The sequence below is a fragment of the Carex rostrata genome, chromosome 2 (assembly GCF_964058835.1).
Source record: "Carex rostrata chromosome 2, lpCarRost1.2, whole genome shotgun sequence".
Lineage (NCBI taxonomy): Eukaryota > Viridiplantae > Streptophyta > Magnoliopsida > Poales > Cyperaceae > Carex > Carex rostrata.
In genome coordinates, this window is record NC_135919.1 from 2,712,918 (window position 1) to 2,857,096 (window position 144,179).

Genomic DNA, 144,179 nt, shown 5'->3' on the forward strand with positions numbered 1-144,179 from the left:
GTAAATTACTTTTACTAGGTGTACTAAATAGAGAAGTTAAATGAAAAGATAAAAACTCAGCATGACATCCAACTTGGGCTCTTGGGCCTTCATTAAAAGCTGAAAAGATAAAATAAATTGTTGGCCTTATTTAAATTATCAAATAACTAACTAACTTAGACTTTTTACATAGATAAATGGTGGAGACCGCTTAGGCACAATTTTCCTTTAACTGGAGACCGACTCATTTTTATTTTACTGTTCTCGTCCAGTCCGCCTATTCACCTACCTCACTTGCGTTTCTCTCTTGATACTATCTATTTCCCTCTTGATACATTAATTGAAATTTTGGAGTTGTCAAGAAATTGAAAAGGGTTCTAGCTTGGGTAAAGCAAGAGAAAGAAGTGTACTGGTGTGCGCTACTACTTGACACTTGATCTTGACTCACGTTACTCTTTATCTCTCTTGCTCTTTGTCTTTGCTAGAATTATGCTTGGCTGCCATTAATGGTGCATTATTTTCTACTGTGTGTCACACACTTTAATTGGTGAATGTTTGTGAGTTAAAATGAGGCTTATTGAGAAGAACTTCAAAAGAGTCTTTGAGTTTGAAATAAATCTAGTTTTGAGCAAATTTGTGAAATATGAAAAAGTTTACAAAGTACTGTTTGCTAATTCCTCTGATGGTTCAAGTATATTATTTTATTTTCATGCAACCTGATTGGAGAAAGAAAAAAGATGAATAATTACTTTGCCCAAAAGCTGATTTTATTCATATTAAGACTTTTGTATGATGTGTCTCCTAAATTAGTAAAATTCCAGTTAAAGGTAATCAAGAGGGGCTATGTGATGTATCATTATATCGTAGTTGATCTCTTGTTTGTTAAGAACGATTGTAGTTACTAAAGCCTTACTAATTCGACACAGACGTAAATCTTGCGTGGCTGGATTAAGAACGTTTGTCAAACATGTACACATTTGAAGCGAGGCACTGATCATATCGTCACGATGTTACTAAGGTGCGGATTTCGAGTTATTCCTAGATCCTTCTAACTTATTTTATTTTATTGATTATCTATGGGTATTATTGTTTGTTTGGTCTTGCATGTTGTTTGTGTGATGACTATGATTTGATTGTGGTTAAGATTTGCATGGCATAATTATCCTTATTATGAATCTGGTGCATGTCATAGTACAAAGAAATTTGCATGATATGAATGCATCACGTTGCATATGAGACATCACCTTATTTTATGAAATAAATATATAATTTGATTATAATCATTTTAATTAGAACATGAGTTTTAGTTGAAGCATTGTATTTTCTAATGGAATAAAAAGGGTGCAGGAACATACTTTATGTAGCAAGTATTTTTCAAACTACAACTTGACATGATTTGGAAACAATTAATTGTAGTATGATATTGTTTGTAAATGAACTATGTTAAAGAACCAAATATCTGAAACCTGACGATCATGTAGGCGCCCTATTCGGGGTAAGTGTGTAATTTCTGTTATGTAGGTGCTGAACTTGTAGCGTATAACGGAAATTGCATAGGCACCATATTCGGGATAAGTGTGTAATTTCTATTATGTAGGTGCTGAACTTGTAGCTCATAATAGAAATTGCATATGCGTCATATTCGTGGTAGATCATGACTCGATTATGTAGGCACTGAACTTGTAGCGCATAATAGAAATTGCATAGGCACCATATTCGTGGTAGCGTATGACTCGGTTATGTAGGCGCTGAACTTGTAGCGCATAACTTTAGTCATGTAGGAGCCCTATTCGGGGTAAACGCATAATTTCAGGTTATGGCCATAACAGAAATTGTGTAGGCGCCATATTCGTGGTAGCACATGATCGGAGTCCTGTATGAGTCTTGACGGTCATGTAGGCGTTGAACTTGTAGTGCATGACCAGAGTCATGTAGGCGCTGTACTTGTAGCGCATGATCAAGTATTGTTAATTCCAAAATGGTTACCTAATATGATGTGAATTTTATTCTATACTAAATATTTACATATTTGACATGATACATAACCATTGCATTTCTTTAACTAATGTTATGTTAAAGGTTTGAGATAAATGCATAAGTTTAGGTGAGAACACTTGAGATAAGTAATTATGAATAAAGCATGATTAAACAATAAGGTTGCACAAATAAATTAGATTGAACTTTTAAGTCTATTGCACATGAGTATTGCATATTGTGAACTTTTTATGTTTGATTGTTATAATATTATAAATTGTTTCTCTAGCTTGCTGATTTCTTTTGCGGTATTTGAGCATTTCTTAAAGTGAGCTTATATCTTTGTTTCTTAACTGATTATAGTTGATAACTTAGATTCTTTAATTCTTATATTATTCTTGTAGTCTTTATTGTTTGTGCTCAGTGTTGTTTTAGTTTCAGTTGGTCGGATCTAAGGATAACTCGACTGGAACTGAATACCGCACTGGGAGATTTCAATCTCTCACCGTTCCACTTTGTGGGTTCCAGGTACAAAGTCCAAGAGACGAAAGTGAAATGTCAGAACGAATGATTGCGGGGTTGCCACAAACATAAGTAATTTTTCTTATAATTCTGATCAAATGAATCTGTTATGGTTCTTCAATTGTACTTATTTAAACTATAGCAGATTCATTTTGTCTTGCTTTGATACATGTAAAACAAATTGGACTTCAGAAATTTACTTCATGTATTGTGGGTTCAATTATGTGTCATTGGTTATGTATTTATATATATGTTGTAATTCAGAATATGATCGCCTTGCGCTGAAAAGCATGGCGGGTTGTCTGTCTTGTTGTCGGGATGTGACAGTCAAGTTTTAATTTTGACTTGCAATTATTTTTCCCTGACAATGTCTTTAGATCATAATTCCTCACATCTCTTTCTGAAACAATATATTAATTTATATTAATTTCTATAAATAAAAAAATCTTGAATTCCTTAATTCCTTTGCCTCTACGGTAGGAGAGGATGCCAATTGGCTTAGGCAATTAGTTATCAGTCAAGTTAATAAATTCAATGTTGCCTTGATTATACTCTTTAGCAATCTCTCTTCTCTGTTCCTGCTTGGCACTTGGGGGACCAAATTCTCAAAAAATGGCTCTCTACCTCCTTAAATTCTTCCCATCCATACTACTATTACTTGTTTATAATTATAGTCGAACCACTCATGCTCTACTTCAAAATCAACGTCCTTACTGCTCTGTTAATACCTCAGATACTACCTTTAAGAATAATCTCCACAGCCTTCTCATGTACATAACCACCAGTACCCAATCAAATGGCGGCTACTTCAACGACACTGTTGGCACAAGTGCTGATCAAATCTATGGCCTCGGCATGTGCTATGCCAGTGCAAACCTCACAACATGCAACAATTGCCTTAGTACAGCTGCCTCTAAAATCACCAGCGATTGCCCTGACAGCAAAAACGCTGGTACCTGGTAATGAATAAGCTACTTCATTCATTTAGTATGCTCATATAAATGTTTTAAATAGTCAATATTATACCATAATATATATCCAATATCCTAATAAAAAACTTGACATTTTTTTTTCTATATCCTTTTAGTTATTTATCCTTTTATTTAATTATTTTAAAAAATTGAATTGATCAATATGTCTTTACTTCCAAACATTGTCCCGAAATTAATTACTTTTTATTATTGATACTTCGTTAATTTCGTGACAGTCCGATATACAGAACATATTGACGCAGCATTAGTTTTTGACAACAAAACTTTGATACATTAGTACATCTACATTAATTGATACTAGTTTATCATAAAAATATCGATGTATCAATGTTAAAATCTAATGAAGCATGAATGTTATGAACACTGGGTTTGTAAACCGAACTAAATAAATAGAAGATAATTTTTTTCAGTTTATTTCATTCGACCATATTAAATTTATAATACGAGATTTTCCTTCAAAAAAAGGAAAAAAAAGAAAGAAAGGAAACGATGCTCTTCTCTCTCTCTCTCTCTCTCTCCATCAGCATCACTTGGCTTTCAAAGGAGAAAGTTACAATAAAAATGAGTGGTTACAATACAAAAAATCAGTATAAATTGGGAGAAAAAGTTGGCTAAATTGGAGGTATACTAAGGAGAAAACGCCATGTAATTATCTTGTTGCTCTCCAATCCCAATCTATAAAAAAAAAGTAGCATTTAATCAGCAGAGACCACTAGTAATTTATGCACAATATTTTTTTTAAAGGACAGAAAAACCCGATCGTTTTCATTAATAAAGAACTAAAAAGAGTATTTACATCATTATGCGCAATATTATTATAGTTTTTAATTCTCTAATTATACATAATATATATAATTACAAGATGATGATTAAATGGTTGTACAAAAATAACACAAGACTCGATCCATACCTTCTTTAAAATACAAAATACAAAATTAAACATAATTAAGATGCTAATTAAGGGTGAGATAAGAGTCACCACATATAACTTTAGTTTTGGTTTACTGTCAATGCAGGCTGGAATCAGGACCATGCGTTATTCGCTACTCGAATGAGAATTTTTTCGGTGTGGCAAACACTACTTCGTACTATATTTACTCTTCTGAGAACTATACAGACCAGAAACTCTTTGACAATGCGCGGAATGCATTATTTAATACTCTAATTGCTGAAATAAATGTATCAGCAAATATGGTGGGCACAGGGCAACAAAGTGTGAATGGAATTGATAAATTGTATGGGCTGTTGCAGTGTACAAGGGATTTAAATCATCAGCAGTGCTACAAATGCTTGAGCTCACTCATCAGTGACCTACAACCGCCATCTCTGCTCGCATATACTGTTGGTTTGCGCTACTTTGGGTTTTCTTGCTATGTGAATTACGAGATGTTTCCTATCTCGATAACTCTGCAAGGTAATGATCCACTTAGTTTACAAGATTTCTATTAATTCATAAATCATAAGACTATTCATAAAAATATATGCATTATTTTTCAATGACCTTCTTCTGTCCCTGTAGGCAATACTTCTGGCCCAGTAACTGAACCAGGTACAAATCCTCTCTCTCTATCTGCGGGTGTACGTGTGTTCAGCAAATAGTAATTATTCCTAAAAAGTGGAAACAATATCAATATCAAACTACTCTTGTACATAGTTCCATGTCAGACTATCTTGTTACAGGATCCAATATATATCAAACTATTTTGTTACAGGAGTAGAATATGAGGTCTAGGATGGATACAAACATTAAAACTCCCGAGGTTTAACCAAGAAGTGCTTTGTATTTATTAGAATACACGCACTATACTAACCTCTAAGCTCTGTTTACATTGTTTCGGTATACATATTTTTGCCTTTTTCTCCGAATTTTCTGCTAATTTTTTTTTATAAGAAGACAGAAGAGACAGGAGGGAATTTCAATTTTTTAGAACAAAATCTTCAAATTGGAATTATATTTCTATTTTGTAGTAAAATTTTAAATCAACTGAATGCTCCATATTTGTGATATTTCTGGGAAATTTGATATAGAGCTCTTCATACATGATTCCAGGTACTGGTACGAAAAAATCGAAAACAATTGTAATTGTCGCAGTAGTTGGTGGTGTTGCTGCTCTTCTAGTCGTTATATCAATTTGCATTTGGTTTCAAAGAAAGTGGTCTCTCACAGGTGGAATCAAATGTATGTAAAATATTTAAATTGAGTTCAATTTCCAAGTGCACATAATTGAAACTTAACTATAATTAACCATATATATTGTTGACAAAATATCCAATTTGTGGTTAATGCTTAATATTTTATCTTAATAAATCAACCTAGTAAGATTTTTTTTTATACTTATATCCTTTTTGTCTTGTTCTGGTATAAACTACGGCAGTGTTTTTCAAGGAATTACAGGATGTTGCGGCTTCAGAATTTCTGATTTACAACTTCACTACCATCAGAAATGCTACCAACAACTTCTCTGATAAAAATAAGCTTGGCATGGGCGGTTTTGGACCAGTTTTTAAAGTAAACCAATCAGAACTTCATATATCTCTATTTTTCAAGCAGTACAAGCATGCACAAGTAGTCAAATAACATGATAAGATAATTTTTTGGCAGGGAAGACTTCCCAATGGTCAAGAAATAGCAGTCAAAAGGCTCTCAACAAGTTCGACCCAGGGAGGAACTGAATTCAAGACTGAGGTTGAATTACTTGTGTGACTTAGGCACAACAATTTAGTACAATTGTTGGGATGCTGCATATACAAGGACGAGAGAATGCTTTGCTACGAATATCTACCTAATAGAAGTCTTGATAAGATCCTTTTTGGTAAAGTTTCCATCAGCAGCAGTCCTTGGCTTTCCTATCATTCCGTTATTTTTTTTTTTTTTTTTTTTTTTTTGTGTTGAGACTTGAGACTTTGATGTTTTCTAAAGAAATTTGGAAACTTTTGTCAAAATTGGCTTGGTTACACAAAGATTGTGATTCCGGGCTTGTCATTAAAAAGCAATCAGAGAATCAAGCATATATTATGAATATCAGAAAAATATCAGAAATGCCTTTTTTCTTACTGCAGGATCTGACGATATCAAATGCAAGGAGCTCGAATGGAGTAGACGTTACAGGATCATAAAAGGCACTTGCCGCGGTCTACATTACCTCCATGAGGAATCACCATTGAAAATTGTACATCGTGATTTCAAAGCCAGTAATATATTGCTTGATAGAGATATGAATCCAAAGATTGCAGATTTTGGGCTTGCAAGGCTTTTTGATAGAGACCAAACCCATACCGTCACTGCTCACCTCGCTGGAACATTGTTAGTTTGTTGCCTCATTGAAAATTTAGTAAAACAAATTATATATGTAGCACTGGAATTCAAACTAGCTTTGTGGATTAATTTAGACTATCTTTTCTTGTTTAATTTAATGCAGTGGATATATTGCACCAGAATGTAGCATGCGAGGTTCATTCTCAGCTAAGTCAGATACATATAGCTTTGGCATCCTTGTTCTAGAGATTGTAACTGGGAGAAAAAATAGCTCGTTTCCAGGCAGCATGCACATGTCAGGCCTGATAAATCATGTAAGTTCAAAAAAGAAAAAGGTGGTGGTCAAAATCTTTTCTTGATTTGTTTTATTACAGGAGCTAATTACTAACAAAAACAATTTTTGACCAAAAATGATAACTGAAGGTATGGAAGAATTGGAATGAAGGAAAAATGTTGGAACTAAAAGACCCAACATTGAATAAAGAATGCATAGAAGAGCTAACAAAGTGCATCCACATAGCACTCCTATGCTTACAAACGAATCCATCAAATAGGCCGAACATGGAAACTGTAGCTAACATGCTCAATAGTTCATCGATTGCGAGTCTGCCACCTTTGCCACCTCCAAGATTTATATGGGGAGCAGATGTTTCTATGTTTGAGGATGATGAAAATTCCATTACCAATTTTAGCGGCTGGGAGACCGTCTCCACTGTTGTTGGAGACAAAACGGAAGAGAACAGTTTTCTCAATAGTTTTAGTGGGAGATAGGGGTGTAAACGGATCAGATATTATCCGATTTTGTCCGGATCCGAATCCAAAAAATTAATTACATTATCCAATCCGTATTTGTATCTGATCTATATCCATATTTGAGACTATTTGTATCTATATCTATATCTGAAAAATTATAACAGATAAGAATACAATAAAAATTTTAACTATCCATATCCGACCGTTTACACCCCTAGTGGAAGAGCTTGATTTTTTTAAGCTGCCAATTTTTTTTTTTTCTACTAAAACTTCATTTATATTTTTAAAGTACCCAATTTGCTGTAAATTAAAATGTAAAAAATATATATGTAGCTTGTAAGGGAAAGGTAAAGTTTTATAATAGGTTCTTTTGTGAGGAGGGGAGGTTTGATGGGAATTGGATCAGGTCTGAGGACACATCTGTGGTCTATTACGTCAAATCATGCGACGATTTTGATTAATATATAGAGCACTTCTTAAACAAATTTAATTTATCAAATTAAAATCCGATTGATTGAATAAATCCAACTCAATCTCCTCACCTCCTAATTTAAACATTTAAGAAATCAGGTATCAATCAAATAAATTAAATTTGTTTAAGAACTGCTCTGTTAATCAAAATCATGGTATGATTTGATGTAATAGACGGTAGATGTGCCCATCAAACTCAGACCTGGTCTGACGCCCATCGGACCTCCCCTCCTTCCTCTTTTGTGACGCAACTAGTTCATTTTCTACTTGTGATATACACAGTCGGTAGCTAAAAATTATGCACACATTTTCATTATATATTTTTTTTGAAATAAACTTGAATTTTGCTGCAGTGACTTCCTACTCCGTTCTACAAGTTTCCCATATTTAGAAGGTAAATGGGAAAACTTGATAAATTAAAGATAGTTTTAGTAAAAAAAGCAATGAATTGGGTAAACAATTATAAATTTTAGAAGGAGAAATACGTAATTTTGAGATTTTTGATGAAGAATATTATTTTTAAGATTGGCTAAAAGTTGTTAATTCAAACGTTTAAATTTTTGTTTATAATTTTCTAATTAAAAATAATATATAATTTATTCTCAATTATGTAAGGAAATCATTTTTTTTAATTATGAAATAGTTATGTATATTTAATAGAATCTCTAAATTATATGTAAAAAAATCAATCAATCATTCACATAATAATTAGTCGCTTTACATTTTTCTCAGTACATCTCAATATATAAATGTTATTTTTGACTTTCTAGTGTGATGTAGTTATATTTAGGATCTTCAAATGTTATGTTAAAAAGTAGGCTAGATGAGAATCGGACTTACTTTTGACTTCAACTAACTCCAAAACTATTTGATCAGCATTAAAATCGTTGTGCACGGAAAATGAAGCAGATGAGCACGGATTCTAATACAAAGTGCACGTATCATATTGCAGATCAGACGATGGTTAAATCCATCAAACCAAAGTAGTACTCTGAATTGCTTCTCCTCTTGTACACGGCATAATTATGTCAGAGTCAAGCACAATTCAAGGTACGTAAGTGCAACCGCTCATGCTCTTCTTCATTTACTGCTCCGTTAATACTTTTCTCTCGTGTTTAGTTGAGATCTAAACCATGAGATTAATACATGATTTAGACTTCAGTTATTTCATCAAACGAGCATTAAATAAATTAGTCTAACTAAATGTATGTTTAAAATTAAGCTAACTTAAACTCAAGGGCAAATCTACATTCATTCGTACGGGTACTAAGCTACTCTATGATTTTAAAATTTTAGTTATGTATATTGAAATTTAATTGAATTTTATTTTCTTAGAACTTTATATATAGCTAAGTCCCTCTTCATAAAATATCATATTTCTATTTGTAGCCTAGTGGTTAGAGTTTACTTTGTGGTTGTGCAGAATTTAAATTTAATTTTCACCAACAACATATTATTCATTTTAATTTTAGCATGAATTTCTAGTTCCACCCTGCTTAGACTATTACACCTCTCCAAGTGAAATATCTTTTGTTATCTGAAATTACGATTTAATTTTAGGTTTCAACCAAGTAACTGACCCATTCTAGAAATTAAAGTGAAAATATTTGACCGAGTCTTTCAACTCTGGCCACCTCAAATAATTAATGGTATATATACAGCCGCATAACTTTGCAATTAACTCTAGCAATGACAGGTCCTGCCACACCCGCCACAAGTCACAAATGTTTCATAGTATCAGAAAAAATAATACCAATACAGGACAGGTGTCCATGTTTTTGGTAACCGTTTACAAGTCTCTGTGTCAACAATTCTAAGTACGGACTACCTTAAATTTGAAATTACATATTCTCTCTATATAAAATTAATTGTTTTTGAAGTCTCATACAACTAAATTATTTTTCAATCTTCAAAATTCAAAAAATCGATTCAAACCGTTAGATGTGATCTCTATGTTAGAATTTACTTGGAAACCAAATTTTATATTTTTTGAATTTTTTTTTTACTATTTATTTAGTCACTTCAAAAATTATTGATTCAATAATGACTTATTCAAACAGTAAAATCTGACTAGACCATTGAATCAGCGATTTTATGATACTAGCCAGCTAACACATCTCAATCTTGCATGCCAATGTTTTATTTCTAATAAAATGAAAAATGGCAGCGTCTTCCGGGTTATAAAAAAAAAATGTCATTTTGGCAATTGCTCTGTTCAGAGCTCCAAATGGATCTTTGACATTCCAAAAGATTTCTATCATGTCAGTGGCGTACTACTATCATATCATGTTGCATTTACATTCTTAAATTGTTTTCCACATCCCTTTTACTCGGATTAGCTAACCAACCTAAGCTTGACCCTGCCTGGTGCCATTTCGTGTTCCCATCAATAGAGGCAGTCAAACATATCAGTTTGAGCTCAAATGCTACATTGCTTCATGCTCTAATTGTACCGAAACATTTTTATCTTCAATTTCAAAGTTCAAACAGACAATCCGAACAACTCGATATGATATGCACGTTAAAATATGATTGGAGACCAAATTTTATATTTTTTGAATTTTTTTTACTATTTTTTAAGATAAATACAAAATCATTATTTTTAAATGGTCCATAATTTCCCGAAAGTCAGTGATTTTGTACTTACCTTAAAAAATAGTAAAAAAATTTCAAAGAATATAAAATTTAATATCTAAATACATTTTAACGTGGATATCATGTTGAACGGTTTAAGATCTTTTGATTGAACTTTGAAATTAAATATAAAGATGTTGGGGTACGATTGGAGCATCAAGCAATTGGGCATTTGAGCCCTCCTCAAAATGTTGTTGGGTTTTCAATATTATTAGGCAAAAAATATAGATCTAGATTGGAACACTGCCTAATAAAATGGAAAGACAAAAATATTGTGCACACATGAAACAAATGGAGGATTCGCGAATGTAAAAATGTACAAAATGTTTACGAACCAGATGGATATGGTTGCAAGAGTCAAGAGTTGATAGGCCTAGCAATCAAACTGTTAACCTTCAAAAAAACAATCATACTCTTACACTTAAAAAACAATCAGCCGATCGAATTGGCTCTAGGAGTAAAAATCAATTGAGGTTTACTTTTACTGAAATTACAAGATTTTGAGATAATCTTTCAATTTCAGTCAAATTGAACCTCAATTACAAGATTGTTTCAGGGTAAATCATACTGTAAATATTTTAAATTGATGAGTCTTACTATAGTCTGAATAGAACAATCATTGAACTGTGAAATTTTATGAACTTGACCCTAATTTCTTTTTCAAAAGAAGCTAAAATTAGACTAGATAGAACTATGGATCGAACACCTTAAGTCAGATTTGATATGAATTATTGTTTCATTAATCTAAATTGAACTGTCCATGTTTACATGGAATATGTAGTAATATAGGACGAACTGTTAGATTATGTACAGTAGTATATAACATAAATTTGTTGTTGATGTCTATTTAATGTCTTAATGTGCAATAAATAATTAAACAGGCAAAGAATAGATAGTTATTAAATACAATGAATATATATATAATAACATGTATGTTAGACTAACTAGTGCTATGCACTTGTACTGAGCTAGTAGAAACTAGACCTCATAGCATGCAGAGCGGGCATAGATTTGGGTACTGTCAAGCATAACACGTACAACATTCAGATTCGAGCTAAAAAAGTGACTCGTGATTAATCTTGCTTAGAAAAAATTTACCCGTAAAGTTATAAAAACAAGCAGCAAATGAACAATTTGAGATTAACCAAATTATTCTCTATCCGAATTACTAATCATTAACTACAATCCAAACATCCTCCTTGGTTTCGAGTATTTGTCGTACAAGTTGTTTGGTTTTCTCTCTTCATGGAAAATATGTCTGTATTTTTCCAGAATTTTAATCCAACAAATTCTCTTGTATTTTTCTAGACGTTAGCTGCTTCCTGTACAAAACCCAAAACATAAATTTAAAACAAATTAATACATATATATATAGAGGTTGTTTACCAAGGATGATAAAGAAAACGTACTTCCAGAGCTTTAATCTCTTCAGTACGTTTGAATGAAACAAAGAATAGCTCAAAATAGTTCGCTAACCCCAAATTCGGAATAGCATCTAACCCGAGCTATTCCTTGTGTTGAGAATAGTATTTTTTTTCACCCAAACGTGAAATAGTGAGAATAGCTCATTAGGAATAGCAACTATTCCTGTGTCATCCAAACATACCCGATCGAATCGAGATTAAAGTTCTGGAAGTACGTTTTCTTTATCATCCTTGGTAAACAACCTCTATATATATCTGTATTAATTTGTTTTTAAATTTGTGTTTTGGGTTTTGTACAGGAAGCAGCTAAAGAACATCTAGAAAAATACAAGAGAATTTGTTGGATTAAAATTCTGAAAAAATACAGACAAATTTTCCATGAAGAGAGAAAACCAAACAACCTGTATGACAAATACTCAAAACTAAGGAGAAAAAAATGAGATGTTTGGATTGCACTTAACGATTAGTAATTCGGATAGAGAATAATTTGGTTAATCTCAAATTGTTCATTTGCTGCTTGTTCTTGTAACTTTACGGGTAGAATTTTTCTAAGCAAGATTTACCACTAGCCACTTTTTTAGCTCGAATATGAATGTTGAACGTGTTATGCTTGACAGTACCCACATCTATGCCTGCTCTGCCATCACCACCGCATACTTTAAGCATGCTATGAGGTCTAATTTCTGCTAGCTCAGTACAAGTGGAAACCACTAACTAGTCTAACATACATGTTATTATATTTTATTGGTTCAAATGTTTTATCAATGCCAAATTTTTTCTCCAGATCCTTGCTCCTTCTCTTTGGATGGAATACATCTTTGTATTTCATCAAAATGTCGAACCATGAAATTGACTTTGTCGCCCGATAATTTTGAGAGGCAAGTTGCTCTAGAATTCCTTCCTGTACAATACCCAAAATAAAAAATTTAATTACGTTGGAACATAAATGGAGGTCAGAACTGAAGGCAAGTGGGGATGATAAAAAACTTACTTTTAAGGCTTCAATCTCTTTTTTCGTCCAACCAAGTTTTGGTCGTATTTCTCTAACTTGTTTCATTGAATTGCGAACACCACCTTGCTCTTCAAAAAATTCTGCACATTTTTGCTGAAGTGACATACAGATAGTAAGTGAATGGTCAATAACCAACAAAATGTTCTCAATTTATTTTGATGAGCAATGAAAAATGCCAAATGTACAATTATATGTGACTGTACACATGACAACATGCAAAAAAGATCCTCGTAAAAAAAGAATGAATAGCAAGGAATTAGTATACTGTGCACTGGTCTATTGCTATATGGACTCTAAAAGCAAGTTAAACAGTCTAAAACAATTTAAAAAATGTATGCAATATCGCTGATTTCTATTTAGGTATGATTTGAATCTACAGAGACATACCTTCATCTTTCCAATATCATCACTCGGCTTTCTCGAGCAAAAGGGTTGATTGTGGGTTGATTGTGACACCATATTGAAATTCTCCTTATCCCCACCAGCTTTGTCAGAAAAGGAACAGCTCTCCTCCTTTTTGCTCTTACTAAACCCACGATTAGCACATTTCAAAGCTGAGCAACCGCACAAGGAACCACATTCAGCACCGGCTAAGCGGCACTCACACTTCTTTGTCTTACAAAAAGACAACTTGGTGCAAGTGCAACACTGGCCAGGTGTAGTTTTGTCAGCCCCTTCAAGTGGAATCTCTGACTTCACGCCTCGGCTTGTAGTGCCCGAGAAGAGATATTGAGACGGTACAACAGTTACTTCTCTATTCTTTTTGCATGTTTTCTTTATGGTGGTGACCATGTCTGACTTTTCATCTACTAGATCACAAGCAACAAAGTCTAAGTCCTCGGAATCCACATCAGGAATTTCCATGTCATTTTCAGACTCTGCGCCATGATTTGCTTCAAGTGGAATTTCCTATGGAGAAAACAATAAACAACAAAACTAAGTAAAAATGCAACATCTAAAAAAGATTGCAATTACCACATTGATGAGTATTATGCAAAGGGCTATGTACAGGCTATGGTTTTTGGAAAAAATGTTCTTGGGTTCTACTTCTAAACAAGACACCATAGACTTAAAATAACTTGTTTCATTGTTCCTAGAATTGGGGTTTCTTACCTCATTGAGATGCATGTTCTCAACTTTGTCCTTTAGTTCACTGATGAGCAAGTCCTTTTCTCTGCACTTTCGATCAGCCTCATTTATTTGATGGTGGAGAACTTCATTTTTCAGCTCTAATAGAGAAACCTTTTCTTGTAGGATCTGCATGTTTTTTAAACCAATTAAAATTTTGTCTTCCTAATCATAAAAGGTTCAACGTGTTTCAAAACTTTTTTTAAGTCAACAGGTTCTCTAAAAGCACAATGCACTTGCACTTGCACTACCAAGATAAATTAACATTTTAATTATTAATAACATTTGCCTAATCCTTTGCCAAATACAACAACGAGCTTAGAACAAGTACTTGTACCTGAATCTCTTTGAGCAAAGCACTGCCACTGTGGGCAAAATGAAGTTCACCTTGCATTTGCTCCAACTGGCTGCGCAGCCTTTTCTTTTCAGCTGCCACTGGGTCGCGATTAATCTAAACATGCATATAAACAATGAAAATTAATAAACACAACAGAAGAAAAATTAAAGTTTATAAATGATGATGGCTTATCTTACAATTGCTTTGTTCTTGATATTTCGGGCCCGTTTTGCATACTTGAGAGTGTTTATAGTCTCGTCAGCATTTGAGTCAGCAGGACTAATGCAAGCTGCAGATAACATGTAAATATGGAATAAGCAAGCACTGTACAGAATTTTCTAGTTATACTACATTACCACTACAAGAAAAAAAAGAGAGAGAACAAAACACACCGATCATAATAGTCTTGCTGTTTCCTCCAAGAGAATCCTACAAAAGGAAAAAAAATTCATATATAAATCAATCAAACATACAGAGCACAAAATTTGTAAATGCAATACTTCCAACATCAATTAGAAATCAATTGCTCCAGAAGTAACATTTTTTAACAAATTATGAGCTAAGACAACCAGTTAACAAGACAATTCAGCAACAACAGTTGTACTGCAAGATGTAACAAGTGCAGTAATGTTACTATTTGAAAATCAGCAGCTAAATATCACAAAATAACAGAAAAATGAACCAGCAGGCAATATCTTTGTCCCCTTGATATTATCTTTACTCAAAGTACAACTGCAAGCGCAGAAAAATTAAACAGTGCTCAACTTGTCCCCTTTGATGCTATCTATGTTGTTGTTTGCAATAGTCGACATGTTACTGTTTGCAAATCTGAGATGTAATGAAGAAATAACTACATCAAAGTATCAAACATTATACCTGCAACACTCTAGTCAGCTTGCTGTCCCGATATGGAACAAATGCTCCCTCTTTGCGCTTCTTCTCATCACCCAATGCATTGATGACATTTCCAAGAGATAGAAGGCCTTTATTGATATGTATCCCTGAATAAATATGAAACATATTATAGTTTCTCCCTTAAAGTGTGAAGAAGGTAAAATATTGCCAATTATATATGTAATTCTTTTTTGGACAATTTTCTTATTCTTGTTTTTATGTTTCCTACTGCAATCAATTTTGAACACATAATGATATTATTTTTTAATGACAAAGAAATGACCAACACTTGACTTTCTTTTGTTACTGTTAGTTCATCTCATAATTACTTTAAACCTAGGCCCTAGCTACAAACAGAAAAGTAAAGAAGGAATATTATATGGTTCCAACCTTCTTTAAGCCTCAAGCCATCAGCCCCAGTACGCTTGGCACGCTCTGAGCCAGCCAAATCAACCAAATGAAGTTTGGAGATTAGGATATCATGTCCAGCATCACTTTGGAATGAACTAGCTGTCCTCTTTTGCTCAATGCAAATGGTGAAGATAGCATGAGACCGGCTATAAAGGGAAACAATGTATCGTTTAGAATCTAACATAAAGACAGAAAAGATGTTATGGCACTTTAATAAAAAGTAACTTTGCCTATAAGAATCAAGAAATATCATTTTTTGTCTTGCTTTTAGATACTATCAGACAACGTGAATAACTTGTAATGTGTACACATTATATCATGCAACATTTGATAATACAATAAGCACGGTAACAGTAATATAACTAAGGAAGCTATCCACAATTCTGGAGAGATTATAATAATAAGTAAATATTCACATCTTTTACTAAAATGAAATAAGAAGTTCAACATTTGAAACCTATTTCTTTGTCTTGTCATGAATTATGTACAGAAAAACCAAACACAAAATAATCAAATAAAAGAGAGGTACCTCGACTGGCTATTCATATGTGTACTTGCAGTGGCACGGTTCAAAGACCCTCGAGCCAGGAAAGAAGCCATTTCTTCTTTTGATTTCACTGCTGGTTCACTGACACCTGCAAGGAAGATGCCACCAAGTGCTGTTTCTCTGATCTGAATAGGCACTCGGTAAGGACCAGATTTTGCTGTATGGGTTTGTGGGTCTAGGAGATCAAACACCTCCTCTTTGAAAATCTGTCGTGAAGATTTAATTAACAGAAAAGAAAATATATATTGATTTAGATAATAAAAAATCATATGGGATTGAATTTAGTTTGGAAGAGGAACATATATAGTTTACTATCAACAGACTGAATTTTTGTTAAAACATGAGATTTTAATACATGTTAGGTTAGATAATTAGAATGTGTACTTGCAAGATACAGTGTTGAACTGTTGATAGTGAGATACCAAGGATAACAAAATTAGGTGTACCGTGTATCAGTACCTGGGATACTTCCTAACAGTAATGATTGATGGGAACATACCACACAAGTACAAATATTCTTTGAATTTTAATTAATTAGCATACCTCAATGAATGTAACTCTGATGAGAAATTCTGTCTTGTCCCTCAGTTTTTTTACTTTTTCAAAAATTTCTTCCATAACTTTGGGTATGATCCCGCTAGCACTAGTTTCTCCTAAATAATTCGTGCCCATGGTATGTGTCTTCCCAGAACCGGTCTATAATAATTAAAAAAAACAGCATCAATATTTGCGAGGAAATAATCCATTTATTTATCCACAAACCATCAATAGGCATTTTAAAGGGATTAAGATTCCAGGTCTCACCACATTCTGTCAGCAAGGTTGATTCAGGTATTATGGAACAAGTACTAGATTCTTATTTCAAAAATTGAGGGTAAATGGGGCACTATGAAACAAGTTTTAAATAAAACTGAATCAAGTGAAGGTTGATCACTCAACTAATTAAGGGGTAACCGAGGTTAGGTAGGGCTTAATTAGTTGATTAGTTCACCATTTGGGTAAATGCTGGAACAAGATGCTCATAGTACAATACAAACCTGTCCATATGCCAGCACAGTGGCATTGTAGCCACGGAATAACGCATCAACAAGGGGCATTACACATTCCTCAAAAATTTTACAAGATTGTGGCGCACCTGGCAATCCATACACATGGTCATACGTAAACACATGCGAACCAATTTGGACCTGCATAAGAAAAGAATGCCAGTTTCGCAAAAAGTGAATTGTGCTGCTATGCACTTGATTAAATACTAACAAAAACTGATTCTGACAACTGAACTTGATTATTTCAAAAGGGAGTTTTGTTCAAACAACATGTACAGTATTTCTCATTTAGTAGAAAATGTTGTGACAAGATCATTTGTTTCCTTCCAACAAGATTGAGAAGGAACTGAGTATTTTTATTTCTAAACTTAATTTTAAAGGTGAAAACTCTATTTTTGTTTGACTATGGTTGGCAACAGCGCATGCAATAAATACAAAATTTGGGTAGTCTCACAAAATTGAAGAAAATTAGGGATCTGACCTGAGGTTCACCAGGTGTGACAGTCACACAATAGGTACAGCCATTGAGAAGCTCCGATGTGATCAGCGGTCGAATATTCACAGCAACCTTTACAGAGTCATCTGAGCCCTCCATTGCTCCGATGTCTACTTTATCTCCTTAAATCTACCAAAACCAAAACAGATCAGATTAAAAGAAACAAAGTAGTGTTGTGTGTGTGTGTGTGTGTGTGTGTGTGTGTGTGTGTTTAAAAAAAGCCTCAAGGCCCAAATTGCATTTAACTAAAAGAATTTACAGAGACTCAAACAAAGTAGTGTGATATTGATTGAGATATACACCTAATAATCTTAAGAATACTCAAATTTCAGCTAAATGGGAGCAAATCGTGATAACAAAGAGAGGACGCACAACACAAGATCGGGGAAGGGAAGGGAAACCAAGCGATTGGGTTTTGATACCTCTATCGTTTTTAAATTTGGAACGGTTGAGATTTTGACCGTTGGAACAGTTATCCTCTGAACTCTGAAGTGACATAACATAATTCGGACTGTTGGCGCTTGAGAGAGGTTAAGAGTCCCAGACCGCGCGATTTCGAATTTCAAATTAGGGTTCACGTGAACCGGACCAGACCGGTTAGTTTAACCAGAAAAAAATCAGAACCGATCACATGTTGAACCGGTTAAATCCGATTGGTTTTTCATATAAAAAGCCAGTTTCTTTTTAAAAGAGAGAAAGGCTATTGATGGGATCTGTGCCTTCTAGTTCTATCATGTATCCTTTATTAGATAGGTTCAAATTTCGATACAAATTTTCTCCAGACTAAGCCAGGTCAGATTTATATAAGACCTCAATTTTTTAAATATCCCAAACAAATTAATTATGTGTAGTATAAAAATTTGTGTATATTAATTCTTATCAAAATAACAATTGTTACTGTTTTATTATTTAATCTACTTTTGATCATTTTAATCATTGAAGTGCTCTATTTTTTTTTATTATTTAGATGTTAGTTTTTAAATAAAGCTATAAATTTGATCTTACATTGTATTATTTGAATATATATTTAGTATATAAATAAATCTGTAATTGAATCGGTTAGTCCAATTAGTAAACTATTGAACTAAAGCTTTATCAGATCGATGTCTAGTCCGATTCTGATAACATTGGTCACTAAAGTAGAGCTGATCAATTCGCACCTCTAAGATATTTCAAAGTTTGAGTGTTTTTTGGATTATGAATTTTGAAAGGTAAATCATATATATATATAGGGGTTGGCTAATATTAAATCGATTGTTTCTAAGATCCTGTGCAACTAAGTCGTTTTTCAATTTTTAAAGTCCAAAAAGTCAATCCAAACCGTTAGATGTGATCTCTATATTAAAATATGCTTGGAGACCAAATTTTACATTTCTCTAATTTTTTTTTTTTTTACTATTTATTAAGTCACTTTGAAAATTGTTGATCCAACGGTGGCTTCTGATTTTACTGTTTTGTTAAGCCACCGTTGAATTAGCGATTTTCAAAGTAACTTAATAAATAGTAAAAAAAAATCAGAAAAATGTAAAATTTGGTCTCCAAGCATATTTTAATATAGATATCACATCTAACGGTTTGGATTGACTTTTTGGACTTTAAAAATTGAAAAACGACTTAGTTGCACAGGACTTTAGGAACAATCGATTTGATATTAGCCAACGCACAACCGACCAGATGATGAGGTTTTTATTGTTTCAATGAGGAAATAATGAGAAAATATAAGCCCTTTGATTATAATAAATAAGAGAAAGAGAATAAAATTGGATGAATGCTAATTGAAAGGTGGAGTTTTAAGTCTATCAACAAAAACAAAAGTATTTGAATCTTGAGTCTACAAACTTTCCATAAAGAGAATGTTACCATTTGCCATTAAATCAAAAATTGATACTTCCAGTTAGTAAATTTTGAAAAGAAAATTGTCTTATTTATTAGTTGCATTTTGATCTAGTAAAATCCGACTCCAAAATTTAATTATATTAATTTGTGTTTCTCAAAATTAGTTTAAACATTTTAACTGTAGTATCCTGATGGTCCAACAGATGTGTCAATAGTACAAAATTCAGGATTTTTGTCAGAGGGGGTATGAATTGAATTCAAACCCATTAATTAATTGAGTTCAAATTTATTAACTAATTTGATACTATATAACAAAAATAGCCTCTTACATAATAAAAAACAAAAAAATAGTATATTTTTTTTTAACATATTAAAAACAACAAAAACGACAACAGGGGAGGGAATTAATATGGACCTATATATTAAATCAAAATTAAATTAAAAATTTTAGCCGATCACAAAATATTATTTTGGTCCGAGGAGATATATTTGGGTGAATCTGGTATGAATCAATGACAGCTCTATTGCAATTTTGGTCGTTGCATACTCATATTGAAATACACAAGTTTGGGTGAATTTAAGGAAATATATTACCTCTAATTCGAATTTTACAAAGAAAAACAATGAATATCAAATAAACTATTAATGATGACTTTAAAGTTTAAACTATTAATTTTGATCTAATTTATAAGCTGCCGTGTATGTACATTTCAAATTTATTTTATAAAATTATTTTGTATAAGATATATTTTTTTGGCAATTTCTAATCTCTCGATCTTATATAAAATCACCTTCAAAAATTAAATCTTTTAAACGTCAATCATGAAATATATCAAACTCAACAATTTGAATTCAAAGGTTTAAAACTTATACAGTAGCTTCAAAATTGAGAATTATATATGCTCGCTAACTCAGTACCTTTACAGCTTTACTATGGAATATGGATATTGGTTAATATATATTTTCTAATAGCAATAAAAGTACATAATTAAAGTGAACTAAATTTTCAGTATCGGACCTGTGGTTTAATCGCGTGATCCTCTCTCCTGCCATGGAGCAGCGCGCCTCTGTACGGAGCTGATTCCAAGTTCCAACACAGGGAGCGACGGATCTGTTGTTACGCGGCTGGTCATCTTCCCGCCTTGATTTGAATTGTGAGATACCCCTTGTATAGGATTTATCGGCACAGAAGATCGAGGCGGTTTTGACTGTGGATCCAGTGTGGTGAGTATCCTCTGAGATATCTTAACTTTTGCGTGACCTACGTGTCCGGTGCCTATTCGGGGGTGATGTAGGGGGTCAGTATTTGTGTGCTTTGAGATTCGTGCAGAACGTATTTGAACGGTTGGGATTTTCCATAATGTCACGTAAAGTTTCAGATATCTCAGAGGATACGAATTCGATCCAGTGTGGTAATGAAATTTTTTTCATAAACCATAATTAATAAAATGACATTTACAGAACTAATATCGGACATTTTTCTTAATACTCCAAAATAAAAAGTTAATTTTAAAAATAACCCCGCATCCTATTTTTTTTTCAAAAATAACCTAACCGCCTGGCCCACGGACGATCTCCTCGGAGACCAAACCGCCCCTCCCACGGGCGGTCTCCTAGGGACCAAACCGCCCCCCTCACGGGTGGTCTCCTTTTTTTTTATTTATTTTTTTTATGGAGATTTGAATATTTTGATTTAAATAATTTTGTGAAGAAAAAGTTTTCTTGTTTAGAGTGTATGCCAAAAAATAAGACATGATATCCATACTAAATTGTCGATCCGAACCGTTCAACATGATATACACATATACATATACACATATACATATATACATATACATATATACAATTTTTTTTGTTATAAACTCATTATTTTTATAATATATGTATATATGTATATATAAATGAGTTAGGCTGGGATGCTATGGATAGCATAGAGGCCTCTATGCTACGGCTCAATATTCGAGTTTTCAAAAGCCAAACGGTCGATCCGAACCATTCATCTTATTCTCCATATTAATATCTGCTTGGAGACCAAATTTTATAATTTTCTGAATTTTTTTACTATTTATTAAGCCAATTTGAAAATCGCTAATCCAACGGTTTTACTGTTTTGTGCAGTCACCGTTGGATCAACAATTTTGTAAAATACTTAATAAATAGTAAACAAATTCAGAAAAATGTAAAATTTGGTCTCCAAGCAGATATTAATATGGAGAATAAGATGAACGGTTCGGATCGACCGTTTGGATTTTGAAAACTCGAATATTGAGTCGTAGCATAGAGGCCTCTATGCTATCCATAACACCCCAGCCTAACTCTATATAAATATATACATATACATATATTATATTGAGATAGGCTAATGTGCCTGGCCCACGGGCGGTCTCCTAGGGGACCAAACCGCCCCTCCCACGGACGGTCCTCTTTTTTTTTTTTATTTAGAGATCTAAGTATTTTGATTTAAATATAAACATATACATATGTATATGTATATGTATATGTATATGTATATGTATATGTATATGTATATGTATATGTATATGTATATGTATATGTATATGTATATGTAGATGTAGATGTAGATGTAGATGTATATGTATATGTATATGCGTATATGTATATGTGTATATGTGTATATGTATATGTGTATATGTAATTATGTATATATGTATATATATAGAGAAGGGTTCCAATGCCTCATATTTTATATTTTCATTTTCAAAATCCAAATTGTCGATCCGAACCGTTCAACAAAATATTTATACTAAAATATGCATGGAGATGAAATTTTATATTTTTTGGAATTTCTTTGCTATTTTTTAAGATAGGTTCAAAATCACTATTTTTGAACCGTTCAAAAAACAATGATTTTCTATCCATCTTAAAAAATAGTAAAAAAATTTCAAAAATTATAAAATTTCATCCCTAACCATATTTTAGTATGGATATCATGTTGAACGGTTCGGATCGACAATTTAGTATGGATATCATGTCTTATTTTTTGGCATACACTATAAACAAGAAAATTTTTTCTTCACAAAATTATTTAAATCAAAATACTCAAATCTCTAAAAAAAAAAAAAAAAAAAGGAGACCGCCCGTGAGGGGGGCGGTTTGGTCCCTAGGAGACCGCCCGTGGGTCAGGCAGTTAGATTATTTTTGAAAAAAATAGGATGCGGGGTTATTTTTAAAATTAACTTTTTATTTTTGGGTATTAATAAAAATGGCCGAACTAATATGATTAATTTTTTTTTTCAAAAACCATAAGGACCGTATGGTTTCTACGGTCTCTAAAATTGCATTTTTTCAGACCGTAGAGACCATACGGTCTTACCCTTTTTTTTTTCTTTTTTTTAAACAGAAATTTTTTAAATTTTTTTATTTTTTGTATTAAAATATTAGAAATATTGAATATATTTCTTTAAAAATAGATGAAATGTAATATAATTTGATTTATTAGAAAGACTGCAAGAAATAATCCGGATTAATATTTTTCAGGTCGGATTTTTTGCGGCTGTAAGAAAAATTAATATATTTCTTTATGTGTTATTGGAAAAAAATAAAAATGCTTAGATTCTGAGTTATTGATCCCAGTTCAAAAGTCACTTCTAGGTAATTCAGAAAATATTGTGATTCTTTTAGTACATTTAATTTATGAAAAGTTGTATATATTTTTGAAAAAAAACAAAGACTTTAAATTATTTAATGATTGTTATTCAAAAAGAATTCTGAAAACAGATACAACTTTTTATAAATTAAATGTCCTAGAAGGATCACAATATTTTCTGAATTATCTAAAAGTGACTTTTGAACTGGGATCAATAACTCAGAATCTAAGCATTTTTATTTTTTTCCAATAACACATAAAGAAATATATTAATTTTTCTTACAGTCGCGAAAAATCCGATCTGAAAAATATTGATCCAGGTTATTTGTTGCAGTCTTTCTAATAAATCAAATTATATTATATTTCTAATATTTTAATACAAAAAATAAAAAAAAAATAAAAATTTTAAAAAAATTCTGTTTTTAAAAAAAAATGGTAAGACCGTATGGTCCCTACGGTCTGAAAAAATGCAATTTTGGAGACCGTAGGAACCATACGGTCCTTATGATTTTTGAAAAAAAAAAGCCAATTATATTGGTTTCGTAAAATTCGTTTTATTAATTATGGTTTATTAAAAAAAATTCGTGGTAATGCGCTCTAGAGTCTAGAAGCCGATTTTTTTATTTATATCCAAAAATTAAATTAAATTTCAAAAACTAACCGAACCGGCTGTCAAATTTTAAATCTACCCAAACCGGTTAACGGTTAACCGGACCCTTTGAAATGGTTCGGTTAACCGTTAACCGGACCCAAACCATGGGTCCGGTTAACGGTTAATCGGATTCGTTGGTTCGCTGAACCGTTAACCGAACCCAATTTTTTTTTTTTTTTACTTTTTTTTAAAACAGAAAATTTTTAATTTTTTTTTTCTATTGAAAATATACATGAAAATTCGTATTTAGATTTATCAAATTTATACCAAAAATTTTTGTAAATCAAATATGAAATTTAAAATTATAGAAAAATAGACATACACATACACATACACATACACATACACATACACATACACATATACATATACATATATTTTAACGTGGATATCATATTGAGCTATTCAGATCGTCTGTTTGAACTTTGGAATTTAAAATAAAGATGTTTAGGTACAATTAGAGCATGAAGCAATGTGGCATTGGAGCTAGGGGTGTAAACGGATTGGATAATATCTGATTTTGTCCAAATTCGGAAAAATACTTAAATTATCCGATCTGTATCCGTATCTGAGACAATTCGTATCTGTATCTGTATCTGAAAAATTATAACATATACGGATATGATAAGACCTTTTACTATCCGTATCCGACTGTTTACACTTTAAACCACAACAAATGTGATATATGTTCTTAAATTGATTTATTAAATTGCATATTTGTACGAATAATTTATTAAATTACATGTAGATATATATTTTGATGAACAATATAACACTATGACATAATTAGTAACTAATATTTTAATAATATAATAGATGTTTTGTAACTAACAAGCTAATTATGAAAAATATCTGTATTCGTCCGATATCCAATTCGTATCCATAACATTTAATATCTAATCCGTATCTGTATCTGTATTCGAAAAATAATAACGGATATGAATACGATAAGACCACTATCTGATCCGTATCCGACCGTTTACATACACCCCTAATTGGAGCCCTCCTCCAACATTTTATATCTCTCAAGCATTCATAACCCAACCAAAATATGCAGTAATAAATTGATATTTGGACAGGAGTAGAAGTAGGGTGTTCTTAAGATCACAAAGTTCTTTGGTGAACTCAAGTCTAAAACCCAAACTGTTAAAACCCGCCTACTTTTATAGCTTGGAGCCTTTGATGTATCATTTAGCTTTTTGGAATTTTCTGAAATTTAGTACCTAAATTTGTGCGTTCAGAAAAAAAGATGGATATTTGTCATGGCTTAATGATTTCTTTTTATAAAAGAAGGATATTTTTGCTACTTTTTTTGCAAAATACAGATCAGATAAAAAAAAAATATATTCCTGAGCATAATCTTAAAATAATTAGAGCGTCATGAAATGATGACTTTAAAGTTTAAACTATTAATTTTAGTCTATTTTATAAGCTGCCGTGTATGTACATTTCAAATTTATTTTATAAAATTATTTTGTACAAGATATATTTTTCGGCAATTTCTAATCTCTCGATCTTATATAAAATCACCTTCAAAAATTAAATTATTTAATTAAACGTCAATTCATGAAATATATCAAACTCAACAATTTGAATTATACAACAATTTAAATTCAAAGGTTTATAATTAAAACTTATACAGTAGCTTCAGAATTGAGATTATATATGCTCGCCAACTCAGTACCTTTACTATGGATATTGGTTAATATATATATTTTCTAATAGCAATAAAAGTACATTATTAAAATGAACTACAAAAAATTTAATGAACTTAATTTTAATTAACTATTCATACTGCACAAATCAAGCAAAAGAGATAAATTTATCATGATCATTAACTTTTATTGATTTGAAGAAGAATGACCAATCATATATGAACCAAAACCCCAAACAGTTACTACCAATGACAAAATCTTGAACCCACTCATGGGGTCATGAAACCAAATCACTGCTGCAATACTTGTTATCGGAACCCTAACCGCATTGAAAACCCCGGCCAAAACAGTTGATGCCAGAAAAAGCACACCAGTTCCACCCAAAACGCCCAATTGAAATGTCACAGCACTCCATGCAATCACCATCCCATATGCCACTTTACCGTGCTTAAATCTCCTCGCCTCAACCTTCATCCCGGTAAAATCATCATTTACCAACAACCCAATTGAGGTGAAAACAAATGCTGCAAAGGAGACCATGACTTGTTGCTCCAAAATGACATGGAAGGATCTTCGACTGAGAATTTTGATAAAAACAAGTTCTGACAGTGCAAAAATAAGTCCGTGAAGTGCCGAGCCAAGAATGTCCCAGATAAACCCTAATATGTATTGTTTATCTGTTACTCCTGCGTATCTATCAGAGTTCGAATCGAGTGCTATTATGACCACACCAACAGTTATAACCACTATAGCATTTATAGTAGAGAGGTATATTTTGTTTTTCACAATAAGGTATCCGAACAAGGTCGAAAATATGAGAGAGGATGCAGCAAGGAGAGAGGCGGTAGAAGCGGGAAGGTACGCATAGGCCCATGCATACATTAAATTATCGGCAGCACTCAGAAACCCTAGAAGAATGTACCTATATAAAGGCAGTAAGTACAATTCTAAATGGGGATGCATATATTAAACAAATATACCAAATGCTGTACTGTGCTTGAGTAGCGTGTTATATCATTGTTCTAAAATGCAGCCCCATATACTATACTGTGCTTAACTAGGCGCTCGACCACTAAGCAAACTCACACTAGCAATATATCCAAACTTTAGATTATATTAATTTCTGTAAATATATAGTACAAATCAGCATAGAAATTCACATATTTAAAACTGCATTTTAAATAATTGTGTTATATATGTTGCCACACCAGCATAGGATCCCAAAAATTACATTTTCAGTTACTGGTAGCGGCTTTTGAGTTTACTGTATTGACAAGGTCAAGTGCATCATTAATTACAAAGCAAATAGTTAAAAAAAGTACCAGAATGCAAGTTTCAAGGAAAGAGGGGTCGGTCGTGATTTGGTGAAAATATAAGTCGGAATCAGTAAAATTGCAGTAAGCGGCCATCCTGCAACAGCAGCCCACGAAAGTATCCACTTGCTTTGACCTCCATTGTTATAGTAGAGGCGTGACAGTAGGCTTGAGGCCGGAAATGCCGTCAGCATGAGACTGCAAAATATTGTTAAGAGGATCCAGTGTGACGCAGGCTTCGACCGATATGTCTGTAGGGTTGATGTGGTAATCCGTAAAACCTTAGATAATACCGGGTGTTTTGGTTTTGTTACCTGTCTTACCTCAGATGTATCTAAAATGATGAAAATAGAAAAAAAAAAATGTTAGAAGGTGATTTAACTAGGTCATGAATCATGATATCAGTCAGCTTATATATGTAATAGTCACTTCAGATGGTTAGTTTAAGTCTCAACTAGGCCAATTTAACAGATCAAAACTCAATTATGTTTGGTTGAGGATTAAAATTAAGGAGGCCTACGTTGGTTATTCCGACTTAGGCCGACCTAAATTTTTCATGTTTGGTTGAAGTCTAAAGAAGAGAGAGAGGCAAAATTTGCAAATAGTCACTGACAATGGGTCCACCATGCAACAAAAAATTAAGGCACCTGAGGAGGTTAGTTAGGCCAGCCTATTTAATGCTCGTTTGGAGGAATAACTGAGGCCTAAACCCCTTATTCCATGGTTTAGGTCTCAACCAAGCATGGTATAGCTAGTGCTTTTATAATGCAACTTAACTCGAATTTGACTCTATTGACCTTCTGATATTGAATTTGACTCTAATGACTCTAATGACCTTCTGATATTGAATTTAACATGGTAAGGAGGAACCAATATGAGATAAATCTCAACTGGTAAGGGTCTCTAGGGCTGAAATGGTGACTTCTGATTCTGTTTCAATTATACAGTTTGATTTTGTTGCACATGTTCGATTTGATCAAAGAAATTTTAAAAAAGAGAGAAGAATTTTCTTCTATTTAAACAAAGAAATTTTGATCACATAAATCAAGTTTGCAAATTTGGGGCAATGAGGCCCCAAACAAGCACAATTGAAGTCCGAATATGCCCTTCAAATGTGCAACATAAATCGCATTAAGCAGAATTAAAGTCTGGATTCATCCTCAATTGTGCAACTAAAGACCAATTAAATCAAATTATGACCAAATCACATTCACAAATGTTAAATTGAGGCACAGTCTTAGCCCACAATAAAATAAACGAACCCGGTTAAACTCAATTAAGGCTGCATTACATTTTGTTTTACTTTGCACATAATTGAGTTTTAAGGGCACCTGCAAAATTCTGGTATGAAACTCAGCTTTTTGAGATTTTAGAAATATAGAACAAACTGAATTCATATAACATATAGCTACTTTCAAACAAAGGAAAGATCTTCTCTCATTAAGTCATTACTTTTTGATAATTCTTTCTGTTTGTGTGTTTCTGAGCCGACATTTTTATTTTTACCCCATTAAAAAATTATTTGAATAATAATAACCAAAGTTTAGCAAAAGTTTTAAAAATACCCCACCCGTGGAAATTTTCCACGGGCTGGAATTAAAATTCCAATTTTTTTTTTTTTTTTATAAAACAGAAATTTTTTTTTGTATTGAAATATTAGAAATGTTGGATATATTTTTTGAAAATAGAGGGAATATAATATAATTTGATTTATTAGAAAGACTGTAACAAATAATCCGGGTTAATATTTTTCAGGTCGGATTTTTCGCGGCCGTAAGAAAAATTAATATATTTCTGTATGTGTTATTGGAAAAAAATAAAAATGCTTAGATTCTGAGTTATTGATCCCAGTTCAAAAGTCACTTCTATGTAATCTAGAAAATATTGTGATATTTCTAAGACATTTAATTTATAAAAAGTTGTATCTATTTTGAAAATTATTTTTGAATAATAATTATTAAATAACTTAAAGTTTTTGTTTTTTTTCAAAAATAGATATAACTTTCCATAAATTAAATGTCCTAAAAGAATCACAATATTTTCTAGATTACATAGAAGTGACTTTTGAACCGGGATCAATAACTCAGAATCTAAGTATTTTTATTTTTTTCCAATAACACATACAGAAATATATTAATTTTTCTTACGGCCGCGAAAAATCCGACCTGAAAAATATTAACCCGGATTATTTGTTACAGTCTTTCTAATAAATCAAATTATATTATATTCCCTCTATTTTCAAAAAATATATCCAACATTTCTAATATTTCAATACAAAAAAAAATTTCTGTTTTATAAAAAAAAAAAAAAAATTGGAATTTTAATTCCAGCCCGTGGAAAATTTCCACGGGTGGGGTATTTTTAAAACTTTTGCTAAACTTTGGTTATTATTATTCAAATAATTTTTTAATGGGGTAAAAATAAAAATGTCGGGTTTCTGAGTGTGTTTAATCACTCCAAGCTATATTCACAAAAACTTTAAAAAAAGAAAAAAAAAAGAAAGAAAGAGAACTTCTATTCAAACCAGAAAAGAAAAATTAGTAAAACATAAGGGATCAATTCTGAAAGTTTGTACCTGTAGGTTGGGTTTGGGGAAGTTGCGCGCTCTCGGTCTCCATTGATAGAGTGGTTGAGTAAGGCAGTGTGAGAAGGTCATAATAAGGTGTGAGAAGAGAATCGAATATACAATTGAAAATATGAGAGAATCTCTCGGTGGGTCCCGATGTGGTTTGAAAAGATTGCGACGGGTCAGGTATCTAAAGTAACTCAAAATTTGAGTTTAGATCTGCACCGATCGACCAATTCGGCCCGACCTGGTCAAAACATATCGAACGGTCTGAATATCAACACAAAATTTGAGTTACTTTAGACTTAACTCCAAGGCTCCGAAGTTCATTGTTTATTTTATTTTTTTTCTTTTCGGGGCTCACCTTATCAGGTAGATGCACGAGTCCGGATTTTTCTGCATTATCTCACCGTTGGAGCCCGTTCAATCAAAATTCGATTGAATCTGACGGAGTCACTTTAAAATTCGTGCTAATATATAACGAACGGACCGGATTCAAACTGAGGTACCTTGGGTAATATGAATTCTAGATACACTGTGTTTCATTCCAATTGACTTCTCCTACAATTACTTCTCAAAATAAGGGGCTAGTGAATATATTCTTTGTTTAATGTCATCATCATATCATAAAATCGTATTTATGTCTGTCATTTGCTTTATTCTCTTTCCTTAAAAATGGAATAATTTGTTATCCGGAAAAAAAGAGGATCACAATTGTTTTGTTTTCAAACTCCGATGTAAATATCTATTGATGCGTTTCAATATGAATGTGAATTACATCTGTTACCAAATTGATCCTACTAAAAATGTTCCAACAATGTAGTCTTGTAGTGCATTTAGGTTATTTTTTGAAAAAAATAGTTTTCCCTATAAGGCATGTTTATTAAGAAAATATATAACAGTAACAACTAGACTTGTTTCTGATATGACAAAATTAACTTTGCTATAAATCTTCATTCATGCAAGTACATTACATATTTACATCATTAATTCTCATAGTATGAAAATCTCAAGTCATAATAGAGGCGCAATAAAGGTGTGACTGAGTTCAATGAATGGCACACGCCCAAATTCAAACAATAAAACAAAGAAAACAATAATACAAAAAAATGCTAGCTAACGGCAAATTATGTAAATATTAAAGTACAGGCTTTTGAAATTTACCATGCACCCAAACTCTCCGCATCTCCTTCCCAGTCCGGCGATTGACAGACCTCACGCAGCAATATTCAAGCTCTACCTATTGAGTAAAAGAAAGAAATTGTAAAATGCTTCCTCAAGTGCCAATTTGAAGACCAAATTTAAATTTAGCATAAAAATTACTGTTGTTCTACATTGTCTTGACCAAGAAAGGCAGGTGATATTTTGGCTAAAAAAACACAAAAGAAACAAGAATGAGGCTATGGTAATATGCTTATTACACATTGGCCTGCACTATGGATTCGTATTTTGTTTTTAAAGTTCAAGCAGTTGATCCAAACTGTTCAACAAAATCTTCATATGGAAATGTACTTGCATACCAAATTTTATATTTTTATAATTATTTTACTATTTTTTGTCACTTGATTTGAAAATTCTGAACCATTCAAAAGCAGCAACTTTCTACCTATCTAAAAAAATGGTAAGAAAATCCTAAAAAATATAAAATTTGGTCTACAAGTACATTTTAATATGAATATTATGTTTAACAGTTCAGATTGACTGTTTGAACTTTAAAAATAGAAATATGGATTCATAGCACTGGTCGATATGTAATATACATATTACCATAGCCTCACTCAAAGAAACAATTTTCCCAAAGATATCAATTATGTTCAACTTGACAACAACCCCCATCTCCAGTACAAATGTATTGCAGTAAATCAAAACATTTTTACACTCTTGTAAAAAACGACAAGTACTGCTAACATTTATAGAGCTTAATACCTCAGTGAGCCCAGCTTCACAAAAGAGGTCTCTTGTAACATCTAATGAAAAGAAATAGGAGAGTGTTCCATCTGACCGGATATATTCTCTAAATCCCACTTTTTGTTCAGGTGGAAATCTCAGCATTGTCATATCATAAACTCCTGAAAAAAGTAACAAATTCACACTAGAACGTTAATCACATATAAATTGTTCATGTGTGGGCACGTGTGAGATAAACTATTCGGCAAGGGGGATTACCATAGTCTCTAAACAAAATCAGACCACCAGGCTTTAAAACAGAGCTGCATTTTTGTATAACAGATCGCATCTTGTTGAATGGTACTGCTGATAAGGTGAATATCTGATAGAAATAAATTAAAATGAAGAATGTGTTAAGACGAGTTCATGTTAACAAATGGATATAAAAGAATCTGAATCAAGGAAAGGGAGCAAATCCATACCAAGGTAACAAAATCAACACCACCAACACAACATCTGTTTCCTTCCAAGGTAGACAAATTTATATGTTCTTCATTTTCATGGCTATTTTCTAAGATTCAAGGAAGAGAAGGGATTTAAGAGAATTATACATGTTAAAAGCAAGTTATAGTTAAGATTTTACATTTCTTGTTTTGAATTAGTCTACATTGGCTCTACATGACAAAGCACCAAAGGCTTTTACTGACTGAAATGCAAAAAGAGTGGCTTGACTGCCATTTCTTTGCTTGCCGGAGGAGCAGTAAGAAAATAACCACATACAAAAACACAAAGTATAGTACCTGAGTTGATACTCTTAGCACTTGAAGAATTCTGACAAGAAGTGCAGAATAGCCATTCTGGAAATTCATTGTGACTAAAATCCAAAACAAATGGAATAAATCTATCCTTTTGAGTGATACTCTTGGCAGCGACCACAATCTCCTTTGCCTTCTCTATAATTTCTTCACTACAATCACAAGCATACACTACAATGCTTTCTCTTGCACTGCATGAAAGGAATATTAAATATACACTACAAATGAAAAAACTGGATTCTTTCTGGCACACTCACACTAACTCAACCGACTCTGTACTGCTATCCAATATGAAGTATGCACTTATACTGTACATGCACCATATACTAAGAGAACAAAATCACTGTTTGATCAACTGCACCCAAAAAATGTTTTCAGGTTGAAACAAAGAAATACTGGTACCAGGTTCAGTACTATATAAAGTTTGCAAAAGTGAGAATTTCACCGTAAGATGGGAAGAACAGTGCTGCCATTCCCGCATCCGACCTCTATAACCTTCACTGAGTCATGACAGCTCAGCAATTCAGGAAATTCCTTTAAAAGGTACCTTCTTTCCTGTAATTACTAGATTATGTCAAGAGGTACGCTCATCTTAATCATCTACTGGTAATAAAGTAATCTGAAAATTTCTTCATTGTTAAAATAATACCTTAAAAAAACGAGCAGTAGAATGGCGGCGGTGGAAGCGCCTCCAGGAATCGGCTTCAACAAGTGAAGAATCAGAAGTGGAGGAGGCAGTGGTGTGAGAAGAGAGGTGATAGGAGAATGAAGGAAGGTTTTCGATCTCTTGTCTAAGATGTTCCCAGTCGAAGTCGGTGCTGTGATACTCCGCCTCTCTCTCCGACGAACTGGTCATCTCCATTTCTAATTTCTAAGAATGTTCTTCAACAATTGTTCTCGATATATTATATCAACTCCAAGCTCAGGCCCAATAAGAAATAGAGGCCTGGGTTTCCTGAGATGAAGGGCTTAAGGCCCAATTAAAAGTGCAGCCTCATCTAGAATGAATACCAGCCATCTATTTTAGTTATGATTCGTGTTGAGAGCTTGATGCCGCTCATCTGGAAAGATTTGGTTGAGAATAATACTGGATTAATTCGTGTATCAAATGTGTAGCGGGCAAAAGATGAGTCTTTCTTACGGGTGGAAAATTTAAACCGTAGAATTGCTTCCTTTTGAGATGCCGCATCTAATCAAACAAAAAAGTGAGTTAAAACCACGTGTCATGCAGCGTAGAAAGCCCGTAGGCGATTGCATTGATCCTAAACCCTAAAACCGAATAACAAATTAAATATTTAGAGGGAGGTCAAAAAATTTCTGAAGAAAACAAAGTCGATCAGTACAGATAAATCACCACTAAAATTCAAAATTTAGGAGGAGGCGGCTACCCCATATTACATACTGGATCCGCCCATGTCTTCAATGAAAAAGATAAGGAAAACTAGAATTTGAGATTCAAAATTCTCATTTTGATAAATTAAATATCAGCTATATTTTAAAATACAATAAATTATTAAGCGAGTATATGAGATATAAATACGAGTAATTCAGTTTTGCATACAATACTTATGCACATATAGACAAATTCATATTAGATCCGGCCCGTTCAATCTGCTTTGGCACAAATATTTAAAAAAAACCCGTACAATTCCTTCAGACCGAATTGGTTCGGTTTCTAATCGGATGATCCAGATCTAAACTCAAATGTTCTAATATTCGGTTACCTCAGAGGATGCGGACTCCGTATTGATCCGTATGGAACAAATATAATTTGTTTTGTTTACACCCCTAACTATACTTTTTATCAATAAATGATAACAATTGAGAAAATAAAATGATTATTTCACATAGTAATTCATCATTAATTAGCGTTAACAAATAATTTGATCATTAATTGATAAGGAAGGCCTGACGAATGCGTGACAGAATTACTCACAAGTAAATAGTTGCTTAGCGGGCTTGGGCCTGCTGGATTTACTACCATAGACTATTCCCAGTATATACAGATCCAAATAATTATCCGAAATTAGTTTTGTTATCATCTTTTTGAAAAATAATCAACAGAATTGATATGAATTTTAGATTTTTTTTTTAAAAAATTTTATTAGGGACACAACTAATAGCTCCACTCCCAGAGCAGGGATGCGGCTATTAGCTGTGCACCTAACCAGACCAGCCAATCAGCTGCGTCTTTACTCTAGGTAGGTAAGGTATAACTATTAGCTGCATTCCTTGTAAAAAATAATTCTTTTCAGAACCCATTCAATTTTTTTTTATTATTTGAGTCAGAGGGTGACTTGTCAGATAAATAAAAAAAAAAAAATGGTATAGATCTTGACGTTAAAGCTAGCACTGGGAATTAAGAATATATATGTCTGGCCTGTTTCAAAAGAGTTGGTTATGTTTTTGACTCTTAATTTGACTGTATCATAGTTTAAATTTATCAAAATATAAGATTAGAGGCTTGACTCTATCCTATTTAAAAAAAAGGTTGGATATTATTGTTTAGTATTTGCTGTCTCAGCAATGATACTCGCCAGTAGTCCCATGTATTTGACATTGTAGATACTTCAGGCTGAGAATGATTATTAAAAGAAAATAGAGAGAAATGTTACTAATTACTCGCTATTGAAAATTGGAGAGTGAAGTAATGAATAAATAAAGAAGGATTTATTCTGAAACCGTGTTATGAGAATTCGATGGTTCAGAACTCATGTCTACAAGATGCATATCACAACTGAAAAAAGAAAGCCGAGATGAGAAGATATCATTTCTCACAATATACAGATTGAACATACTCAAAAGTAAAAAAAAAGTAAAAAAAAGGTTAAAAAAAAACAATTATTTTATTTAATCGGTAATATTATTACAAGATCAATTGATATCTATGGTCTATTATACAATATACAATACATATTGTATATTGTATAATAGACCATAGATATCAATTGATCTTGTAATAATATTACCGATTAAATAAAATAATTGTAATAATATTACTGATTATATATATATATATATATATATTTTTTTTTTTTTGATGAAAATATTATACAATATTTTATTGTTTGACACAAGTACATAATGCCTGGTGCACATTATTGACTATTAATGTATTTTAATTAGAAAAGAAAACATACTTTAAAACTTCTAAGATTAATTAACTGTTAATATATCATCAATTAAAGCTTGGTGCACATGATGCATGCATTGATCTATCCACGACCGCCGCCAGAGCCAGATCCAGAGCCTGAACCAGATCCGGATCCTCCACCACTGGATCCTCCTCCTCCTCCACCACCACCTCCTCCGCCACCTCCGCCGCCACCACTTGATCCATATCCTGACCCACTGCCACTTCCATACCCATAACCAGACCCGCTACCACCTCCGCCGCCACCACCACCACCACCGCCTCCACCGCCACCACCGCCACCAGACCCATTCCCAGATCCATAACCCTCACCATATCCATAACCGTATCCCGAGCCAGCACCGCCATTTGATCCACCACCTCCACCGCCACCACCACCACCTCCACCACCACCATTGCCACCATAACCACCACCTCCACCCCCACCACCACCACCTCCACCACCTCCATAGCTACCATAACCACCGCTTCCACCTCCACCTCCACCTCCACCTCCACCCCCACCACCACCTCCCTTGCCACTACCAGTATCACTCATTAAGCGAACCGCTGCCCTTCCTGCAGCGACAATGTCAATGCAAAACATTACTATCAGTGTGAGTGCTATTGTCTTTGAGCTAGCCATTGCTGTTTAGTTGATAGTCACTAAACTCTTAATTTGATGACAAGCTGAAGCAACGTAAAAGGGTATATATAGGTGCGTTATGCATGCAGAAATTCTACAAGAGTTTTGACTTTTGAGTGGTAATAGACCGTACTAAACAAGGTAAGCACGTCAAGTTTTAGTCAAATGTTGAAAGTTGTTGGACATGTTGCTATTCCTATACAATATCTCTCTCTAGAATTTTTTGGCTTATAAAAACACCATGCATGGTTTAAATAAAGAACTTAATGTCTATTGTTTTTTTTTAAAAATTGAACATACAAATTTGATGCTCTTATATATCAAACTGATCATTTTTGAATTTATGTTATTATTTGTACAAATACACATTTAAATGATATCGTATAAAAAAGATGGACAGTAAATCATACATTCGGATTTATTATTATGTGCAATAATGGATGAAGAATTGAGAGTTTATTTTAGAGCAAATATATATCCTTAGGGAATCAGTGCAAGTAGAGGTTTGGTGCAAAAGTACACATTCAAATTTAATAAACAAACTAAAGGAACATTAATAAATTTAGATTTGTTGTCAAAATGATCTTTTAAACTGCAATAATGGATGAGAGCTTTAGGATTATTGTAGAGGAAACAAATTATAGGGGAATCAGTGCAAGTAGGGATTTGGTTCAGTGGGGCCCAACAGAGATAACAGGAGTCCAATCCAGACTAGACATGTAGGGTTTGGGTGTACCGCACTTTGGGCTGAGACGTGGTATACTGGACTTCCTCATTGGTCCACAAAATTTGACCCCACTTTTGGAAAAATAAATTTCAGGGTTCTCTCTCCGTTCCAAGAAGCTTCATAATTTGCAATTCCTATTGCACAAATTTTTAAATAATTTTGATTGTTTTTAGTGTTCAGAAATTGAAAAAAAATTCTCATACATCACATGAATTAATTTTTGAAATGGATGAGCGTATAGGAATTGATATTTTTATCAACATGACGTTTGAAAATAATTTCATTAAAACAAATATTTATATTTATGAAATTATCATACATTAATGAATTGTAAATGAAATGGTCACCTAAAATTTGAAATTGGAATATATTTACCAATATAAATGGTCAACAATCACTACTACAAAAATGACACTTATCATCGGTCATATACACCAATGGTTTTATAGTTAACCGCTGGTAAATTATAAGAGGGATCCGATTACACCCTTTTTTTGTGACACCGAATTACATTCTCCATTTTTAAAGTTTACAAAGTCCAAACAGTTGATCCAAACCGTTCAACTTGTTGGATATGTTAAAATGTGCTTGCAGATCAAATTTTATATTTTTTGGAATTTTTTTACTATTTATTAAGTATTTAACAAAATCGCTATATTCAGACCGTTGAATTTTTGTACCCATCTTAATAAATAGTAAAAAAATTCAGAAAAATATAAAATTTGATCTGCAAGCACATTTTAACATATCCAACAAGTTGAACGGTTTGAATCGACTGTTTGGACTTTGTAAAATTTAAAAGTAGGAAGTGTAATTCGGTATCATCAAAAAAGAGTGTAATCGGATCCCTCATCAAATTATAAATAACACTGGTTTTAAAAAAAACGATGGTCAACATAGCACAATTATCACCTGTTTTCTCTAAAAAAAACCACTGCCAAACAGTTTTGCACTTATTGCACCGGTTTTTTTCGAGAAAACCAGTGGTAAATGTTCTACATTCAGCATCGGTTTTCAATAAATAGAGGCACATTTTTGTATAACATAGGACATCTTGCCGAATGGTACTGCTGATAAGGTGAATATCTGATAGAAATAAATTAAAATAAAGAATGTGTTAAGACAAGTTCATGTATAACAAATGGAAAAAAAAAAGAATCTGAATCAAGGAAAGAGAGCGAATCCATACCATATATGGTAACAAAATCAACACCGCCAACACAACATCTGTTTCCTTCCAAGATAGACGAATTTATATGTTCTTCAGTTTCATGGCTATTTTCTATGATGCAAGGAAGAAAAGGGATTTAAGAGAATTATAAATGTTAAAAATCAAGTTATAGTAAAAATTTTACATTTCTTGTTTCGAATTTGTCTACATTGGCTCTATGTAACAAAGCACTAACGTTTGTAATGACTGAAGTGCAAAAAGGAGGGGTTTGAATGCCATTTCTTTGCTTGCCGGAGGAGCAGTAAGAAAATAACCACAAACAAAAACACAAAGTATAGCACCTGAGTTGGTACTCTTAGCACTTGAAGAATTCTGACAAGAAGTGCAGAACAACCATTCTGGAAATTCATTGTTACTAAAATCCAAAACAAACGGAATAAATCTATCCTTTCGAGTGATGCTCTTGGCAGTGAATACAATCTCCTTTGCCTTCTGTATAATTTCATCACTACAATCACAAGCATGAAGCATACACTACAATGCTTTCTCTTGCACTGCATGAAAGAAATATACACAGTACAAAGAGTTAAGATGAGTTAATTACTTTTAAGAACATTTACTCTCAGTTACTTTCAAGAATATACACTACAATTAATCACAATCACAAACATACACTACAATGCTTTACCAATTTTATGCATAAAACCCTAAACCTAACTTGGCTCTTTTGAGAAAAGTACAAGAACTAAGTTATTTTTTGAAACTACAAACACGGACTTGGTGAAAATCCATGTCAAGTGACCAACTTAATTATTATTATTATTTTTTTCAAAATTCAAAAGAAAAGTTGGTGTATTTATAAAGTTTTGACTTTTGACTTGTTTGGTGCAAAGGGCGCTTACAGCCAACCTTTTTTTTTTTCTTTTGAAGAAGTTCTTTGACAAAAAAATAACAAATGGAAAAACTGGATTTGTCTGGCAGACTCACACAGTCACACCAACTCAACCCACTCTATACTGTTATCCAATATGAAGTATGCACTTATACTGTACATGCACCGTATACGCAGAGAAGTGAGAGAACAAAATCACTGAACCCAAAACATGTTTTCGGGTTGAAACAAAAAAAAAAAAACGGGTAACAGGTTCAGTACTATATAAAGTTTGCAAATGCGAGAATTTTATCGTAAGATGGGAAGAACAGTGCTGCCGTTCCCGCATCCGACCTCTATAACCTTCACTGAGTCATGACAGCTCAGCAATTCAGGAAATTCCTTTAAAAGGTACCTTCTTTCCTGTAATTACTAGATTATGTCAAGAGGTACTCATATCTTAATCATCTAATTGTAATAAACTAATCTGAAATTTCTTCATTGTTAAAATGATACCTTGAAAAAACGAGCAGTAGAGTGGCGGCAGTGGACGAGGCAGTGGTGTGAGAAGAGAGGTGATAGGAGAATGAAGGAAGGTTTTCGATCTCTTGTCTAAGATCTTCCCAGTCGAAGTCGGTGCTGTGGTACTCTGCCTCTCTCTCCGACGAACTGGTTATCTCCATTTCTAATTTCTGGGAATGTTCTTCAACAAGAGGACGGTTCAAATGCCTCCATGTTTTTGTGCCTCCATCATGCCTCTATCTCTCTCCATCATTTTCAAAGTTCAAACAGTTGATCCGAACCGCTCAACCTAACATTCATACTAAAATATGTTTGGAGACCAAATTTTATATTTTTAGGATTTTTTTTACTATTTTCTTAGATAGGTACAAAATCAATAAATCTGAACCATCTAAAAACAGTATTTTTTTTACCTATCTAACAAAATAGTAAAAAAATTCTTAAAAATATAAAATTTGGTCTCCAAACATATTTTAGTATGGAGGTTACGTTGAGCGGTTCAGATCGACTGTTTGAACTTTGCAAATGATGAAGAGAGATAGAGGCACAAAAACATGGAGGCATTTGAACCACCCTCCTCCAACAATTAGTCTCCATATATTGTATCAACTTCAAGCCCAGGCCCAATAAGAATTAGAGGCCTGGGTTTCCTGAGATGAAGGGCTCAAGGCCCAATTAAAAGTTCAGCCTCGTCCCTCGTCTGTTGATCTGTAAAGATTTGAGTTGAGAATAATACTGGATAAATTCGTGTATCAAATGTGTAGTGGGCAAAATATGAGTCTTACTTACGGGTGGAAAATTTAAACTGTATCATTGCTTCCTTTTGAGATGCCGCATCTAATCAAACAAAAAGTGCGTGTAAACCACGTGCCATGCACCGGAGAACAAATATATCGAGCCAGTTGTTTTTGAAAAATACAAGTACAATTATTATCGAGCCTAATAAATGAAGACTAATTGACCAAATTTCGCGGTCCGTGTATAAGTACAATTATATTTGAAAACTAAATGAATACTAATTGACATCGATTTTTTATTAATAGAAAATAAAAAATATCGCGAAAGATGATCGTTTTGGTGGAAAATCAAAATCTAGGAAAAAAAGGGATGGTTTATATATCCCGTCCAGCTACAATGTTTGGATGGGATAAACCATTTCATCACATTAATCTTGATCCTAATTAGCGATTTAACTTAAAAAAAAATAAAAATATCTTGAACGGAATAGATTATCCCATCCGACACTGTAATATATATATATATATATATTTTTAAAAATTCACTCTAAGATGAAACCACAAAAATAAAAAATGCTACAGTGCCGGATGGAATAATCTATCTTGTCCAAAATTTTTTTTTTCTGCTAAATGAGATTAGCGAAACACTAATCTGGACAAGATGGTTTATCCCGTCCGGACACTGTAGTTGGATAAATCATTCCGGTTATCTTAGATTTCTATTTTCCAGCCTTTACCGATATTTTTTTTTTTTTATATTTTCGATTAAATAAAAAAAATCGGCTAATTGATACCCATCCTTTGTACTTATCTTTCCCTCTGGTACGGACATCAACACTAGTATTAGTTATTATTTTTTTTGGTGTTTTACGAAATATCATGATGAACAAAGGATCGCTTCAAAATTGTTGAAATAAAAGGAGCCAAAACGCTTATTTTGGAATTTTTTTTTTTTTTTTTTTTTTTTTTTTGCGTCTTCCGTTGTACTATACTCTCCTTCCTCTCTTCTCTTATTAACTCCTCCCTCTATTCTCTCTCAACTGTACTCTTCTTTACTTTTAACCTTTCCTCTTTCTGATCTTTCTCCATTCATGGCGATATTCTCACTACTTCGGTAATTGTATCTCTAATGACAGTTCCTTCGACGTATCAGGAATTCGCATCCTCTGAGATATCTCATATTTTGCATGTCTTTCTAGAAAATCTCAACCGTTGAAATACGTTCTGCGCAAATCTCAAAGCTCAAATAATACTGCCCCCTACGACACCCCCGAATAGGCACCGGACACGTCGGTCACGCAAAATATGAGATATCTCAGAGGATACGCACTCATGTATCAGAGGGGTGAATATTGTATGTTACCGGTTTCAGCTTCCAGTCAGTGCATGGTTTCACAGTTTCCGGCACCGATCTCCAATCTATGCAGATACTCTTTTCGTGTGAACACTTCTGTCGGTGTGAACAGAGACGACGCATGCTGGCTTTTGCTTTGAGTGTCATGTATTCTCCGAGCGTCGTTAATTTTGACGGTGCAATCTGACTTTATCCTCAAATGCAATGTCACTTTGATTTTTTACTTTTGGTTGTAGGTTTTCAGGTTTTACTATTTTTTTTCAGTAAATCTATGTTAGACGGAAATAAAAACTTAATCCACACAGTCAATTAATATGCACAGCCCAAAAGTAGTAAATTTGTACTTATCTAAAATAGTTAAAAAATTCTAATAAATATAAAATTTAGTCTCTAAGAATATTTTCATAAAGAGATTATGTTTAACTGTTTCAATTGACTTTTGAACTATAAAAATAAATATATGGATTGATATGGCAATCCGTAATGCACATAATATCATAGTCTGGATCATGTAATAAAATTCTAAAAGAGCTCCACTAAATTTATGAGCTTAATGAAGAATGTATATATACTATACAGCTGTACAACATGTCTAGCTTTTCACATTTTTGTCTACAACTGTTCAATATTGTAAGAACAAAAAAAAAACTATTTGTAGCTTCCCACTTAAATGTGCTCTGTTTTATTCACTTAAATGTGCTCTGTTTTATTTCTAGGGGTTTCACATTTAACCAAAAATTTTTTTTTGGTTGTAAAAAAATTGTAAAAAAAGGTTTCCTGTCTAAAGAAGTAGGTTCAGTTTGGATTGAAAAACATTTTTCTTCTTGGTATTCTCATGTCTTCAATTATCCTTGACACCCATTTTTTCTTGTTTTGTAAGCCAGCAAGGTGCACCATAAAATCTCCATCAGAATAGGCCCCTGTTATAATACAATATTGTAAGGTTAAAATTCTAGAATAGTACTTTAAATATTATAATATTTTGGATATGCCCCCTGGTATAGACAAGTACATGCTCAGTCTCATAGAAATTACAACAAACATATTTTTCTTTTTCTTTAATTGTTGAAGTGAAGCAACCATTTTTTCTTTCAAATAAAAGGTTTTCATTTGACATAGTAATTAATTGTACAAACAGAGGTAATAGGGCTCACCTTGCCAAGTAGTCCAAGGAGATAACAAGAGTCGGTATACCGACTTCTTTGACGGGAACCACGGGTACGAGTTAAATAGACATTGCATCGGTGAAATTCGGACATGAACTTGAGATTCCTCTTTCGGAAGGTTATCTATCAGGTACATCAGTGCAGCATTGTCGCCGCTCTTAGTCGACCCGAACTGCACAAATGAAGTCTGGTTCCACCATGTGTCTAGAAAACGCTCGCTCCATTCTGATTTTCGTACAAAGAAGACGCCTATGATAAAAAGAAAATTTAATTTAAAAAGAGGGCTTTTCAGAAAATACATGATTTTCTATTTTTATATTTAAAGGAAAGGAAATCAAATCAAATCAAATCAAATCAATTATCCCGTAATTAAAGATCACTTAAAAAAGTTTGCATGTTTTAACCCTGTTATTGAATTCACATTTTATTACTTCTATGAAAGAAAAAGAAAAGTATTAACTTACATTTACCCCTTCAAAATCTTAAAATTCAAAATTTAAAGTACCTTCCATTATTTTTTAATTAAAATAATTTATTGAGAAATTAGAGGGCTTTTCAGTAAATACATGATTTTCTATTTATTTTTTTTAATTTAAGGAAATTAAATAAATTATCTCGTAATTTAAAATCACGTAAATTTTGGTTCAAGAAGAATTAAGGAGTAAAAACTTGCATGTTTAATTTTAACCCTGTTATTGAATTCACATTTTATTACTTTTTCTTTCAAAGTACTAACTTATTACCCCCTTCAAAATCTTAAAATTCAAAATTTCAAGTACATTCCATAATTTATTGACAAATAAGGGATTACCTGCATTGACTCCATTATAATCTGCAGTGAGAATGAGATCTGGTGTTGAATTGAAATCACTATGACCAATTAATGCAACAAGAATATTCTCCTATGATTATAAAAACAAATTAACACCAAATTAACAAGAATATATATACTGACCTAACAAGAAAAAAAATGTTTCTGTAATCTAAGTTTCTGCAATGAAACGGGCTTTATAGCCTCATTTTCAAAAGAAAAAAAAAAGAAAAAAAGAAGTTGATATCATGATATGAAATGACGGATGCGCTGCACAACTTTTAAAATTCAAATAATATTCCTTAAAAAAATATGACAACTTGGAAGTCTAACTTCAAATATGACCATATAAGGTTACCTAATTTTATTCAAACTCGACTCTTGTTCGTTGTATCCAATTGAATTGAATTGAAATTTCAATTCTAATCCTACGTACACACCAACATTTTGTCTTGCTTGCCAAGATTAGTTATGTGTCAAGATGTGTAATAAATACAATGAGACACATAGACACTTCATTTAATAAGAGACCCATGCATGTTTGCTACTCTGTAATAAAATCTAGCACTATAGCCAATAGTTCAACAAATTATACAAATAAGCAAACATTTGACCAAAATTATGAAATGAGTCGACCCTTTTTGGTTGGACTGTATATGATTTGCCACATAAAATCCGAACGTAGCTAACCATATAACATATCCCCTGTTGTGATATCCCCTGTTATAATAATTGATAAAGACCGTTAGCTAACCATATAACATACCCCCTGTTGTGACATCCCCTGTCATAATAATTGATAAAGGTTACTTACGAGGTATATCTCCGGATTTGTCACCAAGGTATCCTACAAAAATAAGGGAAAATAAATGTTAGGTCCCATTATATTCACGGTTAATTTCATGTATATCCTTCAATTTTTTTGTAATATCATACTTACCCTTCTAAATTTCAAAACTCACATATTAAATTTACTTATTATCTTTTCATTCAAAACACATTTTAAATTTGTAAATTCTCATTTATTCTTTATAAGAAATAGAAACATATACAAAAATATTTAGTCTTCTAATTTGTTGGTTTGAATGAGCAAATAGTTCAATTTCTTACCCGTGACACCATACAAACGTATGCCAATATATCATTTTAGTTGTGAGAGCAAATAAAATGAATCGTTTGTAACCAAAAGATATGAAATTATATATCGTCTCATAATAAACGCCATAACACTTATTAATAAACCAAAAACCATAATAAATAAATAAATAAATTTATCATGTAGTATTGCAAACAGTAGTATTGATAAATTAATGTTATATCTTCTTCTTCAACTGACTTCAATTTTTCTTCAAATGATATATAAAATTGTATATATGATCAAACAAAAACTTACGGCATCATTCCAAAACACCCAGTCATGATCCCGCAAGGCCGACTTGATGGCGAGGATCTTGCTCCAGCTCGGGGGTCGGCTCCTATCGATCATCCAACTCGAGTCGATAAAATGATACCCCATTTTTTTCGTGTACGCTTTTTTGTTCTTCCACACAGCATCTTGCACCTGATTAGACAAACTAACAATTGCCATCCTTGGACGATTTTCGACCGGTACTACCGAAGTGTAAACCACCAGTGGCGAATAACAGTTTCGGCCGAGGTTGTTGGCATGTCGGAGTACAGAGGAGGCGAGGTCTAAGGCCAAGAAAGAGAGGAGGAAGGTGATAGATATGAACAGAAGCCACCATGGCCTTTGGATCTTGAGTTGGTTCTTTGATGACCACCTAGCAAATGATCTTGGACTTGGAGACATATATGTTTAACTTGGTTTTTTTTGTTTGGGGGGGATTGGAGGGGGAGAAAATTAAAGAGGTTTATATATATAATATATACCAGGTTTTCAAATATGTTTCTTAGTAACTTGTTTTTTTCCTGATCCACTGGTTGAATTGTTGAATCTAAATTTCTTTGGCATTGCTTGGAGCTTAGGTTACTCGGATTTCCCACGCTTCAACCAATGGATATAATATATTTTTTTTAATTTAAGCTGGGAAATCATTAATTAGATTCTCTTTCCAATTACAATTGGAATTGACTTGGCTCAAGTCGTCGCTAGTGCAATATACGTCATGTCTAAGGATATTAATTATAAATAAAACTATATCAGTACCTTGTACTTATCCAAATTCCAACTTCTTAATTAAAGCCCGGCGATTATTTAATATCCCTAATTATCCGTTGAATTAATATGAATGATCAGATAATGTGATTATACTTCAATAATTAAGCACAACATATGTCCCAACAATTTATTTTTATTGTTTAATTAAATAAATAGATTTATTTAAAAAAAATAGAATGGATTCTAACACTGTTAATTAATTTTATAGGATGTGTTAGGATTGGGAAGCCCACAGTTTTTAAACATGCATGTATAACACATGAAAAATTCCCGTTCCCATTTTTTTTTTAAATTCTTCAATTGATTGAAATCAAGCAAACATTCTTCAATTGGTTAACTCTATTAGAAAGATAGAGTATACCAAAAATGGGCTCTCTTGTGAATTTGTTATCAACTTAGAATGGTCTAGTCTCTTCTAATAAATTCCTAATCTAATAAGACAATAGAAAGATCGACAAATTAAGATAATGTTCATATATATGATCTCTCTAGAACCTAGAGTTACACTTTTCTTTGATATTCAAAGTTTTTTTTTTCTTCCTTCAATTTTTCTTGTTGGAAACGTGACAAATATAATTTATCTAGAATAGTTGACAATTAATGACGAATGTAAGGCACAAGTTTGGCGAGGAAATTAAGTTTTTCTAGAAGAGTCAATACATACTGGATGGTAGCAAGTCATATTGTTCTTGACTTGACTTAATACAACTTTTTTTGGGGAATGTCATGTATATCCTTCAAAAACTTTGAAATTACATATTTCTCCCTCTATAGTTCACAATATCATATTTAATTAGCCTTCCAAATTTCAAATATTCTCAAATTTATCTATTTTATTGTCTTCTAATCTTCTCTATAAGACTCATTTTAAATTTATAAAATATCCATTTTACCCTTAATTAAAAAACAAATTGTTGCATGTTTCAGAAAATATTAGTCACCGTGTAAGTGTCAGAAGTAAAGAAATTACTCATTTGCCCTTCGAATTTGATCAATTAGAAAGCTGACATTTTTCTAAAACATGCTTACATATTTTTTTTTGAGTGAGTCTATGGTACTATGCATATTACGATTTGGCACCGTGCTACGGCTCTATATTCGAGTTTTCAAATCCTAACGGTCGATCCGAACCGTTCATCTCGTTCTCCATATTAATATGTGTTTGGAGACCAAATTTTACATTTTTTGAAACTTTTTTACTATTTTTTTAGATTTATTGAAAATCACTGTTTTTGGATGGTTCAGAATTTTCAGATCAAGTGATTTTTTAAATATCTAAAAAAATAGTAAAAAAATTTCAAAAAATGTAAAATTTGGTCTCCAAACACATATTAATATGGAGAACAAGATGAACGGTTCGGATCGACCGTTAGGATTTGAAAACTCGAATATAGAGCCGTAGCACGGTGCCAAATCGTGATATGCATAGTACCATAGACTCACTCTTTTTTTTTTCTAATAAACGTTAAAACAGGTATTCTATAAATTAAAAATAACCTTAAATAGAAAAGACAATTAAATGAGTAAATTTGTGAGCTTTTGTAATTTAGAAGGGTAAATATGATATTATGAAATTTAGAGGGGCGTATGCATAATTTCGAAGTTTTTGAGGGGTATACATGAATTCCCCTAGTTTTTTTTATTTATGTACTTCCATTTAATTATTTTTTATGTGTGCAATTTTTTTTATTTATTTCAGCTGCTGACCATTTCCATCACAACATTTTTATACTCCTGATGTAGGTTAACATTTTTATCAACATGTTCATTAATTAATTTATTACATAGTTCATTTTAGTTATTGTAGTATCAGTATCGCTTTCATCAGGATCGGTTGTATTCCGATACTAATATGTGTATATAACCGATCCTGATTCCATATTTTCCACTTGTACGTACTGCGCTGGCGAGCATATATAATCTCAAGCTACAGAATAAATTTTAAACCTTTGAATTTAAATTGTTGAGTTTTAAACCTTTTTTTGATATATCAGTCAAACTAATTCCTGTAGATGGAATGAGAATATATTTGGTATTTTCAAATACGAGTTTCCGAGCTTATACTTATATGCTATTGATGTTGAAGCAACACTACAAATGGCTATTAATACACCTTCTTTTGAGTCCCTCTTTAGAAATGTATTATCAGAGACGCATACTGCCAAAATTTCATTACAAGAAGGCAATAAAGATGATGCAAGTTGGAAATAGCTAGCAAATGAAAAATTCACCGTTAACTCAGCGTACCGAAACATGATGCAAGGAACTGCAATTATTAATAGTATGCACAACATATGGAAGCTCCAAGTCCCACGCCAAGAATGAAGGTTTTCGCGTGGATAATGAATCTCAACAGAATTCTGACGATTGATAATCTCGTCAAAAGGGGTTGGTCGATGGTGAAGAGATGTGTTATGTGTAAGTGCAATTCAGAATCAGTGAGGCATTTATTTGGTGAAATATTGCTGGAAGTGTAAGTGCAATTCAGAATCAACTGTATAGGAATATGATTGATGCTGAGATATTGCTGGAAGTGTCGATGCCGAGGGCACTGAGTTTTCATGATCAAAACGCCATCCTGTCGACAACAAGTGCATCTTACAGTATGAAAGAAAAGGCCATAATCTTAATAACTAGGGGTGTACAAACGGTTCGGTTTAATTGGTTTTGGACCGAACCAAATTAGTTCGGTTTAAACGGTTCGGTTATTTCGGTTTTTTGGATCGGTTCGGTTGGCTTTTCAAAACTGAATTATAATTTTGGTTCGGTTTGGTTTGAAAATTTTCAAAACCGAAATAATCGAACCAGCCAAACTTTCATATAATATGAATTTGATCGGAACCACCCCGGTTTATTTTTTAATACTCCGGTTTATTTCTTAATCAATTGCTTTAAATACTTAGTTTATTTCTTAATACTCCGGTTTATTTCTTAATATACTTTGGTTTATTATAAATCAATTGTTTTAAATAAAAAAAATTAATATATTTCGGTTTGAACCGAACATACCGAACAAATCGAAATAAAACTTCGGTTCGGTTGCAATGCTAATTCGGTTTGGTTCGGTTATATTTTTAAAACTGAATTATAATTTTAGTTTGCCAAGTTCGGTTCGGTTTCAACTGAACCAAACCGATGAACACCCCTATTAATAACACAGTTTATCATATGGCGCGAGCTAGCGATGTTGCTGGCTCTTCGATTCAGAGATTCAGAAAATAACTTACAAGACATGAGGGATCAGATCCAGTGCCAATCTACAGCTGCATGACAGTGCGTAGACAAACTTTGCATGAGGAATAGGATACTTCAATTATATCTTTCTTCTTTCGTATCTTTATTTTTTACTTTTGGCTTATTTGTATGTGACGCCATTGTTTGCCCCCACCACGTGCGAAAGTTTAAAAATTAGATGTAGCTCGTTGCTTTAATCCATACACACACTACTTTTTGAGCAGGATTAAAATGACTCATGTGATCATTCATGTCTCATTTTTATATCTTAGTATTTAAAATCTATAAACACTACTTTCATCCATATGAATCATTGAACATGATTTTCATATTAAATTTTATATTTTTTTGGAAATTGTTTACTAATTTTCAAATAAATATAAAATTAATGTTTTTGGAATATCCATAATCTTCAATTTTGTATCTATATAAAAAATTTCCAAAAATATAAAATTTGGTCGGTTGGATCGGTTGAAACGGTTTGGATCTACTACAACAAAGTAGACACCTTTTGCGAGGGAAAAAGTGCATTTATGACGGTCGTTCGTCGCAAAAAGTACCGTCGCAAAAAGAAAAAGCTGAACAATGAGAGTAATCCGTCGCAAAAAGTTATTTTTTTATCCTCGCGAAAAGTGTGTCATTCTTGTAGTATAATTTGAAGCATATTTGATGAATTTTGAAATTAGTGTCACCACCGCTGAAATAACACCAATGATAACCAGACTCATATTTTATTTTTGTAATTTATGAAAAAAATTTGATGCATTTAACATTATAGATAATATTTTTAATTAGTAATTATTGACAAATTTAATTATATAACATTTATTCATCTTGTTTTATTGATAATTTATAATTTCCACACTAATGAAATCAAATATTATAATATATATATATATATATAGAGAGAGAGAGAGAGAGAGAGAGAGATAGGCTAATGTGCTTCCATAAGCACTTGGCCCGAAGTGCTGCCACCCCATTTTCGATTTTTCAAAATTCAAACAGTCGATCCGAACCGTTCATCTTGTTCTCCATATTAATATCTGCTTGGAGACCAAATTTTACATTTTTTGGAATTTTTTTGCTATTTATTAAGCCACTTTGAAAATCACTGATCCAACAGTGGCTTGCCAAACAGTAAAATCAGGAGTTCACCGTTGGATCAGCGATTTTCAAAGTGGCTTAATAAATAGCTAAAAATTCCAAAAAATGTAAAATTTGGTCTCCAAGAAGATATTAATATGGAGAACAAGATGAATGGTTCGGATCGACTGTTTGAATTTTGAAAAATCGAAAATGGGGTGGCAGCACTTCGGGCCAAGTGCTTATGGAAGCACATTAGCCTATCTCTCTCTCTATATATATATTTTATGATATTATTTAGATGTTGTGTTTAATATATTTATTTATTAGTTATATTATTTTGATTGAAATATATAAACTAATAATTTTTCGAAAATTACTCATAATTAGTTTCCTTACATGTTATATTATTTTATGATATTACTCGGAGATGTTAGAAAGGAACATATTTCTTATTAATATAAACAAGAAAGGCATCTTCCTTTAGCTTTCACTGTGCAGTCCATTTAAAATTATCTTGATTCCATGCCCAGAAGCCAGAACTAGTAAGATATATTTAATTGGGTTCTAAACTGCAACAATGTCAAATAGTACCGTAAAAATTGGATATTTGATTCAAGAGAAAAATATGTCCTTAATTGAGATATTTGATTCAAGAGATATTTGATTAATTGAGATATTTAATTCAAGAGAACATATATCCTTAATAAACTTATTTTCATCAATTAATTATCATCAATTTTTACGCGTATTGATTTTTTACCTCTTCTTTTGATTAACTTATTTTTCTGCTTGCCCCCTTGCTCTTTTTCATCAAACATCCGTAAACATGTGTTTAATTAAAGCATCTTTTTTTTTATTATTTTTTATTTTTATTTTTAAGGCAAGATCATTAGAGCATCTTGCAAAACAAAGCGTAAAGGCAGGCACCTACTTGATTCCATGCCCAGATCCAACAAAACAAATGGCCTGCTTAATATAAGCTAGCATACATAAACCTTAAATATATAAGAGATGCCAGACCAAGTCAACCATCAGTAATCTAATCACCCAATACTCAAATTTCACAATTCTATTCTTCAAGTGGACGTGCCAAAATAATTAACCAAATATCTTGATCAATCCTAACAGGCATCAAGACATCATCCAAAACAATCCACTCAAAGCCTAGAAAAAATCTAACTCTGAAGGCTTATTCACTGTTGGCAGAGCTTTCCAGCTCAACTCATCTGAACATGAAGCGTTTACTTCAGCAAATCCCTCTTGGCGCGACACTTGCCTTTCCCTTGCACTCGCTAAAATGTTGAGGCAAAGGTTCGCCAAGCAGCCCAAGCTCCCAGTTGATGAGGCCGGATGTAGAAAGGCCCTTGATTTTTTAGTAGAAGGGCTAATTGATTATATTAGCAGCAATAAGGACAAAAATGATGGAGATAAAAATAAAAATGGATCGAAGAGGGTATTTAGCATTATCCAAGAAGAGCTGCAGTTGGTTTCTGATTTTTTGAACGTCAAGGTACCAGCTTATTATTATTATAAATGGTATAATGTAGCTGATCTCATTGGGATTTTAATCATCGATGTCATTTGGGTTTACCTTGGTATATTTATAACTAGTAAAACGTATTCTAGAATATGGAGCATTGCGCCAAGTTTAAAATCATACAGATACAATAATTGCTCTTACTATTTTCATGCCATACTTGGTTCTGCGGTGGTGGATTTGTTCAATTATCTTGATGAATGCATCACACTCACCCTGTTTTTTGCATATATGTGCCTCCAAGCTTCTCCCATACTCACAATTGCAATTTCCAAATGCTGGCGCAATCTTAATTCTGTTACGAAGTACATTAAATACCCTGCCAGCTGGAACAGATCTTACAGCTCACCGACAATACCTAAGTTTGTAAAACAAGTTAGAAATTTATTTAGGAAGAAAGCTAGAAATTATTCCACCGTTCTGGATTTGGAAGCCAAGACTATCTTGTTTTGTATAAAAGTTTCCTGGCCAATTCTTATACACTTTCCAAAGAGCATCAGAAGAAATATTCCCTTGCCATTCCGAACTTCAGTCCACATTACTGATGCAAAAGAAGCAATCCTGGAGTCGTTGATAAAGAGTGTTGCTCGACTCCCTGGTGGATAAACTTCACCACAAAACTTTGATCAGGCCTCCTTACTCACCAATGGTAAAACTTCACTACAAAACTATAACATGGAGTCCTTGAATTGGGCTTGCACGCCAAATGGTAGTACCACACAGAGGCTATCCTTGTTTGGCACATTGCCACGACCCTCTTTCACCACCAAGAATCCTCACCTCAACAAAATAATGATCCCCATCAAAAACCCGCAAACCATGAAAATAACAGTTCCATCAAGAAGAAGCAAGAGGTGGCCTTGGGGTTCTCCAACTATTGCCACTATCTAGTGAAGTCTCTTCCTGAGCTCTTACCTGATGAGGTTGAGTGGACACAAGAAATGTATGAAAGTGTGACAAAAGAGATATTCGGCGCCATACCTTGGTACTGTTGTAAAAAATCTACGAAAAAGGATCATGTTCTACAACACACCGGATGGGTTGAAAGTTCTGTGGTTGGAAAGGGTGTCAAGCTGGCCAACCAGCTCATGAATTACGATAATGAAGGAGAACTGGTATGGGCGATGTTGGCTGATTTTTGGGCGGAGATGATGTTGTTCATTGCTCCATCCGATAATGTCGAGGGTCATGAGAAAATTTTATACCGGCAAGAGTTGATTACACAATTATGGACATTACTTACACGTGCTGGTATTGTTACTAGGTCTAAACCCACAGATTATCAGGTTGATGATAGCGAGAGCAATGTGTCTATTGAATATATGAATGTTTAAATTGTCTCTGTCTTTAATTTGTACCTTTTATTTTCCCTTTGGCTGATTAAGTGTGTGTGTTCGGGTGCTTATTTATGTACCCTTGCTTTCAAGGCAAAGTTGCTTGTATTGTGTGCTTATTTATATATGTATTCTTGTGTTTATGAATTAGTTGCTTATCTAAGTTGTTTGTGTACTTATTTTATTTTCAGCATATGAATAAATTTTTATTTTTTTGGGATTATGTCTGTCAATAATACCATTTTTTATTCAGTAATTAACGAGGCTTCAATTTTTTACAACTTGTACGGTAGTTGGTTATCCTATATTAAACTCTGCCCGTTCAAACATTTTTCCGAAAAAGCCTTAAATCCACTGTGCGTCACCTGGAGCCTGTGACATATCAATTAATGATGTTCTCACAAATTTGTAGTTTAATTTTCTCGCAATTTGTGCGTCATGCACCTGGAGCCGAACAAGATATATCAAGTTACGAAGAGACTGCATCTGCATGGTATATATATATTTAAAATTGTTAATTCGAATGCAATACTATATATACTCCAAAGAAAAATCAATTGGGCTCAAATTTAAAGGCCCAAAAGTCATAAATTCATCTTAATTGGTTGTAAATTTTTGTTCATTAATTTGTACATCTAAATTAATTCATCAATCCGGCCGAATACTCCAATTGTTTTATATGCACAAAATTAATGTCTTTCCATGTTATGAGGCAGTGTTCCAATCTCACTAGCCGATTGCAACCCTTTACTATATATTGTATTGTATGCTTGCTTGCGTTACATATTATAGCCGTGATCAGGGGCGGATATAAGGCTTGGCTAAAGGTGGCTAAGCCACCCCTATGATTTCAAAATGTTAATTATTGGTATATAAATTTAATTAATTTATTTTTTTAACTTTCTATATAGTCTAACTATCCTCAATAAATAACAAATGTTTAGTTGTAGCATAGTGGTTAAAGCTCTATTTTATAGTTGAGAGATCTTATATTCAAATTTCAATAATTACAATTGTGCATTTTAATTTTTAATCACCTCTATCAAAATTTTCTAGTTCCGCCGCTGACCGTGGCTTACATAGGTGAAGCACTTTATCTTACATAATTTTGAAAAAAGAAAAGAAAAGAAGCACATTTGATATTTTTCTTCTCTATTACTCGAGTTAGCGGATTACAGCCCTTTTAAGAGGCCCAAAAGCTGCATGTGAGAGTTTTTTTCATTGGTTTGTAACAAATAAAGCATAAATCAAGTTTGACTAGAAACATTTGAGTCACATGAAAAAAGAAAAATATATGCAACTAAGCCCAAAAGAAAAATATATGCAACTAAGCTTAATTAGGTGTATTGATAGCCATTTGTAGTGTTGCTAATTATTTCAACATCAATAGCATATGAGTATAAGCTCGGGAAACTCATATTTGAAAAATATATTCTCATTCCATCTCCAGGAATTAGTTTGACCGATATATCAGAAAAAAAAAAAAGGAAAAGCCTTCTTCAGTGTTTTAGAAACACCTAATTAAGCTTGCTACTATATATATATTAAAAACGAAAAAAAAAATATGAAAAGAGTAGTATAAATCTATGTATCGATCTCTCTCTCTATCTCTTTCTTTCTTTCTTTCTTAATGGTGGCATATCAAAGAAGTCCGATGAGGTCATGTGCATTTAAGAAAATCCTCCAAAGTAACTGAATATTATATTTTTTTTTTAATTTTAGCGAGATGTTTGTACATCTAGGGGTGAGTAAATCGCTCATAACTCGTGAGCCGCTCATAACTCGCTCATTAAAAGCTCGCCTAAACTCGCTCATTTATCCGCTCATTTAAACTCGCTCATTAACAACTCGCTCATTTACTTAATGAGCGAGCATGAGCATGTCCCAACTCGCTCATAACTCGCTCATTAAGAATTTGCCACATCTAATCCCTGCCACATTTAATCCTATGTAATTATGTGTAACATCAAGCTTGTCTTATTAAGATTGATAGATAGTGAGCATAGTTTCATATTTAATCTTGTGTAATATAGTGAGCACAATGTAACATTTAATCATGTGTAATATATTAATATTCATAGTTTCATATTCATTTTTTTTTTGTAAATCGGCAGAACCAAAACCTCCGCCTAAAGTCCAAAACAAGTAATAGTCATAACAACTCGCTCATTTAAATGAATTATGACAATTTGTTGGATTTTCTTATGATGACTTTTAACAAATTTTGTTATGCGTGAGCACATTATATAATTATGTTATGAGTCATAAGTCATAACTCGTGAGCCGCTCATAACTCGCTCATTAAAAGCTCGCTCATTTACAACTCGCTCATTTATCCGCTCATTTAAACTCGCTCATTAACAACTCGCTCATTTACTTAATGAGCGAGCATGAGCATACCCTAACTCGCTCATGCTCGCTCATTAATCACCCCTATACATCTGACACACAGCACTGCTTTTTTTTTTTTTGCACAAATACATCTAATTTGTAAATTAATTTGAGTTTGAAATTAAACCGTCCGATCAGAATCAGGGTCAAAATTTGTGCGAGTACATAGAACAAACGGATCTGATTTAAAAGCAAAAATTCTGTTACCTCAGATTATATGCACTTTTAGACACACATGTGAGTATTAGAGTCTTTCACTTTTAGGCCTTCTAGTTCTCTGCCATAGAGAGGAAAATTTTCCCCTATCTGTAGTCCGTAGATATAAATTTTATATTGTTTAGATCACATATATATAATCTAGTTCTAGTACATATAATTTAATGAACGTTTTGATAGAAGTGTTAACCTGCATTGCATCAGGAGTATAAAAATGTTGTGAAGGAAATGCTTAGCAGATAAATAAATAAAAATTGAACACATAAAAAATAATTAAATGGAAGTACATAACTAAAAAAACTAGGGGGAATTCATGTATAACCCTCAAAAACATTGAAATTATGTATTTCCTCTCTAGACTTCAAAATATCATATTTAGCCTTCTAAATTTCAAAAACTCACAAATTTACTCATTTTATTGCATTTTCTATTAAATGTCATTTTTAATTTATAGAATACCAATTTTAGTTACCCTTTATTAAAAAAGAAAAAATATGTAGCATGTTTCAAAAAAATGTCAGCTTCCTAATTTATCGGTTTTCTAGGACAAATGAGTAATTTATCCACTTCTGATACTTACACGGTGACATTATTTAGATATATGCTTATGTAAGTGTCAGGATAGAGAAATTACTTATTTGCTCTTGAAAACTGACAAATTAAAAGAGTAATATATCTATGAAACAGGCTACATTTTTTTTAATAAAGGGTAAAACGGTCCTTTTTTAAAATTTAAAATGACCTTTGATAGAAAACACAATAAAATGGGTAAATTTGAGAATTTTTGGAAGTTAGAAGGGTAAATATGATATTATGAACTTTAGAGGGGATAATACGTAATTTCAAAATTTTTGAAGGGTATATATATATAGGACTTGGCTACGGTGCTATGGGTTGCATAGAGGCCTCCCGTGCTACGGCTCAATATTCGACTTTTCAAAATCCAAACGGTCGATCCGAACTGTTCATCTTGTTCTCCATATCAATATGTGTTTGGAGATCAAATTTTACATTTTTTGGAAATTTTTTACTATTTTTTAGATTTATTGAAAATTGCTGTTTTTCAGACAAATCTGGACCATAAAAAACAGCGATATTCAATAAATCTAAAAAATAGTAAAAAATTTCCAAAAAATATAAAATTTGGTCTCCAAACACATATTAATGTGGAGAACAAGATGAACGGTTCGGATCGACCATTGGGATTTTGAAAAGTTGAATATTAAGCCGTAGCACGGGAGGCCTCTATTCAATCCATAGCATATTAGCCAAATCCTATAGGACTTGACTACGGTGCTATGGATTGCATAGAGATCTCCCGTGCTACGGCTCAATATTCGACTTTTCAAAATCCAAACGGTATATATGAAATTCCCCCAAAAAGACTACCATATATCAAGTCAAATCAAGAACAATATAACTTGGTACCATCCAGTATGTATTCTCTTCTAGAAAAGCTTTCTTTGCCAAGCTTGTGCCTTACATTCGTTATTAATTGTCAACTCTTCTAGATCAATTATATGTGTCACATTTCCAGCAAGAAAAAGGAAGAAAAAAAAAAACTTTGAATATCAAAGAAAAGTGTAACTCTAGGTTCTAGATAGATCATATGAACATTCTCTGTCTTTCTATTTGACTTGTTAGATTAGGGATTTATTAGGAGAGACTAGACCATTCTAAGTTGATAACAAATTCACAAGAGAGCCCATTTTTTGTATACTCTTTCTAGCTAATAGAGTTAACCATATATGTATTAGTTATTAGAATGCTTGCTTGATTTCAATCAATTAAAGAATTTTAAAAAATGGGAATGGCAATTTTTGATGTGTTAGACATGTTTAAAAACTGTGGGCTTCCCAATCCTAACATGTCCTATGACAATTAACAGTGTTAATTAGCATCCATTAATTCTATTTTAAAAATAAATAAATGTATTTATTTATGGGCTTTCCAATCCTAACATGTCCTATGGCAATTAACAGTGTTAATTAGCATCCATTAATTCTATTTTTAAAAAAATAAATGTATTTATTTATTTAATTATTTATTTATTAATATTATAAAAAAAATCGATGAAATAGAACACATATATGACAATATGCTTATTAAATGAAAAAAAAAAGTTGTTGGGACATATGTTGTGCTTAATTATTTAAGTATAACCACATTATCTGCTCATTCATATTCAACGGATAATTAGGGAAATTAAAATAATCACTGGGCTTTAAGAAGTTGGAATTTGGATAAGTACAAGGTACTAATTAATATAGTTCAATTTATAATTAATCCTTGACATGACGTATATGTCTTTTTTTTTGAAAATTTGGTAGCGGCTACCACATGACGTATATGTCACTAGCAACTTTAGCCAAGTCAATTCCAATTGTAGTTGGAAAGAGCCGATTTTTTTTTTTTAAATATCCCAAATTAATAACAAATTTCGTAATTTATCCATTTAGTGGATCAAATTGCAAATGTACCCAATCCGGTTATTGGTTAACCGGATTTTTGCTATTTTTCCAGTTAGCGGGTGACCGGGATTATGGATTTTTCCGGTTAGTGGGTAACCGGACCTTTAGAATTTGTTCGGTTGATAGCTAACTGATTATTTGTTCGGTTAACAGAGCACCGGAAAGTTTATATTTTTCCGTTTATTGGATAACCGGAAAGAAGTTCGGTTAACAGTGCACCGGAAATTAACTTCCGTTAAATAATCCCCGAAGCCAAAGAGAAACGCAACCGCATACAAATCTCATAATTTACTCTGAAGAATCAGAGTCTCTCATCCAGAGAGGAACGAAACGAAGAAAAAAAGTAAGTTTTTTTTTTATAATTAAGTTATTATTTTTTAAACTATTGATTTTTGAAATATAATTTCTCCTCCAGTTCTTTGTATGCAAATTATGTCAAAAATTTTATAAATTTTTGAAATATAATTGTTTAGAATTTTTTGAAATATTGTTTAGAATTATTTGGAATATTTTTTAGATTGTTTGGAATGTTTAGATTGTTTAGAATTTATTTGTTTGGAATGTTTAGAATTTATTTGTTTATATTGTTTAGAATTTATTTGTTTGGAATGTTTAGAATTTATTTGTTTAGATTGTTTAGAATCAATTATAATCATCCATACAAAAATAAATCAGTAAACAAATATTACTTGCTCTATCAGTAAGTAAATAATTATGTTAATTATTTTATCTTTTAACTATCTATTTTTTTTTTTGAAATTATGTTAATTATTATTTCTTCTAATCGTTTTTGTAATCTGCTACAGATACGAAGCACACGATCACACTCAGACGGAGAGAAAGGAACACACTCAGGCAAAGATAAAGGAAGATAAAAAAGAAAAAGGTCATTTTTTATAATTAATTTGTAATTATTTATGTTGTTATTTGTACCAATCAAAACTAAAAATAGGTTAATTACATATATTGTTTAGACTAAAAATAGTTTATTTTTTATTTTAATTTTAATTTGTAATATAATAAATTAGTTCATTTCAACTGGTTCAGGATATTGTCCAAATAATTTAGAATTTTTTCGAACATTCCAAAATGGTTTAGAATATTTTATCAAATTCGAAAATAGTTAAGGATATTGCAAAATGGTGCAGAATAAGTTAGGAATATTAAAAATGGGCTAGAATAATTTAGGAAATTGTAAAATAATATAGAATTATTTTCATAGGTCCGGACAATTTTTAATTACTTATATGTTGAAATGGGAGAATGACACGTATTTGTGTTTACCACACCATTTGTACGCTGGGTCTTGAAGTGGGAGGATGACACGTATTTGTGTTTACCACACCATTTGTACGCAAAAGTGTTGGGTTTCACGCGGTGCTAACCGGAAACCGTTTAGGCTTAAGGTGCGGAATGACCGTAGAACAAAAATTTCTACGGCCAACTTAAGCTCAGGATTAAACGGGGTATGTCAGGAAACTTTCCAAGGCGGTCCACCTTCAGTATTCCTTTGGCATCAAAACCCAATTTAATCATTTTACAGATCTACTCCATGATTGATTTCTAAAACTTTAATCTACTTACAAATTAAATAGATTAATATAACATATTTATACCTTGTTTGCAAATCACAGTTGGAATGCAGACCGAGCGAGTAGAGCCTCACCAGGGAAGGAATCGACTCGGAGTATCACACGTGTGATACCTCTATCGGTTATCCACCAGGACTAACCAGAGAGCGGTTTGTTTCTTCTGCCAGAAATACTGTAAACCGCGGAATTCTGCAAAAACACTATTCACGGGGAAAAAGACGAAAACCCGTAAACACGAATTTTCGGTTGCTCAGTTTCATCAATATGCAAAACTGACATACCGCTAAATTCGGTAAAACACTATTCATCAATCCCATAAATATACTCCACAACAACCCGCAAGATTATACGTCAAGTACGTATAACTTTCTTTTCTCAACCGAAACACTATTTGGGAGAGAAACCGAGAAAGAGAGAAAATACTGATCCGTTTCGACACGAAACCGGTACGAATGAATTAGTTGTTTTTCTCTCTACATGCACCCCTCTATTTATAGGCTTTTGAGGAGGTTCGCAAAAGACCGAAATACCCCTCAACATATGCCTATTTACAAGATATGTCATTGAATGGATAAGGATGACATGTCATGTGGATAAGATCGATGACGTGTCATCTGGATAGGATCGATGACATGTCATGCGGATAAGCACGAATCTGAAAATACCCGAATGCCCTCGGCCCGAATACAAATAATATTCGTATAATTATTCTGAACAATTATATATATTTTTCTTCGGTTGTTTGTTTCGGTATCGATGACGTGTCATCTGGATAGGATCGATGACATGTCATGCGGATAAGGACGAATCTGAAAAGACCCGAATGCCCTCGGCCCGAACACAAATAATATTCGTATAATTATTCTGAACAATTATATATATTTTTTTCTTGCGGTTTGTTGTTTCGGTAATTTATACAACGTGTCCTGCACATTTATAAATTAACCGGTTAACTTTTATACAACGTGTCACACACGTTTATAAATTAACAAATGTTTTTGCTTGTTATTTTTACATAACATTTATAATTTAATTATAACACGTATAATTAATTATAACCATCTTACTATTGATTATAATAAATTTATAATTAATCAGTAAGATTCTCCGAGTAGCTCCTATATGGTGTGACCCAATAGGATCTGTGTTATGTTGGTAAATAGAGTTAAAACTGTTTTAACTTCTATAATCATGGGTGGCGTCTGGCAACACATCATGACCATCCAATTACACAGATGATGCTGTACTGTACAATATCACGATCCAGTAAATTATTTACTTGTGTCTGTTCTTCTGTCTCATAGCTATCAGATCAGTTTCAAGGTAGATGTGTGTCATCCTTGCTAACTGAATCTTTTCTTGATCTTGAGCAGATTATCAAATATAATTACTCTTGTAATTATACCGCTAGCAGATAATCTTACTCTATCAAGGGGCCCAATGATGCTATAGCTCGTATAGAGATACGAGGGACAAATAGTATTCTTGGTAAACTATCACTTCCTCAGCTAAGCTATACATATGGAAAAGCTACCGTTATGACTGCTTTTTACGGACAGCGGTGGATAACAATCACACATACATATTTCTCAGTGGGAACGATAAATACCTCATACTGTAGAACGTGACACTGAATGAAAACATAAATGACACGAACACAATTCTATTTAATGTTTCATTCGGGGTCTGTCAAATACCATGTTCCTAAAACATGTATCTATGTGATTAAAATGACATCTCGTGTCAGGTGGTTTGTAAAACTTAACCATCTTTTAATCCACATACTAACCTTATCGCGGTAATTAGTGTTCCTGCTAATTACATTGGTCAGTGACCTTTTAAGAGTATATATCATCTATATTATGGAGTTTCACAATTTCAGTCATGAACTCGAAATGATCCATAAATTCAATAATACTCAAGGCAACAAAATGATATATAAATAAACATTCAATTCATGAACAAAGCTTTATGATAATTTATCGTATTATTGACTTCTGGATTATTACAAACTAACAAAAAGATGCTCATGTATCAAGCGTTGGAGCGCCCCAGACAGGTTCCTAGTTTGTAGTTTGAGGCTCGGGCCGAAGAACTGGAAAGCGGGTCCACGACCAGTGCTGCAGAAGCATCACCGGACCATGCATAGATCCTCTATCGGGCTCGGTAGCGACACATAGATGTCGATACAGATATGCAAGAACGGCTCCACCCCAATTGTACGGTACCGGCTGGTCCAAATTCACAATTAGATCGAGATACCACAACGGTATCCCGTCCCTGCTACTGTCCGGGAACAAACTGGACGACATCAGGTCCAAGATATATGCCCGGACGTACCTAGAAAAATTTAAGACAATGTGAGTACATTATTGATAAGCTAAAGCAGAAATAAATTTATATATATATATATATATATATAGTTACCACTTCAGCGTTTGATCGTTACGATCTGCCGGTAGCTTCTCAAATCGTTCACGAAACTTAGATTTCAGGAAAATCAACTCCATGCTTCTTTCATTTCCCTCAGGCCCCTATTTTTTCATAAGTCCACTATGCTCATGCTCTTTGATTCCTAACAATTCGAAGATCCTACCGTCTGTACTCCCCGTCACTGGGACCCCCGTAATGGGCAAACCCCACAAACAACTTACGTCCTCCAAAGTAACTGTAATTTATCAAATAAAAAATATAAATTTCTTCATTTTAATTATCAGTAAATTATCACGAAGAACAAATTCATTTAAATTATTTTTGAAGTTAATACCAGTCATCTCTCCGAAGGGAAGATGAAAGGTGTGTGTCTCAGGACGCCACCGCTCCACAAGTCCGTGTATCAGCGCCGCATCAATTTTTTTTTGAGGCATGACTGCAATCTGGTATAAACCCAATCGAATCAAGAATGGCGTTTATGCAGCGTGGTACGCGGTCTGGCAACGGTAGTGCTTCACGTTTATAACCTCTTTTTTCTACATTACCGAAAATAAAAATTAGAAATTAAAACAAGAATATATTTCTGAACAAGTAAAAAATAGAAATAACTAATTGCTTACCTCCTCAGAAGCTTGACACACTCTGTGACTGCTGTGCGGTATCCACAACAGATCACTAAAATTATCCCGCGTCATATCTATTTCATCTGCCATGCTACAAAATTTATTCAAACTTAATTCATTGTTTTCGAAATTTTTAAACTAATCTAAACTGGTTTGGATGTTTCTAATTATTTCTAAACCAATTTAGATTACCTAAATCATTCTAAACCGTTTCGGAACCAATTTGTAATTTTCTAAACTATTTTACAATATTTTAAAATTTTCTAATTTATTCTATACCATTTTGGAACCTTTCTAAATTATTCTCGACTGTTTTGGAACTTTCTAAATTATTCAAGCACTATTTTAAAATTTTCTAAATTATTCTCGACATGCATTTTTGGCATATTACACATGCATTTTTGTTATTTCCAAATAATATTCCAAATAATTATTCAAACCAATTTGAAACTTTCTAAATCATTCTAAACCATTTTGAAACTTTTCTAAATTATCCGTGCAACACTTTACAATTTTCTAAATTATTCTACACTAGTTTGGAACTTCCTAAATTATTCTACTCTATTTTAAAACTTTTCTAAATTATTCTACACTATTTTGCAACTTTCTAAATTATTCGGGCTACTATTTTAAAATTTTCTATACCGTTTTGAATTTTCTAAATTGAACAAAACCATTTTCATGACAATTAATATTTATCTATTTAAAAAATTAATATTTATCGAATTTAATAATTAAATAGACAATTCCATAAAATAATAAAAATATTATAATAAATTCACAAAAGAGAAAAAAATGTTTAATTTAAACACAAAATAATAAAAAAGTTGAATAAATTGACAAAAGTTTCTAAAATGTCTAATTTAAACTTTTCATTTTCATAGTTTATTTTGTATGCATTAATTTATCTTACAAAAAAAAAAATTTCTCTCATAACAATTCAATATTTATCAAAATAAAAAATAAATAGAACAAACCATTGTTGCAATTATGCACCTTTTAAATTATTTTGATCCCGGATATTATTCGAGTTTCAAATAAATTTCAAATAAATATTCTAATAATTATCAAAATAAATATTCCAAATATATTTCAAATAAGTTTAAACAACCTAAACAAATTTCAAATAATTCTAAACAATTATAATTAATATAACAAACTATTTTAATATTTTTTAAATAAAATAAAAAACCTGATCTGCTTGGAGACCTTCTCTTCTCTCTTCCCTTCTCCCCGCGTTTCACCGAAAAATGTCTACTGATTCAAACTCCTCAGTCCCGCAACTCAGCTATATTGAATTCAGCCACGGGTCTACAGTAAATGCCACGCGTCCGCACCCCATTGCATGCACCCCACGCGGAAAAAAAAAACGAAATGTCCGGTTAACCATTAACCGGACCGAGGAGTTGCCACGCGTCGAAGCCCCACGCTGCATGCCCCCCACGAGTCGAAGCCCCACGGTGCATGCCCCCCACGCGGGAAAAAAAAAAAAAACCTTTCCGGTTACCAGTTAACCGGATCAATAAATTCTTTCCGGTTAGTAGTTAACCGGACCCAAAACTTCCGGTTACTGGTTAACCGGTCCCGAATATTGGTTAACCGGTCCCGAATATTTGCGGTTAACCGTGAACCGGTTAATTTTAACGGGTCTGGGAACCGGGTAACCGGAAATTTTGTTTTTGTTCGGTTATCCGTTAACCGGTTTGGATATTTTTGCATTTCCAACAACAAATTGGTTCTTTTTTAAAATTTAATTGAAATTTTGGATATATATAAAAAAATCGGTGGAAAGAGAATCTAATGATTTCCCAGTTTAAATTAAAAAATATTATATCCAATGGTTGAAGCGTGGAAAATCCGAGTAACCTAAGATCCAAGCAACGCCGCCAAAGAAATTTAAATTCAACAATTCAAAATTTAAAATTCAACTATTTGGCCGGTTGACCATCTCCATGGATTACAACCTAGCTTGATCATTGACTTGTTCATCTTTTGCGGAAACATTTTTTGGAAAATACATTAAATAAATTATATATGGGGAAGAAGATAGAATAGATGGAAAAAGATTTAGCATTTATTGTGTGTGTGTGGTTGGTAATTAATATTATGGTAGCTCCGTATTAATTTCTTCCTTATTATTCTCAATTATTTAATATTTATAAAAAAATATTTTATCATAAATTTTTGTTTCAGACTGGTTATCTTCTTCTTTTTATTTTGAGTAAAGATTAGAGATTAAGTCACTCAATTATTTAATATTTATAAAAAAATATTTTATCTTAAATTTACAAAATAATTTAACTAGTTTTAATCCAACTTTCTATGCTGCCTATAATAGTATCAATACTTAAAAGTTTAAAAAATGATAAACATATTTATAAGTTATCTGGAAGTTTCATGATCAATTCATAAGTAACAATGCACGTAGGAGGTGAAACTAAAATTATTGTACAAGCACATGTTTTAAATAAAAAATAACTCTAATAATTTAGATGCCCATTACGTCATCATCTGCTACATTATAAAAACCGGTAAAACAAAACAAAAATCAATCATATATATTTTGGGGTGTATTATATATGATCTATTTTATACAGTGTACATCAATCATATTTGTGTGTTATATTTTATATTAACAATAGACATACAAAAAATTAATATAGTTGCCACAAATAATGTTAGAATAGCAAATTGGATTAAATTAATATGAATTTATGCATATTAATTAATTGTACGCCTTGACTCTCTTGATCACCAAAAGAAAATTAACTACCACCAACTAACAGTTAAGTATAACCAATCACTTTTAACTCTGTTATTATAAGTGACAACTGACAACTTTTCAAAAGAGAGGAAAAAAAAAAAATTGAAAACCAGGTATATATTATGAGGGATCAAGTTGAACTTTAGAGGCTGTAGCTGAACTTCTCAAATTCTATTTAGGATTCACTTTGTGGTTTTCTTGGATTAAATTAGTATGAACACACCTTGCTTCTTTAGAGGCTGTAGCTGAACTTATTTTATCCCCTTTTAAGAAATTTCCACCTTTGCTCACATCTGCTACATGAACCAAATAGTAGGCTAAAGCCAGTCATACTATTCTGCAAGCTCTCGTACTCTATTGATGATACCCAAAGTGAAAACAGAGAAGAGCAATAGAAATCCATCTTAATTAACAAATTAACTTACAAGGGTTGATCTGCATATCTGACAATTTTCTGACGAGATACGATAGAAATTAATGAAATATATATAATATAAGATTATTTGTTCGAAAAGAAAAATCAAGTATCATAAGAATAATTTTAATATGATATGATATTTGCAACAGAGGATGTATGAATATAAAAAAGATACAATCAGCCCTTAAAAGAAATCTGTCTTAATTAATAAACTTATAAGGGTTGATCTGCATATCTGACAATTTCTGGGGAGCTACGATATATATAAATTAATGTGTTTCCTTCTAATACAATAAACACATTTGCTTTAATGACTAATAATTCGTACGGTCTGCTTTCAGTACAGATTTCAATACTACACTTTGTAATCATTTGTACAGGCCTCACCGGTAGTAATGAGGTGTTGGCACTGGTTTTGAAACTGCAGTCTCCAAGTCAAGGCTCAGATATTTTAAGAGAACAATAATTTCTTATATATAAAGAAAAATACCAGTAAGATTGTTTTAGGGTTAAATTTGTAGGTTTTGCCCTATTTTTTGCTGAATTGCAGCAATCACTGATTTGTGCAATTCAGCATAACAGGTTCTATCCCTTATAAAAACGTGCTAATAAAAAAAATGTGAACTTTGTAGAGAGGAACCCTAACACATGAAATTACATTTGCAAAAATAAGTAAAAGAAATGTAGAAATTTTGCAAATTCTAATTTGATACAGGAGCATTTATTTGACTATATGCATAATAACAACAAGATCTTACATCCACAGAATCCCCAAATTTCAAGAACCATTAAAGGAAATACATTTAATTACCTTAATAATAACAACAAATTTATAGAAGTGCCTCTTGAATTTGTTAAATTACACAAGAGGTTCAATATAGTCCCCGTGGTAGTAGTAGTAGTAGCGAGTCCGACCAGGCCGTCCGGCTACCAGTACATATATGGCGTATATTATACCAGGCAAATATCCTAGTATTGTCAGTACCAAGCATATACAGAACTCCAGCTGTAAATTGCAAAGGAGAGAACAAATTATATTGTGCTATAATGATTGAGGCCATGATATTATGCATAGCGCGGATTGGTCCGTACTATGGATCAATATCCTTCGTTTCCAAAGATAGTCAATCTGAACTGTTGAACATGATCTCCGTATGAAAATGTAGTTGCCAACTAATTTTTACATTTTTTAAAAAAAATTTACTATTTTTTAGATAGGTAGAAAATCATTACTTTTGAATGGTCTAGAATTTTTAGATCAAGTGATTTCTACCTATCTAAAAATAATAATAAAAAAATAAAAATTTATGTTAAATTTGATCTAAAGTACATTTTCATACGGAGATCATGTTGAACGGTTCATATCAACTATTTGGACTTTGAAACAGAGATATTGATCCATAGTACGGCTCATTCTGCGCTATGCATAGTGCCATAGCCTTCACTCCTATAATAATACAATTACAAATTATTCCAAGCAAAATTGTTTATCTTCATATAACCCCAGTAATTGTGGGGATTTTGAATACTGTTTCATGCAACAAATCAGGTTATCATTTTTTGTCAACGAGCTCTGGATTTAACAGCACTTTTGATCAGTTCTGTAACTTTAAATTATGTCTAGAACTTAATATATTAAAATGGATGATATCTGGTAACAGTAACATTAGTAGCAAATTCTAATATCAGTACTTCACTATACATATTCCAAAATTGAAATCATTGACAAAAAATAGTATAACATTGCTTTGAAAAGTTCATTTTTCCAAATGGCCATGGCAGAGTTACTACATGAGAATAAGTTTTCCCTAATAGTGGTTTTTGTATATTTGCTGTAATTGATATATGGAGTTGCAAACTGTACCTTTCATGAAAACAACACTATGTGATAACTAAACATATCTGATTTGGCACCAGACCAGGTAGCTGAGCAAATAATAGTATTTAGACTGAGGCTATCGTACTTTGCAAAGCATGGATTGGTTGGTGCTATGAATCCATATTTCCATTTTCAAAGTCTAAGTGGCCGATCGGAACCACACAACACGATTTTCGTATGAAATATGTACTAGGAGATCAAATTTAATATTTTTTAACAAAATTTCTTATTTTTTTAAATAGGTAGAAAATCACTACCATCAGATAGTTCAAAATCTTTAGATCGGGTGATTTTCTACCTCTCTAAAAAACTAGTAAATAAATTCTAACAAATAAAAAAATTGGTCTTTATGCACATTTTTATATTCGGATCGATCATTTGAACTTTGTAAACGGAGAAATTGATCCATAGCACGGACCGTTCCGCACTTTGCAAAGTACCCTAACCTCACTCTACTATTCAGGTTAACCATTGAACAACAACACTATCCTAAAACTCGATCCAACAAATGAGATCAGATCAGATGATTGTGTAAGAAGATGAAGGAAATCAAATGATTTCTACGGATTCCTCTAAATTGGGGTTGTCGGTATCAGTTGGTAACCCTACACAATCAAACCTTAAGAAAACAACTAAACAAGACTGCCTCCAATTAAGGAAAACTGGAGAGGAAGGGTAAGGGAAGGGAAGAGGAAGGGACTTACGGAGCAGCAACCGTAATGGAGACAAACGCCGAGAGGGGGTAGTATGATGGCGAGGAGTATCTCACACAACATGCAACAGCATCCCATGATTTCTCTCTCGAGAGAGAGAGATTCAGAGATGCGGGATGGGGGAGAGCCGTGAAGCGGAGACGATACGATTGCTCGCTTCAGTCCGCATCTTCTGCATTAACTTAACTTTTGAGATAATCCATCTCAGCTGTCCGATCAAGATCCGAGCCAAGGTGAAACTCACGGAGATCTTTAATATTCGTGCAATATCGGACAATCCAGATTCATTCTGAATAAACTCGAAAGTTGAGTTAGTGCAGAGGATAGGAATTCTCTTGGTTGACTCTGGATAAGAGCATACTGGGCCTATTCCCTTATATAGGCCGGGCCGAATAACTTAAAACATACTGGGCCTTACGAGGTCTGAAATGTCTTTATTTTTATTTTTTGTCTGATTTAATTTTTTAATCGTTAATAATTTAAAATTTTGGATTAATTTCTAATGTGTCTTAAAGGGGACAAACTTGGGGCTGATGGCCATCGGACTCAAATTTGGGTCCGATGGGTTCTAAAACCGTCCAATCCTCTTTAAGATTTGTGCGCACGGATATTGAAAAAAATGTGCACGGATATTAAAGCGACGTGCATAGATTGTAAAGCAGATCGGACGGTTTTGGAACCCATCAAACTCAGTTTGAGTCCGATGGGCATCGGACCCAAGGTTGTCTCATCTTAAAGAGTTCTTTAATTTCTTATTTACCCCTCTACTCTTTATTATATTCAATATGTCCTTCAACTCTTTTTATGTCTTTCTATTTACCCATTAAATTAATTACTCTAATTTAGATCACATATAATCTAGTTCTAGTCCATATAATTTAAAAGCAAAAATTATGTAGTCCTCAGGTGATATTCATTCAAGTACAAAAGGGAGAGCTGTGTAACTAGAAATGGAGAGGAAATGGAGGAGAGATCAGAGATAATGAATAAGCGATCTGTTCTCGACAGAATCGGAGTTTGTTAGATTCGGTTACGCCAGCTCATCGTTTTGAGCTGACATGGCAGTCGTAAATTAAATTTACTTTTCAAGTAATAATTAGATTGCTTTTCTTTTACCATTCGTAGCACCTTGTAAGGCAAACTCATCTAAGGAGCTGCATGTACATTTCAAAAAAAAAAATTTTTAATTATTTTGTATAAAATTAAGAGTTGAAAAATGGATTTAATTTTTTTGGCAATTTGTAATCTCTCAATCTTATATAAAATCACCTTCAAAAATTAAATCTTTTAAACGTAAATGTTCTTGAAATAGATCAAACTCAACAATTTGAATTATACAACAATTTAAATTGAAAGGTTTGAAACTTATACAGTAGCTTGAGATTATATATGCTCGCCAACTCAGTACCTATACTAAGGATCTATTGTGTAATATATTTTCTAATAGCAATAAAAGTACATATATAATTAAAATGAACTATATAACAATTTAATGAACATTTTGATGAAAGTGTTAACCTGCATTGCATCAGGAGTATATAAATGTTGTGAAGGAAATGCTCAGCAGCTAAAATAAAAAAACAAATTGAACACATAAAAAAATAATTAAATGGAAGTACATAACTAAAAAAACTAGGGGGAATTCATGTATACCCCTCAAAAACATTGAAATTATGTATTTCCGCCTCTAGACTTCAAAATATCATATTTACCCTTCTAAATTTCAAAAACTCACAAATTTACTCATTTTATTGTGTTTTCTATTAAAGATCATTTTTAATTTATAGAATACCCGTTTTACCCTTTATTAAAAAAGAAAAAAATATGTAGCATGTTTCAGAAAAATGTCAGCTTCCTAATTTTGAAGTTTTCTAGGACAAATGAGTAATTTCTCCACTTTTGACGCTTACATGGTGACATTATTTAGATATATACTTAATTATGTAAGTGTCAGGGTAGAGAAATTACTCATTTTCTCTCGAAAACTGACAAATTAAAAGACTAATATATCTATGAAACATGCTACATTTTTTTTCTATTTTAATAAAGGGTAAAACATATATTTTTTAAAATTTAAAATGACCTTTGATAGAAAAGACAATAAAATGGGTAAATTTGAGAATTTTTGGAAGTTAGAAGGGTAAATATGATATTATGAACTTTAGAGGGGATAATACGTAATTTCAAAAATTTTGAAGAGTATATATACATGAAATTCCCCCAAAAAGACTACCATGTATCAAGTCAAGTCAAGTCAAGAACAATATAACTTGCTACCAAGCTTTCCTTGCCAAGCTTGTGCCTTACATTTGTTATTAATTGTCAACTCTTCTAGATCAATTATATGTGTTACATTTCCAACAAGAAAAAGGAAGAAAAAAAAAAACTTTGAATATCAAAGAAAAGTGTAACTCTAGGTTCTAGAGAGATCATATATATGAACATTCTCTTAATTTGTCGATCTTTCTATTGTCTTATTAGATTAGGAATTTATTAGAAGAGACTAGACCATTCTAAGTTGATAACAAATTCACAAGAGAGCCCATTTTTGGTATACTCTTTCTAACAGAGTTAACCATATATGTATTAGTTATTAGAATGCTTGCTTGGTTTCAATCAATCGAAGAATTTTCAAAAATGGAAATGGGAATTTTTGATGTGTTAGACATGTTTAAAAACTGTGGGCTTCCCAATCCTAACATGTCCTATATATGACAATTAACAGTGTTAATTAGCATTAGGGGTGTAAATGGAGAGGATTCGAAGAGGATAATGCTAATACCATATCTATATCCGTTTTTCAATGAGCGGATACAGATACGAATAGTAAATATATCAAAATTTAAAACCATATCGCCTTAAACAGATACGAATACGGATTCGAATATGGATACGAAACGAATAATTGTCGGATAATTGAGTTGTACACTTTAAGATACAAAAGAGTGACTTGTTATCTTGAAACAATGATTAAAACCAATTTAGCAGAGACTGAAAGCCAGGGCCGGTCCTGAAGATTTTGGAGTCCGAGGCAGAAGAAATTTTTGGACCCTTTATATATATTCGTGTTGTAAAAAACGGGTTTAACGGCCTATTATATGCATGTTTAATTGTTAATGTCTATCAAACAGTTATGAATACACTTATCGAAGATCTATTAGTGAATTTTTCTGATTAATTGGCCGATTATTCTCGATTATTCCCAATTATTTTGTTTATTCTCGTTTGATCGTCCGTTTTTTTTTCCCGTTTATTCCCATTTATTTTCGTTTATTCCAGTGATTATTTATTTTTACATTGTTTTTTTTCTGTAACTGTGTGATAATCAGTTTCATAAACATGTATTGCAATTTTATTTGTGCTTGACTATACATTCAATTTTTTTATATATGTTTTTTCTTCTTACTTATTTTGAATTAATTGATTAATTCCTCTATTATATATATACCATATATTTTTCTTACTTAATGATGTAATTTTTTCAATTAGTACATCATGTTCATATATTAAATTAAGTTGTTATTTCAAACTAACTTTAGTGATTTTATGTTGGAATGTTTCATGTCTTTCAAATAATATATTGTTAGTGTTTGAAAATGCTCAATTCTTGAATTTATTTTTTAATTAAATAAATGTGTTACTTACACATGTAAAGTGTGTGTGTATTGTTAAGCGTAGTTTCATGTTATAATAATAGAACTAAGTTAAATTAAGTTTATTTGATAAGTTTGATGAGTTAAATAAATTATTTTTTTAATAAATTATGAATATATACACATAATTTTAATGAAAATACAAAATTGTCCGCATAATTCTGATTAATCGGCCGCATACCGATTAATTGCTTGACAGTATCTCGTTCGTTCGACAAGTGCATTATGTTATTTACAATACTGATATACACAATTTTTTATTGATATGTAAATAGATCATACCTATTTATAGAAAAGTTTGAACCCTTTGAATATTCAAAGTTTGAGCTCTAATATTTTATTTATTTTTAAGATATACATATTAATTTTTTTTAATATATGCAAAATATTTTTGTTTCTTTTGGGGCCCCATAAATCTTGAGGTCCGGAGCGGTCGCCCTGGCTGCCCAGCACCAGAGCCGGCCCTGCCGAAAGCATATTACAATTACGGGCTAAAGTCTTGAATGGAAAATAATGAAAAATAATGGAGAGTGAAAAAATTGAGGTGAAAAGAAAAAGAAATTATATTATTGTAGCACATCACCAGCAAAAAAGATATTAAATTAAAAATCATATCGACCCTTTACTAGTTCTAGTAACTGTTAACTTTCTTCCTCTCTTCTCCGTCTAACTGTGAAAATCATTCTTGACTTTAGTTCAATTGAACCTTTACTTGCATTAAATATTAACACCGTAACCGTTAACTTTCTTCCTCTCTTCTCTGTCTATTCTTCTATCCAAAATCATAAATCATGAAAGTAAAAGAAAAAAAGAAAACATAATTGATTGCTTTTTTTTTTTATCTCTCGGCAATTTCCGTTTTCAGTTTAGAAAGAAATATACAAAATGGAGCTAACTTTGAACATGAGTTCAACTTCTCACTTTTGTATTTTCTCTGTCCCCAACCAGATTGTGGTCACCGCTTGTCCAAATCACATTTATCATGATTCTGATGGCGGAATTACATGGTCAGAAAAGGGGACTAACCGGCTAAGCTCCCCTTTGCTTTGAAAATTTTGCATTTTTTACTTTAAAATTTTTTTTTTTGAAAACTTGGTAGTAGCTACCGAGGTTCGTGAGGGGGAATCGAACTCTCGACCTTTTGAATATAACAACTCTATAATATTTTCCTAGCCAATTGTGCTACCTCTCCTTTCTCTTACTTTAAAAATTTTAAATTTTACAAATATTATCACTATTAATCCCCTTCATAAAATAAAATTACATGACGTTTATTCATTCAGCCTCCTCTATCTCAATTTTCTAATTCCGCCCCTGTGTCTATACAATTCAAAACTTACATCCATGTACAAAACATTCATTATATAAATGAAATATTCAATCCAGACAATGCAAATATCTGGTTTAGACCCCCATGAGTCCAATATTGTCCAAAAAAGAGCTAAACACTCCGTGACAGCCACATTGAACCCAGAATGACTAAGCTACTCCCATAAATGAAAATTACAAATTTTACTCTTATATTTTTGTAATTTTTTTTAATGATTAAAACTTAAATTTTGATTCTGCCCCTGCTGATAACTTAATTTTTTTTCATATCCGAATTTACAAAGTTATTATTTTACATACGAAGGACAGCTTCCGTAAAATATATTGTTCATTCAGTTAATTAGACCTGATTTTATTTTGCTCGTTTCAAAAATTGAACAAGATTTGTGCAACCAATTAAAAATTTTAAGGGGACGCATCTGCCAAGTTGTCAACCAAAAAAAAAAAATTAAGGAGACGTGTTCAAAAGTCCAAAGATTGAAGTCGACCCCTTGGTAAGTTGATTTCTCCACTATTGGGAGTCTTTCTTCTCTTCTCCTATTCATAACTAACACCATTTTAATTGCTCATTTTGCTAATGGAACGCTAGCTCCTGTCACGTTATTAAATCTATTCTTGGTTATGGAGGTGGTGGTTCCTTAAAACAAGGTCTTAGTAGAAGCTCTTTTTCTCAAATAAGTGAATCATCAATGGCAACTGCAGAGGTAAAGGAAGAACAAGAGGTGTATGTTTGGTTGCCTCTATTCTATGATGAAGGAAAGCATATTCTTTCATGGGCGCTCAGTCATTTTCCAAATGATGAAACTAAAATCGTTGTCACTGTCATCGTCTGTCGTCGTGAGTTTGTATATTGTCTACCAATGCTGCTGCAATCATTTTAATTTTGAAACATTTTTGTTATCTTCACTTAAATAAATTTTATTAGAAGAGTATTGTGGATCATATTGCTCTGTGATTGCGTTTGTGCACCTCGTTTCACATACAAAGTCCCTCAATTCTGAAATTTTATAATTTTATAAAAATTTGATTCTGAATTTTGAAAAGCTAAATCCCCAATTACCAACAAATTTTATGTACCAGAAAAATCCTAAAAATTAAACAAGTCCTTCTGCATTTAAATGTAATACTCATGCAATTGTTTCCATTCTGAAACAGAGATAGTTATCGGTATCGATAGGGCGGTCGTAAATAAGACTCGAGACAAACATCTGGCTCAGTGTGCAATACACAAGGTGAAATTTAGTTTTAATTAATTAACTTTAATGTACACATATGTCTTTTCTTTTCTTCTTCACTTGGAATTTGGGATTTGGGAACCCATGACATGATATCTTTGTAAATAACAAAAAAAAAAATTATCTCAGTCAATAGAGGTCATTAGAATATCTCCTGATGAAAACTTCAGAAAGTTAATTAATTACGGTTTTGTTTTTGAATGAACCTCAATGTTCTACTAAATATACACTAACGCACCGTGTCCACTGTTTCACTTGAATACAGTTTAATGCTGAGGGACTTATCATGTACCAGAATTATGATGAAGTACAAGGGATTTTAAAGCTTATTGATTTAAGGGCAATCAAGAATCTTGTAATGGAGTTAAATCCAAACAGGTATTAAGATAAGATAGTCATGTACATCTTGATATTTTACTTTACATAATTAGAACTGCAAAAAATGAGTCTGAATCAACAATTAAGTACACAATCTGTTCTGCTTGAGGTGCGCAACACTTTTTTAAAACCCTTGTTGGCATATAGGATATCTCAAATTAAGATAGCTAGCTTCAGTCTGATATATGAAATTGAATTGATTTGATCCTCCATTACAGCCATGCTACACAGCTGAGGATAATTGCAGCACTATTCATCAAAGCCTAGCTAATTAGGCTTAATTTGCAGTTTTTTTTTTTTTGCAAATTTGGGAATCGTTGTACCAGACCATACCAACACCATTGTAGATTGTTATTGGTAGGCAACTAGTATCATTTGAGTTTACCTGCGATGATTGAAAATCCATAGTAGCAAATAAGTCAGAATATGACAGATTTCCTCGGTGTTGATTTCTGGCACCTTTTCAAATGCAGTGAAATGTTAGCATCTGTGGTAAAGAAGGCAAACCCATCATGCAAGATATGGGTTATTTATAAAGGAAATATTCATTTCACTAGGTACTTTTTTAAGTTTTTGTAAGTCTCCCATGTGATTAGTAATTACATTGTCTTTAGGGGTAGAACTAGACTTTCAATCTATGGGAGTCAATCATATAAAATTTTCATACTGCAAATGAAAATCAATTCTACACTATCCATAGCATTTTACTCTCAATTATATAGAAATTCATGCATAAGTATGAAATTTTTCAAAATGAATGGAGGTCAATTGACCCCCCCCCCCCCCCCCCCCCCCCCCCCCCCCCCCCCCCCCATTCACTTAGAGTAAATCCACCTCTGATTCACTTAGAGTAAATCCGCCTCTGATTGCCTTGGTTACTGACAACTGGGCAAAACATTTGCTACTTCATGTCAACTTTTATGATACATGCTCAACCATATATAATAGCTTATATAAAATTTCTGCTTATTTTGGGTTGGGTTTAATTGTATCTTGGTGCTTTTTAGATAGGATCCCGCTAGTCCTTCGGTTAACCGAGCTTTGGGTAAACTTATTTGGGGTTTGTACTAACTACTCAGGTCATTTTATACACATTATCAAAAGACAGAAAAATAAAAATGCATACAAATGCATACTGATTTGAAGAAATAGAGCTTTAATCTTTTTTGTTCAGGTTAAGTTCTCTGTATTTCGGGTTGGCTTAATTATTGGATTACTCGAGTACTGGTTGGCTATATCTAATTTTTAATAATCACATAAGCTTTGATGATATGTGTATTTTTGGCTTTATTAGGTATCCCAAATCAGACTGCACAGAGGCCACATCTGAAGAGGTGCATCATTCCTCTTATTATAGCTCATAATTCTTAATTTTATTTAAATTTTTCAATTTTCTTTTTCCTTCTTACTTAATCAAATTGATTTTAATTTCTTTTCTTTCAATTGAATTTTTAAGTTTTTGCTCTACTGCTACCTAAGAAAAATCATAAATATGATTTCCCTAAATTTTTGTTCTACCAAAAGTCTAATATATCAAAGGGAATGATCTCGGGCCCTCTCTATCTCTTTTATTTGTTGTTTTGATTATTTTCTGAACTGTTATTCTAATATATCAAAGGGAATGATTTCAGGCCCTCTCTATCTCTGTTATTTATTGTTTTGATTATTTTTTGAACTGTTATTCTGTTAATATACTGAAAATGTGCAGAAGAATTAATAAGTGCCTTCATGATGACATAACCAAAAAAGGTTAGCATGATCAATACAATATAATATATTAGCATGGTCATGAAGCATGATTCAACTTAATTACATTTATTTACTACTAATAAGAATAGACTTTAGAACTCATAAACAGATAAAAAGAAACAAATGATACAGAAAGACTTTTAGAAGACAAATTTAATTAGAAGGTTGCAATTTAAAACACCCACAATAATGTTATCAGTTTTTGGAGTAAATTTAATCTTTTATTTTATTTTAAATGATAATGATAATATGGTGATAGATTCGTGTAGAAATTTTGTTAGTAAATATATTATCAGACCAAAAGAATTAAGCAAAAAATAATTGACAATTGCAGAGAATTCGAAGGAAGATACTACATCAGAAAGAAATTGAGGAAATCCAAAAGAGAGAAAATGACAAGAATGATCTTCTTAAAAGAGAAAACAAACAACTTAAACTAGAGATTCAACTACTCAGAAACCAACAACATGACAATCTTATCCAACTCAAAGATTTGGATATGCAGAAGCAGCAATTGGAAAAAAACATTTCTGATTTAGAAATAGATTATAACAAGCTAATGCAAGAGTGTGATAATGCTATTAAAGAGGCTGAAGAATTGAGAAAACAGAAAGAGCACTCTTTTGCTAGTTCTGATTTGGTACTGAGCTCCCAGTTTTCCTTGAGTAAGCTGGAATATGTACCATCACACTTTATATGTCCAATAATGCAGGTATATATATACTTTCCCCTTCTATTTTCATGGTATTACAACCAAGTGCAATCCAAATAAATGCCATACAATTTTTTTATTTATTGCCGGGTGAAGTGAAATCCAATTAGAAAAAGAGAAAAAAAAAAAAAAGGGGGGGGGGGGGGAAGAAATATGATACAATTAACACATTCCTATTTCACAAGCTCTTAATGTCCTTCTAGAATATCTTTGTAAGTTCCACCTGTTAAACACCTAAACTGCCTCATTTACCTTTTTTTTTCAAATTAATCACAATTACATAGACTATTGCTTTTATAATCATTAGAATTTTTTGCAGCATATAAATGCAAGACACTTTTTTTCTTCTTCTTCCTTTTTTTTTTTTTTTTGGGTCTTTCACCCATTACAGGAAATCATGAAGAATCCATGCATTGCAGCAGATGGGTATACATATGAAGCCGAGGTAATCAAGACATGGTTGAACAGAGGACATAACACGTCGCCTATGACAAATATGGTGCTTCCTCATCAAGATCTGATTCCAAATCATGTTCTTCGTTCTGCCATCCAGGAATGGCTCCAGCAGCACCCGCAATCTTAATCTGTCATACGGTTCAAGTTGTACTGGAGTTTGTTAATCTCTTGCTTTGAAATTGTGTGCTTCCTTCTTCCATTTAGGAATGGCTTGAAATAGTGTTTGAGTGACAATATTTGTTAATCTCTTGATTCATGACTTTGTAAATGTTGAATATTTCTTGAATTATATGAATGTATAATACTATGTTTAATGGGTAGCAAATAAATATGGATGCTAACCCATAAGTAATCCATTAGGAAAAACAAAGAAATTATACTATTTTTGAGATATTTAGAAAATCACTTGATCTGAAAATTCTGGACCATCCAAAAACAGTGATTTTCAATAAATCTAAAAAAATAGTAAAAAAATTTCAAAAAATGTAAAATTTGGTCTCCAAACACATATTAATATGGAGAACAAGATGAACGGTTCGGATCAACCGTTAGGATTTGAAAACTCGAATATAGAGCCGTAGCACGGTAACAAATCGTAATATGCATAGTACCATAGACTCACTCATAATATTTTCTTTCAAAATACTGCTATTCCAACTTTGCAGGGTGTAGGTTCTAAGATAATTGCTTTATCTACATTATGGTGCAAATTATTGAATAATGGTTCTTTATTAAATTTATCTTTAATTTTTCCTTTAAACACTAATGATATGTCATGCCAGATTATGATTCATTTAGGGGCAGAGGTGGACCCAGCAGAGGGGGGCACTCTTCAAGCAATTCAGGAACTGGAAGTTTCAACCCATATGCTTGAGATAGGATACCTAGATAATCTGTTGGATTGAATACTTATCTTCTAGCTTTTGTGTGTTTTTGTGTGTTTTTGCAAGTTTTGGTATTTTCAATGCCTTGGTGGCATTTGGTGACATATTAGGCAGATTAGGTTTGTTTTTCTGCATATTTTGTACTACTGGTATATACCAGTTGTTGATGTATTTGTTCCTACTCCAGTTGTTTGGAGTTGGTAACAGTATGACTATATGGTTTCTAATGAAATCATGGGTTAATCCCACTCTATTAAAAAAAAAAAAAATGTACTAGCAGTGTCGTAAAAAACGTCTGTTTATGCCGATTAATTGGCTGATTAGTCGTTAGCGGTGACTAAACCGTCATAAATTTTTCTGACTAATTGGCCCATTATTCCCAATTAATCATTTGACGATACCCTATCCGTCCGACAACCGCATACCGTTATTTACAACACTAATTCACAGAAACTAATATAATCTAAAGTTTAAATATATATATATATATATTGCTAGCGTGCGTTTGCCTAGTGGTCAAGCACCTAGTTAAGCACAGTATAATATAATTTATGGTCTGAACTGATTAACTAATAGCAGTTCACAACCCGCTAGTTACAACTAAAATTTTGTACCTACTCTTTATAAAAATCCTGACTACATGGCTACGCTCAGCAACACTTCATTGTCTTTCATTTACTCGTGATATCTCAGATCTTATGTGCTTTGGGTCCCAGCTGACAATCAGGCAATGAGGTCGGCCGGTTTGGTGGAAATTAATAAATCAGCTGTTATTTCAAGGGAATAACAAGACTGTTATTCCGATTCCAATCGTTCAAATTTTATAATGTGCGAATCTCAATAAAAAAAAAGTCTGTTCATGCACGAATTTCAATGAAGATTAACGATTGGAATCGGAATAACACGCTCCTGTTATTATCTTCAGAATAAGTCATCGATCTGATTTATCATAGTCAAATTATAAAATTGTAATAGGTGATTAATCAATTAAAATAAAGAACCTGTTATCCGTTTGGAATAAGTCACCGATCTGATTTATTATAGTCAAATTATAAAATTTTAATAGGTGATTAATCAATTAAAATAAAAATCATTAAAATTGGAGTTAGACAGGATTTTGAGGGTTCAGCGGGTTTCATTTAAAGAAATTTCAAGAACGCGTAAGAAACGTGAGTTATTAACTTATTATTGAAAAAAAACACATAAAAAATATACTCTAATTAACAAATAGAGAAAACTTTAGTTGATACTAAAATTAATAATATCCACATTATTTCTATAATGATATAAATAATTTCTCTTTAAAACAATAATTTAATAATGATATAAATATCCACATTACTATTACAGTTAAATATAAATAAGTTCTCTTTAATACAATAATGTACAATGATCAAATTGAGTTTTACTCGATCTTTTCATTTACAGAATTCATATCCAAAATGTTTTTGTCGGATTAATCAAAATCCAATCCATGCCTAATCAACCAAATTCTAACTCGACAATTTTTGGGATGGCTAGCTCTCCGATTTTTTTATTAATATCCTTAATTAAATTAAAAAAATTACAGAAATGCCCTCCATTTTTTTTTTTCCAGAATGTTTGTTTTCTATCTTCCAAGAGCACTTGCACTTGCCAGGTTTTATACCCTATTAAATGAGCTAATGAAAAAGTGGCAACTTTGCAGAAAGGAACCCATAATACATGGAATTAGTTTGCAAAAAGACTTAAAACAAATGTAGAATATTTGCAAATTCTAATTTGATACAGGAGAATTTATTGACTAAATGCATAATAACAACAACATCTTATGTCCTCAGAATCCCCAATTTTAATAAATACATTTTGTTACCAAAATAATAACAACAAATTGTTCAAACTGCCCCTTGTAATTTGTTGAATTACACAAGAGGTTCAATATAGCCTCCGTGGTGGAAGTAGTAGTAGCGAGTTCGACCAGGTCGTTCGGCTACCAGTACGTATATGGCGTATATTATACCAGGCACGTATCCTAGTATTGTCAGTAGCAAGCATATGCAGAACTCACACTGTAAATTGCAAAGAGGAGAACAGATTATATTGTGTTATAATAAAATAATTACAAATTATTCCTCGCGAAATTGTTTATTTTCATATAGCCCCATTAATCCTTGGGATAAATGAAGAAGAGTGAAGCTATGTTAATATGCATATTACACAATGGTCCGTGCTATGAACTTGTATTTTCATTTTTAAAGTTCAACACTCGATCTGAACTGCTCAACATGATTTACATATGGAAATGTACTTGCAGACCAAATTTTTATTTATTAGATTTTTTTTACTATTTTTTTAGACAGGTAGCAAATCACTTGATTTGAAAATTCTGGATCATCCACAAACAGCAACTTTCTACCTATCTAAAAAAAAATCTAAAAAATATAAAATTTGGACTACAAGAGCATTTCCATATGTAGATCATGTTGAACAATTCAGATCGACTGTTTGAACTTTAACAATAAAGATATGGATCCATAGCACGGGTCAATCCGTAATATGCATATTACCATAGCCTCACTCTATGAAGAATAAGTATTACGTAGGTTGATTCTATTTGTACAAGCCAACCTACAAAGCCTGGAATGACTATCGATTCACAGTTTACGTAGCAGTTTTGAATACAATTTCATAACAGAAATCGGGTTATCATTTTTTTGACAACGAGCTCTGGATTTTACAGCACTTTTGATCAGTTCAGGAACTTCAGATCAAAAGTGCTGATATACAAAAGTGCTGTAAAATCCTGAACTGATCAAAAATGGAAATCCTTGAGAAAAATAGAGTTAATTATACACATTGCTTTGAAAAGTTTGGTTCTTTTTTTTTAATGGTACAATTTCAATGGGGACCACATGGAAATGAGTTTTCCCTAATAGTTGCTTTTGTATACTTGCAACTGAATTGATGTATAGAGTGCAAACTGTACTTTTCATGAAGACATCACTATATGACATAGTCCCAACTTCCAATAGTAGAATTCAGATTCAGTGCAATACCGCACTGAGTAGAATGAGATCTGAGCCGTTTGTTTTAATTTGGCACGAATTTGAAAACGGACCCCCTATATTATAAATTGGCACCCACGTGACTTTCAGTTCGGATCCCCCAAAGTAACCCAATTTTTTAGTTTAGATCCGGACCGTCCGATTCGAATCCGTACCAATTCGGCCCGAGGTGGAGCGCATGGGACCCCTTTAATCTGACGGCCGGATTCGAATCCGACAGTCCAGATCTAAACTAAAAAATTGGGTTACTTCAGGAGATCTGAACTCTGTGACTTTGTCACTGCTGAGACTATTCAACTCAATATGTGGTACCTTAGAGTACAAGGATTCGCCCTGAGTATCCCCTCAGGTACTGGACCAAGTGGAATACTCACAGCGAAAATCAATTTGGTGCCTATTTGAATATAGGGGTTCCTTTTTGAGATTTGTGGCATATTGAAACCAACGACTCAGATCCCATTCTACCCGGTCAGGTATGGCACTGGATCTGAATTCCATCTGCCTTGGCACCAAACCAGGAGCAAATAGTGGCATTTCAGGTTAACCATTGAACAACATCACTATCCTGAAACTCGATCAAACAAATGAGATCAGATGAAGGAAACAGAAGGATTTATCAGGTTCCTCTAAATTGTGGATCAAAAAATCAAAATTACATCCCTCGAAAATCCAGGCTGTTGGTATCAGTCGGTAACCCTACACAACCAAACCTACATAAAACAAAACCGCCTCCAGTTAAACTGGAGAGGAGGAGATTGGAGGGGAGGGTAATGGGAAGGGACTTACGGAGCAGCAGCCGTAATGGAGAAAAACGCCGAGAGGAGGTAGTACGATGGCGAGGAGTATCTCGATAAACATACAACAGGAACCCATGACTGATTCCTCCTCTCTCTCTCTCTCTCTCTCTCTCTCTCTCTCTCTGTTTCTATCGAGATTCAGAGATGCGGGATAGTCAAGGCAAGGAATTCAGAGAATAGATGAGAATCAACGACTATCGCAGGAATCCATATCATCTGAGCTAACAGAATATTTCTGTTTGTCTCACGACAGTACGATCGGAATCCGGGACACTTTAATAATGGTGCGTATTCGGATTGGACGGTCCAGATCCGAAATGAAATATTCTGTTACCTTATTAGGTGATACTAATTCTCATCGCAGATGGACGAGTAATCAAGTGAGCAAACTAAGCCTTATGTAGTCCGGGCCGAAATACATTGGGCCTTATGTAGGCCGGGCCGAAGTACTGATCAAACCATTTTTTTTTTTTCAATCTCCCTAAAAATTACAGCAAAGAAATTTTGACATCACACATTCCACAAATCATATTAAGTTTTTTCAATCTCTCCCCTCTCAACAGAAATCAACTCGAGATTTGATAAGCCTCTGTCTTTTCTCTGTCGCGTTCTCCGATCTGGCACCCTCCCTCTCGGTACTCTGTTCGTCCGATCCGCATACCGTTATTTACAACACTGCTTCTAATCAGAAAAGTTTAATTCTAAATCAACAATTTTCATCTGCTATTCTTGTTGATTTTGATCCAAATATTCTCGCATAATCAAATCTTTCAGCATCCCTTTTCAATGGCCAGTTCTCGAAACATAATTCTCTTCCAATACCTGGCTCAAGGCCACCTCAACCCTTTTCTACATCTCGCCAGATTATTCGAACAACACACCCACCAAATCCCCTCCATTTCAATCACTATCCTTAGCACTCAGTTATCTCATAATTGTGTTTTGTAAATGTTCTTTGAACATTATTATAATTCAGAATTTGATAGATTAATTTGCAATGATATGGCATGTTCATTTATAGTATGTGAGACATGCACATAATTAATGAACAAAGTCGTACAATTTAAATGATCTCATGATAATAGCTTTATTTTAGCATAACAATTGTGTGACCGGAAATTACCTTCTTATCGATTAAACATAGAAGAGAGAATATTAAGGCCTAGCAAAACGCAAGTTAATGTTCACGTGGGAAAAAAAAAATTCACTCAGACTGAATTTTTTTCCCCACTTAAACAGTAATTTTCAGTTCAAAATTTTTGCATTTCTATTCCCATTCCTTTTGTTCCACCGAACACGTCCTAAATGATCACTGAAAAATATAAAAAGCTGCAATAGGTTAATTTTACAACAACGCCCAAACTTCTAACAGTAATAAACAATCTTTTAATTCTTTTCTATTATGAAGATAATGAGCCTCATTAATTGTCTTCAAGTAAAAAGTTAAAAATTAGAATAATTTTAATATATTTTTGTTAATTCATTAAGTCGTTATATCATGTCTTTCAAACAAAGGTAGACTTGGATAGGTGAGATTATCACAATTGAAAATTGAAAATTGAAAATTGAAAATTGAAAATTGAAAATTAGGTTTAGAAAAGGTCTTTGTCGAAACTTAAAATTGGAAAAGGACAACTGAACAAAGGATATTTATTATGAAATAAGAATCTGGTGTGAGACAATGAGATGCATTCCATATTTGCATTCCTGTTAAAAGATTAAATCATAAATACATAATTATTCGGAGGATATTTAGAGTTCAAAAAGATATCTATATATCAATAAATATTTAATAAAATATTCAGAGAATATTTAATAAAATATTCAGAGAATATTTAACATAATCGCATTGCTTTATATTTTTATTATACTTAAAATCTTAAATAGTCGGATGTATTGTAATTTACGGAAACAGTAGTTAATTTTCAAAATATGCTTCTATGTTTATTTATTTTTTTTCATTTTTTTTATAAAAATAATTTCAAAATTATGTCTCGTCGAAATTTATTGCCTTATCCAATAAATTATCCTGCCTCATATATGCACCTGAGATAACAAAATATTTCTATTTAGATCTGGATCATTCAATAAGAGTCTGCACAAATATTAAGATCCGTATATTCCATTTCAGATTAGATTGTAATCGGACGGTCAGAATTAAAACTGAAATATTCTGTTCCTGAGAGGATATGGCCTCTCTTTCCATTTCATGATTCTTCTTACACAGCCGCTGAATGAAGCAGAGAAAGGTACTTGGATATTTTCTTGTCCTATCGAATATCCTCTGAGGTAAAAGAATATTTCTGTTTAGATGACAACCGTCCGATTGGAATCCCTATCAATCCGATGGTGGTTAAACGCACAGAACCATTATAATAGTCGTGCGAATTCTGATTGAACGGTCCAGATTCAAAAATAAGTTTTCTGTTACTTTAGGTGATACGAAGACCCCTCAAATTCATGTTTTTTTAAATAAGAGAGATCCAAATATTTTCGCAGAATCAATCAAATCTTTCAATGGCCAGCTCTCGAAACATAATTCTCTTCCCATACCTGGCTCAGGGCCACCTCATCCCTTTCCTACATCTCGCCAGATTACTCGAACAACAGACTCACCACCTACCCTCCATTTCCATCACTCTCCTTAGCACTCCAGTTAACATCCAAAACCTTCATCCTCTCCTCCCCTCCACTTCCAAAATCCATCTTCACAGTCTCCCTTTTGACCCCACCGCACATGGTCTCCCGCCTCATGTCGAAAACACCGACTCATGCCCCTCCCCTTCACATCTTGGCAACATGGCCTTCGCTTCTAGATCTCTCCAGCCGCAATTCGAGGAGTTCGTAACAGATCAACTCAGATCAGATCACAATTTGAAACTATACTTCATTACAGATCTCTTTGTTTGTTGGACTGTGCCTATAGCTAAGAAGTTATCCATACCTCATGTAGTGTTCACTACTTGTGGGGCCCTCGGCACCGCTGCGTTTTTGTCCATGTGGCTTCACTTGCCACATAGACAAACCGATGAGGAGTATTTCCCTGTACCGGGTTTTCCCGACTCGTTTCGGCTTCATCGCAGTCAGATGTCATATGTCAATCGAGTTTCCGACGGAACCGATGAGCCGTTCAAATTTTTCAACGGCCAAATAAGGTTAAGTTTGCAATCTGATCTCATGATCTGTAATACTGTAAAAAAGCTTGAACCTCTGGGTCTTAAGGTGTTGCACAATGTCACCGGCATAAGCACGATTTATACGATTGGGCCTCTTGTACCCTTGGGAGAAGAGAAGTCGTACCAGAGAGCCGGTAAGAAACTTGGTATCAAGCGTGAAGTGTGTTTACGATGGCTTGACATGCAAGCAAAACATTCAGTGATTTACATTTGTTTTGGGTCACAAAATACCATAACAGCGGGTCATATGCTTGCACTCACCGAAGGATTGGAATCCTCTGGAATCCCATTTGTATGGGTAATAAGGCCACCTATTGGTGCCGAAGAGATCAATGAATTTGATGAGAAACAACAGATGCAAAAATGGTTGCCTCAAGGATTCGTTGAAAGAATGACTGGTACAAAACAAGGGTTACTGGTATGGAGGTGGGCCCCGCAATTAGAGATACTGACGCACAATGCGACCGGTGCATTTTTGAGTCATTGTGGATGGAACTCGGTATTAGAGAGTATGAGCCGAGGCGTGCCATTGATCGGGTGGCCATTAGCTGCCGAGCAATTTTTCAATGCTAAGATGTTAGAGGAGGAATTGGGAGTGCTTGTAGAGATAAATCGCGGGATTGATTGTGAATTAGAGAGCAGAGAGGTCGAGAGGGTGGTGAAGGAGGTGATAAGCGGCGAAAAAGGAGATGAGATGAGAAGCAAAGCTTCTGTTTGCAAAGAGATAATAAAGAATGCCATGGCGAACGAAGACAGCGGCGAGAAAGGTTCTTCACTTAGGTCACTGCATGATCTTGTCGATTTTTTCATGAAGCATTAGAAAATCATTTATTTCTGAGATAATGTTTTCTTGAAAGATTTATATACTGATAAAATTAAAGTTGAGTAAATGAGATGATAGGTGCTGTACTGACAAGATACTGTAAGAGAAACCTGATACTGGTAATACTGGAGGTCAGAACTGGAATGTGCTAATCAATTGCTAGCTTCTTTTTTTTCTTTTTGAAGTAGCTTATGCAGGCCTCTGTATCAATGTAAATGGGCCTAAGCTTCTTTCTTATTTGGGCTTAAAACTACAATACAGAATCTGTTTAGTTTAATAATATTAACTTTCTGATTTCGTGTTCAGAATAGACACGTGAAAATTTGAAAAATAGGAGGGATAGAAACATTATATTTTTAATATTTACCGTGTCATTCATGTTCATATCTGCAACAATCATCAACCTCAAGAATCAGAAGTGGTTCAATTCAGTTCGATGTTGATCAGAGTCATTTGATCTACAACAAAACCAGTGCAGATAGTTTTAAGATCAGTGTAAATCAAGTACTCATATATATTGATGCAGATCAGACGACTCCGACCGAGCATCTATCCTCTCCCGTGTTTGATGAGATGTACAGTTTACGTCCAATATTGACCGTCTGATTTGGATGATTGCACAATCATGAACCTCAAGAATCATTAGTGGTTCAATTCAGTTCAATGTCCGATCAGAGTCATCGATCCACAACAAAATCAGTGCAAACAACTTTAAGATCTGTGTAAATCAAGAACGCACAAATATCAATACACATCAAATGATTCTGGCCGAACATCTATTATCTTGTGTGTTTGATGAGCTGCACTGTCGACGCTCAATATTGACTGTCTTATTTGGATGATTACACAACCATGAACCTCAAGAATCAAGTGTGATTCAATGGGCATCGGGTTAAATTCAGTTCGATATCCAATCAGAGTCATTCATCTGCAACAAAATTAGTGCAGACAGCTTTAAGATCCGTGTAAATGCATCAGAACAAACTTCATCCTCCGGATCTGCTGATCATTTCGGGTATTTATTCCGAGAATCTTGCAGTCTTAATTTTGGGCTCAAAATAAAATATCAAGCCGAGATGTTAGATGTGAAAATCTTGGGCCTAATTGAAGCGGTCTTTTGGGCTCAAAATTCTTATTTGCATTCCAAAATTTCCTCTCTTTTTTTTCTTTTTTCTTCTTTCAGGGAGGTGTCTTTATTAATTTATTTGTTGTTTGTTTATTTTGTTTCAATATTTTCTCTTGATATCTATCAAAAAACATATTTTAATCTGGAGATAACTTAGAAATAATGCTATATTATAAGAGAATATGACTAAATTGTTTTTTCTTTTCAAACACAGTTCATATATAAATAAATTTTGGTCTGGGTGACCATAATGCTTTTTATAACACAAAAGATTTATCAAATATATTTTAAAAATATTCTAGTTTAATGCTGCAAATTATTTCAATTATACCAATCTAATATTGTTTTGAGCATGTTAAAATCTTGATCGATAATAGTTTTTACTGTCTTAGAAAAGAATAATAAATGAAATTTACAGTCATTTAATGTTTTCACTTTTATGTTTAATTGATAAGAATATAATTTCCGATCACAGCAATTACAATTCTAAAATAAAGCTATTATCTAGGAGCTAGGTAATTTAAATTATATGTTTTGTATAATATCTTGGTTACTTCATTTATCACTTATGTGCACAACTCACTTACTATAGATGAAAATATGTCATATATATCATTGCAAATTAATCTATCTATCTATCGCATATTTATCTTTACTATGAATCTATATTTTTTGTTTTTGTTTTTAAAGTCAACAGTATCTCTTTCGGATTTTTGTGAAGTCCTTGCCTGCTAAAATGGCATAGATAATTTATACATGTTGTAACAACCAACATGATAGGAATATATATTTGTCAGGTAGCAACAAAAATATAATATTTGTTCAATATTTTGGTATTGGTTTATGAAATGTCTTGAAATATTTTAGTATTGGTTTTTTCCAATATCACATAATTGTTTTTAATTGGTAAATGTTCTTTTAACATTATTATACTTCAGAGTTAAATATATTAATTTGCAATGATATGACGTGTTCATTTGTATTATGTGAGGCAGGCACATAATTGATGAACAAAGTCGTACAATTTAAATTTAAATGATCTCGTGATAATATCTTTATTTTAGCATTACAATTGTGTGACCGGAAATTACCTTCCTATCGATTAAACATAAAAGAGATAACATTAAGGACCTGTTCGGTAGAGTATAAGGGAAAGGGAATAGGAATGGGCTGTAAAAATTTTGAACTGATTTTTACTGTTCTCATGGAAAAAAAAATTCAATCAGAATTTTTTTCTCTCACATAAATAGTAAAAATTGATCTACTGCCGAACATGTCCTAAATGATCACTGAAAAATATAAAAAGCTAGAATAGGTTAATTTTACAACAATGCCCAAACTTCTAAGTAATAAACAATCTTTTAATTCTTTTCTATTATGAAGATAATGAGCCTAATAATTGTCTTCAAGTAAAAATGTTAAAAACTAGAATAATTTTAATATATTTTTGTTAATTTTCATTAAGTCGTTATATCATGTCTTTCAACAAAGGTAGACTTGGATAGGTGAGATTATCACAATTGAAAATTGAAAATTGAAAATTAGGTTTAGAAAAGGTCTTTGTCCAAACTTAAAATTGGAAAAGGACAACTGAACAAAGGATATTTATTATGAAATAAGAATCTGGTGTGAGACAATGAGATGCATTCCATATTTGCATTCCCTGTTAAAACCTCTATGCTACGGCTCAATATTCGAGTTTTCAAAATCCAAATGGTCGATCCGAACCGTTCATCTTATTCTTCATATTAATATCTGCTTGGAGACCAAATTTTATAATTTTATGAATTTTTTTACTATTTATTAAGCCACTTTGAAAATCACTAATCCAACGGTTTTACTGTTTTATGCAGTCACCGTTGGATCAACAATTTTGTAAAATACTTAATAAATAGTAAAAAAATTCAGAAAAATGTAAAATTTGGTCTCCAAGCAGATATTAATATGGAGAATAAGATGAACGGTTCAGATCGACCGTTTGGATTTTGAAAACTTGAATATTGAGCCGTAGCATAGAGGCCACTATGCTATCCATAGCACCCCAGTCTAACTCTATATATATATATATATATATAGATAAATAGATAGAGAGAGAGAGAGAGTGGCTATGCTCAAATCAATTTTTCCTGAGCTGTGGAGAAATAAATTTTTAAACCGTTCGATTTCTTTAAAATTCGCACAGATCTGATTGATCAGATCTGAAAATTTTCGGAAAATTTTGAAATGCCTTGAATCACTTAACTGGACCCTCCAGTAAAGACCCCTACGCGCTACTCTCCCTCTCTCACTAGTCACGACGGTCGCTCCTCTCTCCCGATCGCCCTCCTCTCGCTCCTCTCCTCTCTCGACGCGCACCTCTCTCGCTGCACACCTCCCTTCAAAACCCTAACATCGCCTCCTCCCGCTCCTCTCCTCTGTCTCACGCGTTTTCTTCCCCAAATCGACAGACCTTACTCCGCTCGCTGCTAACCTTAAATCGCGCAGCGTGAGATCTACTTTGCTGGTACTAATGCGTACAAGCTACTGCTCCAATTCCTCCGCTTGGATGGATCTGTGAGTTCATTTATTTTTTGGAATTTTCCTCTTACTTAGCTAAGATAATTGTTGTTTAAATCATGAATTAGGCCCTTTTTTTTTCAAAAATGAATTAAGCCTGGTATTGAACTCGCTAGAAATTGGCTGTTAGTGTATTTTAGCAGCTGAATTGGGAAGCTGTAGATTATCTTAGCTGATTATGGTAGAAGGCACAATTTATTTGATCTGGAAACTGCTTATAACTTCTCAAATGCAAGTTTAAGTTGAATCTGGACATTTGCCAAATTATCTTTTCTGATTCCGACATGGTTGAACTTGCTTAATTTAAGCTTTAGTAAACTGTAAAATGGTTACACTAGTTGACCCTGTGAGTGAATTTTCACTACTATATACCCCTGGTTACACTAGTTGTACCAGTGGGACTATCTTTTGTCCTTCTGGTTTAGGTGTAACTTGTAATAAAAATAAATGATATATGAGATATAACCTAAAGATTGAAATCTCATTTATAAGTAATGATTATTACACTTCATTTTGTGAGATCAACTTAGCGTTAGATTAGTTCTTTTTTGTTGTTGTTGAACTTTGCTGCAGTTTAAGGTTCTCGTGCCCTTCTTTTGTTTTATTAGCTTTTATTTAATTCTTTTTTTATTTTGGTGGTATAATGCAGTGTCCTCTCTTGTGTAAGGAGTTTATAATAGATGCGTGGCAGATGTACTATGCTCGGAGCAAAGGTGTCGATGCGATTTTATTAATTGCGGCTGTGTTATCTGATTTTGATAATGAGGGCAAAAGAGAATTGAAGCTAACTAGTGTATTGTTCTTGTGTAGGAGATGTTAAATAGCATGATTCTGATAATCGGTTTTTTTTTTTTTTTTTAAATAGCATGTAATGTACTTTAGCTAGATTATGTCACTGTTTGATGTAATGATTTTAGCTAGGTTTTCTAAGTTGATGCTTCTATTATATGAAAATGTTGTAATTAATGAATGTTTTTTAATTTGCTTATGTTAGTTTGCAAACATGTTTTAATGTACTTTAACTGGACCCTTCACTGATGCTTTAAGTACTGGAGGTCAGAACTGGAGTGTGTAATCAATTGCTAGTTTCTATTTTTTATTTTTTTTTCTTATTAAAATTAATTGATAGATGTAAAGAGCTAGATTCTACAGTCTCTCTTGATCTCTTTAAACATTTGTAACATGACTTGTGCAGCCGATGCAAATTCCAAGAGGCTTATGCAGGCCTCTGTATCAATCTAAATGGGCCTAAGCTTCTTTCTTATTTGGGCCTTAAAACTACAAGACAAACTCTTGACTTTTATGCCATCCGCGTTATTTCTGCCATAGCGATTGATTGTAAAATTTATCACATAGGTTTCAAACAACGAATCTAAAATATTCAAACGGATCTAACTTACAAGTAATGTATTCACATTCAAAACTTATAAATTTTTGAATTTGTTTTGTATGAAGTCAAACTGTTAAAAATTTGTTTAGCTTGTATTAAATTTTAGCATTTTATTTTTATTTTTATCAAGAGACTCGTATCTATCTATCTATCTATCTATCTATTTTTTGTATCTATCATGAACATCAAATGCTATAAAGCTTCTCTGTGAATTTCCACGAGCTGCGAGGAGGTTTTAATTGCGGTTATTTTTTACCAAGCACCAGCATGTAAAAAATATCCATGTTTTTTAATTGCGGATATTTTTTTACCGAGCACCAGTGGTGCTCTTCTATCTTTAGAATTTAGATCCATGTTTACTATAACAATAAATTTATGACAACTTAATGGTTACTTCCAATGCATATTTTATTTTTAATCAACAGACTTTTAATGAAATAAAATTTCCCTAAATTTAATGGCCTCAATGCATTATCAAACTCACTTCAAATTTCATAAAAGACATCTAATGTAAATATTTTTTATTTTATTTAACTAGTTTTGATTTTGAAACATGACTTTCACTGTTTTAAACTTTATTTAACTATTCAATTTGAATGGGTTCATCATATACTGCTTCAGATAGCATTTTTTTTTCTTTTTATATGCTTCAGAGAGCAATTCTTGATGCAATGATAGCTTAATATAATTTAAAAGTTTGATAATGAATAAAGAGCACACAATTAATCATGACTCGTTCCTCTCATTCATGGATGGTAATGCAGTACAGCAGCCTAAGTAGTACCACAAGCTGTACAATCTATAAATTTTAGTACACACGCATAGTACACATGCAGCTGAAGTACAAGTTATAAAATTCAAACCCCAATCATTTGGGACTATAAATAGATGCTTTTGATTTGAAATTGAAAGTAAGAAAGACAAAAAAAAAACAGTGAAGGAATACCATCAGCAGCAGGCTAGCACCAGTCCAGCGAGGGAGTCTCTACGGGAGCGGCATGTGAACACATCCGATTTGATCAGACGGTCAGATTTAAACCAGTCTGGACGGTTTGGATGTGTTCTCAGGTCGCCCCTGCGGAGCTTCCCACTAGATCTTTGGTCGGGATCCTCAAAAGTAACTCAATTTTTGGGTTTTGGATTGAAACTGTCTAATTCGTATCTGTCGTGCGAAATCGCCTCGAAATGTGTGCGCTCCACTTAAGATAGATTATCACGAATTTGTATCGGACAGTTTCAATCTAAATCCCAAAAATTAAGTTACTTCACTGGATCTGAATTCGTAGATCTTCATCCCATCCCAACAGGTAACATCCCTAGTTCCCAACTAAAGAATTAACATATATTTCTTACAATATTATTCTTTTGATGTGGAATTTTACTTAAAGATTTGGTTCTTAAATGTGATTGGTGTTATCTTCTTAATATTTTTGGTATTGATAACCTTTACTGTCTCTATAAAAAAATCGATGCAAAGCTTCATTAGACTTGAAATTTAGCACTTATTCAGCAAAATCTAAATTAATTATCTCATTGCAGGGAAAAGATGAGCCATCTTTGACAAAGGATGAGGAAAAGATAGCTCATCCTTTGATCATTGTCAAATTGTGGAAAAAAGATAAGCAGGGTCAAATGAGGAGTTAAATTTCTGAAAGCTTAATACAACCATCTTTTGTCAATTTGTAGGGAAAAGATAGCTCATCCTTTGACCATTCTACTTAATTGCAGGGAATAAAAATTGCGGTCGGTCGAGTTACAATAGACAATGGTCAGAGATAAATTGCAGGGTAAGTAGTGTATTAATGAAAGGACTTCAATGGATGAAATTGGCCGAATGGCTGCTTCAGTTTACAAAACTTGTAATAAAAATTAAAAATGAGGCTATGGTGCTTTGCAGAGGAGGGATTCAATCAGGGGCGGACCCACTGTAGTACAGGGGTCAGCTGCCCCCCACTGGATTTTCAAAAATAGTACTAAAAATTTGCTTTTCGGACCTCTGCCCCTCCCTGAAATTTAAATTACTCCCATATAGCCCATTCTGGAATTATAATAGACGGAACGGAGCCCATATAAATTCTGAGCGAAACAAATTAGCGGAGCCCAAATAGGCGCTGATCCCAAATAGCGAAAATTAGTTGAACCAAAATGTTTTTTATTTTTATTTTTTATTTTTTGAATTCAAAGGCAGAGGCTGCCAAGTTGAACCAAAATGTTGATTTCAAATTTCCTATAAATATTGAATTGTTGATTTTTTTTCAAGTAATTTAGGATTTTTATTATATTGATTGGTATTTTTTTTTGTTATGTTGAATTGTACCCGATAAGCTATTGGGTTTGAACCCGATAAGCTATTTGCATTCGATTATTGCCCCGCCCTGACAAAATTCCTGCGTCCGCCCCTGGATTCAATTACATCCTTTTTGGCGACACTGAATTATGTACACTATCGATTTTCAAAGTTTTCAAAATTTCAATTGTCTATCCAAACCGTTTAACATGATTGATATGTTAAAATATGCTTGTAGATCAATTTTACATTTTTTGAAATTTTTTACTATTTATTAAGTATTTAACAAAATCATTATATCCAGACCATTGAATTTTTGTACCCATCTTAATAAATAGTAAAAAAAAAATGATTTGCAAGCACATTTTAATATATTCATTATGTTAAACAGTTTGAATTAACTGTTTGAACTTCGAAAATATAGAGCGGTGTCACAAAAAAATGTAATTGGATCCCTCCTCCTGTAATATACACTTATTTAGTGTGTTTTGATACAATAATAGTTGGATGTGCTTTGATTTTAATACAATATGTATCTTGATTCGTGACATGAATCCAACGCCTGTTGTATCCACACTAGAGCAGCAATTTTTTTATAGAAAATACAAAAAAAATTAAAAATGATAGTGTGTTCTGCAGACACGCCAAATCATACCACAATCACTGTTAAAAAAAATATTAAAAAAAAATTATATATGTGAGACTCCAAATGAGAATAAAAACAAAACAAAAAAATTGTAAATGTGAGATGTCAAATTAGACAAAAAAAAAATTAAAAAATTAAAGTAAAATTCTAATTTTGGAACGCCAAACCATATTGTTGTTTTGAGGAGCAACTAATTAAAAAAAAAAGGAAGCGATAAGACAAAAAAAAGGAGCAGGCGATTGCTCTTTTGGAGATAGCGACGGAAGTAAAACAAAAATCGCATGGGTAGAGTGAGGATTTGAAGTGCCACTTAATTTTTTTTGTGTTTTTCTATTTTTTATTTAATTTGACGTCTCATTTTGAATTTTTTTTTTTTCTGGTTTTTGTTCTCTGAACTCTCACAGATATAATTTTTTTATCGCTAGTCTTAGTTTCAACTTTCAAGCTATACAAAAATTAAAATTATTTTTCAAAATTTCGCTAAGAAAAAAATACAAATATGACGAAACATTTAGCTTTTTCTTTTTCTTTTTTTACGCCGAAATCACGGTCACCCCTCATTTGATTAAACTTCTTAAAAATATAAACGTGTCGTTTCAAAGCTGAAATCGGTCAACAAGAAATTAAATAGTGAAGCCTCGACGAGACGAAACGCCACCGGTTCGGCGTTTCCTTTCCAAGACAATTAAATGCACTTTAAAAAAATATTACGCAGAATTTATACCATCTAAGGTTTAATGCCTTCTAGCCTTCCTGTATTTCCCATTATAAGTTGCACTAATCCAATCGCCTGTTGCCTCTCCTTCAAAAATCAAAACTTCATATTAGATACTAAGCCTGTTGTTCACCATGGCAGACAGCTTTCTAAGCTCCAATTTCGACTTAATCTTCATGATCCTTTCCCTTCTCCCTACAGAGACTCTGTTGTGGGTTCAAACGGTTTGCCGTACCTGGGCCCGAGTCATCTCGGACCCCGGATTTGTTCGTGCCCATTCCTCTCGTCCTGCTCCAATAACTGCATTCTTTACACCAAAGGACCGGGTTTCTCGTTCCGACCAATGGTTCAAACCCATTCAAGATGGTGGAAAGTTTCCCACCTCTATCTCGGGCTTTCTGTCGAACGGCTTTAAGGTGGCATCTTGCAATCATGGCATTCTCTGTTTCCGTCGAGATATGGTTTTTGTAGTGGGCAATCCGGTGAATTCCTCCTGGTCTGTTGTAAGTTATGCTCCTGAATTTTCTTCATATCGATCATATCGATACCATGGTGTTGCACTTATCTATGACCCGGCAATCTCTCTCAACTTCAAGCTGGCTCTCGCGTTTATTAAATTCGATCGTAGTGAGGAGGGAAAATATTGGATACGATTTCACATCTACTCTTCTGAAACTGGTTCCTGGTCAATATCCTCTGAGTTCATTCAGTGGTGGTTTAATATGGTTGGCCCAATGTATGTTGGAATATGGGAAAGTGCACAGTACGAACCGTGCAATATCGGAGGTGGCTCAATATGCTGGATAGAAAGTTTTGGGTTTTTGATGGGATATGACATCTCCACTGACACTTACTGGGAAACCCAACCACCGTTGCCTATCAAAGATGCTAGAAAATCAGGAGATTTTCCCAGAGGATCAGGAGACATGTCGGGTTACGATGGTATCATATATTTTACCAGAATGGACTATGATGTTGTAAAGGTTTGGAGGTTAGAAGGAAAGAATAGCTGGGTTGTGGAAGATGACAGCAGTGAGAAGCTCCCCCAGTTCTTTTCCCATTCGTTTGCTTATGACCGTGCAAGGAGAGTTCTATTTATAGGAGACCGAACTAAGAGGGAGTTATTTGCATTGCATCTTTCGAGTTCGAGGTTGGAGATTCTTTCTCAAGGGGATGAGTTTCCCAAGGAATTGTTCGACTCTCCTCAAGTGGCTCATGGCAATACTCTGGCGCCTCTCCGAGGTGCTGACACTGGAATGGATGGTCTTACCAAAGAATTTTGTGCACTGGGATTGAGTCCTTTGGATCTGTAGAAGTTGAAGTTAGCTGATCCATGTTACATGTTTGTCTATGATTTCTATGTTGAACAAGTCTTGCTAAGTACTGGTCCTTTTGGTTTGGTATTAACAGTCAATTTTATATGGTTTTGGCGTTTAGTTTTAATTATGAATGTTGTTATGCTTTTGTTATTATGCATGTTTCTTTCTTTAGATTTAAGATGTTACCTTTCAGATTAAGAATTGAACTTTTAATTGAGATTTGGTTATGTTTGATTTCTTATTGAATCATAGTAACTTCTATTGGTTTTTAATCACGTACTGGTTTACTGGTATATAACATGTGTCAGGTTTACACTATTGTTTCTCCAGCAAGAACTAATAACATGTACCTTGTCAGTTGTGCATTGCTATCAGATATCCACTTAACCAAATTCTAACGCTGCTCTCTTGCAACAGGGGATCATATCCGCTTGTCATCAGGTTATAGTGATTCATGTTGGTTGGTTGATAGAATTATTTTAAACTAATCCACCGTTGTAATAAAAACAAACTACGAATGATACAGATGTGAAAGCCGTAAATTACTTTGGCTCTGACCGGAACAATAGTGATCAATTCCATAGAATTTATTAAATATGATTTCTAATTAAATTTTGTTAATCATAATCAAAATGGAGAACCATTGATTTCTTTTGAAATTATTAATTGAAAAGTACACATATAAAGAAGAACTGATTTCATTGAGTTAATACTGGTATTGGACAGTGCCAGGCTTATTGGTACGGACAACATGCAACTTGTTTACATTTAACAAACAAAAACAAAAATCCTATTTACGGTGGTTTCCTTCGCACTTTGAAATTCTATGCATCAAGCCTGTACTGACATACTTAATTAACCGTATTGTTTATTTTCTTCCGAAATCCATTAAATCATTTCTAGGTATTTCACAAAAGCAAGGAAAGCATCATTCATACTCAGCCATCTATCACCAAGTGCCTCCAATTGTGCTTTCAATGCAGTATTATCTGATATCAAAGCATCTACATCAGCAATTCCGTCAGTGACCTCTGAAACAACTTTTGTTATGCTCACCTTTGTAAGCTGTGCCGTCTTTTCCTCTGCAATCCTCTGGCCCAACTGCTCCTTCATCTTCATCAGCAACACTGGTAAACCAAAAACCCCTTGTGCATTCTGTGGAGTGATAAAAACAAAAGAGATTTGGGTTGCTTGGGCTTGCCATGTGGCATAGAGCGAGAACTCCTGAACCGCGTAGAGAGATTCCATTGCCTTCAACCAGTCATCGTGCATCATTTCCACTTCTTTCATCCACATAGATATTGAGTAAACGTTGGATGCAACTATGCAAGTCACCCAACTATTTAATATCCACGTAAGAATCTCCCATCCGAGTCGAACTTGCAATCTCCCACAATTGAGACATTGGTATGGATGTAAAAAAATTGCTAATATGACCAATAAATGTAATATGTTTGCAATTATAAGAATTAAAGTGTTCTTAAACATTTACTAGCTAGTAATTACTAAACTCTGAAAGTTTACCAAACATGAAATAAACTTGATTGCTAATTGAGTCCAATATTCTATGTGAACCGGCAAGAAATTGATTAATTTTAATGAAGAGATTCAAATTCCTGCCACAAAATTTCAAAAGCCCAGGGTTTATTGCATATGTATCAGTCATTCTTCAATAAAAAAAAATCATGTTTATGACAAATAACATTACTTATATGATATTAAAAAATAGAAAGAAATAAAAACATGACCAATTAATATCAATCAATCCAAAAATTTCTTAAATGACATTTAAGAAATGAAAAGAAATCAGAATAAAAAGAAGACAAACTAAATAAGCTTGTGGCAAGTACGTGTGATGAGTATGAATCTAAATAATTTTAGACTTTTACATGTAAAAAAAATAAAAAATAAAGATGCATAGAATCAAAAAATAGTAGACTATTTGATTGGAGGGATGACATTCAATCTGAAACTTTATATTTTAATCACAGCCGTTAGCGAATCATGACATCTACATGCTTAATATAAGAAAGAGATTATATTAAATAGTGCATTAATTGCTCACATGCAGAGTTCTAGGAAACGAATGATTATACTAATTCCCTCACCCCTGTCCCCCCTTTTTCCCTGCACTCTCTCTCCTCAATATTAACTTCCTTAACAGCCTTTATCCCCCCCATTTATTCTGCTAATAATTTCCATTTATCCCCGCATTAAATTAGACTGTCATTTAATAATAATCCCTACATTAATTATGATGTCCTCTAATAACAATCCCCGCATTAATTATATTGTCCTAAAATAACAATCCCTGCATTAATTATATTTTCCTTTAATAACAATTCCCGCTAACATAAAGTATTTATGCATGTAACGTAAAGTATTTATCCATATAACATAAAGTATTTATGCATGTAACATAAAGTACTTATTCATATAACATAAAGTATTTATCATTATACTTGAGAAGTATTTATCATTGATGTTTTACTAAAAATTGCAGCTATGTTTGTGAAGCATTTATCTATGTAACATAAAGTATTTATCCATGTAACATAAAATATTTATCATTATGTCTGAGAAGTATTTATTATTGATGTTTTACTGAAAGTTGCAATTATGTCTGAGAAATATTTATCCATGTAACATAAAATATTTATCATTATATCTGAGAAGTATTTATTATTGATGTTTTATTGAAAGTTGCAATTATGTCTGAGAAATATTTATCCATGTAACATAAAATATTTATCATTATGCTTGAGAAGTATTTATCATTGGTGTTTTACTAAAAGTTGCAGTTATGTCTGAGAAATATTTATCCATGTAACATAAAGTATTTATCATTATGCTTGAGAAGTATTTATCATTAATGTTTTACTAAAAGTTGCAGCTATGTCTGTAAAGTATTTATCCATGTAAAATAAAATATTTATCCATATAGCATAAAGTATATATCATTATGTCTGAGAAGTATTTATCATTGGGTGAGGGGATTGTTTGTTTAATGGTCCCCAGTTGTGCGGAGACAATCACAAAAAAAAAAAAAATTTGTGCGGGGATAACTGACAAGTATTTATGAGGGGATTGTTTATTTAATGGTCCCCAGTTGTGCGGGGACAAATAAAAAATAATAATAATAATTTGTGCGGGGACAATTGATGGATTGATTTATTCAATCATAAATAGAGATCATTGCATAGGGATTAATACTTTGCAAATTCAAGATAAATACTCTGATACTTCAAGTTAAATACTAACAGTTTCTGTGAAGTATTAATGATTGAGCGGTCCCTCCCATGACTTTTTTGGCAGTTTGTCGAGATTTTTTGCGGGGTTGAGACTGCGGGAATTATTATCAAGATCTCTAGGAAATATACAAAGAATCTTTAGAGATAGAATTGGTATGAATGAAAATAGATCCCCTCTTGCCCTCAATAGAATCTTTAGTGCTAAACATATAGCAACATCCAGAATGAATCACCTTATAAGTAAACTTTTGATCCTACAGATAGGTTTTACAGAGATATTGCCAACCAAATGATTTGATTTTGACATTTGGAATTGGATTTAACAATTATTCATGTCCTCTTTGAATATAAAGATTTATGAGAAACAAAATTGTTGCATGCATGCAATCATTCAATCTAACCAAGATTCAGAAAATCGTACAATTTAATTACCTTCTAAAAAAAAAAAACAAATCTGTTAGCCTATATATACACACACATAGGCACACACACTATGTCTCAGCAATTACTATCCTTAACCATGGCTTCAAATTAAGAGGACATTAGTTTTTGTTACCATGCTTTTTTTGTCTATCATGCAGTACGTCAATTACAGCACAAAATCTCTCAAAGCATATCATTATTGAAAATGCTTCTGATCTGGTAACCTTTATATTATCTTTTTATTTGAGTTCTGCTAACCTAACCCCTATTTTGGTAATTAATTGGATCTTACATGTGGTTATTGCAATAGCCGTTACAAAAGAAACACAATAAGCAATAAAATTCCTGTCCAATATTGTATGATATATTATGTTTCTAATATTGAAATGTCATAACAAAAACATCTTGATTCTATAGCTAGGTATTACCAGAGGATCACAAGCAATCCAATCAGCAGGAAATTCATCCAGTGGCCGTTCAATTAAAGCAGAACAAATGTCCTACGTCCATGTATATATGCATTCAATCTCATCAATTTCTGACTTATCAATGAAATATTAATTGTTCAGGTGATATTTATATGCATAATTATTCTGATTTAAAGTTGCTTGGACCTGTTAGTATATATGCAGGTTACCGGAGCATATATGTATGTAGTTGACTTCGTTCAGATTAGTGTTAGATTTAAATATATATAGAGAGAGAGTGACTAATGTGCATTCGTATGCATATGGTCCGATATGCATATGGTTCAAATTTGAAATTTCAAAATTCAAAATGTCGATCCAAACCGTTCATATTGTTCTCCATATTAATATGTGCTTGGAGACCAAATTTTACATTTTTCTGAATTTGTTTACTATTTATTAAGTCACTTTGAAAATTGCCGATCCAACGATGGCTGCTGATTTTACTGTTTTGTTAAGTCACCGTTGGATCAACAATTTTCAAAGAGGCTTAATAAATAGTAAAAAAATTACCGTATTGCCGTATCCGTATTGTATCCTATACTCCGTATTGCCGTATCCATATTTAATTTATATAATATAATAGATGTATCGTATCCTTAACTTTTGAAAATTACCGTATTGCTGTATCTGTATTGTATCCTATACTCGTATCCATGTCCATACAACATAGGTTCTAATGGATGATTTTTTTTTTTTTAAAACCGTTTGAAATTTTTTTTTCTTGCTCCATAAATTTGAATTCTTTTGTCCATCAGATATCATCTTACATTCATTATTATGAGAAAATATATTTGATTTTTTTTTTATTGTCTCTCTCTTTTTTTAAAAATTAAGCAAAATGAAAATTTATGTTAGCTTTTTGCCTTGCTTCTATCGTCTCTATTCAACTTAGTTATTTATTACCGTACTAATTAATTTGCTAATTTAATTTTTATTTTTATTTTAGGACGTTACTAGTGTCTCAGTTCTTTTACCGTTATTTAGTTCGGTCGATAGAGTATTTGGAAAAACAAAAAAAAATCTGGAATGATTACTTTTTAAATTAGAATTTTATTCAAATTAAAAGTGAAATTATTTACAATAACATTATTTGCAGGGAATAATTATTTTTAAAAATTCAGAAATAAGAATTTTCATCAAGGTTCTAAATAGCGTTTATCGCGTCATAGCGGGGAGCCTCCAAAAAAAACTATAGCGAATAGCGACGCTATAGCGAAAGCTATCCCAAATAACGTTTTTTTATTTTTATAAAAATTATATTATATATTTGTACTAAATATCAACATTATTTACTCTCATAGAATAATAAATAATATCAAATTGATTAAAAAATTATAATATTCATATTGAACCAATACAAAGTCCAAATTGCGACTCAAAATATCTATAGTAATACTAATATCATAAACTATCGATATTTTTCTATTTAAAATATCTTCAACATCATAACATAACTTATCTTTTTTCTATTTAAATTTCAAAATAACCTAGAAATTGAAAAAAAAAAAAATCATACTTCTAGTAAAATAAACAGATGATCCTTGAAGAAATTCTTGTTAGTCCCTAAAATTTCCATAATTTAGCAATTATTTATTTGATTTATCATCAGTTAAAAAAAAAACCAAGAGCAAAATGAAAAATTTATTATAGCGCACCTGAATTTGATATAATATAATATTCATCAAAATTAAACAATATCTTCACCATTTATTTATTTTAAAGCTCATATAAATTGAAAAAAACAAAAAAAACAACAAATGTTGCATAGCGGGCGCTATTTGCGCTATAGCGGACCGCTATTACTACTATAGCGTCCATAGCTCAAATAGCGCGTTATTATGCATAGCTTAGCGTTTTGAGTCCAAAAACGCTATAGCGCGCTATTTAGAACACTGATTTTCATACAATTAGTGAGTAATATTTCTGAAGTATGTGCAATTTTTTTGAAAAAATATAGATGTCTCAATCATAATTCAAATATAAATTATATGACAGACGTTAAATTCAAGAGTCAATGAATTTAAATTATAGCCTTTTAATTAGTATATTTGTTATATTGTGAGTTTTCATTTATAAAATAATTTTATGTGATAATTCTAAGTTTAATATAATCTGAACGTAAAGAATCATTTGATATTATTTTTTATTTTTATACTGATAATTTTTTTTAATTAAGATATTTTTTAAAATAATGGATTGAGAGTCAACATGCACCCAACACATTTTCAAATCTCTTTATATATTACAGAAGATTTTTTTATTTTGTGATTTTCAAACTCGTAACCTACCGAAGGCATGTGTCTAGCGTAGTGTTTTGAAAAAAACCAATTGGTCTAGAACCGGACCGAACTAACTGTGGAACTGACCCGTAACAATCCGGACCGGTCCGGATCGATCCTAAACTGTGCTAAACCGTGCAAAAACATGCTAATTCATGATCAAAACCGTACTAAACCATGCTAAACTCGTAGTCAAAACCGTGCAAATCCATGGACTCACCGAATCGGACCATAGATTGAAACTATGAGTCTGAATCATAGTCTTTAGCATGGATTTGAGCCATCATCTCCAAATTTAAACCGTCTAATCCGAACCATGTGAACCAGACCTGTAGACCGAGAGATTTTGGACCGGACCAGACCTGTTATGTTTTGACCCAAATTGCTATTCGGGCCCATTGGGCTTTGTATCTTTAATATGTAGTCTCTTGTCATGAGAGAGAACTAAGTCTAATCAGAATATCATTTTCAGTTGTCTCTGTTTCTTACTCTCTTTCTCTTCTCAAACCATAGAAAACCTAACAAATTGGTATCAGAGCCATCTCTCTGCCGGCAGTTCGATCGGTGGTTTAAGGGTTCTTGTTTCCGCTGCCGCTGAGGTTTTCAATTTGACTTCTCCGATCAGATCCATTCTGAGTCGCGTCAAGATCGACAAGAGTCGGTGATCTTTGGTGGACTGCGTTAAGACCATATTGCTTTGGTGCGTTTTTGATTTCCTTCGTGCACCGCGCAAAGTGGTTGTGTGAGCCGCGACTGACCATTCAACCCCTTTCATTTTTCTCCTGGACTATAGTGAGCCAAATTCATTTCCTGTTGAATTCCGAAACCTAATTTTCAATTAAGTTTGACTTTGGCATTTGTTGAAATTTGACTTCGGTCTATTGGGTCTGAGCAATTGTGATAATTCTAATTTTGCTAAATTGGAATATTTTGTTGTGGTTTGGTAATTTCGGATAACCGGTGAATTTGGGTATTGTTGTATTTTGGTAATTTGGAGAATTTATTATCTGGGGTTTGAGAAATTGAATGGATATGTCGGCAAAATACGATATTGAGAAGTATGATGGGAAGACGAGTTTTGCATTATGGCAAGTGCGCATGGCGACAATTTTGTCAAGCCAAGGCGTTAAGGATGCCATTTTTGGTCGAGATAAATTGATTGATGCATTGACGGATAGTAAGTGGAGAACTATGGATGATAATGCACTCTCCATTATCCAATTGTGTTTGAGCAATTCGACATTGCAAGAGGTCCTGTCAGAGAAAACTGCTAAGGATTTGTGGGAGAAATTGGAGAACATTTACATGAAGAAGTCTCTCACCAATCGGTTGCGGTTGAAGTTGCGCCTCTACACCCTTCGCATGGTTGAAGGTACATCAATTTCCGATCATATTTCGGAGTTTGCATCTATTTTGAATGATTTGGGTAAGATTGATGTTAAGGTGGAGGATGAGGACCAAGCTCTTTTGTTATTGTGCTCATTACCCGCATCATACAAGGCATTTAGAGACATGTTGATTTATAGTAGAGACAAGATTTCCCTTGAGGATGTTAAGAGCAATTTGCAAGCCAAGTTGCACATTGATAGTGAAATGACCAATAAGGAGAAAGGAAGTCAAGGTGTTGGTTTGGTTGTTGATCGAAGTAGGTCATGGGACCGAAACTCGAAAGATACAAGGACCCGTTCGAAGTCTAGGCACAATAATTTGGTGTGTAACTATTGTAAGAAGAAGGGACACATTAAGGCCGATTGTTTCAAGCTCAAAAATAAACAAAAGGCGGATACTAAAGGTACTTCTTCAGAAGAGGCCAATGTGGCTGAGTGTGACACGGTTGATACTCTTTGTGTGGTAGACACCAATGTTGATGACATGCATTGTTGGGTGATGGATACGGGTGCTTCGCAACACATGACTCCAAATAGAGATTGGTTTGAGACTTATGAGCGTACGGATGGTAAGGTTCTCATGGGGAACAATAACATGTGTAAGGTTGCCGGAATTGGTTCGGTGACAATTAAGTTCCATGATGGAAAGGTCCGAAGGTTAACGGGTGTGAGGCATATACCCGATTTGTCGAAGAATTTGATTTCTTTGGGGTCTCTTGAGGAAAAGGGGTGCAAGTTCCAAAGTGAAGGTGGAGTCCTTAGGGTTTCTAAAGGGGCTCTCACAATTATGAAGGCAAAGAGGATTGGAACTCTTTATTTCCTACAAGGTTCCACGGTCACGGGCTCGGCCGCCATTGCGCGTTCGGGTACTATCTCGGATGCAGATGCTACAAAGTTGTGGCATATGAGATTGGGGCATATGAGTGAGCGAGGAATGACCATTTTGAGCAAGAGAGGCTTGTTGTGTGGCCAATGCACGGGCAACTTGGAGTTTTGTGAGCATTGTGTATTTGGCAAGCATAAGAGGTTGAGCTTCTCCACGGCCATTCATTCGACCAAGAGAACATTAGACTATATCCATTCGGATCTTTGGGGACCTTCTCGCGAGCCATCTAAAGGTAATGGTTCTCGTTACATGCTTACTTTCATTGATGATTTCTCAAGGAAGGTTTGGGTTTATTTCTTGAAAGAGAAAAGTGATGTGTTTCGCACCTTCAAAGAATGGAAATCACTTTTGGAGAACCAAACGGGAAGGAAAGTTAAGAGGTTGAGAACCGATAATGGTTTGGAGTTTTGCAACCGTGAGTTTGATAATTTTTGTAAGGCCGAAGGGATTGTTCGGCACAAGACGGTGGTCCACACTCCTCAACAAAATGGTGTTGCAGAGAGGATGAATAGGACACTACTTGAGAGGTCTAGAAGCATGCTTTCAAATGCGGGTTTGGGTAAGGAGTTTTGGGCAGAAGCCATTAACACATCTTGCTATTTGGTGAATCGATCTCCTACCACTTCAATTGAGTTGAAGACACCCGAAGAAGTGTGGTCGGGTAAGCCGGCCGATTATTCGAATTTGAGGGTGTTTGGTTGTCCCGCTTATGCACATGTGAATGAAGGAAAGTTGAAGCCTAGATCAAAGAAGTGTGTTTTTGTTGGGTATCCCGAAAATGTGAAGGGGTATAAGTTGTGGTGTCCCGAATCATCCAAGTTCCTTATCTCGAGAGATGTCATTTTCAATGAGTCGGCAATGTTAAAGGCAAATGATGTTGCACCCGAGCCGACTATTAAGGAGAATGAGAAGGTTGAGATGAAGGTGGAGTTTGAGGAACCGGTCCAAGAAGGTGATGATGCGATCTCACATGATGATGCCAATTTAGATGAAGGTCAAGAAGAGGCACAACCATATGCATTGGTAAGGGACCGAGCTAGAAGAGAAATTCGACCACCTACAAGGTATGGATACTCCGACTTTGCTTATTGTTTAGCGATTGCAGAGGATGTGGAGTATTGTGAGCCATCTTCCTATAAGGAAGCCATTTCTTCCAAGGATGCGGCCAATTGGGTCGCTGCTATGAATGAAGAGTTACAATCCTTGCAACAAAATGAGACTTGGTCTCTTGTGAAGCCTCCTAGTAGTAAGAGGATTGTGGGTTGCAAGTGGGTGTTTAAGAGGAAGATTGATGGCTCAAATCCCGCGGATTTTCGATACAAGGCAAGACTTGTGGCTAAAGGGTATAGCCAAGTCCAAGGTGTGGACTTCAATGATGTATTTTCTCCCGTGGTTAAGCATACCTCCATTCGAGTTTTGCTCTCTTTGGTGGCAATGAAGGATTTGGAGTTGGAACAAATGGATGTGAAAACTGCCTTCTTGCATGGTGATTTGGAAGAGCAAATTTACATGAGTCAACCGGAGGGTTTTGAGGTTACGGGAAAGATGGACCGTGTGTGTCTTTTGAAGAAGTCCCTTTATGGCTGTTCGCGTGAAAGCGCAACGCAAGTTTCGGTACGCTTGGGGGCGTACCTTTTAAAACCGCGGTTACACCTTCCGATTAGGGTTGCAAGTGTACAACCCTATCGAGGAGTATAATCGGGTATCGATCCACAGGGACGGTTCCTTTATCTAGATATTTACTTATCTCGACTAAAGACTAGAAGTGAGAAAAAGGGGTTTTGGTGTTTAATTTTCCTAAGGAATCAACTCAAGCAATCACACAATGATATAGAATAGTAAATGTGCAAGAAAAGGTATAAACTGTGTTTTGATTTGGGATAAAAGGTGTTTCAAGGGTTTCAGACTTCATCTCTGATTTGCCTCTAGTGGTACGGCCCTTACCAAGTTGGTACGGCCAGGCCGCACCAACCTGGTATGACCAAGCCGTATGGGGCTTGGTACGGGTAGGCCGCACCACTCTTGTAAGGGCCGTACTGGTTTACCAGAACAGAGCTTACAAGTTCGAGTTGATGCATTTCTTGCTGGTACCTCGTATTAAACTCTTGATAAAGGTTCAATTGACCATACCTAAGGTTCCTAAACCTCAACTCTCGTTTGTTGGTTCAAGATCTAAGTTTTGGATTCAATTCTTCACCTTCTAGGGTTTCTAAACCTCAACTCTCGTGTTTTGGTCCAGATCCTCTAGTTGATTGATTGGAGATCTAAGGTAACCTCTAATCTGTCGATTAGAGGAGAATTCAACCTTTCGGCTTCAATTCGATCAAGTCTACCTAAAGGGATTGGTTTGGTTGAGAGAAGGCAATGGTCACATGACCTTGTTAGGGTTGATCTACCACTATAGGCACACCACATGCAATCACAGAAACACAAAGCAATCAAGACAAGCAAATTCACAATCAAATCAATCACAAGAGTTCATACAAGATCTAAATCAAGAAAAGCAACACAAATCAAGAAAATCCATCTACAAACCCTAGAAACGAAAGTCTACTACTCACAAGTCATGGATCTGTCCAGATATACAAGAAAAGAGATAGAGAAAGTCATGAAAGAACTAGATTGAAGATCGGGAATGGAGAAGGTGTAGATCCGTCGATTCTCGCCTCTTCCTCTTCCTTGATCTTCTCTTCTTGCTCCTTTGCTCTCTTTCTCTCTTTCACTGAGCTCTCAATCTGGAATGAAGTGGAATCCCCGAAAATGGAGAGATCCCCCGCTATATATAGCCTCTGCCAAGATTTGAATTCTGTCAGGCGGCACCTATGTACGGCCAGGCCGTACAAGGTGGGAAGAAGGCTGAAACGGCTAAGTTTGGTACAGGCCGTACCAAGTTTGGTAAGGGCCGTACCAAGGTGTCCAAAAACGCCGTTTCTTCGTGTATTTTGCTCCAATCCTGCAGAAAACAAACAAACTCTCAGCAGTACCAAATTCTAAGAATATATCAATGAAATGCACATGGTTTTGACAATTTGGAACATGGATTTGGTATGAAATCAAGTCAAATATAGGCTAAATATGCGAGGTATCAAATTCCCCCAAGCTAAACCTTTGCTTGTCCTCAAGCAAAAAGATTCAAACTTGGATTCGAAGCTAGACAACTAAATCTAAATGCTGTTGCAAATCTAATTGTGAAAACTTACGTGAATCTGCTATGGTTAAGAATTTCTAGAATCATTTTAGTTGTAGTTTGGACATTTCTTTATAAACCGTAATTCACTCCACCAATTGGTCGATTGAACTTCTTATTTTGAGATGCTTTTAATGATTGTAAAGGTTTCATGATTAGGTTTGATCGAAACAATTTTATTCTTTTACCAAATCTATGCTTTTATTCATGGTTATTTTAATTTTCCCCCAAGCTTGAAACAAACTTGGGTAAGAAAATTTCAAACATGTGTTGGTACAAGCAAAATCATACATTTATTTATATATATTTTTTTTTATTCATTCATTTTTTTATTTCCTAGGTTGGGAGGCGAGCTCAAAGGCGTCTAATTCATTTTGAATCAGACTTATTGCCAGTACTCGCTTATTGCTCCTCTTTTCATCATTTTTTATTTTTATTTTGGGAGACGAGCTCAAAGGCGCCCAATAGGACTTATTGCCAGTACTCTTATTTTCTCCATCTTTTATTATATTATTATTTTTTTTATATTCTTTTGCTCATACCAACGGATACTCCAATAGAAAATCTCCATTCCTAAAGGTATAGTTCAGTGTATTCAAATAATTTCGTTCGATACAATCCTAAATTTTTCATCTTTTTCAATCATTAAAAACATCTCAACTTAAGCAGTTCAATCAACTAATCATGGGTTAGTTCTAATTCATTCAGGGTTGTCCTAAATACGACTAGAAATGTTTCAAAGTTACTCTTAATTCTAACAGTTCACGCAAATTTTCACCTAATAATGCAAGAAAATACGAAAAAGTACAAGTAAAAATAACGATAAAGTAAACATGACCTACATGCAAATGTCTCCCCCCCAAGCTTGTCCTGAGCATTGTCCTCAATGCTTCAAGACATAAAGATAAAGAATATGTAAAAGCTCGGGTAAAGGAAAGCGAACCTGAGAAGTCTAGGGTGGTGGTGGGCCAGGCCAGTGACCGTGGTCCATGAAGAATCGCCAGTCAGTCATCTGTCGCTCCATACGCTGAATACTCAGGGCCTGCTGAGCGACATCGGCCCGAATATCGAAAATAGCGTCCCCCTGAGCGGCCTGCGTCTCCTGAATGGCGAGCTGAGACTCGAGCAAGCCGGACTGAGTCTCCTGGATGGCCCGCTGCGAGGCCTGAATAGAGATCTGGGTGGCCTGCATGGAGGAGATGAGGGCGTACATCTCGCGCATGGTAGGCTCATGAGAGGGACCAGCTGAGGAAATGGATGGGCCAGCCTGATATGTGGAAGTGGATGGGCCAAGCTAGAAAGTGGAAGGTCCAGCACCGAAGGTGGAAGGTCCAGCACCAAATGAGGAAAGGCCTGCAGCAGGAGAAGGGAAAGGTCCCTGCGGAGAGAAGAGAGGGACCTGACCAGGAGAGGGAGGCATCTGGAGTGGAGAGTGAGGAGTCATATGCTCATCCTGATCCTGAACGGGAATGTCGAGCATCTCCACATCGTCCGTGGGTGGTGGTGGTGGTGGTGGTGGTGGTGGTGGTGGAGGTGGAGGTGGTGCGGGGCCCTGCTGGATACGAGGGGGACGGGTGAACAGCCAGGTGCTCCGGTCGTCAAAGGAGAGAGTGACCGGGAAAGGCATGACATAGCTGGCCTGGTCGCCGATGCGCCATGCCCAAACACCTCGTCCATCACGTGCTGCTGCTGGCTGGATAAACTTGTAGTTGTGCAGGGCCGTCAGAGTGAAATGGCGGGGGCCCTTGCACTCCTCATCTCCGATGATCTGGACACCCAGTCGCTCAGCAATGAGCGTGACGTAGGCGGAGATAGAGACAATGCCACCAACCTTGGTGGCGCGCTGGAGGCTGAGCCAGTGGTGGATCATCGCGAGCATCAGATCGGGCCGCTCGAGTGCGTCGTCAGGGCGCAGCATATGATCCAGCAACTGCAGATCCTCGACATTAGCACGGGTCATCGTCTCACCACGTGCAAAGAAGGTGCCGCCGAGGATCCGCAGTATACAGCGGAGGACGGGATGTGGGACATTCAGCTGCTTGAACTCCGGATTGAATGCAGAGCCCGCTCTCCTGCCAGAGATCAACTCCCAGAAGTGGTTGCGATCCAGATCGTCAGCGAATGAGAGGGAGTCCGTCGTCGGGTTTGGTGCAAAACCAAACCACTCGCGCAACTGGGAGAGCCAAACACGGTGAACCTCCTGACGAAGGCGGAACTTGATGTATGGAATATCCTTCTTGTTATATCGAAGCTCCAGAGAGGAGAGGAACTCAAGGGTGAGACCCGAGTATCCTCTCTGGGCGATGCTCCAGAAGGAAGAGGATATCCCAATCCGACCAGTGAGACGTAGGAACTCCTGGTCAAGTCCCAGAGTCTGGAGGGCCGAGAAGTCTACGATCCTCGTATTGGCGAACTTTCTCTGACGGAGGGTCTGGTGGAACTGCGCTGCGCGCTGGGTGGAGTCAGAGACACCCTCATCAGTGCCGTAGGAGTCGGAGGCGTGGTCACTGGAGGGTGTACCAGAAGGCTGGTAGGATGGGCTCTCGTGCCCACCTCTAGAACCGGCCTGAGAGGCACTCCTAGACGAGGACTCTCCTCCATCCCGAGACTGCGATGCGCTCCTGGAGCTACTCCGGCCGGAGAGACGAGATGACGTGGGGCCAGAAGCGGAGGGGACGGAGGACTCAGAATCAGACCCGGAAGGAGTGGGGGTGTGCGAGAGTTGCCGACGCATCTCGCGAAGACGCTCTTGGCGTTGCTGTTGAGCGTACTTGCGTTGGCGTTCTGTGTTCGGGTCGGACATGTACGTCTCACACAAGACCTAAGCAGATGAAGGCCGGTCTGGACTGGTACGGGTGGGGTGTACAAGTCTGGTACGGGTAGGCCGTACCAGTCAAGTACGGGTAGGCCGCACAAAGTGGTACGGGTAGGCCGTACAGGACGTTGTACAGGCCGTACCGGACGTGGAACTTGTGCTGGTAAGGTTAGAACCTGGTACAGGCCGTACAGGACTTGGTACAGGCCGTACAAACTGGTACCAACACCAAATTGGTAATATCAGTGCTCAGAAAGCTCAAACCAGGTACAGAACACAAAAATTTGGTCAATTCAAATGAAACAAGTAAGCACTGGTACAAGGTCTGGTACCTGTGCTGGTGCTGGTACGGGCCGTACAGCCTGGTACGGGTAGGCCGTACCAGGGTTAGGGTTTGCAGGAAAATGGCAGAATCGCTAATGGAAGGGAAGAAGAAGACGAAAATGAAAAAGGGAAGGAAGAAAAGGGAAAAGAGAAGTGAAAACCACTTACCCGAAGAAAGAGGAGGTGCGGCCTACGCCGGTACGGGGCTGTACTTGGTGCGGGGCCGTACGAGGGAAACGGAGATGGCAGAAGAAGAAGGCGGTGAGAAAGGAGTGGGGTTGCGCGGCAGAGAGAGGGAGAGGGAAGGAGATTGAGGGAGAGAGGGAGAGAAACGGCTGAGGGAGAGTGGAGGCACGGCTGGGGAAGAGAGGGAGAAGAAGAGGTGCGGGGGGGGTTTAAAAAAGGAAAGGGCGGCAGTTAATGCGCTTCTGCGCCGCCCAGACCTAGGTACGGCCTGGCCGTACCAATTTGGTACGGGCCGTACCTACCTTTCTGGAGCCGTGTCAACCCTAGATACGGCCTAACCGTGCCAAGTTGGTGCGGCCTAGCCGTACCAGGGAAGGTTGCTGTTCTTTATTGCCCGTGAAGACTTCTCAATCTCGCTCAGGATGCAGAAAAAGAAAACATGAATGCATGTCTAATTGTTCCTAAGATACACAAATAGGCTTGGGCTGCCTCCCAAGGAGCGCTTGTTTTAGGTCTTGAGCTCGACCATCTCTCTGTTATGCTTCAACTCGGGCGGGATCAGAGAGATCCAAGTTGACGCGCATTTCATGGGGATGATCAGCAATGTAGTGCTTGAGACGCTGACCATTGACTGTGAAAGTCTGCCCTTCCTTGCTCTCAAGTTCCACGGCGCCATATGGGAACACTGTTCTTACCCGAAATGGACCAGACCACCTGGACTTCAGCTTCCCTGGAAAGAGCCTCAGTCGAGAATTAAACAGAAGGACCAGATTTCCAGCACTGAATTCACGAGGTGTGATGCGCTTGTCATGAATCTGTTTGGTCCTTTCCTTGTAAATTCTCGCATTTTCATAAGAATTCAGGCGCATCTCCTCCAACTCGTGCAAGTCAAGGATGCGTTTCTCTCCAGCTGGAAGCAAGTCCATGTTGATGGCCCGCGTGGCCCAGTATGCTTTGTGCTCGATTTCCACGGGCAAGTGGCAGGACTTTCCGTACACCAGTTTGAAAGGGCTCATCCCAATTGGCGTTTTAAAGGCTGTACGGTAGGCCCACAGTGCGTCACTCAGCTTAAGCGACCAATCCTTCCTCGTTTTTGCAACTGTCTTTTCCAAGATAGACTTGATCTCCCTGTTGGAAATCTCAGCCTGACCGTTGGCTTGAGGATGGTAGGAAGTGGTCACCTTGTGAGTTACTCCGTGACGACTGAGAAGATTGTCGAACTGGCGGTTGATGAAGTGTTTGCCACCATCACTGATGACGGCTCTCGGGACTCCAAAGCGAGGGAAGATGATGTCAGTGAACAGTCTTTTCACTGCATTGGAGTCCGCATTCTTGCATGCCACTGCCTCCACCCACTTGGAGACGTAGTCAACTGCCACCAGGATGTATTCGTTCCCACAAGAGGGTGGAAACGGTCCCATGAAGTCAATGCCCCAGACATCGAAGATGTCTACCTCAAGAATAGAGTGGAGAGGCATCTCATTCCTCTTGGTGATGTTCCCGGTGCGCTGACATTTGTCACAAGCTGCAACGAAGGACCTAGCGTCTCTGAAAAGGGTAGGCCAGAAGAAGCCGGATTGTAGGACCTTTGAAGCAGTCTTGGAGAATGAAGCGTGTCCCCCGTATGATGAGGAATGGCAGTGCTCGAGAATGGAGCGCGTCTCGTCGTATGGCACACAACGTCTGTAGATGCCATCAACGCCAGTTTTGAATAGGAAGGGGTCATCCCAGAAGTAAAACTTGGCATCCGATCGAAGCTTCTTCTTCTGCTGGTAGGACATGGTAGGAGGGAGTACTCCTGAAGCTAGATAGTTCGCAATGTCCGCATACCAGGGCACAGATTTGGTGTTTACTTGGTCCGCGGCGTGGAATGTCCGATCTTGCACAGCATGGGTCGTGTGCATCGATGTACCGACCGAGTTTATCTCCTCCATGGCAGAGATCGAATGGAATTGATCATCAGGGAATGAGTCATTGATTGGCAGGTTAGCATAGTCCTCATCTTTCCAGCGAAGCCGGGATAGATGGTCAGCCACAGTGTTGTCGACTCCCTTTTTGTCCCTGATTTCAATATCAAACTCTTGCAGGAGGAGGATCCACCTGATCAGGCGAGGTTTGGCATCCTGCTTGCTCACCAGATACCTGAGCGCGGCATGGTCTGTGTAGATCACTATCTTGGAACCAACCAAGTAGGATCTGAACTTGTCGAGAGCGAACACAACAGCCAGAAGTTCTTTCTCGGTCGTCGTGTAGTTCATCTGGGCAGGATCTAGCACCTTGCTAGCATAGTAGATAGCACATGGCTTGTTCTCCTTTCTCTGCCCGAGAACTGCTCCCACAGCATAATCGCTCGCGTCACACATCAGCTCGAATGGCAAGGACCAGTCTGGTGGTTGCAAGATGGGTGCTGAGACAAGGGCTCCTTTCAATCGATGAAACGAGTCGACACAATCCTCTGAGAAGACAAAATCAGAGTCCTTGATGAGCAAATTGGTCAACGGTTTTGCGATCTTTGAGAAGTCCTTGATGAATCGGCGGTAGAAGCCAGCGTGTCCCAGAAAGCTTCGGACTGCTTTGACATTTGTTGGGATCTCCAGCTTCTCGATCACCTCCACCTTGGCTTTATCAACCTCAATTCCTTTGGATGTCACCACATGTCCAAGGACAACTCCTTCTTGGACCATGAAGTGACATTTCTCCCAGTTTAGGATCAGGTTGACCTCTTCACACTTCTCCAGGATTTTGCAGAGGTTGGTTAGACATGAGTCAAAGCTGGCTCCATAGACAGAGAAGTCGTCCATGAAGACCTCAACCTCATTCTCGATGAAATCCGAGAAGATAGCCATCATGGCTCTCTGGAAGGTGGCAGGTGCATTGCACAGACCGAATGGCATCCTACGGTACGCGAACGTACCGTAGGGGCATGTGAAAGTGGTCTTGTCTTGGTCGTTCGGGTGAATGGGGATCTGGAAGAATCCTGAGTACCCGTCAAGATAGCAAAAATGAGAATGATTGGCCAGCCTCTCAAGAAGTTGGTCGACAAATGGCAGTGGGAAATGATCTTTGCGCGTGGCAGCATTGAGCTTCCTGTAGTCGATACACATGCGGTACCCAGATACCACACGAGTCTGGACCAGCTCGTTCTTCTCATTTCTCACCACTGTTGTGCCACCCTTCTTGGGCACCACATGGATGAGACTCACCCACTTGCTATCAGAGATGGGGTAGATGATACCTGCATCTAGGAGCTTGAGGATCTCCTTTTTCACCACCTCCTTTAGATTGGGGTTGAGTCGCCGCTGGTGCTCCACAGACGGCTTGTGATCATCCTCGAGCAGGATCCGGTGTGAGCAGATTGCTGGGTTGATCCCTTTCAAGTCCTTGATTGAGTACCCGATGGCGCCCTTGTGAAGCTTCAGCTTCTCCAGAAGTCTGGCAGTTTGATCGGGGTTTAAACTCGCGTTGACAATCACAGGACAAGCTTTATCTGGGTCGAGGAACTCGTATCTGAGATTAGCTGGGAGAGGTTTGAGTTCGGGTGTTGGGCGCTTAGGCTGATCGTTGACACAAGCCGTGTCGGGGTGATCTGACTCGTGCAACGTCAAGACGTCAGCCTTGTCAAGCTCTGCTCCGCCACTCGTCTCAGGGTGTGTCGTACGGTCCTCGTGTGATCCATCCAACTTGCATCGGAGATCCTCCAGATCTTCAGGAATCACATCTGCTGCACAGATTGACTCGCTTGCTTCGCTTGGCAGCTGGGATAAGAATTCAGAGTGATGGCGCAGCGAGTTGTTGACTTGGTCAAGAAAGTAGTCCTCGGCTAGATCAGCTAAGAGCTCTTCTATCCCATCAACCCGGAAACATGTCTCAGATTGTGACGGATACTTCATGGCACGTTCAATTTGAAATTTCACCTTCTCCCCGCCAAAGTTCAGAGTCAGGGTTCCTTGTCTCACGTCGATTATCGCGCCAGCTGTTCTTAGGAAAGGTCGTCCCAGAATGATGGGGACTTCCTTGTCTTCTTCCATCTCCATGACTACGAAATCGACGGGTACAAAATACTTCCCGACTTGGACTGGCAGATCCTCCACTATGCCAAGTGGGAGTCGCACTGAAGAGTCCGCCAATTGCAACGTCATCCTTGTGGGCTTGAGCTCCCCCACTCCAATGCGCTCATAGATGGTGCGTGGCATGAGACTCACGCTCGCTCCAAGATCACATAGAGCTTTCTTGATTTTGGCCTTCCCAATGGTGCATGGAATGGAGAACTTTCCAGGGTCGTCCAGTTTGGGGGGTAGCTCGCTCTTCAGAATTGCGCTGCACTGCTCCGTCAGCTTGACCGTCTCGTGCCCCTCTAAGCTTCGCTTGTTGGATAAAATGTCTTTCAAAAACTTGGCGTAGGTGGGCATTTGAGTCAGAGCGTCGGTGAAAGGAATGGTGATGTGCAGCTGCTTGATGACGTTTGCAAAGTTGGCGAATTGTTCGTTCAATCTGGTCTCGGCTAATCTCTGGGGGAAAGGAACGGGTGGCCGGTACGGGGGTGGTTTCTCGTTTCCTTTCTTCTTCTGACTTCCTGACGCTTCAGATGAAGGTTGCACAGGCTCCGCTGAGCTGGTACAATCCGTACTCGCTTGAGGTGGAATGGGATCAGTTCGTCTTGGATTTACCTCGCTTGCCGGAGTATGCACGGGGGTCAGGGTCGCGTCAGGTGCCGGATCAGCCGCGATGTCACTTGGCAGTGGTGGTTCATCGTAGTGGGTTCCACTTCTCAGAGTAATCGCCTTAGCCTCTCCTCTCGGGTTGGGTTCTGGTTGAGCTGGAAGCTTCCCAGGTTGAGGTTGGCTTGAGGTGACCATCTGGCTCAGCTGCTCCAACAACTTGCTTTGGGCAGCCATCTGAGTCGTCATGCTTTGCATCTGCTCCCACATCATTTGATTCATCTTGCCCTGCTCATGGGTGAAATCATTCACTCCGGTAGGCGCATGTGATTTTGGGGGATCAGATGGAGCTGCTCGGTTGCCTTGATTGGAAAAGGAAGCGTTCTGGTAGAAGTTCCTGTTGCCGTTGTTGTTGCTGTTGCTTGAAGATGGGTTGCCCCAGTTATTGTTGTTGGGAGGGGGGTTGTTCCAGTTGTTGTTCGCTCGATTGTTCCATGTGTTGTTGTTGAAGGATGGTCTCTGAAAGTTGTTGAAGGGCGGTCTGGAAGAAGAGTTGTTGAACGGTGCAGGGTTGTTCTGGTTCGACCTCCAATGCTGCTGCTCAACCGGATCTTTGGAATAAGACCGGCTGAAAGGAGGTCTCGGGAAGAAAGAAGGTTCGCTGTTGAGAGAGTTGACCTGCTCGCTTTCCTCGTCTTGTTGCGCCAGCGGGCATTGCTCGTAAGCGTGCCTCTCATCTCCGCACATGACGCAGGCTTGAGGTTGCTGTTCGACTGCCTTGACGCTGAGCTTGTCCATCGCTCTCTGCATGGCGTCCATCTTGGCGGTGAGAGCAGTGATGTGATCCACCTCGTACTTGCCACCTCCTTGGTTACCTCCTTGGCCTCCTCTTCGTCGTGAGTTTTCGCGGCCGGACCACTGCTGGTTCTGCGCCATGCTGTCTATCAAGTTCATAGCCTCTAAAGGCTCCCTTGACATCAGCGCGCCTCCCGCAACAGCGTCGACGTAAGCACGAGTGCTCTCGTTCAAGCCGTCGTAAAACGTTTGGATCAAGAGCCAGTCTGGTATACCGTGGTGTGGACAAGAGTATTGCAATTCTCTAAACCTTTCCCATGCCTCATTCAGGGGTTCATCAAAAATTTGGTTAAAGCTGGTCAGGTCATGTCTTACCTTGGCAGTTCGTTTATGAGGGAAAAATCTGGTCAAAAACAATTTGGACAGTTCCCTCCAAGTCAAAACCGAGTCCCTGGGTAAAGATCCCAACCATTTCTTTGCTTTGTCCCTAAGAGTGAAAGGAAATAGAGCAAGCTTGGTGTAATCAGAATTCTCACCGTTGGTCTTGATGGTCGTGATGCACTCGAGGAAAGTCTGGAGATGGGAGTGCGGGTCCTCGTGATCGAGTCCATGGAAGGTGTTCTGCTGCACCATGTTGACAACCCCTGGATTGAAGTTAGGTTGTTGTCCTGGAATGCGCGGCAGCCGGATTGCACCTCTCACATCTTCAGCCCTTGGCACATTGAACTCTCTCAAGGTTCGGGGCATGAAATCATCCATCTCGTGGTCAGACTGATCGGTCAGCTCTGCTTCTCTGTCTTTGTCCTCCTCTCGCTCACGCATGTCCTCTCTGCTCGGATGTTCGGACATCTTTTCTTCAATGCGGGTCGCGTCTGATGTGACTCGGGTCGCGTCGAGAGAGGTCTGGGCAGGGACAGTGTCGTCTGGAGGAGTGTCGTCAAAGAGTGGCCCTCTGCTCCTCAGTTGGTATTTCAATCTGAACTTTCCTGCAGGAGGTTGTTCGAGAGCCAGTTTTTTTAGTAATAAGAAAGAGTAGCGTAAAGGAAAAGATACAAGTTAAAATCTAGATTAGCTAAGATAAGCAAAAATCCAGAGAATGATAGCCGTCCCCGGCAACGGCGCCAAAAACTTGTTCGCGTGAAAGCGCAACGCAAGTTTCGATACGCTTGGGGGCGTACCTTTTAAAACCGCGGTTACACCTTCCGATTAGGGTTGCAAGTGTACAACCCTATCGAGGAGTATAATCGGGTATCGATCCACAGGGACGGTTCCTTTATCTAGATATTTACTTATCTCGACTAAAGACTAGAAGTGAGAAAAAGGGGTTTTGGTGTTTAATTTTCCTAAAGAATCAACTCAAGCAATCACACAATGATATAGAATAGTAAATGTGCAAGAAAAGGTATAAACTGTGTTTTGATTTGGGATAAAAGGTGTTTCAAGGGTTTCAGACTTCATCTCTGATTTGCCTCTAGTGGTACGGCCCTTACCAAGTTGGTACGGCCAGGCCGCACCAACCTGGTATGACCAAGCCGTATGGGGCTTGGTACGGGTAGGCCGCACCACTCTTGTAAGGGCCGTACTGGTTTACCAGAACAGAGCTTACAAGTTCGAGTTGATGCATTTCTTGCTGGTACCTCGTATTAAACTCTTGATAAAGGTTCAATTGACCATACCTAAGGTTCCTAAACCTCAACTCTCGTTTGTTGGTTCAAGATCTAAGTTTTGGATTCAATTCTTCACCTTCTAGGGTTTCTAAACCTCAACTCTCGTGTTTTGGTCCAGATCCTCTAGTTGATTGATTGGAGATCTAAGGTAACCTCTAATCTGTCGATTAGAGGAGAATTCAACCTTTCGGCTTCAATTCGATCAAGTCTACCTAAAGGGATTGGTTTGGTTGAGAGAAGGCAATGGTCACATGACCTTGTTAGGGTTGATCTACCACTATAGGCACACCACATGCAATCACAGAAACACAAAGCAATCAAGACAAGCAAATTCACAATCAAATCAATCACAAGAGTTCATACAAGATCTAAATCAAGAAAAGCAACACAAATCAAGAAAATCCATCTACAAACCCTAGAAACGAAAGTCTACTACTCACAAGTCATGGATCTGTCCAGATATACAAGAAAAGAGATAGAGAAAGTCATGAAAGAACTAGATTGAAGATCGGGAATGGAGAAGGTGTAGATCCGTCGATTCTCGCCTCTTCCTCTTCCTTGATCTTCTCTTCTTGCTCCTTTGCTCTCTTTCTCTCTTTCACTGAGCTCTCAATCTGGAATGAAGTGGAATCCCCGAAAATGGAGAGATCCCCCGCTATATATAGCCTCTGCCAAGATTTGAATTCTGTCAGGCGGCACCTATGTACGGCCCGTACCAATTTGGTACGGCCAGGCCGTACAAGGTGGGAAGAAGGCTGAAACGGCTAAGTTTGGTACAGGCCGTACCAAGTTTGGTAAGGGCCGTACCAAGGTGTCCAAAAACGCCGTTTCTTCGTGTATTTTGCTCCAATCCTGCAGAAAACAAACAAACTCTCAGCAGTACCAAATTCTAAGAATATATCAATGAAATGCACATGGTTTTGACAATTTGGAACATGGATTTGGTATGAAATCAAGTCAAATATAGGCTAAATATGCGAGGTATCAATGGCCTTAAGCAATCACCGCGGCAATGGTACAAGAAATTTGACTCATTTATGGTGAGTATTGATTTCCATCGTTCCAATTATGATAGTTGTGTTTATTTCAAGAAGTTGGATGGTGGGGATTTTGTTTACTTGTTGCTCTATGTGGATGACATGTTGATTGCATCCTCAAACTTGAAAGAAGTTAGGAGGTTGAAAGAGCAATTAAGTTCGGCATTTGAGATGAAAGATTTGGGGGCCGCCAAAAGGATTCTCGGGATGGAGATCACAAGGGATAGGTCCAAAAGAAAGTTGTTTCTTTCACAAAAGAGTTTTGCCGAGAAAGTGCTACGCCGTTTTGGCATGAAGAAAGCAAAGATTGTTTCAACACCTCTTGCAGCGCATTTCAAGCTTTCGGCCGCTTTAAGCCCAAAATCTGATGCTGAGAAGAAATATATGGAAAAGGTTCCATATTCGAGTGCAGTCGGGAGTCTCATGTACTTGATGGTGTGTACTCGACCCGACATTGCTCAAGCTGTTAGTGTGGTAAGTAGATATCTCTCTTGTCCCGGGAAAGGGCATTGGGAAGCGGTGAAATGGATCTTCCGCTATTTGAGAGGTACTATTGATGCTCGTTTGGAGTTTGGTAATGGCAAGACACTAACCGGTTATGTGGATGCGGATTTTGCGGGTGATTTAGACAAGAGGCGTTCTTTGACGGGTTATGTTTTTACCCTTGGAGATTGTGCAATTAGTTGGAAGTCTACACTTCAAGCCACTGTTGCACTCTCAAGTACCGAGGCCGAATACATGGCAATTACTGAGGCTATTAAGGAGGCTATTTGGCTCAAGGCATTTGTTGGTGAGATGTTTTCTTTCGAGGGTCCTATTACGGTGTTTTGTGACAACCAAAGCGCGATACATTTGACCAAGGACCGCATGTACCATGAGAAAACAAAGCATATTGACATTCGGTACCATTTTGTTCGAGATGTGATCTCGGAAGGCAAGGTTGCCGTGAAGAAGATTGGTACCAAGTCGAATCCGGCCGATATGCTCACAAAGCATCTTCCAATTGCAAAGTTTAAGCTTTGTTCAAGTTTGGTGTCGGTTTGTTTCTAGCTAGTTTGAGCTAGTTTTGTTTCTAGCATGTTGCTAGTGTATCTTTATGTTTGCTTTATGCATTTGCTTTATGTTTTAGTTTATTTTAGATGCAATTTGGTTCAAGGTGGAGATTGTTATGTTTTGACCCAAATTGCTATTCGGGCCCATTGGGCTTTGTATCTTTAATATGTAGTCTCTTGTCATGAGAGAGAACTAAGTCTAATCAGAATATCATTTTCAGTTGTCTCTGTCTCTTACTCTCTTTCTCTTCTCAAACCATAGAAAACCTAACAAGACCGAACCGGACCGTTTACAAAACAATCGTCTGTCGTCGGAAAAGAATAAAAAAATTGCTATGAACAAGAAAATCACTGCTGTAAATTATAACTATTTTGAGATTTTTTTCAAAACGATATCCATTTATAATTTTTGTTTTAAATGTTACAAATAAATTAATCGGTCCCGACATGACGAGGCAACGTGGCATCCACCGTACCTGGATGTGGAACCGTCTCGGGGAAGCCAACGACACTCCGACTTACACTAACGGTTTCGGGTTTCAAATGCATTTTGGTAGGCATTCCAGATCCTTCTTAATAATACACTACATTAGGGCTACAAACGAATCAAACCAAATCAAACTTATCTAGTTTGAATTTGAATTTGAATAAGATTCGAACCGAATTAGAATTGAATGAGTTAATTGTAATTTCTTTTACGAATCGAAATCAATTGAATTACGAACTGCGAGCTTTTGTTGACAGCCCTACCATCCTTAGTTATTTTTTGAAAATTGAATAGTTTAAACTAAGCATTGCGTTGGATCTTATTATCTGATCATATCACGTATGACGTATCTATTTATATCTATTTGAAATGAAATCTTGATTTTTCACTGAGCCACTAGCGTTGCTCTAATTTAAACGGTACATGTTAATTTGAGATTTTCGAACGAACTATATCCAGTTTGAGTTTGAGTTTGAATAAGATTTGAACCAAACTAATTTAATTTGTTTCAGAACAAAATTTAATTGAATGAGTTAGTTGCAAAAAAAAATTAAATTGAAGTAATCAAATCACGAACTACGAGCTTTTTTGACAGCCCTACACTACAGTACTACACTCTTAATACAATAGTCAATATGGATGTCGAAAAAGAAAACAATGGTTTGTATTATTATTTTCTGCTAATTAGGATATGAGGATAAAATTGTATTTTAGTCTCCAATTAGAGGGAATGATAATGAATTAAATTAATTGTAGAGAAGATTATTAGAATTAAATATTTAAAAATACGAAATATTCTTAAATTTCGAAAGAAAAATAAGTAATTTCGAAACCTTAATTGAAAATTAAGGAGACAATTTCAAAAATTTCAGAGTCGAATAAATACTAAACCCGTAAAAATAACAAGAACCGATCAGTCCATAGCAAGACTTTACTTTCTTTTTTAATTTATTTTAATGCTCATTTAAAATCAAAACTGTTTTTCTTATATTAGTCTTGAAGAATGTATAGAAAGAATACTACAGTAACAGAAGTATCCAGATAGCTACTTTAAATCCGATAACATCAAATCGCAGTACGATTCTAAATTGATTTTACCAAAAGCTACTTTAGAGGGGGAATGCGGGTTCGTATCCTCTGAGATATCTCAAATTTTGCGTGACCGACGTGTCCGGTGCCTATTCGGGGGTGATGTAGGGGGTCTTATGTGTGCTTTGAGATTCGTGCAGATAGTATTTAAACGGTTGGGATTTTCCAAAAAGTCACGCAAAGTTTGAGATATCTCAGAGGATACGAATTCGGGGAATGCGACCCACTCAGCACAACCAATTTCTCTGTGGCTGGAACGAACAAGTAACGCGCAACCTGACACTGCTGACACCTTAATTGTCAAAGAAACCTGTGTGTCAGTGATAAACCACAGGAAGGAGTAACGTTTGACAATATCTAGAAGATCTTTATTCTTTTGGCCTCTTCCCCTCCCCGACCCGACTCTGAGATACCTCATATTTTACGTGACCGACGTGTCCGGTGCCTATTGGGGATGGAACGGGGCCCAGTATTAACTAAGCCTTGAGATTCGTGTATAACGCATTTGAACGGATGAGAGTTTCCAAAAGTCACGCATAATATGAGATATCTCAGAGAATTCCCCGAACCCGGCGTCAGGTAAATATTTTAACACAATAGGTTTTGCTACATGCAGTGCACGGACTATATAATTAAAACGGAGCTGAATTAAGTTCGTGCGCTGCATGAATCAAAAAATGCTCTGTTAAATATTAACCCGTGGTTACCTCTCTTTGGAACCAGAACTGATGTGCCTAGTACGATATAAGTAAATTTCTCTCGCCTCTTCTCCGACTCAAAACCCCTCTCTCTCTCTCTGAAGGCTATCAATCAGTCTTGTTTGTGAGCGGCGTTTAGAAGATACGACAATGGCGAGCCCGCCGCAGCCATGGAAAGCGGAGTACGCCAAGTCGGCGCGATCGTCGTGCAAGACCTGTAAGAGTGCCATCGGAAAAGACCAATTACGCCTCGGGAAGATGGTCGTCGCTACCCAGTTCGATGGTTTCATGCCTGTACGAATTTCTCTTTTTTTTTGGAAAATAGTAGACTTTGCTGCCGTGTTTTGTTTTGGTTACAAATTATTGTTTTGAGTTATTTTTCTTTGTTTTGGTTTTCTACATTTCCTGACGTAAAGCGACAGTTTTTCCTTACTGAAATTTTACTCACCAAATTTCGAACAATTTTGGTTTTAATCTGTCTATGTTTTTCCTTTCTTTGCTTTCTTAGTTGTCCAATGTGTTGTTGAAAGTTCAATTTTTGCCTTCGGGTTTTTGTCTCTTTTTATCTTTTCTAGAAAGAATGTGACTTCTTACTGGAAAGAATGAGCGCAAATAGCTTAAAATTTGAAATGTACATTGTGATTTTTGGTTGAACTATTATCAACAATCAGCCTTTTTTTGTCCTACTTATATTATTTTTATTGGTGCTATCTTTTCCTTTGTTATTATTTTGCAGATGTGGAATCATGCAAGTTGTGTCTTGAAGAAGAAGAACCAAATCAAAGCGTTAGTATCCTTTAGCAATGCCTAAATTTTATGTCATTCCACCTATGTTTTCATATCAGAAATTGTATGTGAATTGATTCTAAAAAAATTTGTAGCTTGCATTGTTTTGAAATTTTTGACATATTTGTTCATTTTGGGCAATTTTGAAGACAAAAAGTATAGAAAAAGATTAATGGGGCAGGTTGAAAACTAATTTCAAATGAATGTCTATTGAGACATTAGGCTAGGTGATGTGGAGGGAATTGACTTGCTGAGGTGGGATGATCAAGAGAAAATAAGAAAATACATAGACGAGGGTTCCTCTGGTGCATCATCAGTGCCAGCTGGTGCCTCGTCGTCATCTTCTACTGTTTCGAATGATGACTGTGCAATTGACGCGTCTCCTTCTTCTCGCGCATCTTGCAAGAAGTGCAATGAAAAGATTCAAAAAGGAACTGTATGTTATCTTTCTTACAAACAATTGGGAGATTGGGAGCATTTTAGTTTAGATAATATGTTAGTTTAGATGCAAGGATTGTTGTTATCACAAGTATTAGTGTATGGAGCATTTCAAACAAAGAGGAGGGTTCAAATGCCTCCATCATACCTCCACCTTTTAATTTTCTAATAACAAAAATTGTAAAATTTATGTCAAAATAAAATATAAAATAGTTAGATGTGATCTATATTATTTTCTCTACATGCACATAAAAAATTGTCACTTTTTCAATTTTGGTTTTGTATGAATCATCAAGTTGAAAAATCAACATCCAAAATCTATCCACGTCGGTGTATTTTTGCAAGCTCTTGATACTAATAAAAACTAAATCAAATGCCGTGGGTTTTTTACTTGTGCATATAGAAAATGATACAGATCATACCTAACAGTTCTATTTTGACATTAAAGTTTTAAATTTTAAGTTATCGTAGCTCTAAAAATGGAGGCATTTGAACCCTCCTCTCATACAAAACCAAATGCTCCTTGTCTTTAGATGTTATTGGTTTGCTTTATTTGGCCTAATAGAGCATTAAAAAAGACTAAGTAATGCATATTTTCTTTACCAGATTCGTGTCTCAACAAAGCGAGAGGGAAAGGGGGCCAAGGGCCTACAGTGGTACCATGTGAATTGCTTCATAGAGATGTCGCCTTCTACAGATATAAAAAAAGTATACGGTTGGGACAAACTTGACCCTGAAGAAAAAGAAAACATTCTTTCCCTTCTTAAGAAAAAAAATACTGTTAATGAAGAAGGTAAGTAACTGTCACATACTATTTAGCTATTTTCTAGTTATAGGTTTGTATTTGATCATGCATAAAGCATTATAATATCTTGATTAGCTTTGCAAAATATAAATCTCATTTTTATGTTAAGCATAATATTTCTTGTTTTGTATGTGTAATATGTTATACTTTGGTACTTTCTGTGAATGACATTTCCTTTTATCATTTATTAATTTGCTTAAATTTTTTCTGAAGATGAGAAAAAGGATTCCAAGGGAACTAAACGTAAGAAAGGTGTGTCTGATGAGAAACCGACAACCAAAGCTCCAAAATTAGAAGAGACTAGTTCCCGGAAAGTCGATGCCAGTAAATCAGGCTTGTCAGACTCAGGCCTTGAAAAGAAGCTGAAGGAACAGAACGAACTGCTTTGGAGCATAAAGGATGAGTTGAAAAAGAAGGTGTCAACTGCTGAGATGAGAGAAATGCTTGAGGAAAATGAGCAAGGTTCCTCTGTATCTGAATATGACCTAAGAGACCGTTGGTAAATTCTGTACTTCTGTTTAAGATGAACTTTTAAATGAGCAGGACATGCCAGATTGCACTTTCTTTTTATCTGGAAACCCAATTAGAAAGCATTTGTATCCTCTGAGATATCTCGAACTTTGAGTTGATCTGTGGAAAATCTGGACTGTTCAAATCCTTTCTGCATGAATCTCAAAGCACAGTAATACTGACTCCCTGCATTACGAGTAGGCACCGAAAATTTTTTTGGCCCAGCTTTAGATAAATTGCAAATTTGAGATATCTCAGAGGATACAGACTCATTAAGAAGGACCATACGAGCAAATTTATAAGCAATTTAATGTATAATGACTGCATATATGTACGTTAGTTTTTTAGAATTATATAGTAATCTTATTAGTTCTCTTATTAGTAATAAGAGATTGATTCATCAGGTTGAGTGCAGGTGCGAACCTTACCTTCCTGACCTGAATTGCCAAACTATACTGATTGCTTCATGTCACATATTTGTTCAGATATTAAAATTCAGTTTTGGATGTACTATTTATGTCTACCTTGATGACTTAGACCTTTGATCTGCATGCATGTAGTGCTGATGGAATGCTGTTCGGCGCATTAGGTCCTTGCCCGATATGTTCTGGTTCAATCAGATATGCCGGTGGGCAGTATAAGTGCCATGGTTACGCATCTGCTTGGAGCAAGTGCTCATATTCCACTAGCGATGCTGTTCGTCTAAAGGGCAAGTGGAAGATTCCAGAAGGCACGACCAATGAATTTCTACTAAAAGTAAACTGCGTTTTTTTTCCTGTTATTTACATAATTTAGTGCTCTCTCTCTCTCTCTCTCTCTCTCTCTCTCTCTCTCTCTCTCTCTTCTTGTCCATTTAGTACAGCTTAATGATTAACTTCACAACACACTTAATAGTGTTTGCTCCTTTGATTGTCTCCTTTGGATAAGCAAGAAATAAGGGTTAATGTGGGCATTTTTTTTCTTCTGAAAAATGGGGATGAAATGGCTATGGTAGGGTGTACAGTATAATACATATATCTTAAAAGGGTTCTACATATTATCTGAGATTTTTAAATGTTACACATATACATATATATTCATTTTGTGTGTTCCTATACAGTGGTTCAAGTCACAGAAGGTGAAGAAACCAAGCCGAATTCTTCCCCCTCTAACTCCTTGTAGCTCAGTCATGAACCACCCAAATACTCAGTCATCTGCTGCTGAAGGATTGAATAAATTGAAAGTTGCTTTATTGGCAAAATCTGATGAAGATATTGTAAGTTCATTTTATAAAACTTCCAATACTAGTTTTAGTTCATATAACTCTTTTTTTTTTGTTAAAATCTTCCATTTTACTTGGTCTTAATATTTTTCTTTAAGGAGGACTGGAAACAAAAAGTTAATGCTGCTGGAGCCAGCTTCCATGCAAATGTTAAGAAAGGTACTTGTGTGCCCTTAATGTTTGTTTTATTTATTTTTAATCATTTGATTCTCTTTTTAACCCCTCAAGTTCCATTGATTGCTTTGTAATAGTTAAACAGTCCATTTGGACCTATTTAGCACCTACCGTTTTCTTCCAGTTGAGAATGGATAGAAACCTAGTTTATTGAAAATGCTGAAGAGTACACGTTCCAAAATAGAAACTTCTTTACTTCAGCAACCGAGACAGAAAGCATATGGTACTTCAAGGGTGAATTGTAATTAATTCAAGAATATAACTTAACTATAGCTCAATTTAATAAATTAGTTTCTGTTGGATGCAGATACAAGCTGTTTGGTTGTTTGTGGAGAGCTTCCTGATGAGGATCTTGAAATAAAAAGAGCAAGGTTTTTGTTAAAACATTCCCAGCGCAATTGAACTTATTCAACATATTTAAACATGAGGAGGGTTCAAATGTTCCATATTCTGTGCCTCCATGCGTCCACTTTTTTATTTTCTATTAACAAAAATTCTAAAATTATATGTCAAGATAAAACCATTAGATGTGATCTGTATTATTTTCTCTACATGCACATAAACAATTATCACTTTTCGATTTTGGTTTTATATGAATCAATAGGTTGAAAAATCAACTTCCAGAATTTATCCACATCGGTGTTGTTTTGCAAGCTCTTGATACTAATTAAAACAAAATTGAAATGTCGTAATCTTTGCTATAGCTCATATCTAACAGTTTTACTTTGACATTTAAGTTTTAAATTTTAAGTTATTGTAGTTCTATAAAATGGAGGCATTTGAACCCTCCTCTTTTAACACACTGTTGAGTCTTTTATTATTTTTGCTATTCATTGATTCTCTAGGAGGATGAAAGTACCAATTGTAAGGGAAGAATACCTGGAGGAATGCCTGAGGAAGAAACAAAAGCTTCCCTTTGATATGTACAAAGTTGAGTCGGCCTTAGAAGCTTCTAAAGGTGTTGTCACGGTCAAAGTCAAGGGAAGGAGTGCGGTGCATGAAGCGTCTGGTTTGCAAGATACCGGTCACATTCTTGAAGTTGGCAAAAGCATATACAACACTACTTTGAATATGTCTGATTTGTCTACTGGTATTAACAGGTAACTAACTATATTTCCTTTTTCCAAGATTATAGCATGCACTATTTGTGCATTTGCAATGAACACCTGATACTCCCAATGGAAAGGTTAAACTCTGCTTAAGTTCGATGAATCTGCCTTCCATTCTAGAATACTGTTCTTAAATTGCTACAAGGATTACGAGTGAAATGGTAATTTTTCACTCGATACTTCTAATAGTTGAGTGTTCATTTGCAAGTAACCTAAAAAGTTTGTGAATGGATAGCATTTATATATATCTCTCTTTTTAATGTCATATACTCTCGTCTTCTGTGAAGCTATTACATTCTTCAAATCATCCAAGAGGATAATGGATCGGATTGCTATGTGTTTCGTAAGTGGGGTCGTGTTGGTAATGAAAAAATTGGAGGTACAAAACTGGAAGAGATGTCGAAGGACGATGCAATTCATGAATTCAAAAGACTGTTCCTTGAGAAAACTGGGAATCCATGGGAAGCCTGGGAACAGAAAAAGAACTTTGAGAAGCAACCTGGCCGATTCTTCCCCCTTGATATTGTATAAATTTACATTTATGATTGGTTATTGATTATTAATTATTGAGTAAATTACACATGATCCCTGTAATTAGGATGCTCCATTTTGGTCTCATCTTACTTCACATGGATAAACCAAGAAAAATCTCTGAGTACACATTAATTTGGTCTATCCTATGCACATTTTTCCTCAATTTTCACTTGTTCTTAAATTACATAAAATTCTGTTCATTATTTTTTGACTGGACATACAAGAAGGTAATTCATACATATCAAGTACCAAAATGAGAAATTTACCAACTTTGAGGACCAATACATAAAAACTATAATACTTAGAAGGACAAGCCAAGTTATTATGGTAACTAGAATTGGGTTTAGTAAAAGCCAAGTTAGCTGCTAATTTGGACTCTTTCTGATATAACTTTTGATACACTGTATTTGTTAGACCATACTGGGGCCACACCAAATATTAGTGTGGATTTTATGAGAATGCTTTTCAAACTGCGAATGATGTATATTTCAATTGATTGTAGGATTATGGTGTGAAACAAGCACCAAAGAAGAAAGACCTTAGCACCTCAAAGAGCTCACTTCCTCCTGAGTTAGTTGAACTCATGAAGATGCTTTTTAATGTCGAGACATACAAGTACATTTCTTTTTGCTTTGAATTTATTTAACCAATATAAAGCAAGGTTACTTCCTCCTCAGTTAGTTGAACTCATGAAGATGCTTTTTAATGTCGAGACATACAAGTATATTTCTTTTTGCTTTGAATTTATTTAGCCAATATAAAGCAAGGTTTACCATACAGTCGATACTATGTGCACAGGGTTAATAGGAGTGAAGCTATGCTACTTTGCAAAGCGCGGATCGGTGCATGCTATGGATTCATATCTCCATTTTTAAAATTCAAATAGTCGATATGAACCGTTCAACATGATCTCCATATGAAAATGTACTAAGAGACGAAATTTTATATTTTTTTAGTATTTTTTTGCTATTTTTTAGTAGGTAGAAAATCACTCTTTTGGATGGTTTAGAATTTTTAGATCAATTGATTTTCGACTTATCTATAAAAATAGTAAAAAAGTTTAAAAAAATATAAAATTTGATCTACAAGTACATTTTCGTATGAGATCATGTTGAACAGTTCAGATTGATTATTTTTACTTTGAAAATAGAGATATATGCATAGTACTGTAGCCTCACTCATAGTATAAAAACTATAACAGTGTTTTTCTGATAGTTGGTCTTTAAGTTTAGATGGAGATGGTGTTTAAGACTCTATTATGCTGACACAATCTTATGCCAAAGAGGCTGTAAAAAGATAAATTGAAAAAAAAATATGTATGGTGGTGGTGTTGCAGGTGGGGCTAGTACTAAACCAAATTTTATCTGACTGGTATCTGGTTTTGTAACACTCTATAGGATGCTGATCTTGATTGTTCATTTTTTTTTTCCTTCTGTTAATTCTAGGGCTGCATTGATGGAGTTTGAAATTAATATGACTGAAATGCCCCTTGGAAAGCTAAGCAAGCAGAATATACAAAAGGGTACGTGATATATTTTATATGAATTTCTATTGTTTCTTAGTCTTATTGTGATGATAATATGGAAGAATATTGATAATTTTGCCCATTGATTTTTCCTTTTTACTGTACAGGTTTTGAGGCATTGACTGAGATTCAAAATTTGTTGAGTGATAACAGTAACAATGACCCTGCAATCAAAGAGAGCATGCTTGTTGCAGCCAGTAATCGATTTTTCACACTTATACCTTCCATACACCCTCACATTATTAAAGATGAGCTTGACTTTAAGACCAAAGTATGTAATGTTTAGTTCTATACTTGCATGTCATCTCAAAATTATCATTTCTTGCTTTTCTATTTTTATTTTATTTTATAGAGAAATTTATTTTTGCCCCTACAAAACATCAAATTGGATTTAGCCCTGCAAAAAGAGAACACCTCGTGCACAAAAACATCAAAAGCTCCATTATTACTCTTTGAGTTATCTACAAAAAAAATTCAGTTAACTTCTAGGTTTACATCATATATTTTCATCTTTTGTAAGAATTTTAGAATTGGGAGAGGTTACACGTGAAGTTGACCCTCCTACAGTTCTCATTTAATATATGTTCTCGGTTGAGACTTTATGTTTTTATCGACATTTCAATAGATTTCTTCTGCAAATACCACCAATTTATAGTGAGAATTTACACTAAACCACTGATGATATTGTAATACTCTTTACTGAAAAATAATTTGATAGGATTTTTTTAACATGTTGTCCATTCCACTTCTTTTATTTTATTTTTGTTCCCAAGGTGAAAATGCTTGAGGCCCTTCAGGACATAGAAATTGCTTCAAGAATAGTCGGTTTTGGAGGCGATGATGATGAATCTCTAGATGCTAAATACGAGAAGCTCAAATGTCTTATCAATCCTTTGCCCCATGATAGTGATGATTATAAACTAGTCGAGAATTACTTATTGAATACCCATGCTCCTACTCACAAGGTATTACACTACTAGAGACACAGAATCATACCCACCCGAGTATTTACTGTTTGTCTTTCTTTCTTTTTTTTATTTATAATCTTGGCTTCTCTTTCTATTGAATTGAGATTTAACATCGAGTTTGGCAAGGGATACACTGGACGTGCACAGTACTGGTATGAAATAGTAGTGAACTCTTGATAGATCAGGCAGTACTGTACTGAGTTGCTTATGACTTCTTATCTCAGCTCACCAGATCTAAGACCCAAATTTTCAGAGCATGGACTCATTTGCAAATGCAATGAGTATTGTGTTATATGGAAATACAGCATGGTCGTATATTATGATTCTAAGCAGAACAAAGTAAAAAAAAATTTATGCGTACTTAACTGTGCTTGATGGTCTATTATGGTTGCCTGGCAGGATTGGAGCCTAGAATTAGAAGAGGTTTTTGCTCTTGAAAGAGAAGGAGAGACTGATAAATATGCTTCTTACCGGGACAAACTTCAGAATAAGATGCTTTTGTGGCATGGTATTATAACTGACTGACAATTTTTCACAACAATAGTACCTATGGTCTTTATTAATAATACATTGATTGGTTCTTTCCTAATTTTAATTTGTAAATTCAGGTTCAAGATTGACAAATTTTGTGGGTATTTTGAGTCAAGGCCTGAGAATCGCACCTCCAGAGGCCCCTGCTACTGGATACATGGTTTCCATTCTCTCTCTCTCTCTCTCTCTCTCTCTCTCTCTCTCCCTCACCCTCACTCTGCATGTGTCTCTTTGCCTACATAACATCATAATATCGTGCACATCACAATGTGACAAGTATCTTGTATGAACATCCAATTTCATTGAAAAATATCACAGGTTCCCTTGTGCTTGTTACTTTTGGGGTAACCCAGTGAGGAAGCAGGGCTAGTTTGGGTATCTTTTGAAATGACAGGAACCAGTAGGGTATGGAGGAGTTCATGTTTTTTCGGGTTATGGATGATATTTTCATTGTTTTGTAGGGATGAGCTTCATAAATTTTGCATGCTGGTTCTTGTAAAGTTGTCCGTTTTTCTTTAATCTGATATTCTCTAGAGCTAAATTATGCCTCGAGTGGTATGAATTGTACAAATGAAAGGAAAAAGAAAGGATAAAAGGAAAATATTTTTTTTTAATGACAACTGGAATTCAAAATGACATTTTTTTTTTCTGTTAACTGGCACATGCTGAACCATGGTATAAATATCTAGGTTTTGAATAAACATTGATTTCCGCAGCAACTCTTATCTTGCGAACATTTGTGTTTGCATTTCCAACTTATAGGAGCTTGATGTTTTGTTAACTTGTGAAAGTTTCCTTTGTTCAATTTTTTTTTATAGTTTGGGAAAGGTGTATACTTCGCAGACTTGGTTAGCAAGAGTGCACAATACTGCTTTGTGGACAGAAAAGATCCAGTCGGATTAATGCTTCTTAGTGAGGTTGCTCTGGGAGAGATGTATCAGCTGAGAAGTGCCAAGGTAAGTCAAAAGAGCACTGCTGTTGTTTTCCATAAGTTCTGTCAGGTCAGGTCAGGTTAGGTCATTGAAATTTCAGACAATATTCAGGTCACACATTATATCATTTCTGGTTATAGTCATTGTAGATTCATTTTAATTCAGGTTTTGTTATCTTTGCAAGGTTGATCTCTATTTTTGTTTTACTGAGTTCTGATCTGGATTAGATTTATGGGTCAATTGATTGGAGTTGCAGTTGAGATTTTTCTTGGGTTTTGTTTAGATTTGTTGGGTCATAGTTGGTTTGGGCTGTGCTTCAAAGTCGTGTTGGGATTCGGTATTTTTTTTGTTGATAATGTTTACTGGAGTTTCAGTTAAAAGGTTTTTCCCTGATCAGGTTTCGGTTAGTTTTTTTCATTTTACTGAGTTTGGTTGCCAAATGAAAGCCGAGTTTGGGTCGATCAGGTCTGGCAGGAAGGGGTGTTCATTGGGTCCAGTTAATTTGGTTTTCAACCGAACCAAAAAGTGTGGATTAAATAATTTGGTTATTTGGTTTAATTGGAGCGGTTTGGTTGAATTTTTGAATTACTTCGGTTTTTTCATATTTGGTTCTGTTTAGATTTTTCAAAACTGAAAAGACCGAACCAACCAAACTCTATATGGTTCAAATCCATGCTTCATATAATGTCTGTAATATCAACAATTTATATTTTGGTTTCGATATTTTAGAACATATACATATTTGTATGGAATTGAACAGTTTACACAATGTCAGCAACTGTATATATAATTCATATTTATTTCTATGATTATTAAATGTATTTGTGTGTGTCAAGTTGAGAGGTCTGTGTTTAGGTCAAGTTGGTTTTAGTTTGATTGGATTGGGTCAGATTCGGTTCAATTTTAATGAAGTTCAGTTTAGTACTTGGTATTAGTACTGCCATGTCTCACTGATGCCAGAATTAGATTGAAAGACTTAAAAAGTTAAAATAAACTTAAAACCGGACGACTAAGAATTACTTACTGCCTGGTATTGCACCAATTGACACGTCACTAAGGTGACTTGATGCAATTATTTGAATGGTTGTGTAGTATATGGATAAGCCGCCCAAAGGGAAGCACTCAACAAAAGGCCTGGGGAAGACGGTGCCGCTTGAGTCAGAGTTTGTCAACTGGAGAGATGAAGTGGTGGTGCCATGTGGTAAACCCGTTCCATCTAAAGTCAAAACATCTGAGTTAATGTATAACGAATACATTGTCTATGATACTGCCCAGGCAAGTCATTTGTTTCTCTTGCTTTGCTTCTCTTTCTATCTCCTATTTCTGTGAAATTACTTAAATGTCCTTGGTTTTGGCAGGTGAAGATGCAGTTCTTGCTTAAGGTCAAGTTTCATCATAAGAGGCGATAATATTGTATTTGCGTAGACTAGTTTAGTATATTTTGATGCTCTCTCTCTCTCTAGAGCATTTTGTGGTCAAAGTCTGGCCAGAGCAGAGAGCAATCCAGCAACAGCCAAAGTGCTTAATCAAATTTTTTGTTGAAAGGATGATTCCTGTATATATTCCTGTGGTTTTATTACTTAGTTTTTATAAGTTTGTGTCTTATGATGTAACCGACACACATCTCATGTTAAAAATCATGCCTTTTTGGCATCTAAGAAATTCATGTGCAAACTCGTTCTTTCTATACCTGTTTAACCTCATGTTAAATTTTGATATAACTTGAAAACTTTATATCCCGTGCATAGTGCAACATATATAGAGTGATTTATTCTTCATATTTTAAATTAATTGTCGTTTTTTGTCAATCAAAGAAAAAACTAAAGAAGAGCATATCAAGCCCCGTGCTAATCAAAATCCCCACTCTCATGCCGATATTTTCCTCGAAACTCAGACAAGTTTAGTAACATTTTATGACGTAAAGCTCAGAAAGCTAGAGGAAAATAAGCTAAAAAAACTAAGTATAGTGACCTAACAAAAATATCTCCTTTAAGAAAAATATATCATTTTCTAATTGACAAGGATACGTGTGACTTTGACATCTAGAAAACCTTCCCAGCCGCTGCTCTAAAGAAAAAATACTTGGGCATCTAGAAATAGGGTGAAAACGGATCCGATACAGAGCGGATAGTGATAAAATAAAATCTGTATCCGTTATTATTTTTTTGGATACTTACATATACATATTAAATATTAGATGAATACAGATACGGAACCGATATTTATTAAAAAAATATCAAAATTTATAATACTTATCTAATTATAATGGTGAATGATATAATTTTTTTTTTCATAATATATATCAAGGTTCTAAATAGCGCACTATAGCGTTTTCAGACCATAAAAGTTATGGTGCTATAGCAGTGCTATTTTTTTAACCAGTCCGCTATGATGCGATAAACATTATTTAAACATTTGATATATATTAAACTATATGGTAGAGATTAATTTTCAAATACATATCAAATACGGATCGGATATTATCCGCTCCATTTTCACCCCTATCTAGAAATATTGAGAAGAGCAAACAATTTTTATTAGCAAATAATACAAATTATTTTGATTCAAATTAGATATTTTGTAAGTCTTAAGAAAATAATGCTAACATTTACCTTTATCTAATAGGGACGTCAATTTCTATACGAAAAAAAAAAGCTTAGCGCATCAAATTTTAATTGTTGGAAAAATTAGATCCATGCCACTCCAAATCTCTGAATTTAGAAAAATATCACCTCAAAGTTTTCATTATGCTAAATACCACCCCAAATCTCATATATTTAGAAAAATGCCACCCTATACAAATTATTATACATTTGTATTTAAAAATAAACATAATATATTATATTTTGAGTAGTATTTTTGTATATTCCAATAATACCCTCACCCGTCTCCTCTCTTCCGTCTCCTCTCTTCCCCGTCTCCTCTCTTCCGTCTCCTCTCTTCCGTCTCCTCTCTTCGCCGTCTCCTCTCCTCCCAGTCGCAGCCACCCCAGTCGATCCTCTCCTCTCTTCCGTCGAGCCTCTCCTCCCAGTTTTCCTATTTATTGCAATATTACGAATGGATCTGTACTGGTTCCTGATACACTGGTACAATGTGCTCGGTGTTGGCATAAGATGATTCAATCACAGAAACAAAAAGGAATGAACGACTATCACTGGTCATTACCTATAATTCATGAATCAAGCAAAACAATTAAATTCAAATGAGTCACGAGAATAGGCCTGATATCAAGCTACAAATATTATACTTTCACTTGAGACCCAACCATTAATATAGAAATGAAGTATCGCCTCCTCCATGAGTCATGACAGAATCGGTCTCAACCATTAATATAGAAATGAAGTATCACCTAAGCCTCCTCCATGAATCATGACATAATCCTTCATGAGTCATGACCGAATCCTTCATGCAATTTATATTCCAGAATTGAGAAAGGGCTCACAGGAGAGGAATGGCGGAGAGGAGAGGAAGGCGAAGTGGAGAGGACAGTGGAGAGGAGGCGTGCGAGCCCAAGGTTGAGGCCAACGGAGAGGAGGCGAGCAGAGGTTTAGGGTTGGCGTTTCATCTGTTTAATAGCTTCGTTCTAGTAAAAGGAAATTTGGATCAAGGTTATTTTGGTAATTTCAGTTATTATGTAAATTGTTAAATTAAAATTATACATTAATACTGTATTAGTGACATTTTTCTGAATATATGAGATTTGAGGTGGCATTTAGGAAAATGAAAATTTTGAGGTGGCATTTTTCTAAATTCAGAGATTTGAAGTGGCATGAATCTAATTTTCCCTTAATTGTTTTAATTATTATATGAAATGCAACCATAAATAACTATTTGGATCACAGCATTTGCATTATGTGCTGACTGCTGAATGATATTTAAAGCACCAGTATACTAATTGCTTACGACAGTACGAAATATTTATAGCACTTTTGATGTTTGTGTTATGGTACACAATTTTTTGCATGAATATCCAAATTTAATACTGATAAATATGAATAAACTCGGTTTCAAAAAAATATATAGAGAGAGAGTGTGTGACTAATGTGCATTCGAATGTATACGGGCCGAAATATATATGGTCCAAATTTAACTTTTCAAAATCCAAACGGTTGATCCGAACCGTTCATCTTGTTCTCCATATTAATATGTACCTGGAGACCAAATTTTACATTTTTCTGAATTTTTTTACTATTTATTAAGTATTTTACAAAATTGTTGATCCAACAGTGGCTTAACAAAACAGTAAAATCAGCAGCCACCGTTGGATCAACAATTTTATAAAATACTTAATAAATAGTAACAAAATACAGAAAAATATAAAATTTGGTCTCCAGGCACATATTAATATGGAGAACAAGATGAACGGTTCGGATCGACCGTTTGGATTTTGAAAAGTCGAATTTGGACCGTATGTATTTCGGCCCATATACATTTGAATGCACATTAGTCACTCTCTCTCTCTCTCTCTCTATATATATATATGAATAAACTCACACATTTATATCTACCCCTAATACATCATCGGATCCGGTGATATATAATTATTGTCAAATAAGTTTTTGCACAAAATGATATTAAATTAATGCTGAAAATTTTAGAGAATTGTAATATAATTGATGCAAGGTTATGAGTGTAATGAATTAGTATACTAAGTGTGCTTATTAATATTTTATCAAAGATTTATATATACATTTGATAGTGGGATTCATGCATTACATTTGATTAGTAAGGCAACTCCATTTATGTGACCTACAAAATTAATGCTTGTCAAGAGGGAGAAAGATTAGGAAATGGTATATAGAAGGAACAAGCTATTTGATTGAGAATTTCCTGTTTGTCTATTTTGTAGAGCACTTGGTCAATAATTAATTAGAAAATGTACTATTCAGGCTACTAATGATGAAATTCTTGTTATGTGTACATTCCTAGTCAAAATCATTGAAGGGCCTAGGAAGCAAACTTTAAAAAATTCTCAAAATAATGAAAAAAAAAAAAGAGCAAATTTAAGTTAACAAGCTCCTTGCCTTGTCATTGAATGTGGACCATCAACTAAACATGTTCTCTATATAAACAAACTTAGCCTCATGGATTCTATCCTACTACCATGCCTCAACAACCAACTTAAATGCATTCCATCTTAGCTTAATTACTAGCAATCTAAACCAAAAGTCACTTCAATTCAATCCGAATTACTTGACGCATGCAATTATGACAAACAAATTCACAACCAACTTGTTTTCATGCCGTTGCATGTGGGTCAACGGACCGATCATAGTCGGTGCGGGTCCATCGGGCTTGGCAACGGCTGCTTGCCTGACAAAAAACGGTGTTCCTTATGTAATCCTTGAGCGATCCAATTGTATCGCCTCCTTATGGCAAAAGCGAACTTACGATCGCCTCAAATTGCACCTACCAAAACAATTTTGCCAACTGCCACTACTTCCTTTCCCCGAGGACTACCCCGAGTACCCTACAAAGAAGCAATTCATCAAATATTTAGAATTGTACCGAAATCATTTCAACATCGAGCCGCATTTTAATGAGCAGGTGCTTTCGGCAAGGTTTGATCGGGTTTCTGGATTGTGGAGGGTAGTGACATCTAGGAATAGATTTGAAGAGGTGGAATATATAAGCAGGTGGCTGGTTGTAGCTGCAGGAGAGAATGCAGAGTGTGTGATACCAGAGTTCGATGGATTGGATGATTTCAATGGAAATATATCACATGTTTCGGAATATAAATGCGGGGAGCGGTATCGTGGCGAGAAAGTTTTGGTTGTTGGTTGCGGAAACTCTGGCATGGAGATCTGTTTAGACCTTTGTGAGCACAATGCATTCCCTTCAATGGTTGTTAGAGATTCAGTAAGTTGAATATATCATGTATATAATATAAGTTTGCACAAAGGTCAAATGCCAACATCATATAATGAGTGCATAACCTAATCTCTCTTCTTTTGCCATGCATCAACTAGTAAAACCATGACATCATGTGCTTAATTTATATGTTCTCTCCTCTATTTATAGGTTCATGTATTGCCAAGAGAGATCTTCGGGAAATCGACATTTGAGACGGGGGTTTTACTAATGCAATGTTTTCCCCTTTGGCTAGTCGACAAAATCGTTCTCTTCTTAACATGGCTAGTTCTTGGAAGCACAGAGAGTTTGGGTCTAAAAAGACCAAGCAAGGGACCATTTGCATTGAAGAAAACCAAAGGGATAACACCGGTTCTTGACATAGGTGCTCTCAGTAAGATCAGATCAGGGGATATTAAAATTGTGCCAGCTGTCAAGAGGTTTTTTAAAAACAGTGTGGAGCTTGTCGATGGCAGAGTTGTGCCGGTAGATTCAGTGATCTTTGCTACTGGATATCGTACCAATGTTTTGGACTGGTTACAGGTATGTATGAGACACATCAATTGCTAGCAATATAAGATATAAAAGATTTCAGTGGCAGTTTGAAATAGGAGCAATTAGGAATTGGTGTATACTACCAGAGGAATATGGAGGAATACAACTCAAGCCTGTATTTAATACTTCCTTGAATAGAAGAAAAGTTTTTGAGGGTTGTATAGAAGAGAAAAGTTGCCTACTCATTTACAAAAAGAGCAATAAACAGAATTAGCAGTTCAGCAAAAAAAAAAAAAAAAATACTATTGAACTTAAACTTTATATATTGATCTTTTGTAAAAAAAAATTAAAAAAATAGCCATACTAATTAGTTTTATGTGTTTCATATAACGGCGTCATTCATTAAATGTACTTGTAACTTTTCTAATTTAGATTTTGTTCCATTCTCAGGAAAATGATTTGTTTAACAATCAAGGCTACACAAAGGAGATCGTGCAAATTGGCTCGAAAGGAAATTCCGGATTATATATTGTCGGATACAGTAAGAAAGGTCTTTTGGGTTGCTCCTCTGATGCAATTGAAGTTGCTATTGATATCAGCAGAGAGTGGAGAGAAGCAGCAGCAGATGCTAGCATGGCCTTATCATGCAAAAGGAGAAGCTGCTCAAATAAATGCATATAAATTGTAATTTATTAGCTAGTAGAATTTTTCTTTTTTTACATAATATAGAACCAAATTTTGAGGAAGCTTGGATATTGATGCTGCAATGAATGCAGCATTAATGAGGTGGTAAATAGTATTGTACAGTGAAATTTTATGAAAAACTTGCACGGTTGGAGAAAAAAAAAATGTTTCATTGTTATCATTTTTTTGGATATTAATTTTTATTAGAATCGAATATTAATGTAGGTTGCCACGCGCTGAAAAATCCAATAGATCACACTGTGCCATTGAACGATACTTTTCGAAAAAAACCATGTCGGCATCAATCATGATAGAATTCATAATTAATGTCTGACTAAAATATTATATTAACCTACTTCAAAGAAAATCATATATTAACATAGAGCTGCCTATTTTTTTCTGGAGCTGTGTGGATCAGATATTGAACTATTGATAGAGATAAGTCAGATCTAGATTTCTGCACAGTAATCAGTAGATCAATAATGAAATCATAATTTGCTACCAGTACAGCAGAGCTTGATTTAGGTGCCATTTCAGTCCTTGCAGGTTTAAAATTTGATGGAACCTGCTGAAACTTTGGCAATAAACAAGGACCAGATCAAATCTGAGAGATTAATAAATATTTATACATTAAAAACTACCTACTGTTTCAGAACCTTTTTTATATATGAAAAACACTGTTAGTGTTTCAGTAACTGCATTAAAGGGTTCTAGTCAAAAAGGAAAAATAATGAAAGTCTAAAAGATAAAGATGCTTTTGAGTTGAAGAATATAATTGAAGGCAGAGTTCTCAATTAACCCATAATTAAGCATCAGCTAATTTCAACCTTAAGTTAGATAACCATGCTGAAAGGGACATGAAAAACATGTAACCTGTCAATTGGAAGACGACCCGATCTCGTCTTCTTGCCATGGGAGTTAGTTGATACATTTGTTTCTTCGTTCCGCCATTTAAGGAGCCATCATCTTTCAGTACAGAGAACTTTAGCTATATTTATTGAATCCAATCATTCCCTTGACCTAAATCCAATGAATATTAATTTGGATTCAATTGTGGTCATCATTAGTAATCATGTTAATAAGGCTTTAAGTACCTTTCAAGCTTGTGTTAACAATTAACAATTAGCATATCTTTTGTAACGAGTAAATTTTTTTCAGACTTGCAGTAAAAATTCTGATATGGTAGTCTTATACCTTACAATATGTAATGAGTATCAGCATTTAATGTTAAGATGTTCTGACAAACAGTAATAGAGTGGATTCTCCAAAATCCAAGCCTAATTTAAAACATATCATGCATGATATACTCTATGCATGAATCTATCATACATATATGGTTTGCTTAATTTAAAACAAATTAGGGAATTTTAATTAATTAAGAACTGTATTTTGACAGGTCAAGTTGGATATTCTTTCTGGATTTAGCCTGTTCATAGCTGTATATGATAACAACATGGAATAAAAACGTATTTAATGAGGCCCAATCATGGTATTAAGATATATTTCGGCATTAAAAATAATGAGACCTAGCAATTCCTTGTTGGTAGTAGACAGATGCCAAAGTCATTATAAGTCTTAATGAAGTGATATTAATTATGGCACCAGAGTTCTTTGTGGTACCACTAGTGTCATATAGAAATGTAGCACACAGCAAAAAACATATACACCAAATTAATAGGTATAACAATAATAATATTAAATAAGAAAATGCCTGAAATATATCATGACTAGGGAAGCAAACGGACCGGATATTATCCGTCCGGATCCGTATCCAAAATTAGATATGAATATCCAATATCTGAATCCGTGCGAAGACGGATATGGATATGGTTTTAAATTTTCATTATCTGTATCCGAATAGTAGATATATACCATATAGTTTAATATATATTATGAAAAAAATCATGTAATTCACCATTATAAAAAGTGGATATCCGTATCCGTATATGTATCCAGTTATCCGATTTGTATCCGTCAGTATAATATCCGATCCATATCAGATCCATTTGCACCCCTATTCATGACATATACCTCAAGTTAGATGCTTTTGACATATGAAGCAGAATTCTTTTCAAAAAGGATGAGAAAATAAATTATTATGGAGGAATATGAAACTAAAAGTGAGAGATTCAAAAACAGAACAACTTTGTATAATTTTGAGTAATTAATTGAATAAGAAAGTACATAAAAGTTAATATAATATAAGAACTTTAACTTCCCTATCATAGAAACAATGGTCTGATTTAGGCTTTAGAGGACACTGCCAATCATTGCATGGGTTCTTTCCAATTATTGGTGGGGTCACTCAAATCTTGTATACATAATCCTAAATTCATCAAACACATACCTCTCTCTCTCCTCTCTCATTTCTTTCTATCTCTATTAAGGCAAAGTTTAGTCAACTATTGGTTAAAGTAAAAGATAACTGTTTAATTTAAATGCAGCAAAAGGACAAAGAAGAAGAATGGTCAAGCATAACTATCAACAAATAAAAATAATTAAGAGAACAATATTAATGAAAAATGCATTATATATGTGGTTGTTGGCTTGTTGCCTTGGTATATATATATATACACACACTTTCTGAGTCGTATAACCATTGTTTGTCTAGCTAGTATATATATATCTTTATGTGGCCATTGAAGGCGCTTAAATAATAAGAAAGACACTATTATGTTTTAAGGTAGAAGCAATTAATTTTTGAAAGAATAATTCTCAGTTTGCTAAAAGTAACAAGAACATAAGTGTAAATGATATTTTATAATTTGTAGGGGTGCAAGTAAAAGTATTCTGGGCATTTAAAGGAAGGGACCCAAGAGGACAAGTAGCTACTTGTCGCTTGTCTATCACAAATTGGACAATGATTTGGTGGCAAAATCAAATTAAATGCACGTTCCCTCCTAACAGTAAGGCAATTGGAATGTCCATGAGATGGGTCTTTCAAGAAAATTATGGGTATCGTTGAAATCAAAATAATAGTGACTCCATCATGATGATGATGATATATGATAACCACCACCAAGTATATACCAAAATGTTTATAACACATGCCAAAAGTTCTAATTTGAAAAGGCTAACATTGATAAAGAAATATTGTTAGCTAAAAACGATGTACCTCATTTCTTATTTGAGAAACAAATATTTGAATCCAACCAGGTGACTTAAAAGAGTGTACTAAATAATGAAGGAAAAATGTGACACATCAAGTCACAATACGTGATTAAAAATTTCACAAGACATGACATGATTAAAATAACTAATGACAGTTATGTCACACGAATGATTACATCATACATGACATAATCAAAGTAAGAAACTTAGTTCATAGAAGAAGAAAAATACTAAAAAGTAAGAAACTATTGTAAAAATAAATAAACAATGTTGAAAAAACTAATGTGTTATGTGCCATCTTCAATAAAAGAGATTCACGTCACATAAATAGACATATTATGTGACCGACATGTTTTACATTATATGCCGTAACATACCCGTGACAGAACCAATAACATCATCAATAATTTCATTTATTAGAACTACTGACTCAAAGCTATGCTGGTAGAAAGTTTGGCAATTCTCATTTTTTGTGCTCAAAATCATTTCCTAACAATAATACTATATACATGGACCCCCAAGCAATGACTGGCTCCCATCAGCTAATACTCTGCATCTCCTTGCCCTCCAACTAAGAAGCAACTCATCATTTAGACCAGATAAGATTGTGCCAATGAAATTGCAAATTTTTGCCAAAAACTCACCCACTTTTTGTGCATTAAATGGCAAAAGAGCTTAAATTCATTCCTTCATAAAAAATATTTTCTCAAAAATTACAGCCTTATTCAGTGATTAACACCAGTCAGACTGAATTAATTTATTTTACTGGGCTACTAGGCTGAAAAATAATTAAATTTTGGCATTCTAAAGCTCAAAAATGGGTGAAACTTGCAAAAACTTAGATGAAATTTGTTTCTGTTTAGCAACCAAAAAGAAAAAAAGACCCATAATTGCAAAAAGGTGCTTTGAATTAATACACAACCTGCACTGAGATTTGAGTAACAGTATTAATACATCAACATATCAAACAGTACCATTTAAAAAGCCTTGTATTATGTCTCTAAAAAAAAAAAATCAGTAACAGTATTTACACCAACAACATACTCAAAATCAATCAAACAGCAAAGCTCCATTCAAAACTTGTAGAGACACTGGATTTGTAACCAAATTTAGAATGTTTAATTCCATACCAATTATTTATTATTACATAGCCCCACGACATATTTAAAACTATTGATGTATTGATTGCTGGATAATAGCAAGTTTGACTATGACTAACATCTGCATCTGCAAAAAAAGAATAAATTTGTTGAGAAGTACCTTCATTCGTGTGAAGACAGTGTG

At 34.7% G+C, this 144,179-nt stretch overlaps 11 protein-coding genes, 2 long non-coding RNA genes and 1 pseudogene across 14 annotated transcripts; 8 read left to right on the forward strand and 6 right to left on the reverse strand.

Moving 5' to 3' along the window:
- The first annotated feature begins 3,035 nt into the window (after nucleotides 1-3,035).
- LOC144568988 (cysteine-rich receptor-like protein kinase 7) lies at nucleotides 3,036-7,887 on the forward strand (annotated as a pseudogene). The gene is made up of 9 exons (XR_013515907.1): nucleotides 3,036-3,434; nucleotides 4,484-4,881; nucleotides 4,987-5,016; nucleotides 5,518-5,646; nucleotides 5,843-5,976; nucleotides 6,070-6,280; nucleotides 6,528-6,771; nucleotides 6,887-7,037; nucleotides 7,147-7,887. The product of XR_013515907.1 is annotated as a cysteine-rich receptor-like protein kinase 7 (transcript).
- A 6,223-nt stretch (nucleotides 7,888-14,110) lies between these two features.
- Nucleotides 14,111-17,978, reverse strand: LOC144550693 (kinesin-like protein KIN-4C). The gene is made up of 11 exons (XM_078298669.1): nucleotides 17,862-17,978; nucleotides 17,372-17,521; nucleotides 16,878-17,030; nucleotides 16,317-16,540; nucleotides 15,767-15,933; nucleotides 15,359-15,483; nucleotides 14,875-14,911; nucleotides 14,680-14,771; nucleotides 14,483-14,596; nucleotides 14,172-14,274; nucleotides 14,111-14,130 (listed from the first exon to the last, which is right to left on the reverse strand). The coding sequence occupies exons 1-11, from the start codon at nucleotides 17,973-17,975 to the stop codon at nucleotides 14,111-14,113; spliced, it is 1,299 nt and encodes a 432-aa protein (XP_078154795.1). The 5' UTR covers nucleotides 17,976-17,978.
- Nucleotides 17,979-25,746: 7,768 nt separating this feature from the next.
- Nucleotides 25,747-29,661, reverse strand: PUP5 (purine permease 5). Its single transcript, XM_078319232.1, has 3 exons — nucleotides 29,515-29,661; nucleotides 26,949-27,273; nucleotides 25,747-26,548 (listed from the first exon to the last, which is right to left on the reverse strand). The coding sequence occupies exons 1-3, from the start codon at nucleotides 29,555-29,557 to the stop codon at nucleotides 25,813-25,815; spliced, it is 1,104 nt and encodes a 367-aa protein (XP_078175358.1). The 5' UTR covers nucleotides 29,558-29,661; the 3' UTR covers nucleotides 25,747-25,812.
- A 778-nt stretch (nucleotides 29,662-30,439) lies between these two features.
- On the reverse strand, nucleotides 30,440-33,084 carry LOC144569020 (Methyltransferase family protein). Its single transcript, XM_078319235.1, has 7 exons — nucleotides 32,857-33,084; nucleotides 32,653-32,762; nucleotides 32,193-32,398; nucleotides 31,875-31,963; nucleotides 31,672-31,774; nucleotides 31,432-31,574; nucleotides 30,440-30,745 (listed from the first exon to the last, which is right to left on the reverse strand). Exons 1-7 carry the CDS (start codon nucleotides 33,067-33,069, stop codon nucleotides 30,644-30,646), a joined length of 966 nt encoding a protein of 321 aa, XP_078175361.1. The 5' UTR covers nucleotides 33,070-33,084; the 3' UTR covers nucleotides 30,440-30,643.
- A 9,047-nt stretch (nucleotides 33,085-42,131) lies between these two features.
- Nucleotides 42,132-45,185, reverse strand: LOC144548782 (putative alpha-1,6-mannosyltransferase MNN10). The gene is made up of 5 exons (XM_078297498.1): nucleotides 44,739-45,185; nucleotides 44,160-44,192; nucleotides 43,346-43,436; nucleotides 42,523-42,783; nucleotides 42,132-42,288 (listed from the first exon to the last, which is right to left on the reverse strand). Exons 1-5 carry the CDS (start codon nucleotides 45,153-45,155, stop codon nucleotides 42,164-42,166), a joined length of 927 nt encoding a protein of 308 aa, XP_078153624.1. The 5' UTR covers nucleotides 45,156-45,185; the 3' UTR covers nucleotides 42,132-42,163.
- A 21,097-nt stretch (nucleotides 45,186-66,282) lies between these two features.
- On the reverse strand, nucleotides 66,283-68,369 carry LOC144569052 (hydrophobic protein OSR8-like). Its single transcript, XM_078319237.1, has 2 exons — nucleotides 68,207-68,369; nucleotides 66,283-66,629 (listed from the first exon to the last, which is right to left on the reverse strand). Exons 1-2 carry the CDS (start codon nucleotides 68,291-68,293, stop codon nucleotides 66,483-66,485), a joined length of 234 nt encoding a protein of 77 aa, XP_078175363.1. The 5' UTR covers nucleotides 68,294-68,369; the 3' UTR covers nucleotides 66,283-66,482.
- A 4,392-nt stretch (nucleotides 68,370-72,761) lies between these two features.
- On the forward strand, nucleotides 72,762-78,029 carry LOC144569036 (uncharacterized). Its single transcript, XM_078319236.1, has 8 exons — nucleotides 72,762-72,793; nucleotides 73,825-74,034; nucleotides 74,353-74,429; nucleotides 74,698-74,810; nucleotides 75,284-75,367; nucleotides 76,105-76,144; nucleotides 76,894-77,271; nucleotides 77,663-78,029. Exons 1-8 carry the CDS (start codon nucleotides 72,772-72,774, stop codon nucleotides 77,852-77,854), a joined length of 1,116 nt encoding a protein of 371 aa, XP_078175362.1. The 5' UTR covers nucleotides 72,762-72,771; the 3' UTR covers nucleotides 77,855-78,029.
- Nucleotides 78,030-80,338: 2,309 nt separating this feature from the next.
- LOC144569067 (low temperature-induced protein lt101.2-like) lies at nucleotides 80,339-82,644 on the reverse strand. Its single transcript, XM_078319244.1, has 2 exons — nucleotides 82,442-82,644; nucleotides 80,339-80,659 (listed from the first exon to the last, which is right to left on the reverse strand). Exons 1-2 carry the CDS (start codon nucleotides 82,526-82,528, stop codon nucleotides 80,513-80,515), a joined length of 234 nt encoding a protein of 77 aa, XP_078175370.1. The 5' UTR covers nucleotides 82,529-82,644; the 3' UTR covers nucleotides 80,339-80,512.
- A 2,290-nt stretch (nucleotides 82,645-84,934) lies between these two features.
- On the forward strand, nucleotides 84,935-86,748 carry LOC144569073 (crocetin glucosyltransferase 3-like). The gene has a single exon (XM_078319257.1). It carries the CDS (start codon nucleotides 84,970-84,972, stop codon nucleotides 86,446-86,448), a length of 1,479 nt encoding a protein of 492 aa, XP_078175383.1. The 5' UTR covers nucleotides 84,935-84,969; the 3' UTR covers nucleotides 86,449-86,748.
- Nucleotides 86,749-89,843: 3,095 nt separating this feature from the next.
- Nucleotides 89,844-91,117, forward strand: LOC144549949 (uncharacterized). Its single transcript, XR_013509999.1, has 2 exons — nucleotides 89,844-90,130; nucleotides 90,783-91,117. It is a non-coding gene; the product is annotated as an uncharacterized LOC144549949 (long non-coding RNA).
- A 1,336-nt stretch (nucleotides 91,118-92,453) lies between these two features.
- Nucleotides 92,454-93,814, forward strand: LOC144548790 (uncharacterized). Its single transcript, XR_013509478.1, has 2 exons — nucleotides 92,454-92,830; nucleotides 93,063-93,814. It is a non-coding gene; the product is annotated as an uncharacterized LOC144548790 (long non-coding RNA).
- Nucleotides 93,815-95,046: 1,232 nt separating this feature from the next.
- LOC144548795 (uncharacterized) lies at nucleotides 95,047-96,651 on the forward strand. The gene has a single exon (XM_078297514.1). It carries the CDS (start codon nucleotides 95,306-95,308, stop codon nucleotides 96,482-96,484), a length of 1,179 nt encoding a protein of 392 aa, XP_078153640.1. The 5' UTR covers nucleotides 95,047-95,305; the 3' UTR covers nucleotides 96,485-96,651.
- A 26,554-nt stretch (nucleotides 96,652-123,205) lies between these two features.
- Nucleotides 123,206-134,338, forward strand: PARP1 (poly(ADP-ribose) polymerase 2). Its single transcript, XM_078319267.1, has 20 exons — nucleotides 123,206-123,476; nucleotides 123,919-123,968; nucleotides 124,191-124,404; nucleotides 125,013-125,199; nucleotides 125,425-125,710; nucleotides 126,282-126,477; nucleotides 126,821-126,976; nucleotides 127,081-127,141; nucleotides 127,464-127,527; nucleotides 128,002-128,256; nucleotides 128,553-128,790; nucleotides 129,302-129,414; nucleotides 130,245-130,321; nucleotides 130,432-130,595; nucleotides 131,098-131,289; nucleotides 131,692-131,800; nucleotides 131,901-131,983; nucleotides 132,642-132,779; nucleotides 133,848-134,030; nucleotides 134,114-134,338. The coding sequence occupies exons 1-20, from the start codon at nucleotides 123,333-123,335 to the stop codon at nucleotides 134,162-134,164; spliced, it is 2,961 nt and encodes a 986-aa protein (XP_078175393.1). The 5' UTR covers nucleotides 123,206-123,332; the 3' UTR covers nucleotides 134,165-134,338.
- Nucleotides 134,339-137,679: 3,341 nt separating this feature from the next.
- LOC144548824 (putative indole-3-pyruvate monooxygenase YUCCA5) lies at nucleotides 137,680-139,861 on the forward strand. Its single transcript, XM_078297541.1, has 3 exons — nucleotides 137,680-138,614; nucleotides 138,777-139,148; nucleotides 139,551-139,861. The coding sequence occupies exons 1-3, from the start codon at nucleotides 137,964-137,966 to the stop codon at nucleotides 139,779-139,781; spliced, it is 1,254 nt and encodes a 417-aa protein (XP_078153667.1). The 5' UTR covers nucleotides 137,680-137,963; the 3' UTR covers nucleotides 139,782-139,861.
- Nucleotides 139,862-144,179: the final 4,318 nt, after the last annotated feature.

Coding starts and splice junctions, on each gene's coding strand:
- LOC144550693 (XM_078298669.1), bottom strand. CDS start 17,975: ATGGAGGGCTCAGATGACTCTGTAAAGGTTGCTGTGAATATTCGACCG. Junction 14,912..15,358: donor AGCTGACTAGAGTGTTGCAG/GTATAATGTTTG, acceptor TTCCTTTTGTAG/GATTCTCTTGGAGGAAACAG. Junction 14,772..14,874: donor CAGCAAGACTATTATGATCG/GTGTGTTTTGTT, acceptor TGTTATCTGCAG/CTTGCATTAGTCCTGCTGAC.
- PUP5 (XM_078319232.1), bottom strand. CDS start 29,557: ATGGAGACCGAGAGCGCGCAACTTCCCCAAACCCAACCTACAG. Junction 27,274..29,514: donor TCCCCAAACCCAACCTACAG/GTACAAACTTTC, acceptor TCATCATTTTAG/ATACATCTGAGGTAAGACAG. Junction 26,549..26,948: donor TCCTTGAAACTTGCATTCTG/GTACTTTTTTTA, acceptor GCCTTTATATAG/GTACATTCTTCTAGGGTTTC.
- LOC144569020 (XM_078319235.1), bottom strand. CDS start 33,069: ATGGAGATGACCAGTTCGTCGGAGAGAGAGGCGGAGTATCACAGCACC. Junction 32,763..32,856: donor CTACTGCTCGTTTTTTTAAG/GTATTATTTTAA, acceptor TAGTAATTACAG/GAAAGAAGGTACCTTTTAAA. Junction 30,746..31,431: donor GTGAAGCTGGGCTCACTGAG/GTATTAAGCTCT, acceptor TTTACTCAATAG/GTAGAGCTTGAATATTGCTG.
- LOC144548782 (XM_078297498.1), bottom strand. CDS start 45,155: ATGTCTCCAAGTCCAAGATCATTTGCTAGGTGGTCATCAAAGAACCAA. Junction 44,193..44,738: donor GGGTGTTTTGGAATGATGCC/GTAAGTTTTTGT, acceptor TTATTTTTGTAG/GATACCTTGGTGACAAATCC. Junction 42,289..42,522: donor TCCTTGGACTACTTGGCAAG/GTGAGCCCTATT, acceptor GTATTATAACAG/GGGCCTATTCTGATGGAGAT.
- LOC144569052 (XM_078319237.1), bottom strand. CDS start 68,293: ATGGGATGCTGTTGCATGTTGTGTGAGATACTCCTCGCCATCATACTA. Junction 66,630..68,206: donor TCCATTACGGTTGCTGCTCC/GTAAGTCCCTTC, acceptor TGCAATTTACAG/CTGGAGTTCTGTATATGCTT.
- LOC144569036 (XM_078319236.1), top strand. CDS start 72,772: ATGAGTTCAACTTCTCACTTTT. Junction 75,368..76,104: donor GGAAATATTCATTTCACTAG/GTACTTTTTTAA, acceptor TGGCTTTATTAG/GTATCCCAAATCAGACTGCA. Junction 77,272..77,662: donor TTATATGTCCAATAATGCAG/GTATATATATAC, acceptor CACCCATTACAG/GAAATCATGAAGAATCCATG.
- LOC144569067 (XM_078319244.1), bottom strand. CDS start 82,528: ATGGGTTCCTGTTGTATGTTTATCGAGATACTCCTCGCCATCGTACTA. Junction 80,660..82,441: donor TCCATTACGGCTGCTGCTCC/GTAAGTCCCTTC, acceptor TGCAATTTACAG/TGTGAGTTCTGCATATGCTT.
- LOC144569073 (XM_078319257.1), top strand. CDS start 84,970: ATGGCCAGCTCTCGAAACATAATTCTCTTCCCATACCTGGCTCAGGGC.
- LOC144548795 (XM_078297514.1), top strand. CDS start 95,306: ATGGCAGACAGCTTTCTAAGCTCCAATTTCGACTTAATCTTCATGATC.
- PARP1 (XM_078319267.1), top strand. CDS start 123,333: ATGGCGAGCCCGCCGCAGCCATGGAAAGCGGAGTACGCCAAGTCGGCG. Junction 128,257..128,552: donor TTGTCTACTGGTATTAACAG/GTAACTAACTAT, acceptor TCTTCTGTGAAG/CTATTACATTCTTCAAATCA. Junction 134,031..134,113: donor TTGTCTATGATACTGCCCAG/GCAAGTCATTTG, acceptor TGGTTTTGGCAG/GTGAAGATGCAGTTCTTGCT.
- LOC144548824 (XM_078297541.1), top strand. CDS start 137,964: ATGACAAACAAATTCACAACCAACTTGTTTTCATGCCGTTGCATGTGG. Junction 138,615..138,776: donor CAATGGTTGTTAGAGATTCA/GTAAGTTGAATA, acceptor CTCTATTTATAG/GTTCATGTATTGCCAAGAGA. Junction 139,149..139,550: donor ATGTTTTGGACTGGTTACAG/GTATGTATGAGA, acceptor TTCCATTCTCAG/GAAAATGATTTGTTTAACAA.